Here is a 112,554-nt window from a genome sequence, read left to right on the forward strand (position 1 = left end):
GGCACTTCAGATTTTCGACATTTTAATGTGTTTGTGGGTATTTTGAGAGAAATTTCTCAATTTATGACAACCACTAACTAATTGACAAGTGACAAGAACTAGAAATTTAAATTTGATTTTCGGGTTTGATTAAAATAACTTTTCAGATTTCGATTGGGTTGTCAACAGGAGTTGACAACCCAATCTAGAAATCGGTTGTTGACAACTCAATCTCAACTCCAGTCAACAATTAGGACCGATCATCATATGGCTTGGACACATGAGTAATGAAGGCATCGAGTAATGAAGACAATTAAGGCATCTAATTAAAAGACTAATATTTTTTTTTCAATAATAATTGAGAAGGGATTAAAAATAAAGTTGTTGCTTCCTGGGGTTTGACACCAGAGGGATTACTCCCACTACTTCTGATTAGAACGATGTCCAAATGTTGCGACAGTCACCGCAGTCGCAACAAAATTACCACGTGCAAGGGTTCGAATAAGAAAATCTTTAGTCGACAAGCTATACTTCAAATCGATACAAAAAATGTCGCGAAGTAAATTTAAAATTTTGCCATTACTAGCTTTGCTATCCCAGGAAAGCACTATGCGAAAAGTGTATGCAGATAATGCCGCAGGTTCCCTCTCATCGCTTCCTGCATTATTTGAAAATCTAAATAACCGTGGTTCAATTGAACACATTGCAAATGCTCAGAAATACCAGCTGATTACAAAAACACATCTGCTAATTACAAAAACACATCTGAAAGAATGAATTGTTTCAGGACACTGAGTTTGAAACCACATATGACACACCTGTTTTTTACCTGGTTCTGGTCTCAGATGAAGTATGCTCAAATTATATCAACCAATACGACACAAAATATCAGCAAATTACACAAAAGGGGAGAATTTTTGCAAAAACATCCCCAAAGAATGCATAATTCTGCTTCACCAAAGAAGTTCAAAACAAACTATCGATTATATATCGAACCACACCAAAACCTCGCCTCTTTTTGATAAAGTAGCCGAGAGAAATCATTTCATTACCACTACTCTCGGGAGGTTCGAATGTTCAGCTGCCCAGCAATTTTTCCCGCGGTCATCAACTTTCAATTCAATTTTCAGACTGCCTGAATATTGAAAATCTGAGGACAACTAAAGCAAGGCAGCAAGAAACCAGAAATAGGATACAAAATCAGAAAAAAATCAGTTTTCTAAAAACCCAAATTTTCTAGAAAAATCATCTCAATCTCAGAAACATCTTCTCACTCTAGATTCAGAAAATTTATCGAAGTTGCTAAAAGCTCTTCAGCTTTCAAACTATCATTTCGATGCAAGCAAACAAGAATTCAGGGATGGTCTATGTTTGAGATCTGGATGGAACATAAGAATAGGTCCGATCACATGCATCAGCGTTAAAAGTTTTTCAGTGACACAGTCCGTGCATTGCATTAAGTTGGTTACACATTTGTATTACAATCATATCAGAGACAATTCTCAGTCTCCTAGACGAAATAGGCCACGATGTTCAAATCAAGCCCCATCATCAGCCGCTCGAAGGCGAGACCATCTCCAGTAACGCAACAACTGTCGATGGTGATGAAAGACTTGAAATCAAAGCCACGGGTCAATGGAGAACTCATTCCTCCAAACAGTCCTTGATGTTAACATCTTCCACCCCCTTGAAAACTCTCCGAAAAGCTTGCCAGATGCGTAAAAGTATCATTAGTCTATCGGAAACGAAATAAGAACAACGCGTGATTGTTGTAGAGCCTAGCATTTTTAACCCGCTAGTTTTATGTATGTACATTGAAAAACAATATCTTAGCAAGGGTATCTTTTTTCCAAACTCAAGCGTAAGTAGAAGCCCCCCTAAACAATGGCGGAGGATGAGTTGAGTACGTCTGTTTCTTCCCAGACAGCTATATCCTCGCAAGCAGGGAAAACTTCGGTTCACAGGAAAGTTGTATAAAACTTGTTTCCCTCCGAGAATAAGAAAACTTCTTATTCGGAAAGCTTATGGTGGTCCGAATAAGGGGTGGCCTTAGGCTATATAGCATTTAGTATTTTTGTTCGTCGAGCATTGTCATCAGTTCTAGCAGATTAGTTGTAAAATTTTTCTCCTTCTAGCAACTGAAGTGATGGCTCAAGTTCGACGTCATAGCATACGCCATACCAAAATGGGGGCTATATATTTGTGGGGGGGGTCTATAATGGGGAAGACCCAAAGCAAAAGCTCAAACTTTATATTTACCTGACTATCTCTCGTCCATCAGCCATACCCTTATAGTACTGCTGCGGCTCGGCATTTCTGTCTTGATTGCAGGCAAAAAATCCGTCTACTTGCCATCGTAACAAAGTAACTCCCGATCTCTTTGCTAGTCCCAAAAACGGCATGAGCAATAAATGTCACCTAAGTTCACAAATTATTATTATTACTATTATTATTATTATTGTTATTATTATTATTAATATTATTATTATTATTATTATTATTATTATTATTATTATTATTATTATTATTATTATTATTATTATTATTATTATTATTATTATTATTATTATTATTATTATTATTATTATTATTATTATTATTATTATTATTATTATTATTATTATTATTATTATTATTATTATTATTATTATTATTATTATTATTATTATTATTATTATTATTATTATTATTATTATTATTATTATTATTATTATTATTATTATTATTATTATTATTATTATTATTATTATTATTATTATTATTATTATTATTATTATTATTATTATTATTATTATTATTATTATTATTATTATTATTATTATTATTATTATTATTATTATTATTATTATTATTATTATTATTATTATTATTATTATATTATTATTATTATTATTATTATTATTATTATTATTATTATTATTATTATTATTATTATTATTATTATTATTATTATTATTATTATTATTATTATTGTTATTATTATTATTATTATTATTATTATTATTTTTATTATTATTATTATTATTATTATTATTATTATTATTATTATTATTATTACTATTATTATTATTATTATTATTATTATTAATATTATTATTTTTATTAATTTTTTATTATTATTATTAGTATTATTATTATTATTATTATTATTATTATTATTATTATGATTATTATTATTATTATTATTATTATTATTATTAATTATTATTATTATTATTATTATTATTATTATTATTATTATTATTATTATTATTAATTATTATTATTATTATTATTATTATTATTATTATTACTATTATTATTTTTATTATTATTATTATTATTATTATTATTATTATTACTATTATTATTATTATTATTATTATTATTATTATTATTATTATTATTATTATTAATATTATTATTATTATTATTATTATTATTATTAATATTATTATTATTATTATTATTATTATTATTATTATTATTATTATTATTATTATTATTAGTATTATTATTAGTATTATTATTATTATTATTATTATTATTATTATTATTATTATTATTATTATTATTATTATTATTATTATTAGTATTATTATTATTATTATTATTATTATTATTATTATTATTGTTATTACTATTATTATTATTATTATTATTATTTTTATTGATATTATTATTATTATTATTATTATTATTATTATATTATTGATTATTATTATTATTATTATTATTATTATTATTATTATTATTATTATTATTATTATTTTTATTATTATTATTATTATTAGTATTATTATTATTATTATTATTATTATTATTATTATTATTATTATTATTATTATTATTATTATTATTATTATTATTATTATTATTAATTTATTATGGCTTCCACAAACGTGAGAGACTGCTCCACAAAATTTATATAAATAGATGAGTCATACTCGTTAAAGTTTGTTAAGTTTATTCCGTTTGAGGACCGATATTTTGGCAGAGACAGATAAATGTTATGGAACACGAATTTTCGATGCTGAAATAAATATTGAAGTACTTCCACATCAAGTTTAAGATTCGATTTTTGAGTCCGACTGGTTGAAAGAATTTAACATTTGAATCAGTGATATTTGCTCTATATGTGGTTCGATAGAAAAAAAATTGACCGCTGGAATTCTTTTTTGATTTCAGGTAACACAAACCGAAAACTTGACCCTCTTTGCACAATATTAATATGCTCACTGATGTTGAACGCATAATAATTGTTCACCAATTTTGATAGCAGAGAAGATCTGTTAGCACGATGTAATAGTTGAGAGGTAATAAGTTCAGGGATCTCAGTCGTTCGCAATAATAAAGGTTCGGTAGGATCCATTTCGAAACTTTTTCTTGAGATTTTTCAAAGAAGCGCATGTCAGATTTTAAAGGCATATAACTGTTAGATCCATAGATTTAGATTGGAATAAGCGTACTCTTATAAAGATTTAGTTTTGCAGTAACCGTCAGGAGATATGATGTGTTTCTTTTAATTTGTATGGAAGAAGTTGCTGGCTTTACGAGTCCGCAATTCTACATGTTCCTTCCAAGTGAGGCTGTCGTTCATAGTGATACCAAGGTCCTCCACAGTTCTGGTTTGTTCCAGCGACCATTGACCCAAAACTGGAGTTAATCTTGACTTGATATTGAGATTATCATAACCGTCAGGAGATATGATTAAGTCCCAAAACCGGACTTAATCTCAACAAAGAAAGACTTTGGAGTTGAAAACAGTTTCAGGAAAGTCATTAATGAAAATGAGAAAAAGTAGGGGCCCAAGTATTGAGCACTGAGGTACACCCGAGGTGACCGGCGAATTCTTTGATTTTAGATTTCCAATTTTCACGTATTGCAGTCTGTCGCTCAGGTAACTCTTTAAAATCTCGAACAGCTTGCCACCTATTCCAATGCAATTGATCTTACGTAAGAGTATTCCATGATCATTTTGGTCGAAAGTAATGGAAAAGTCAAAGAGAAGTGAGCTATTTTCTCGATTGTTCTCAGAACAGAATTTGTATATCTTATCTAAGTAGGTTATCACTTGAAGAATAACTGATCTTCTTTCACGAAAACCGTACTGTGAGTCAGCTATGAGTCCTTTGAAAAAATTGACAATTGAGTCATACAACAATCTTTCTAGAACTTTCGAGACAATGCATAATAATGTTACAGGACGATAATTTACCACATCTGCTTTCAATCTATTTTCTTGAAAATTGGGCTAACTGCTCCTATTTTCCATTCACTAGGATAGGTTCCAAGGCGCCTAAAATTTCTGAACAACTCAAAATTGGATTTCGTAAGTTCTTTTGCGCAGTTCATGAGGACAACTGCAGGCAAGTTATCAGGCCCACATGACTTCGATACGTCTAATGACCCAAGAATTTCAACTATTGCTTCTTCCGTCACAGTAAAATTGTTCAATATTCTATTTTCATTCAAACTGTTTTTGAAGACCAATGACACGGTGAAAACTGAACAGAAGTATTTATTAAAGAGAGAGGTTTTTTCAACATCACCGTTTGCTACATCTTTATTCCATTTAACCTGTGGCGGAACGGACTGTCCTTTTTGTAAGCTTTTAAAATACTTGTACATGGCTTGAGAATTTCGTGAGTTGAAAACCTTTGATTCGTAATTTTTCTGGTCTAGGTCTACGACTTCTGCTAGTTAGGTCTACGGCAAATTACAGCTGTATTCAACCATGATTCATCCAAATTCAACCAGCTGAATAATCTGAAATGATGATTTCACTTGTTTTGAGCTCGATAATGCACTCAAGTGAATCTGCAAATGACGCAAGTCAACGAAATTCAACTTCTGGCATTTTGACTTCTGACACTGCAGATTTTCAGCATTTTAAATTTACACATGAGTGCTTTTAGGGAGGAACTTCTGGTATTTTAAATTCTGGCACTTCAGATTTTTGACATTTTAATGTTCTTGTGGGTATTTTGAGAGAAATTGATCTTCATTTCTCAATTTAATACTACCACGAACTAATTGACAAATGACAAAAATTGCAAATTTAAATTTGATTTTCGGGTTTGATAAGATAACTTTTTTTCAGATTTTGATAGGGTTGTCAACAGGAGTTGACAACCCAATCTAGAAATAGGTTGTTGACAACCCAATCTCAACTCCAGTCAGCAATTAGGGCCAATCATCATATGGCTTGGGCACATGAGTAATGAAGGCATCGAGTAATGAAGACGATTATGGCATCTAATTAAAAGAATAATAATTTTTTTCAATAATAATTGAGAAGGCATAAACAAAGGTTGTTGTTGCTTCCTGAGGTTTGACACCAGAGGGATCACTCCCACTACTTTTGATTAGAACGGTGTCCAAATGTTGCGACAGCCACCGCAGTTGCACCATAATTGCCATATGCAAGAGTTCGAATAATAAAGTCTGTAGTCGAAAAACTTCCACATTAGGTTGACTATTCGCGATTTTAGACCGACAGGGTGACACACTGGACTTTTTCGTTTGTTCTGGTAATGACGCTGCAAGTCCGATAGACAAGGTCTCCACGAGTCTTTTCCTTCTTTCACTTGTTTAACTTTGAAAACTTCGTAGAGCTATCAGCTTCAGGGTTGCAAGTTGGAATGTTGATGCTATGTTCTCCTTCAACAAATAATTTGAAAATGAGTAAAATGTTCCTGCACTGCATGAATAATCGAAGGGACGTAGCTGTTGGATGTCGCTTCCTTTGAAGTCAAAGCAAGCCCAGTTCAGGCACGTTTTTGAAAGCTCTCTAAGTCCCTGGATGAACCACGGCTCAACCGTACGCAGTTCATTCCGTAGAGCAGTGTTCTCATATGAGTGTTCTCAATTAGTCATTAAAGGACGTATACTCAGTTTTCGGCTTTCCGGAGGCCATCTAGAGTCAACAAACTCTCGATAACCGACCTTGGTGTAGTTGTCAATACTTCGCTAACAGGGTCTGAGCTTTTCGAAAACCGATTAAAAGAACCAGCAAAGATGATTTCTAGAAAAAATCTCTCGAACAAATTGAACGAGAATGTGAAGATGTGTCTCTTAATATGGTTGCTTCTACCAATTTAGACGAATTGAGTCCGGTCCATTCACGCGTCTGGATTTGACTTCAACAATTTAGGGGAGTTTCAAAAAAAGTAATGCAGCAGAGAAGAATTTGTCAATTAAAATTTAAACTAATTTTTTTTTGAAAAAAACGAACGTTTTCGAACATTGCGTTCATCGTCAAGTTTCAAAATTAAATGAAATCATTTACCAAATATATAAACTTGAACTTTGAATCTACTTCTAAGGAATGAGTAAAATAAAAACAAGTTTTTCAAATTTTTTACAGTTGAAATCACATTTACAACAATTTATTTACACTTATAATAATAAAATTACTTCAATTTTTACTCCGGAGTACTTGTAAAAACCGAGTGTATTGTTTTTCATCCTGAAAAAGGATTTTTTACTTTCATTCCTATCTGTTGTTTTTTTTACTTGTTGGGGATGGGAAATGTCGAATTAACAGGTACCAGAATAATTTTTGAATTTCCAAAGTCAGATTTTTGTATATGAACTAATACCTCATTGTCATATCCCACCTCGGTACTCGTCGCGCTTATTTAATTGCTGTGCGTGATTTATTATATGGATTGCTCCTATTGTCATTAGTTTTTTAACCCGGCGACATGCATCTAGGATCTCCCATTCAATTTTATGCGCTGTTTTACAGCATTCAACGAGGTGTTCTCCAACAGGGGAAACCTTCTTTTGATGCTCCAAAATTCTACTGGTAAGATGTTGGTTTGTTCGGCCAACATAGAGAGAACTGCATCTATTACATGTAATTTTATATACAGCATGTAATTTCAGATTTTTATCAAAAGATGATTTCAGGGTGGGCAAGCAAATTCTTAGTTTTCGTGTTGTGAAAATGATTTGAATATCACATATTTTTCAGTCTACTTGCAAAATTTTTTTGTGATTTTTTCTCAGTATTAAACAAAAAACCTCGGTTTAAGCTCATTTTTGCTAAACCTTTTAATTGTTTTGAGATGTTGTTCTTTTTTGATGTTTTATGTTCCTAATGATCTTCTACCTCTTCGGAACATTTCAATGTAATTCATGTTAAAAATTGATGTCTTGTTAAATTGTTGTTGTGGGGGTTGACAGCATGCACGTTTTGACACCTTTTTTGGTATTGTGGGGGCTAACACATGTTCGTGCTGAAAAATTTTGAAATAATATATACCAAATTTATGAATTTCAAAACAAACTATTTTGCATTCAAACATTTATTATTTTAACACTCAACGAGGTCTTGTCCCACCGGAGAATCTTTCATTTGATGCTTGTGATTTCTCTCGCTGCTATGTAAATCAACTCTCAAAGTACGACTTGTTACCCTTTTGCTATCATATCGACGTTAACAAACTCAGCCTTTTGTTAGACATACTGGATGGTAAGTATGCTTATAACGCTGACCGCTTTATTCTGCGAAGAATGGATGCGGGTATGTATAGACGCATTACATTCAACGCCATCCAAGGCCGCTACAATTTTAACGAGATTTCCCGCTACAGCCAAACAATCAACGATACAAGCTCACATTTTTGATTTGCTGTTATTGCAGTTTTTGTAATATGACCGAGCACAAATGTATAATGACAAGTTTGGCTGTCTGAAAAGATATCATCCATATCTGGACCAATTTTAACTGCTGTGAGTCCACGTTGTACCTTTTTGCACAATGAGAACAGACCCGTAAAAGTTCGTGCATGCCTTTTTCATCCACATGAGTAATACTTTAACCGTGTGCTTGAAAGCAGTATTAACAAGACTACACGACCTCGCAAAGTAACTTGTCGGTCACAATCAGTGCAGCTTCCCTTCATATCAAGGCTCTTGTTCTTCCCATCGATCCTCGTCAAGCTTTTGTAAGGATTTTTAAAAACACATCCACAAAAATTTGAATAAATTGCGGCCAAAAAAGTACTCCAGGCTAAGCCGCCGAATCGCCTCGTTTTCTACATATAATGTGAACCTTGTATACAGCTAGTCTCCCAAACTTCTTCATAGCTGACCACCAGAATCTCCGGAGCCTCGTTTTTGGAGTACAGTTTCCAAGAAGAGTTTCAATTGCCTGCTTGTTCGGTATATTGGTGTACAGGCTATTAGGACACCGGGATATTATTTGCTTGTCGTCTTCCAAAAAAGTAGACTCTAATGCTGCTCTTGCATCTTTTGGGTTGATCCCATCTTCTGAACCTGGTAAATTTATGAAAATACGAGACAAAAATTTATTTTGGTTCTCGTTAATGCTACTGGGTATCGACAAAACAGACTGGTTTGGATGTGATCAAGTTGCTCTACGGCTCTGATAAATTTTTTCTTCTATCTTTTCCGTTTCATTAGTTGCTACCAATTGATATTGATCTGTTTTCAAAGTTCATTGTCAGATCGTCACATTCTAATTTAGGGGACAAACGCAATGTTCGAAAACGTTATCTTTAGTTAATCAATTTAAATTTTAATTGAAAATTACTTCTCTGCATCTTTGGGGACAAACGCTTATAACGCTGACCGCTTCATTCTGGGAAGAATGGATGCGTGTAGGTGCAGACACATAACATTCAACGCCATCCAGGGCCAATACAATTTTAACGAGAATTCCCGCTACAGCCAAACAATCAACGGTAGAAGCTCATATTTCATTTGCTGTTAATGCAGTTTTTGTAATGTGACCGCGCACCAATGTATAATCACATGTTTGGTTAATTGAAAAGAGAATTATATCTTCTCTCTCTCTCTCCAGTGATTTTTTTACTGGTTTTGCACAACATAGAAGGAACTGCATTCATTTTATGTAATGTAATTTACCATAACAACTTCAGGCTTCTACCAAAATATGATCTCGGGGTTGGTAAGCGCAATCCTTATTTTCTCGATGTGAAATTATTTTAGATATTACACAGTTTTTTTGATTTTTTCTCCAAATTTTGAGTGATTTTTCCCCTTGATTGAACAAAGCCATCGGCTTATTCACATTTTTGCTTAGATTTTTTTGTTGAGATGTTATTCTCTCTTGGAGTTTTTGTTGTCCCCTGCTTTGTTGTTTTTATGCAAGAGTACTCTTAATGGTGCAAAAAAATCATCCATATACCTCTGGGTCAATTTTAATTGCTCTGAGTCCACGTTTTACCTTTTTGCACAATGAGAACAGACCCGTAAAAGTTCGTGCATGCCTTTTTCATCCACATGAGTATTAATTTGACCGTTTGCTTGAAATTAGTATTAACAAGACTACACGACCTCGCAAAGTAATTCGTCGGTTACAATCAGTGCAGTTTCCCTTCATATCAAGGCTCTTTTTCTTCCCATCGATCCTCGTCAAGCTTTTGTAAGAATTTTTCAAATTACTACATCCACAAAGTTTGAATAAATTGCGGCCAGAAAAGTACTCATGGCTAAGCCGCAGAATTGCCACGTTTTCTACTTATAATGTGAACTTTGTATACAGCTAGTCTCCCAAACTTCTTCACAGCTGACCACCAGAATCTCCGGAGCCTCGTTTTTGGAGTAAAGTCTCCAAGAAGAGTTTCATTTGCCTGCTTGAACGGTACATTGGTGTACGAGCTATTAGGATCGTGGGATACTATTTGCTTCTCCCATTGATGGTATACAAACTGAAGTAAATTTTCGTTTACTGGTAAAGGTTTGCTTGGCAAGAGAACTTCTCTATGTTCCTAGCATTGAGATACCGTGCCAGCCTTCTCATTTTGACATTTTTAACACATACGCATTTGAGATGGTCCCAGCCAATAGCTCTCAGTGCCAAACGACAAAGGGATTGCTTCCGTTTGTAATCCGTGTACATTATGCATCTTTTAGAGACCATTTGTCACTACATAAAGAAACAGCATGTAAAAAATACACATGTGGCGGGGGGTTTTTGCGCCTAATAGCACTAACAGAAAAGACCCGCACAATGTTTTTCAAACGCGTTCACGAGTGAGTTTCTCCTAAACTCGCTTTGAACAATCTGTTTGGATTTTGCCGTCAAATGGCTCTTCAAATGTTGTCTCCTCAATAATGGGAAGACAGAGACTATAGGATTTAAAGGCAAAAAACACGGAGCTAGGGTGCCCATTGCTCAAGAGAACGTGTAAAATCTAATGGAAATCCGCACAAACACTGTTGATACTCTCATTGAGGCCGAAAACTAAGCCAGACTACTCATTGGCACGGAGGTGCTGGTGGGCAAGCAGAAAAATGCGAGCTGGTAAAAGACGCTGGCTAGTGAGAAACTGAGATTGACAAGTTCAGCGGTTGCTGAACTCGTGACAGTAAGCAGCGAAGAGAGGTCAGTGGATACTGATCTAGGGTCTAAGGCGAATAACAGATCATCTGCGGTCGCATATGAGGAGAGTTGTGTATGTTCAGCGTGTAAAGGTTGCTTCAACACTGCAAGAGGCTTCAAAGTGCTTGAAGCCAGATTACACAAGTCTAAGAAGTCGAATAGTGTCGCATACAACCTTTGTTGGGCTAGAGAAAAACATCACTTGTCAGAAAAGCTCTAAAACAATTGCGACTGCCAAATGCCGATGAGTTCACGAGTCACGATACTGCAGAAGAGAAAAAACTGGAAGATCTTGCATTTTTTCGTGCAATGTCGACTATCAAGACCGTGTGGAGCTCGAAAATGTAGAAGCTTTCAAGTATCTCGATTTTTTTGTGAGCTTGCAACATGGTAATCTAAAGGAGATCAGTGTCCAGTTGGCGGAAGGGAGACAGCGATTTGCGAGCTTTCAAAAGCTTTGGAAGAACAAACAATTCGGTATTCCCCTAAAATGCAGGTTATGCAGAGCTCTCGTGTTGTCAGTGGTCTTCTATAGCTCTCAAACAAGAACCTTGAATAAATCAACAGAGCGAAGATTTGAAGGTTTTTACTTCAGTTGTTTACGAAGGATCCCATTTATATCATACCTGGAGAGGGTGACAAATGAAGAAGCACTAGCTAGATCACGTATGTCGACACTTTCCGCAAAGATCATGATTAAACGGTTGAAATGGTTTGGCCATGTCCTGAGGATGAATGGCGATCGTCTAGAGCTCCGAGCCCTCACCTGGGAGCCGACAGAAGAATGCAATTATGCTAAACTAGCTCCAGGGTTTCAACGCATGACGTGGCTGTTTCAACTTGAGGAGGACTGCTCAAGGAACAACATGAGCTACGTCACCTTACGTCAGAAAGCCAAAACAGAGTCTAAAATCCACTTCAACAGTTTTGTCAACAGCGTTTCCTGGATTAATTGAACTGAAATAAACTAAAACATATATGCATTTTTATCCTTGTTTGTACTTATTGTCATTGTTCCTTTATTTCTTTATGGAATTTAAGTATTTATACACTAGTAGTAGAATTTTTCAGTCACCATTTTCATAGCACTGCGCTTTCCATTCCCTCATTGCTGATTAATTTGAGCCTTTTGTTGAACTGCAGCTGTTTCTGTTGCACAACAAAGGCAGGTACTTTTGTTGCTTGAGAAAATCACCTAAAAAAATTTTTTTTACAAAAATTCCGTTTTAATTTGTTTCCCATTATTTCTAATGTAATGTTTCAGTTTCTCTATAGACCGTTTAGCAATTGGCTAGAACCTCTCTGCAAATTTGCATTTTTTGCCTGTATATTTCTTAGCTGACATTGTCTGTTAATTGGTTGATCGGCATATTTTGGGTTGTTATTGACTGGAATGACTATAATATAATTTCTTTTGAGAGAAATGGCCAGAAGCAGTATACTTTGGAGTTCTATATCTAGTGAGAGAGGTACCAGCTTAGCTTTATTTCGATTTACTGAGAATGAAAGAACGCTCTCTCTCTCTCTCTCTATCTATATATATATATATATATATATATATATATATATATATAAATATATATATATATATATATATATATATATATATATATATCTGCCTTGCATATGTTTTTGTCCGGATCATATTATCTGGTTAGGCTGTAAGTAGAGTTATCAGCTTTGTTCAAACAAATATGATCTTTTCCAAGATATAGGACGTTTTTACTGCTTTACTGCACATTTTTTCGACATTCTGTTTCAGGTTTCTTTTGGATGATCTTAAATCTCCAACTTCATTTGATCTAAAAAGGGGGTAAACATTGATAATATACGTTGTTCCTTGATGATTCTGTTTACCTGTATTATTTGTATTAAATTTTAATTTATCAGGTATTTGTTTAAATTGCTAAGTGTAGTCAAAACGAAGCCAAATTATATTCATAACCGAAATGAAACAATTGGCAATTTTTTCCGAAGTTGCGTTTAAAACGGATGAGTTTTTTTACGCTCTAGAACATTGTGAGATAGTAAAAATCATTAATTTTGATACTGGGTATCGGGACCAATAAAAAAGCAACAGAATGATGCAACTTCCTAAGTTTCAATAAATAATGCACATTCCTATGCAAAGTTACATAGCTAATATAACGGTAAGCATCTGATCGGATCTTCACGTGATCAAGGCAATAAGAATAATGGATCAAAACAACAAACCTAGCAATCCTCTTTGACAAGTCTTAGTCTACCCAGAAGACCTAGGCCTCGACTTATGAAAAGACTTTAAAAGTCTAGTGGGGGGGGGGCATTATTGACTATAATTAAACGGTCGAGCTTCCTAGTTAAAGTCGAGCTAATGTCTTTTCTTCTTTTCTTGGGCCAAGCTAGTTTTTCCATAACGAAGAAAGTCCAGCTAAGGTCTTTTCATGGGTCCACCATTAGTCTTTTCATAATTCTTTTTTTCAGAATTCAAAACGTTTATTTTTTTCTGCTTCTGTACATACAGAAGCAGAACCAGAGCAAGACTAAATAGCTTTGCACCAGAGCAGTCCAACTTAACAAACAGTTGGGAATACTGCCACAAAAGCCTTAAGGACTCTGTCAAACCTTAAGATAAGGAGTTATGGCAGCTTGAGTATATTACCACATTACTTGATTCAGTGAAACCAGCTAGTTTAATTGTATTGGTCCTAGTCCCCTTAGCCATGACAAAGTTTCTGTGTTATGGAACTTGTTTTCCCTTCCAAAATTAAGAGTAATCTTTTTTTAAAAACAATGAGTTTTCTAAGGGATTTCTGGTTCTTCTGAATCGTAAAAGATGAAGGAGCATGCATGCTGACTGCGTTGTATGCAATGTTGCACGTAATATTTAAATGGCAAAAAAAATACTTATTAAAATACCAATGATGGACTCATGAAAAGACTTCAACTCGACTTTGTTTGCAAACATTGTGTCGAGCTTAAGTCCAGCCTGAATTTTGGGTCGAGCCACAGTCTTTTTTAACATTTTAGGTCCAGCTAAAGTTTTTTGCGATAAAACTGAGTCGAGCTATAGTCCAGGATGTCTTAAAATCCAGCTAAAATCTTAGCATAGCTCAAATGAGTTGAGTATGGTCTTTTCATAGTACATTTTGGGCGAGCATTGTCTTTTCAGAAGTCTGCACCTAGACCTGGGTATTATCCTTCAACGGTTCAATTCTTTCAGGAAACCAGAACTCTATGATGCTAAGTAAACGATTTAGAGCCAATTTAAAAGTTAGGGAAATTGGTTTTGGCATTTCCCAAAAATTAAATGTAATGCATTTACAACAGCAAATCCACACGAAAGTTTTTAAGTAATACGCAAAAAAATCATGAACTAATGTTGTAAGTTGTCTGGTTTCGTTTACTTGTATTCGGTGACATTATGTAAAATTTGGGACTCCTAAAAAAATTAGAAACCAGTAAGACTTTAAAATCTATCAATTTTTGATTATCTTTATCCATTTACTGAAACCTATTATGCGAAGCAAGGCAAACGATTTTGAGCCATTTTAGAAGTTATTCATAGCGGGAAATCAAAAACTTTTTTGATATTTTTCAGAAAAATTATGTCTAATGCCTTTCGAACCCAAAAACCCAAGCAAAAGATTTTATATAATACACACAAAAGTTCGTTAATAAATGCTGTAAAATTTTTTTCGTATTATTTTGAGGATAAATTTTAGAACATGTGATTTTCTTTTTAACCGAAGTAGGGAGACGTGACTTATTTTACTTTTCTTAAAACAAATGATGGGAAAAATTGTTTTCAAGCGTTTTGTACTATTGCCCTAAAAGTTCATCAAAGTTACTTTAGCAGCATGGGCCGAAATATTTTCCACTATGGTTGCGTTGTGTGCTCTAAATTACTATAGTGAAAGCATTTAGAGACTTGCAGTTATTTTGAACTCCATATGCTCTGAGTTATCAAGGGTTAATCTTTTGTGTTGATTGGTTGATATTTATCATACGAATGATGATCACCAAAACATCCAGCTAGTCTTGACTTTTTTTCAAGATTTCCCGATTTGATGTTGTCCTATCGTTTCAGCAACCTAAATTTTGTACTGGTCTTTAGAGTTTGCAGGTTTCCTATTTTTATTATGAAAGTTATTGTTTCTTGTATTAATTGAGCAGTTTTTGTTTCTGCGTGTTAGGTCAGCTCATTTGCTAAATTAGACAATTGATGGATCATATTTCGCCGGTGACAACTATTATTATATAGGGTCTAATAAGCATCAAATCAGAGTGGACACATCTTTTGGCTTCACAATACCAACACTAATTTCCATTTCTGATGTTAGAGTAATCTACTTACGACAAATTAATTGTACGGCCATAAAAATTCCACTTTTTTAACGAAACTCATTCTTTCAGTCTTCTCTATGAATCATATAGCATTAAGAAAGAAAGTATTGTTTGGAATATAACTAGATCGATATATTTCTGCCAAATAATTGATGTCAATTTTTTCTCAATTCTCACAAGGTTTGAAAAGTCATTTAATCTATGAAGATAAGTTAACTTTTGGACATTTCAAAATAAAAGCTTCAGTTCCAATGTTGACCACCATTTAATTTTCTTTAAAGTATTTTTATTTATGTGATCATCTGTCAATCACAAGTTTGGGGAATTCTTAGACTTTTGGTTTTGGTCCCTTTTAAATGCTCTCCGTCCTTTCCCAGGGGACAGCTTTTTGGATGGCCTCTTGGTTTGAATTTAGCTCTTTTCTTAAAACCAATTGTTTCTGTTCAGTGGTCTTTCAATTTTGTACAAAAGATCAGAAAAAACCGTTAATAAAATCACTGTTGATATTTGTGACTAAGGTAAAAAATTTACTGCCTGTACTTGTCAAATCTTTCCCGGTCGGTAACATTAAAAATACTTTAAGATAAACTTAAGTTGCTTTTACTTGCTTTTTAAAATCTGTTCCACTTGGTCGGTCCTCCATTATTTTAGGCAAGTTGAAAGATGTTACTCTAGCAGTATGCGCGAAGTGATTTTGGACTATGTTCTGCCTTAGTGTGCTATCTAAGTGATGCACAATTTTCTTTTCTACAAAAAAATTTCTAGAGTATTTTCCAGCCTTATACTCTGGGCTTATCGACTTGTTAAATTCTATTGTGTTTTGATTGGTTGGAAACCTACTTTAGTGAAGCAAATTTTTCTCTTCTACAACTAAGTATGTTTTCAAGCGTTAGATTCGGAGTTATTTTGAACGCTTTTTGCTCTGCGCTCATCCACTCATTAAAGTTGATTGTGTTTGGATTGGTCAATAACCTGCCTTAGTGAAACATTTTTTTCTCCTTTACAACTAAGGAAGCGCTAGTTTCAGAGTTTTTTGCGCTAGTTCCAGAGCTTCTTTGAACGCTTTATGCTCTGAGCTTATTGACTAGTCAATTGTGATTGCTTTTGGGTTGGTTGATAACTATCATACAAATTAGTCTAATTAACAATTAGCTAGTTTCTCAAGATAGCCTTGTTTTGATTTTGACCTATTATTTCAAGTGCAGTTCTTTTGTTTTGGTCTTTAGAGTTTGTAGCTTTCCAATTTTTGGTTATCAATTATTTTGTCGACTGTGATAACTGAGGAGTCACAGTTTTTGTTTTTTGGCGTGTTGTTTCAGATCATTTATCATACAAAATACCTGGTGGAACAACTCTAAAGACTATGTTTTAGGGTCTAATAAGCAGTTTATCAGATTGGACACATCTTTTGGTTTCATATCAACAAAAACGCTCTTGCTTTTTGATTCTAGGCTAATATTCTCATCAGGACTTGTTTGTACGGCGATTACAATTTCCTTTTTTTGGCGTATAAGAAATTTTTTTTCAGTCTTTTCTATAAATCATTTTGACATTGGGAAAAATAGCTTCGTATGTGATATCATTATTTAGTCAAATTTCTGTTAAAAAATTGATGTCAAGATTGGCTTCAGTTTTCACAAAGTTTGCAAAAACTTTTATCCATTTAAGATCGATTAAAATTTGGGCAATCTCAGTTGAGATTTTCAGTTCCAATTTTGATTTTCATCGTCTTTTGTAGAACTTTCGTTTATTTGGTCTTCTTTCTATTTTTATCTTCTTTTTGAAGCACAAATTTTGCAAATTTTTGTCTTTTGGATTTGCTCCTGTTTAGACGTTTTTTTACTTTCCAAAAGTACACCTTTTTCGGATTATTTATTAGAGTGGACTTTAGATTCTTTAGCAGGTTCTTTAGATTAGTTGGTTTCTTTTCTTTTGCTAATTGGTTTTCAGTTGCTTTTCATTTTTGTACAAAAGAGTAAAAAAAGCTCTGGCATAGTCACTGAAAATTTTTGTGATGAAGCTACGACTTTTACCACCTGCTATTCAACTAATTGTGTCAGATCTGTAATTTTAAAAATGATTTTAAGATATTTTTTAAAAGTTCCTATTACATGTTGAGACTCGTTCAGGAGTTCCTTTCAAATGAAAAATTGCTTTTGTCGAGAGTTTTAATTTTCATAGTGCGCTCACGGGTTTTATTTTACACTACCGGATTGTGCTTTTTTGCTTTCACTAGAAATACTGATTTCATTGTGTTGAGTACCAATAAATTTTGCTTCGTCTTTGATTTTGTCGACATTTCGTTTCAACTATTCAAAAACCGTAGTACTAAGTTGAACTTTATTCATTTCTGACAGGCCATGAATTCGTACCAGCCTTGGCAGCAGTTCTGCTTAATTTATTTGATCACTAAAATAACTTTGTTGCATTAGATGTGAGTGGTTTTTATTAGTTTCAATTTTGTTTTTCCAGTTTAGTTGTTTTAACCCGAAATCAAACAAATTGACTTGAAATCAAGATATCATTCATATTCTCTGTATACATAAACAAAAACAAACTGTACTTAAACCAATAATTTGCATTTTTATGTTATAATTTATACAATTTGAAAAAAAAAATTTGGTCAACGTAATTTTTACTTTTTTGATTGATATTTATTCAATTTGACGAATGATCATCACATATTTTTTGACGGAAAACATTAATTCAATATAGAAGTTGGTCGACTATACTGCAATAATTTAAATTCCACCTAAAACATGCTCACAATGGTCGGCCCTCCAAAATTTTAGGCAAAATCAACGACGTTGCTATAGCAGTATGGTCCGAAGTGATTTTCAACAGTGTTCTGATTTATTGTTCCCTAACTTACTATAGTGATAGCATTTCCTAATTTTTAGAGTTATATTGAACGCTTTATGCGTTGCACTTATCGAAGTAAATTTTATTGTGTTTTGATTGGTTGATAAATATAATACAAAGTCTGATTACCAAAACATCTAGCTAGTTTTGACCTTTTTCAAGATTTTTTTAAAATTTCATGTCCTACAATTCCAACGTTAGAATCTTTTTACTCGCTTTTAGAGTTTGCATTTTCACTATTTCTTTTATAAAAGTTATTGTCTTCTATATTATTTTAGCCGTCACTGTTTTTGGTTACTGCGTGTTGGGTCAGCTCATTTGCATAATAAAATAGTTGATGGACCAAATTTCACTCTAAAGTGGACATATCAGAGTGGACACATTTTTCGGCTTCACATTAACAACAAAATTTAAGCATTTTGGATTTTAGAATTACAATCACATGCGGATTTATCTGAACAAAGAATTTGTTTTTTTTTTGTTTTATGGGGTTTTTCAGTTTCTCTATATAGCATATTGACATTGAGAAAGAAAGCTCTCTGTTTGATATCAATACATAGCCAAATTTCTTCTTAACAAATTATGCCAAGATTGGTTTCAGTTACAACAAGGTTCGGATAAGTGTTTCTTCGTTGAAGACCGATTAGACTTTGGGCACTCTGAGCTAAGATTGTCAGTTCTGATTTGGATTTTCAATCTCAGTTGTAGAATTTCTGTTTATTTGATCAATTATCTACTTTCTCTCCCTTCTGAAGCACAATTTTTTGATTTTTTGTTATATTTTTGGATTTGCTCCTGTTATGATGCTTTCTCTTCTTTCCGGGTGGAGAGCTTTTTCCGATGGTTTGTTAGTTTGGACTAAGTTTCTCTTTGGAAATATTGTTATCAGTGTTCTTTTTTTGTACGTAAGATTAAGATTAATCCTTAACATAATCACACTTCATTTTGCGAGCGAGATACGAATTGCACAACCTGTATTTGTCTAGTCACTCTGGATCTGTATTGTTACAGTCACCTTCAGTAAATTTTAAACTGCTTTTACAAGATTTCGTTGATTTGATATTGTTATATCTTTTCTACTACAAAATTTGTGTACTTGTCTTTAAAATTTGCGGTTTTCCTATTTTTATCATCGAAGATATAGTCATCTGTAATAATTAAGCGGTCAAGGTTTTTGGTTAAAATTCAAATGCAGATTTATCAGAACAAAAACTTCCGTTTTTTGTTTAATGGGAGTTTTTTTTCAGTTTTCTCTATATAGCATATTGACATTGAGAAAGAGAGCTCTGTGTGTGATGTCAAAACTTAGACAAAATTTCTGCTTAACAAATTATGTCAAGATTGGTTTCAGTTACAACAAGGTTCGGATAAGTATTTTTCAGTTGAAGATCGATTAGGATTTGGGCACTACTCTGAGCTAAGATTGTCAGTTTTGCTTTGAATTTTTAATCTCTTTTGCAGAGTTTCTGTTTTTTGGATCAATTGTACAAATTTTTTTCCCCTCTGAAGCACAAGTTTTGGATTTTTGTTATAATTTTGCATTGGCTTTTGCTAAGATGCTTTCTGTCCTTTCCGAGAGGAGAGCTTTTTCCGGTAATTTATTAGTCTGGACCAAGCTTCTCTTTTGAAATTTTGTTATCGGCGGTCTTTTTTTGTACATAAGATTAAGATTAATCTTTAACACAATCACACCTAATTTTGTGAGCAAGAAACAAATTTCTCAACCTGTATTTGTCTATTCATTCCAGATCTGTATCACTAAAATCACCTTCAGAAAATTTTAAACAGCTTTTACTAGTTTTCGTTGATTTGATATTAATATGCCTTTTCCACTACAAAATTTGTGTACTTGTCTTTAAAATTTGCGGTTTTCCTATTATTATTGAGAATATTGTCTTCTCTAATAATTAAGCCGTCAATGTTTTTGGTAAACGCGTTTTGGGTCAGCTCAATTGAAAAACAAAAAAGTTGATGAACCAAGTTTCACTTTAATATGGACATATCAGACTGGACACGTCTTTCGGCTTCACATTAACAACAACATTTAAGCTTTTTGGATTTTACGAACTTTTTTGGAGTTACAATCACATGCGGATTTATCTGCACAAAGAATTTGTTTTTTTTTTGTTTTATGGGTTTTTTTCCAGTTTTTCTATATAGCATATTGACATTGAGAAAGAGAGCTCTGTGTGTGATATCAATACTTAGCCAAATTTCAGCTAATTAAAAGATGTAAAGATTGGTTTCAGTTACAACAAGGTTCGGATAAGGGTTTCTTCGTTGAAGATGGATTAGACTTTGGGCGCTCTGAGCTAAATTGTCAGTTCTGCTTTGAATTTCAATCTCATTTGCAGAGTTTCTGTTTTTTTGATCAATTGACCAAAAATTTTTCCCCTCTGAAGCACAAGTTTGGAATTTTTGTTATAATTTTGCATTTGTTCTTGTTAAAATGCTTTCTCTCCTTTCTGGGAGGAGAGCTTTTTCCGGTAATTTATTAGTCTGGACCAAGCTTCTCTTTTGAAATTTTGTTATCGGTGGTCTTTTTTTGTACATAAGATTAAGATTAATCTTTAACACAATCACACTAAATTGTGTGAGCAAGATACGAATTTCTCAACCTGTATTTGTCTACTCATTCAAGATCTGTATCACCAAAGTCACATTCAGAAAATTTTAAACAGCTTTTACTAGTTTTCGTTGATTTGATATTGTTATATCTTTTCCACTACAAAATTTGTGTACTTTTTTTTAAAATTTGCGGTTTTCCTATTATTATCGAGGATAGTGTCGTCTGTAATAATTAAGCCGTCAATGTTTTTGGTAAACGGGTGTTGGGTCAGCTCATTTGCAAAACAAAAAAGTTGATGAACCAAATTTAACTTTAAAATGGACATATCAGAGTAGACACGTCTTTCGGCTTCACATAAACAACAACTTTTAAGCAATTTGGATTTTAGAGTTACAATCACATGCGGATTTATCTGAACAAAGAATTTGTTTTTTTTTGTTTTACGGGTTTTTTTTCAGTTTCTCTATATAGCATATTGACATTGAGAAAGAAAGCTCTGTGTGTGATATCAATACTTAGCCAAATTTCTGCTAACTAAAAGATGTCAAGATTGGTTTCAGTTACAACAAGGTTCGGATAAGGGTTTCTTCGTTGAAGATGGATTAGACTTTGGGCGCTCTGAGCTAAATTGTCAGTTCTGCTTTGAATTTCAATCTCATTTGCAGAGTTTCTGTTTTTTTGATCAATTGACCAAAAATTTTTCCCCTCTGAAGCACAAGTTTGGAATTTTTGTTATAATTTTGCATTTGTTCTTGTTAAAATGCTTTCTCTCCTTTCTGGGAGGAGAGCTTTTTCCGGTAATTTATTAGTCTGGATCAAGCTTCTCTTTTGAAATTTTGTTATCGGTGGTCTTTTTTTGTACATAAGATTAAGATTAATCTTTAACACAATCACATTTAATTTTGTGAGCAAGATACGAATTTCTCAACCTGTATTTGTCTACTCATTTAAGATCTGTATCACCAAAGTCACATTCAGAAAATTTTAAACAGCTTTTACTAGTTTTTGTTGATTTGATATTGTTATATCTTTTCCACTACAAAATTTGTGTACTTTTCTTTAAAATTTGCGGTTTTCCTATTATTATTGAGGATAGTGTCGTCTGTAATAATTAAGCCGTCAATGTTTTTGGTAAACGGGTGTTGGGTCAGCTCATTTGCAAAACAAAAAAGTTGATGAACCAAATTTAACTTTAAAATGGACATATCAGAGTAGACACGTCTTTCGGCTTCACATTAACAACAACTTTTAAGCAATTTGGATTTTAGAGTTACAATCACATGCGGATTTATCTGAACAATGAATTTGTTTTTTTTTGTTTTACGGGTTTTTTTTTAGTTTCTCTATATAGCATATTGACATTGAGAAAGAAAGCTCTGTGTGTGATATCAATACTTAGCCAAATTTCTGCTAACTAAAAGATGTCAAGATTGGTTTCAGTTACAACAAGGTTCGGATAAGGGTTTCTTCGTTGAAGATGGATTAGACTTTGGGCGCTCTGAGCTAAATTGTCAGTTCTGCTTTGAATTTCAATCTCATTTGCAGAGTTTCTGTTTTTTTGATCAATTGACCAAAAATTTTTCCCCTCTGAAGCACAAGTTTGGGATTTTTGTTATAATTTTGCATTTGCTCTTGTTAAAATGCTTTCTCTCCTTTCTGGGAGGAGAGCTTTTTCCGGTAATTTATTAGTCTGGACCAAGCTTCTCTGTTGAAATTTTGTTATCGGTGGTCTTTTTTTGTACATAAGATTAAGATTAATCTTTAACACAATCACATTTAATTTTGTGAGCAAGATACGAATTTCTCAACCTGTATTTGACTACTCATTTAAGATCTGTATCACCAAAGTCACATTCAGAAAATTTTAAACAGCTTTTACTAGTTTTCGTTGATTTGATATTGTTATATCTTTTCCACTACAAAATTTGTGTACTTTTCTTTAAAATTTGCGGTTTTCCTATTATTATCGAGGACAGTGTCGTCTGTAATAATTAAGCCGTCAATGTTTTTGGTAAACGGGTGTTGGGTCAGCTCATTTGCAAAACAAAAATTGATGAACCAAATTTAACTTTAAAATGGACATATCAGAGTAGACACGTCTTTCGGCTTCACATTAACAACAACTTTTAAGCAATTTGGATTTTAGAGTTACAATCACATGCGGATTTATCTGAACAAAGAATTTGTTTTTTTTCTGTTTTACGGGTTTTTTTTTAGTTTCTCTATATAGCATATTGACATTGAGAAAGAAAGCTCTGTGTGTGATATCAATACTTAGCCAAATTTCTGCTAAACAAATGATGTCAAGATTGGTTTCAGTTACAACAAGGTTCGGATAAGTGTTTCTTCGTTGAATATCGATTAGACTTTGGGCACTCTGAGCTAAGATTGTCAGTTCTGATTTGGATTTTCAATCTCATTTGTAGAATTTTTGTTTATTTGATCAATTATCCAATTTTTCTCTCCCTTGTGAAGCACAAGTTTTGAATTTTTTGTTATATTTTCGGATTTGCTCCTGTTATGATGCTTTCTCTCTTTTCCGGATGGAGTGTTTTTTCTGATGGTTTGTTGGTTGGACTAAATTTCTCTTTTGAAATTTTGTTATCAGTGGTCTTTTTTTGTACATAAGATCAAGATTAATCTTTAACACAATTACACTTAATTTTGTGAGCAAAATACGAATTTTACAACCTGTGTTTGTCTTGTCATTCTGGATCTGTATCATTAAAGTGAACTTCAGAAATTTTTAAACTGCATTTACTTCGTTGAAATCATGTTCAAATCTCTCTCTACTATAGTTGGAGACAAATTCCAGAGCTCCAATTAAATGAACACCATCGTGAAGTGCTGTTGTAACTTTTTCTGTCTTTTAGGGGGGGGGGGGGGTTTAAAGCGTTTTCTCAATACTCTAGCGTGTTGAGCTTTTTTCTTTTCAGGAGCAAGTTGATTTTTTTGTACCAGTTGATGTTGCTTCAAATCTGACTTTTTCATTTTCTCTTTCGAGTCCTGTGTCTTTGAATGTCTTGTTTGATATTTACTTTATTCGACGAATAATCATCAGGAGTTTTGTTTACAGAGAAAACCAAATCCCTATTGAAGGTGGCCATTTATCCTGCAGCAAATTAAGTTCACGTAAAATATGTACAACTTGGTCGGGCCTCCAATATTTTAGACAAATTCAGCAATGGTACTGTAGCAGTATGGGCCAAAGCCGTTTTCCACTTTCCGGTTCAGTGTGTTCTAACGTACTTTAGTGAAAGCATAGTTTTCTCTTCTACAACTAAGTATGTTTTTATGAGTCAGTTTCAGAGTTTTTTTAACGCTTTATGTTCTGCGCTTATCGACTTGTGAAATTTGATTGTGTTTTAAATAACTATCATACGAATGATGATCAACATCCTGCTAATTTTGACCTTTTTTAAAGATTTCCTTGATTTGAAGTTGGCCTATCATTCTACTGAAAAATCTTAGTACCCGTCTTACAAATTTGCAGCTTGCCTATATTTATTATCAAAGTTATAGTATTCTGGAAAAATTTAGCAGTCGCCGTTTTTTTCTCGTATGTTGGGTCAAATTATTTGAAAAACAAAATTATTGATGAAGCATGTGTCACCTGCAAGTGGACACTACCAAAGTGGACACAGCTATTTTGGCGCAACTTTCTCATGAGCATTTGCACGGCAATTAAAACTTCCTCACAAGATTGGTCTCCGTTCTCATAAGGTTTGCAAATAAATTTTTCCATTTAATATCGATTAACAAACTTTCAGCATTCTGACTTAGAAACTTTGATTATTTTGTTTTGGGTACAATTCAATTTTGCTTCGCCTCTGATATGGTCATTTTGTTTCATGACCTAAAAACTTTTTGTACAAACTCGAAATTTACTCAATTCTACCAGGTCATAAATTCGTACCGGCTCTGGCAGTTGTTCTGAATGGTTTTCTTAATCAATAACTTTAAATTGTTGAATTAATTGTATGTGGTTTTTTATCGGTTTCGGCTTTGTGCTTAGAACAATTCTTAAAGAAAAACTTTAAATTGCTCTGAACTCAAGTTATCAACCCAATTTTTTTGATACATTTAAACTGATAAACTGTACCTGAAAATGCAAATTACTCTTTATGTGCTAAATTTTTCATTTTGAAGTAAATTTTGGTCACCATAGCTCTGGCCATTCTGTTTGATTTTTATATTATTCGACAAAAAATCATCTGAAGTTTTTACTTACAAAGAAAATGAAATCCATATAGTACCGCAGTAAATTGAGTTCCAAGTAAAATCTCTTCAAATTGGTCAGGCCTGCAATATTTTGAGCAAGACTATGCATTGTATATTTGACAACTTAATGAGTAATTCTATCAAGTCATAATTTTGTACCGGTTGTGGCAGTTGTTGACCAGCTGTCACAGCCGGTACAAAATTATGACCTGGTGGAATTGAGTGAAGTTCAATATTGTACAAAAACTTTTGAAAACATGAAACAAAAAAGTTTATCTAATCAGAGGCGAAGCAAAATTGGTTCGTATTCAACACAAGAAAAATCAGAGTTTTTAAATCAGAACGTTAGCCAGGACGAAGAAAAAATCAAAGTTCTTTAGCCTAATTAGTGATAAACTTATTAAAAAGATATGCTATGATTTTCACGATGTTGGTTCCAAACGCCTGACGCAAACAACTGGACCTACATTGCACGACCCAGTTCATCTTTGAAATGTTGTATTGTTGATGATTTTCTTGGAAAACAAAATTGGTTTTTTCGAATGGTTTTTTCAATGAACGCTGAAATTGATAATTTAGGTTGAAAATTTCAATTTCTCGTTTCGTTTTGTCCGTTTTCTCTGCTTAGGAGAATATGAATTAGTTCAAACCCCGATATATGTCAATTTGGTCTGAGAGGCTTGTTCTGGGGACGTCAAAAACTAAGTACAAGTTTTTCAGAACCGTGAAAACTAGTTTTCACTCCTACAGAGGTGCCACCCTGAAAAAGCTGTTCAAACTCATCTCGCAATACCCTCACAAAAACTAACATAAGTTGTAATTTTTGCCAGTTTCAATGATAATCGAGGTACTCCTCAACAGTTCGCTACTGATTGGCAGTGTCTCCTAGATGTAATATATATGAATTTCAATCCCTCAACTGTAATTGTGCCAAAAACAGTTCTTTCAGTTAATCAACCTCATATCAAGAAGAATTATTTGCTCTAAATAATGTTCTGCAAATTGTGCTTTTTATTTTTTATTCCTGTGAAGTTACCCTCCCCCCAGTTTGGAAAAAATATTACTTTAATTTCTTCTCTAGAGATGGTGTACATTTCTCATACTATGGCAATCAGTCATTTGCTCCTACTCTTCTTTTTCTGATTTATGTTTTGCTTCTTACTAAGTTCAGTTTCCGCAATGTCTCATGAACATTGATGTGACACTTTCAGGATGTGCTCATGAAAGCGGATGCTCAGTCGCTTTCATAATCAAAGTGAATGCAGTCATTTTAAAACTCTTCTGAGGAATGCGAGCGTTTGCTGCAAAGATTGCGGCCGGCTTCACGCTAGGTGCAGTGGTCTGAATACGCATGCGTCGCGAAAATGGTAAGCAGATGAGGGCAGCGAAGTAGGAAGTTTGTAGGACAACTGGCTGAACATGGGAGCTATTTTCGCTACAGCGAGAATGCACCATAATATTAATTAGTAAAAGAGGCTTCAAAGATAACAATTCTCAGACTCATTGAGGGGACGGCAGTTGAAATTGTTGAAGGCTTCCAATTCTAGGGTTTACCCAATGTTGAAGCTGAGTTTTTTGGAGTACTTCAGCCTCATTGCTTTTGTGGAAAAATGACTTCTTAGGGTCACTGAGAAGTCTGGCAGGCCAGAGCATGGTTATGGGCTGTTTGAGTTCATTAATGTTGGTGTACTGACGGTGTATTGTTAGAGATCAGTATTGATGGAAGCTAATTAGAGGTGTTGCACTAGCGCTAATGAGCCTTCGTTGGCATTCCGTTGGAGATTAATTATTCCAGTGTTGGAGCTCAGCTAATTCCAGGATCCGTAATAGGCAATGAGAAAGCCCTGGGGACCATTAAAGTAACCACCGCTGGAAAATATGCCATTTTCTTGGAAAATTTAGGCAAGTTTTAAAAACATCTCGTTTAAAAGAGGAGTGCAATGAAAATGAAATTGGTGTCCAAGACAACGTCAAACTCACGGAACATCTTTACAGACTTGAAAGCCAACATCGAAACCCATTTCCTACCGTCGTTCTTTGACTCTCCGGTGTCAACCCGCACTGCGATTGTATTCGCTACCCACCCGGGAGCTTGAACTTAACATCAAGCTGCCAATGGGTTACGAAACGGAGTGTGCCGCTTCGCTCACCGCATGCGCTTCTCTTGAAGTTAAGGATCTAGCTAACAAATCATACACTGACGCAACAACGTATATGCGCAAGGGAATAAGTTTTGTTCTTCTGCGCAGCGGTATCATTTGCCTAAGAGGATGCCGTGGTTCAAAACGGCTGACCGACTTTGATAGTTCGTGTAGTGCCAGAGTGCGGGAGGAGATACTAGATACATAACAAATTAGCTTATATAGAAATTCATTTGTTTTGACGCAACTCTAAAAGACTGATAGTGCCTTGTCTTTAAAATTATATACAAAGCAGTGATGTTTTTGTTTATATTTCGCAAGACCCAGCTCTGAAAGAGCTATAGTGCCTTGTCTTTAAAAATATATACGATGCATTGATGTCTCACAGTGGAATATCACTACTCATCTATTGGATTGTCCTCTGCGGCTTAAGAGCAATCCCCTTTTTAATTCTATTTTTAAAAATTTAATGAGTATTTTAGAATATTTCTGGCTAAACTCAGAATTGTTCCATGGAAAATGCCGTACTTTGTTTTGGATTTTCAAACAAAGCGACCTAAAAAACATACATTTTACATTTTTACAAGGTAAATAGCAATATTTAAGCGTACAACGCATGAAAACTAACCAATTTTAGCAGAAACCATTCAGGTGTTTGACCTTTTGGTGTAGGAGAAGCTCTTCATCGCATCATAGGTAAATGCATCATCAAGCATATCAAAAACAACCTACGCCTCTTGGGCTGCAACGCACAACCACACAGTTTGCCTGGTCCAAAAGTGTGGGATTGAACACGCAATTCACTCTCTGCGCTCGCAATATAAAAAACCTGAAATTGAAGCTGGTCTTCTAATAGACGCAAAAAACTACTTCAATCGCCTCAACCATAACTTGTAGTTAAAAATATTGCCCCGTCGGATTTATATGTCGCAGGTAAAACACTGCAGTCTCTAGAGGTCAGGTGACTGCAGCGCAGTAGGACGTGTGGATGGCTTACTCTTGTTCTTCTCACTGACAATGGTAGCTGTTTTGGCTGCAGCGTGAACGTCCCGAAGTGTCAGAAGTACGCTTATTTATTAAAAAAATTAGGAAAAGTAGCAAAAGCATACCCTCAAAGCGTTTTCGAATGACTCACGAGAGGAGTGCAACAAAAAATAAATTTCGTGTCCATGAAAATGTCAAAGTCACGGAATACCTTCACAGACGCAGAAGCCAACATCCAAACCCACATCCTAACGTCGTTCTTTGACTCTCCGGTGTCAACCCACACGGAGATTGTATTCGCTACCCATCCGGGACGTATCATCAAGGATTCAATAGATTATGAAACGCAGTATGCCGCTTCGCTCACCACATGTGCTTTTCTTGAAGATGAAGATCGATTAAATGCTCATCTCAGCAGAGAACGCAAATATTGCACGACCATCGAACCGCACGCTTGAGTAAACTTCAATCGCGTAAGAAGGATCTTGGGTAAATGGAGCCTTTAACTGGCTCACAGCTCTACCGCTTAAACATTAAGGTTTTACACTAACGAAGTCCGAATTTAGGGACGGGCTTTGCATTAGATATAACATTGAGATAAAAATACTCCCATTAATTGTCCATGTGGTGAAAAATTTACCCTATCACCTGCTATGATTGAAAAGTACCATATTTTAATCTGGATTGTCCAACTTGGCTTAAAAACAGGCAATTTACAAAGTGGAAAGCTCGAAAAGCTCCAAAAGACCAAGTGATTTCGATAATATTGTTTGAAATTAAGAACATTTGGTTTCAGAACGTGTTTAATTATCATTGTTTTCCTCATCGTGCTCGGATTCTATTGAAGGTCATTGTATCAAAGGTCATGGCAAATCGTAACAAATCGGCCTCCTTGAACTGGTTCAATTTTATTAGTGTATCAATGAAACATGCTTTTTGTTTAAGTGGTCAATTGCGTTAAATAGTATTTCTCATCAACTCATCAAAGATTTATTGATACTTTCCTAAAATCAATCAGTTATTGTTTGCCATTTTTGTACGGTACTAATTTACATTTTCTCTTTTTTTATCTTTTGTAATTTGCAGTTTTCCAATACTTACAAATTTGCAGTTTTCCTATATTTATTATCAAAATTATAGAAATCTGTAATATTTTAGCAGTCGCCGTTTTTTTCTCGTATGTTGGATCATATTATTTGCAAACCAAAATTTTTGATGGAGCATGTGTCACCTGCAAATGGACACTTCCAATATGGACACAGCTCTTTTGGCGTAATCTTATCATGAGCATTTGTACGGCAATTAAAATTTCCCCACAAGATTGGGTTCAGTTCTCATAAGGTTTGCAAATATGTTCTTCCATTTAATATCGACCAAAATTTCAGCGTTCTGACGTAGAAACTTTGATTATTTTGTCTTGAGTACAATTCAATTTTGCTTCGCCTCTGATATGGTCATTTTTTTTGTTTCATGACCTCAAAACTTTTTGTACAAACGTGAAATTTACTCAATTCTACAAAGTCATAAATTCGTACCGGCTCTGGCAGTTGCTCTGAATAGTTTTCTTAATCAATAAATTTAAATTGTTGAATTAATTGTATGTGGTTTTTTATCAGTTTCGGCTTTGTGCTTAGCTCAATTCTTAAAGAAAAACTTTAAATTGCTCTGAACTCAAGTTATCAACCCAATTTTTTTGATACATTTAAACTCACAAACTGTACCTGAAAATGCACATTACTCTTTTCGTGCTAAATTTTTCATTTTGAAGTAAATTTTGGTCACCATAGCTCTGGCCATTCTGTTTGATTTTTATATTATTCGACAAAAAATCATCTGAAGTTTTTACTTACAAAGAAAATGAAATCCGTATAGTACCGCAGTAAATTGAGTTCCAAGTAAAATCTCTTCAACTTGGTCAAGCCTGCAATATTTTGAGCAAGACTATGCATTGTATATTTGACAACTTAATGAGTAATTCTATCAAGTCATAATTTTGTACTGGTTGTGGCAGTTGTTGACCAGCTGTCACAGCCGGTACAAAATTATGACCTGGTGGAATTGAGTGAAGTTCAATTTTGTACAAAAACTTTTGAAAACATGAAACAAAAAAGTTTATATAATCAAAGGCGAAGAAAAAATCAAAGTTCTTTAGCCTAATTGTTGTGATAAACTTATGATATGCTATGATTTTCACGATGTTGGTTCCAAACGCCTGACGCAAACAACTGGACCTACATTGAACGACCCAGTTTATCTTTCAAATATTGTATTGTTGATGATTTTCTTGGAAAACAAAATTGGTTTTTTCGAATGGTTTTTTCAATGAACGCTGAAATTGATAATTTAGGTTGCTAATTTCAATTTCTTGTTTCGTTCTGTCCGTTTTCTCTGCTTAGGAGAATATGAATTAGTTCAAACCCCGATATATGTCAGGTTGGTCTGAAAGTCTTGTTCTGGGGACGTCAAAAACTAAGTTCATGTTTTTCAGAACCGTGAAAACTAGTTTTCACTCCTACAGAGGTGCCACCATGAAGTAGCTGTTCAAACTCACCTCGCAATACCCCTCACAAAAACTATCACAAGTTGTAATTTTTGCCAGTTTCAATGATAATCGAGGTACTCCCCAACAGTTCGCTACTGATTGGAAGTGTCTCTTAGATGTAATATATATGAATTTCAATCCCTCAGCTGTAATTGTGCCAAAAACAGTTCTTTCAGTTAATCAACCTCATATCAATAAGAATTATTTGCTCTAAACAATGCTTTACAAATTGTGCTTTTTTTAAATTTTTATTCTAGTGAAGTTTTATCTAGTCTGTTTGGCCAGAAAACGTTGGCATTCAATTGGAGATTAGCCTTTCCGGTGTTGGAGGCCAGCTATTTCTAGGATCTGTAATACGCAATGAGAAAGCCCTGGGGACCATTAAGGTAATCACCGATGTAAATTTCTTGGAAAAATTAGGGCAATTAGCAAAAACATCTTGTTTACAAGAGGAGTGCAATAAAAATGAAATTTGTTTCCAAGACAACGTTAAACTCACGGAATATCTTCAAAGACGCAGAAGCCAACATCCAAACCCAATATTTCCCTGGTTCTTTGACTCTCCGGTGTCTCAACCCGCACGGCGATTGTAATCGCTACCCACCCGAGAGCGTGGACTTAACATCAAGGAGCCAATGGATTACGAAACGGAGTGTGCCGCTTCGCTCACCGCATGCGCTTCTCTTGAAGTTAAAGTTCGAAAATATGCTCATCTCACCAAAGAACGCATAACGCTCGACCATCGAACCGCACGCCTGAATAAAGTTCAATCGCGTAAGAAGGGTCTCATGGCAAGCCATCAACCTTAGCAACGCCACGTAATAGAACTTGTTTCGAAAAAAGAGTCTAGAACTGGCTCACAGCTTGACCGCTAAAGAATTTAACACAAACGGAGTTTGAAGTTGGAGACGGGTTTTGTACTAGATATAAATTTGAGGCCAAAAATGTGCGCCTTAATTGTCCATGTGGTGGAAAGTTTGCCATATCACATGCTCTCCGCTGTGCGAATGGGGGTATACACAAATGAGAGACAAGGTTATTCGAGACACCTTTGCTAAAATCATGCATGAAGTTTGCAATGATGTTGAATTTGAGCCGACTCTTCTGTTGCTTCAAGGTAAAACCTTTATACTCAAAAGTACCAGCACTGATGAAAAAGCTTGACTAGACATTAAATCAAATGGCCTATGGGGATACGGGTTCAACCGTTATGTCCTCGACGTGAAGACCCACTTGCCAAGTCTTGTCCGAAAACTCCTTAGAAGCGAACAAATATAAAGAGTTGTTGATGTGCCTGGAGTATGAGGAACGAATATTGGACTTCAAAAAGGGGGAACCTCGTTTCGCTCGTGATTTCATGCTGGGGAGCAGGACTCTCAGCGACGCGCACTATAAAATAACTACCTAGTGAAAATTGCTGAAAAGAAAGACAAATCATACACTGACGCAACAACGTATATGCGCACGGGAATAAGTTTTGTTCTTCTGCGCAGCGGTATCATTTGCCTAAGAGGGTGCCGTGGTTCAAAACGGCTGATCGACTTTGATAGTTCGTGTAGTGCCAGAGTGCGGGAGGAGATACTAGATACATAACAAATTAGCTTATACAGAAATTCAATTGTTTTGACGCAACTCTAAAAGACTGATAGTGCCTTGTCTTTAAAATTATATACAAAGCAGTGATGTTTTTGTTTATATTTTGCAAGACCCAGCTCTGAAGGAGCTATAGTGCCTTGTCTTTAAAAATATATACGATGCAGTGATGTCTCACAGTGGAATATCACTACTCATCTATTGGATTGTCCTCTGCGGCTTAAGAGCAATCCCCTTTTTAATTCTAGTTTTAAAAAATTAATGAGTATTTGAGAAAATTTCTGGCTAATCCCAGAATTGTTCCATGGAAAATGCCGTACTTTGTTTTGGATTTTCAAACAAAGCGACTTAAAAAACAGACAATTTACATATTTACAAGGTAAATGGCAATATTTAAGCGTACAACGCATGAAAACTAATCAATTTTAACAGAAACCATTCAGGTGTTTGAACTTTTGGTGTAGGAGAAGCTCTTCATCGCATCATAGGTAAATGCATCATCAAGCATATCGAAAACAACCTACGCCTCTTGGGCGGCAAGGCACAACCACACAGTTTGCTTGGTCCAAAAGTGCAAGATTGAACACGCAATTCACTCTCTGCGCTCGCAATATAAAGAACCTGAAATTGAAGCTGGTCTTCTAATAGACGCAAAAAACTACTTCAATCGCCTCAACCATAACTTGTAGTTAAAAATATCGGCCCGTCGGATTTATATGTCGCAGGTAAAACACTGCAATCTCCAGAGGGCAGATGACTGCAGCGCAGTAGGACGTGTGGAAGGCTTCCTTTAGTTCTTCGGACAACTCACTGAACATGGTAGAACACTGAACACTCACAGAACTAATTAAATTTTGTGTCCAGGACAGTGTGAGACTCACGGAATATCTTCACAGACTTAGAAGCCAACATCCAAACCCACGTCCTACCGTCGTTCTTTGACTCTCCGGTGTCAACCCGCACTGCGATTGTATTCGCTACCCACCAGGGAGCACGGACTTAACATCAGGGAGCCAATAGATTGCGAAACGGAGTATGCCGCTTCGCTCACTACATGTTTTCCTCTTGAAGATGAGGATCGAGTAAATGCTCATCTCACCAAAGAACGCATATCGCTCGACAATCGAACCGCACGCCTGAATGAAGTTCAATCGCGTAAGAAGGATCTTATGGAAAACCTTTACGCCGAAAAACGCCACGTAATAGAACTGGTTTGGGAAAAAGCCTTCAACTGGCTCACAGCTCTACCGCTTAAACATTAACGTTTTACACTAACGAAGCCCGAATTTAGAGACGGGCTTTGCATTAGATATAACCCTGAGGTCAAAAATACGCCCATAAATTGTCCATGTGGTGAAAAGTTTACTCTATCACCTGTTCTTTTTGAAAAGTACCATACTTTAATCTGTTTTGTCCAAATTAGCAAAAAACAAGGCGACTTTAAAAAAAGACAATTTACATATTTACAAGGTAAATGGCAATATTTAAGCGTACAACGCATGAAAACTAATCAATTTTAACAGAAACCATTCAGGTGTTTGAACTTTTGGTGTAGGAGAAGCTCTTCATCGCATCATGGGTAAATGCATCATCAAGCATATCGAAAACAACCTACGCCTCTTGGGCGGCAAGGCACAACCACACAGTTTGCCTGGTCCAAAAGTGCGGGATTGAACACGCATTTCACTCTCTGCGCTCGCAATATAAAAAACCTGAAATTGAAGCTGGTCTTCTAATAGACGCAAAAAACTACTTCAATCGCCTCAACCATAACTTGTAGTTAAAAATATCGGCCCGTCGGATTTATATGTCGCAGGTAAAACACTGCAATCTCTAGAGGGCAGATGACTGCAGCGCAGTAGGACGTGTGGAAGGCTTCCTTTAGTTCTTCGGACAACTCACTGAACATGGTAGAACACTGAACACTCACAGAACTAATTAAATTTTGTGTCCAGGACAGTGTGAGACTCACGGAATATCTTCACAGACTTAGAAGCCAACATCCAAACCCACGTCCTACCGTCGTTCTTTGACTCTCCGGTGTCAACCCGCACTGCGATTGTATTTGCTACCCACCAGGGAGCACGGACTTAACATCAGAGAGCCAATAGAATACGAAACGGAGTATGCCGCTTCGCTCACTACATGTTTTCCTCTTGAAGATGAGGATCGAGTAAATGCTCATCTCACCAAAGAACGCATATCGCACGACAATCGAACCGCACGCCTGAATGAAGTTCAATCGCGTAAGAAGGATCTTATGGAAAACCTTTACGCCGAAAAACGCCACGTAATAGAACTGGTTTGGGAAAAAGCCTTCAACTGGCTCACAGCTCTACCGCTTAAACATTAACGTTTTACACTAACGAAGCCCGAATTTAGAGACGGGCTTTGCATTAGATATAACCTTGAGGTCAAAAATACGCCCATAAATTGTCCATGTGGAGAAAAGTTTACTCTATCACCTGTTCTCTTTGAAAAGTACCATACTTTAATCTGTTTTGTCCAAATTAGCAAAAAACAAGCAATTTACAAAGTTACAATCCATTGATAATTTAGGTTGAAAATTTCAATTTCTCGTTTCGTTTTGTCCGTTTTCTCTGCTTAGGAGAATATGAATTAGTTCAAACCCCGATATATGTCAATTTGGTCTGAGAGGCTTGTTCTGGGGACGTCAAAAACTAAGTACATGTTTTTCAGAACCGTGAAAACTACTTTTCACTCCAACAGAGGTGCCACCCTGAAAAAGCTGTTCAAACTCATCTCGCAATACCCTCACAAAAACTAACATAAGTTGTAATTTTTGCCAGTTTCAATGATAATCGAGGTACTCCCCAACAGTTCGCTACTGATTGGAAGTGTCTCTTAGATGTAATATATATGAATTTCAATCCCTCAGCTGTAATTGTGCCAAAAACAGTTCTTTCAGTTAATCAACCTCATATCAATAAGAACTATTTGCTCTAAACAATGCTCTACAAATTGTGCTTTTTAATTTTTATTCTAGTGAAGTTATATCTAGTCTGGTTGGCCAGAAAACGTTGGCATTCTATTGGAGATTAGCTTTTCCGGTGTTGGAGGCCAGCTATTTCTAGGATCTGTAATACGCAATGAGAAAGCCCTGGGGACCATTAAAGTAATCACCGATGTAAATTTCTGGAAAAATTAGGGCAAGTAGCAAAAACATCTTGTTTACAAGGGGAGTGCAATAAAAATGAAATTTGTTTCCAAGACAACGTTAAACTCACGGAGTATCTTCACAGACGCAGAAGCCAACATCCAAACCCAATATTTTCCTGGTTCTTTGACTCTCCGGTGTCTCAACCCGCACTGCGATTGTATTCGCTACCCACCAGGGAGCACGGACTTAACATCAGGGAGCCAATAGATTACGAAACGGAGTATGCCGCTTCGCTCACTACATGTTTTCCTCTTGAAGATGAGGATCGAGTAAATGCTCATCTCACCAAAGAACGCATATCGCACGACAATCGAACCGCACGCCTGAATGAAGTTCAATCGCGTAAGAAGGATCTTATGGAAAACCTTTACGCCGAAAAACGCCACGTAATAGAACTGGTTTGGGAAAAAGCCTTCAACTGGCTCACAGCTCTACCGCTTAAACATTAACGTTTTACACTAACGAAGCCCGAATTTAGAGACGGGCTTTGCATTAGATATAACCTTGAGGTCAAAAATACGCCCATAAATTGTCCATGTGGTGAAAAGTTTACTCTATCACCTGTTCTCTTTGAAAAGTACCATACTTTAATCTGTTTTGTCCAAATTAGCAAAAAACAAGCAATTTACAAAGTAAAATGGCAGTTTTTGTGTTAACTTCTGCAATTGAGTTTAACTTGACAATGTTTCCTGTTGATGCTTTCACTGCAGGAAACCAGAGAACGAAGCGCGAGTGTTGCGGTGCAACATTAATTGAATCACTTGCTTAGAAATGTTTTGTAACGCTTTATGCTTAAGGACCTCAAGCTCAAAACGACCAAGTGAGTTTGATAATATCGTTTGATATTATGAACATTTAGTTTCAGCAAGTGGTTAATTATCATTGTTTTCCTCATCTTGCTCGGATTCCATAGAAGGCAATTGTATCAAAGGTCATGGCAAATCGTAATATAACGGCCCCCTTGAACGGGTGCAAGTTTATTAATGCATCAATGAAACCGGCCTTTTGGTTAAGTGGTCAATTGCGTTAATTAGTATTTCATCAAAAATTTGTTAATACTTTCTTAACGTCAATCAATTCTTGTTTGCCAGTTTTGTACAGTTCCAATTTACATTTTCTCGCTGTCAATCCTGGCCTGTATCCACTGTTGTTCATTCTTCATCTGTGTCATCTGCCTTGTCAGATCCCAATGACGGCATGTCAATATCGTCTTTCATTAACAAGACAAGTTTGTTGACTGGTCGAATAAATAGTCCGGATGATGTCTTCCATTCAACAACTCGAACAATTCTATCATTTCCAACAAAGACCTTTGTTATTCGCGGCATTGGCCATAAAGTGGGTGGTGTGTTCTCTTCCTTGATTATTACCAGATCATTGATGTCAATATTTGTTTCTCATGTTTGCCACTTTTTCCGTTTTTGTAAATTTGGCAAAGACTCTGTTGACCACTTCTTCCAAAAGTCTCTGATAAGGTTGTCCATCCTCTTTTTCTGTCGTGTCAATGAAATTGTTTCTTTTCCTTTTTTTGGTTCAGGCAGTGCTGTAATTGGTCGTTCTATCAAAAAGTGTCCTGATGTGAGTGCTAATGCATCATTGGCATCATTTGAAACGGACGAAATAAGCCTTGAATTTACGATTGCTTCATTTTAATTCAAAAATGTTGTGAAGTCTTCGAAAAGCAGTTTTGTTCTTCCAATGCTGCGGTACATGTGACGTTTCAAAGATTTGACAGCGGCCTCCCATAGTCCTCCGAAATTTTGTGTTTCCGGCGGAATAGTTAGCCAAGTAATTTTGTTCTCCCTGCCGAACGTTGATATCAAATCTTCAGACTTGTGAGTAGCTGAGGCTTGTCAAAACTCCAGCTCTTGGCCCCAATGAAAGTTGTTGAGTTGTCGCTGTATATTTCATCAGGAACACCTCGACGAGATAAAAACCTTTAGTGGCTGCAAGACAGTTGTCCTTGGTCAGAGACATAACTGGCTTTATGTGAACTGCCTTCGTATTGAAGCAAATGAAAATTGCAACGTATGTTTTCAAAGGCGTTCGAGTTCCATTTTTGCTGTAGAATGGTCTACAATAGTCGAGTCCGCAATGATTGTAAGCAATGACGGCACTACTTGTTCTCGAAGTAGATCTCCCATCTGAGGCTGTAACAACTTATCATCAAAACGGATACACGATTTGCATCTGCATAAAACACCTTTCATTGCAGAAAAACCTACAGGTATCCAAATAGTTCGTCGAAGCGTGTATAACGTCAGTTGAGGTCCTCCGTGAAGACTTTTGTCGTGTGCTTTTCGAATAATATTTCAGTGATTGGCGATTTTCTTGGAATAAGAACTGGGAATTTTCAGTCAATTGTGTAAGATGAATTGGCTAGGCGTCCTCCAACTCAAAACACTTTAATTTCTTCATCAAAAAATGATGAAAGGCTGTTAAGATTGCTGCTTCCAGGATATTTTTGTCTTCTGTGTCTCCCTATGGTGGCTGCTCCATAAACGTTAACAAAACATTTTCTTTTTCTGGTTTCATCTGTGTTGAATTGATGTACTGTTTCGCTAGAATTGTCTGTATTCCCGGTAGAAACGATGTACAGGGCCCCCGACCCAACCTATACCATTGTTGACATCGACCTTTGAGACCCCAACACCATCTACGCCTCCGACGCTGACTAGACAACCTGGGCCACGGCCCTACCAATACCTAAGGAATTGGTAGTAGAAATTGAGCTCACATTTTCACTTTTCCCCCCCCGCGCTGACAAGACTACCTGGGCCCCCTGCCCTATCTATATCTAGGGCTCTAGCAGAAAAAGATCTCGTATCTTCATCTGCGACCCCAACGCTGACAAGACCACCTGGGCCTCTGGCCCGACCTATACCCTGGGAAGTACCGGCTGAATTTGAGCTCCAAGTTTCGTCCGCTCCCTTTGCACCGACAGGATAACCCATTCGTCCGGCCCTACCTAAACATTGAGGAGCATTGGTAACTAAAGAAGTTCCCGTGCCCTTGCCAATCCTGGGGTTGATGTAACCACCTAGGCCCCCAGCCCCACCTATGCCACCAACCCCCTGTGGTCCATTTGATTCATGTTCGCTACGTTGCTGAATGTCTTGTTGAGTCGCATCTCTGCTGCTGTTGCTTGCATCTTCTGTGGGCTGATTAGTGATGATCAGGTATTCATGAAGTCTGATTCGCTGTATGAAGCTGTACAGTTGAAGTCGTCCTTCGTATAAATCTATCCCTTCTGAGGAAAATGAATGATAAGACTCATTACGATCAGTACCTTTCGAATGGCACTGAGGAGCAAGCTATTGTGCTTTTAGACATTTTTTTTGTCCGCTGTTTCACTTTTGAAGATTGAATTCTTCTCTTGATACTACTGATGAACCTTTGGACCATAGATAAATATACTTGTACTTTATGTATTGACGAATGCCGATTTATCATCGATAAAATTGCGCTCCCTTCTTTTAATGAAATCATTGTCACGTTTTCAGATTGCACATTTACTTTTTTTTCAGTCTCTTCTGTAGGTGACAAAATGTCAAGTGAAGGCCAAGAGTTTTCAGGCTGTAGCAACCAATCTGGTCCATTCCAGGAAATCTTATGGTTCAAGAAGTCAGATGCTGCTAATCTTTTTGAAGCGCAATCCGCTGGAGTATCTTTCGTTGGAACTTATTTCAACTACTGGCTTGAACAATTTCTTGTTTTTTTGCTGCTCGGTTGGCAACAAATGTTTTCCATTTCCTCGGATGATCTTGTAGCCAGGCAACTGTAACCGTGGAATCTGACCACGCAAAAACCTTCAGAGTTATAAATCGTTTATTGCTAATAGCATTCGCCACTGCCGCAACAAGCTTAGCTCCTAGCAGGGCAGCACAGAAGTCCAACCTTGATACACAAACTGAGTTGATTGGTAGAAAACTTGTTTTTGCTGTAAGCGTTTTTGTTTTAATGAAATCGTCTGTCTCCTGTCTCATAAAAACGACAGCAGCATATGCTGTAGTTGAAACGTCGCAAAAGACGTGCATCTGCAAATCTGATTTCTTGGCTGGCTTCAGAACCTACCGTTGAAGCCTAATTTTTTTTAGATCCTTCAGTTTTGCTCGAAGTCGCAGGTACTGCTGTAGAATTGGTTCCAATAAAAGTTGATCCCAGCTAAGTTTGTCCATCCACAACATTTGAACAAAGGATTTGTGTTGAATAGTTGTTGGTTATAGCCATCCGAGTGGGTCGATTAAAAGCGATATTTCTGAAAGTATTTGCCATTTAGTAAATGGAGTTCCTTTGTCAAGTTTTACTGTGAAACAAAATTGATCTGGATTTGGATTCCACCTTATTCCAAGCGTCCTTATGGTTTAGTATTCGCTTTCAGTTACCTTATCGTCTTCGGTTTCTCTGAAAGTGGCAGCTATTTTTTATACATGTCTCGAGTCGGTAGATACCCATTTCCGCATATCGAAGCCTGCTGAAGTAAGAAGCGTAATAATGGCGTCCTGAAGCTTCTCTGCGGCTTCTGAATTTTTGCATCCTGCAAGTACATCATCCACATACATATCAGTTGTTAGTGACAAACAAACTTTAGTGTTAGTTGTTTCTTCGGCAAGAGCTCGTACGGGTCAAATTGAATGAAAAGACGAAGAAGCAGTGCCGTATGTTACCCGAGGCATACGATAAGTTTCAATTGCGTCAAAATTTGGATCTTTCCACAATAAATGGTGGTAATCTTTGTCTTCCTTGTCCAATTCCACTTCTCTGTACATTTTTGCAATGTCAGCAGAAAGTGCTACTTGATGTAGTCGAAATCGAACAAGAGTGCTGAAAAGGTCTTTCTGAACTCTTGGTCCCAGCATAGGTCTGTCTTTAAGAGATACTTCCGTTGTCGTTTTTGCCGATCCGCCGAAAACGACGCTCAGTTTGGTGGTAGTGCTTGACTCTTTGAACACACAATGATGACAAAGATAGTAGCAGTTTTCTGCAGGCTTGATAAGTTCTGATGTTGGTACTTTCTCCATGTGTCCGAGGTGAAAGAACTCTCCAATGAACTCTGCGTATCTTTTATAACGGTTGGGTTGTCTTTCCAATCTGAGTAGAAGACTCCGGAGTTGTTTTTTAGCTTGTTGTGAATCTCCCAATGCTTTTTTCTCGTTCTTAAAGGGAAATTTCACTATGAAGCGACTTTCAGGGCTTCCTCTGGCTGTTATCTCGAAGTGTTTATTGCACCGTTTTTCTTCGGTTGTTCAAAGCTGCGCTGCTGGAACGTCTTCTATTTCCCACAAGTGTTGCAAATTTTTTGGCTCTGAAGAAGCAAAGAAAGTCTGTGGATCTTTTGTATAGGTTTTTCTGTCTGTTCCCTTCCCATAACGACTCAACTGAACATTGATGAACTATATGTTATTCCGCAGTTAGGCTCCTTTTATCAATTGTTGCCAATCATTATGTCTTCATAATGAGATGCTCCGATCAAGAGGTCAGTTGATGACGGTTTGTTGAACTCTGGGTCAGCAAGTTCCAAATCCTTTACTGTTTCCCATTGGCTGGTGTCTATGAACCGTGATGGCCGATTATCTGTCATTTTTTGTCCAAAGTGACGCACTAATACTGACGGTTGACGATTTGTTTCTTGATGAAATAAGAAGGTCCACTCGACCTTTGATGTCTTGAAATGTCCTTTCTAGTCCAAAAACTTTTGTGTTGCTGCTCTTCTTCTTCAATTGTAAGCGTTGTACTGCTGCTTTGGTTAAAAGGTTGTTTCGTGAAGCTGAGTCTAGAAGTGCCCTAAGTGGAATTGTCTGGTCCTGAACATAAACCGAAACAATTGCGGTTTGAAGAAAGACTTCTTCTGAAGTTCGTTAAGTCATAGCTCCTGTGAACTTGTTTTCATCCTTCGATTTCGCAATCGCTGTATTTGCTGTAAGTGATTCTTCTATTTTTCATTCGCTTGAGTGCTGGTTGTTCCGCTGATTGTTTGCTGATTGTGGTTTTTGTTGTGAATGTTTTCACGATGAAGAAGATTATGATGCTTTCTACCACACTGCTTGCACTTCGATCCATCACAATCTTCCGATCTGTGCCCCGCTCGCAAACAATTGTAACAAAATTTCCTAACCTCTATCAGCTCTGCACGTTCTTTTACTGAAGGCTTCTTTAACTTTCCGCATTTGAAAATTTTGTGCGTTTCTTCAGAACATTAGCATTGTTGCTCGGAAGTGACCAAATGTGTGAGCAAATGTCTTGGGTATCCATTCACTTGAATTTTTGTCGCTGAGAACCCAATTGGCGCTGTTGCCTTGAGTGCTTGTGCACGTTCCTCTAAGAAAATCTGAGCTCTACATACTCATTGCCTTTTAAAGATAGTTCCCATTGTTTTCTTGTCTCTGTAGGTAGCTTCTCACTGATAAAGTAGACAAACAAGATGCCTTGACTGTTGACTGGTTCACCCAAATTCTGCAAGGCAATTCGATGTTCATCTATTGCTTCAAATAAATTTCATAAGTCTCTGGCGTTATCGGTTGTCAGTGATCGATACGAAACAATTGAAGGCAACTTCGGACTTCCTAAGAGAACTAATGTCGATGAATACTCACTTTGAACAAATCAAAGAATGAAGTCCATTCCATATAATTACCCGAAAAGACTGGCAGATTGAGTTTTGGTAATTTGATGTTGGCTGAGTTCCTCATAGTATTTGAGAGCGTTGAAGTCGATGGTTTTTACGTATCCAATGCTGTTGGAGGTCCCACAAAACGTTTCGAGAAGCGTTTGTATGCATCAATGTACTGTGTCAAATTGTCATCAATTTCTTCGGACTCCAGAATATCAATGTCCAGTGCCTCAGCCTCCGTGAAGTTCTGTTCTTCTCCGTGAAGTTCTTGATTCAAAGTCTCCTGAAAATTCTGCTTTCTGATTTAACCTTTTGATATCTGCTTCTGAAATGGTGTCTTGATCTTTTGACATGATGTTTTCAGCCTCATTGTTAAACCTTGTAGCAACGCTGCGGTGTGATCCCGGAGACTGTTTCTGCATTTCAAGAGTGGACATTTTGACTTGCTGTTGACCTTAAGGGCGTCTTTTTCTTTTCTTTGTTGTTGGTCTTTGTTCGTGTTTTTTTCGTTTGTCTTTTTTCGTGGTCTTTGCTGTACCGAAAGCTAAAAACACATTAAAAGAACGCAACAGATTGGAGATTGTGTTCACTTAATCCCCCATTCAAAAAATGCAGACAATTTTTGCTTGCATACTTAGTGTTATTACTTTGAGGGAGCGAAACTAAACTAAAAGTTTTGAGTCCTCCGCTTGAACTGAGAGATTGTTTTCGCCGAAGTTTCAAAAAAAATTACCGGGTCTCAGAATTAGGTTAATCAACCTTGTTATGCAAGTTAATCAGCTTGTTTAACATGAGGGGGGATGTGTTATCTAGTGGGGGGTCCGCTTCTATTTTCACCTCTAAATTTCCCTTTTTAGCTTTTTTGCTAACATTTTTGAGAGAGTTAATTCTTTCGGTGCCTTATGCTTTGACTATTTTTATCCTTAACCTATTTGTCGGCGGACCAAATGTTGCGGTGCAACATTAATTGAATCACTTGCTTAGATATGCTTTATAACGCTTTATGCTTAAGAATCTCAAGCTCGAAAAGACCAAGTGAATTTGATATTATCGTTTGAAATTATGAACATTTGGTTTCAGCACGTGGTTAATTATCATTGTTTTCCTCATCTTGCTCGGATTGCATTGAAGGTCATTGTATAAAATGTCATGGTAAATCATAACAGCGAGCCAGGGAGGCAAAGTACGGAGCTTGCCGACCCGATTGGACCGACTAACCTTTTGGAGGAAAGGGGCCTTTTGAAATTGACCTGTTAATGTGTCTTGTCTAATGTGAAATGAACTAACGAACAACAGGAAAAAAATTCATGAAGTTTTTCAAGAGGAAGTACTCAGAATTAAACAAATGCACTTGGAGATTACTCTGCAGATGTGGAAATTTCATCTTAATGAGCAGAATAGACTAAAACTTATTCTAAATTTTCAATGGACGCAAAGTGGGTACAAAAGAACCCTAGAGATGAACTCCAAATTCTTATCTGCTACTGCTACTGTTGCTTCAGTTCGGTCAAGTATTGTTTACAGATTGAAATGTGGAACACGAATCAACAGTATTCTAGTTATGGAGGATCAGGGGGATATCACCAGTCTTCAAATTACTCCAATGTATGCTGGATTTCTCTCAATTTACTCTATATTTGAAATTGCCTTTTATACGCGACTCCTTCATTTCAGAGCTACGCAGGAGGCCGCTCTGTGCAGCAGTACAGTCGATCAACCGTTGGCGGAAGCAGCAGTAATTATAATTCAAGCACTGCGCCCCGTGTTTTCACTGGACATGTTACGAAGCTGCAGGACTCGTTTGGAATCATTGACAAAGATGTATTCTTCCAATTCTCGTGAGTTTTCCTTATTACGTAGTTCCCTGCGATTTCATCCATAATATTGTTTCTGTTTTAGTGTCGTTAAGGGAAAGGTGCCAATGTTGAATGATAAAGTGTTGGTGGAAGCTGTTTTCAATGACGTTCTTCCATTTAAATGGCATGCCACGAGTGTCCAAGGCTTGGGACCAGGTAATAAGTTTTCTTTTAAAAATTTAAAAGACAATTTTGTACAGTTAATTGAATTTGCACGAAATTGAAGAGTCGTACTGCCTAGCCTGAGAAAATTTTTTGGCGAGATTCTGTTGCCTCTAATAATATATTTAGAATGATAATCTGTTAAACAGGGAGTTTCAATCCTTTTTTATCGAGTCAACTAGTTCAATTTGTACGTTTCCAAAGATTGCAGATCGTCTTAAAAGAATTAAAGTGATGATTCTGGTCATGCAGAAACAAGAAATGGAGCGAAAAAGCGAGTGATTTTACGGCGTGAAATTGTTTGGCTCTAATTTTAAAGTGGAGTGAGACAAATTTGGTTTGACAAAAGTTGCCTTTCTCGCTATGGTTTTCCTGTTCAGATGCAGCAATTTGATTCTGCATTTTACTGTTTATCGGTTTTCATTGGAATTTTTTTGCTAGATGGTTGTCTTTCTTTCATATTCCATCTTAGGTCTTGTGTTTGTTAGGTCAATGAAAATTCTTACAATTGTAGATCACGGCGTGTCCTACTGTGCTGTTTTTTTTCGTCCAATAAAAATGTTTCGCTTCAACCTAGTGCACAGCTTGTTCATCATTTTGAGTGAAATCGTTTTGGCATAACTCGGCTATTTGCACAGTTCTCCAATCTGCACAAAGTGCTTTTTGACAGTAAATTTGAGTGAGTTATAGGTTAACTGGATTGCTCCAAATCTTTCGATACTAACCTAATACTTTACACAATGTTTTGTTTACTGGCGAAAAAATTGTTCGGATCTTATCAGTAACAGAACGAGTCCAGATCGATAGATGTCTGTCTGACTGCGAGGCTATCTCAAGTGGCGTCCCCCATGGAGCGTTCTTTTTCCTCTACTCTAACTATAAAGATGAGATGCTGGCACTGCCTACTTGACGCCAACGTGTTACGAAGTAAATTTGTTTGTCACAAAACGTCTTTTATTTCCGGAAAAATTTTGGCTGGCTCTCGCAGTAGTCAGGAGACATTAATGAGTCTTTTTACATCTCTCAAGAAAAAACCCACTGGCAGCCTTTTAAGCACTTTTTGGCGACTACAAGCTTATGGAGTTTGATTCAGTATTTGATCGCGGGTTACAGATATCGAAATTACACTAAATGGGAAGCTCTTATACGTAGCAGACTGCTAAAGGAGCGACAGATATGCAACTGTTTTAGATAATTGGTGCCCTTTTGCCTTCCTATTAAATTGAAGTTCAACCTGTTCGAACTGGCATCACCCATTGCCACTCTTCGAGCAGTTTTGTCGAGAGAACTCTAATGGTGTTTTGATTATGGTAATTACAGAAACCCTTTTGTACCCATCCGAGAGTCTTCCTTTTTCTCCACCAACTTATAGATCCTGACTTCAATACTTTCATCAGCATTTTTCAAGGCAATGAGATCGTTCTCTTTAGTCAGTATATTAGCTTTGATCCATCTAGCAGAATTGAACTGCTCATCTAGTAGTTGTAAATGACTTTTAATGACATCATTGATGTCAATATGCTCTGCCCTTCCTTAGCCTACGAAAAATCGAATGCAAGTATTTTCTATTTATCTTTGAAATTCCAAAATTTGAGCCAATCGAATTTTTACGTGGTCAATAAAACATCGATTTTCTTGTCTGGTGAAACGAGGTCATCTTGGCACTGTGAAGTTGTCGGAAACGAAGAGCGTACTCGTTACACTAAACGGAATTTCTTGACTTTTTTGTTTCGTTTGATTGCACCGGTAGTTTTGCAAGCGACCATGTATCAATCTTGGGTTTTGTGGTGATTTGTTCAGTGGTCTGTGACGTAACGTTCTTCGATTGTACTATGAAATCTACTTGCAAAGGTTACTTCGTGCCAAACTTGGTTTGATTTTTGTTCAATGCATGCACCTAACCCATTTTGCTAGCATCACACTTTACGTGTTTCTTTTGGCATGTCAAAGTTTTTGTTTTCGATGTATTTTTTGTTTTGTTATTTCTCCGAAGGATTTTGTGTGTATCTTCTCATTTTAGTTTGTGTACTTGTTGTATTTGATTTTTTGAGAAGTGGTTTAAGAGGCTCTGATATTTCCGCCTAATTGGTTCAATTTAATAAGATATATGCTCCTCATGAATGAGTTTAGTTGTTCAAGTGTTCTGGGTTGTTCTTGTTTGATGAGGGCTTCTATTTTTGAGATAAGTGTTACCCCTATTGGGGTAATGTGGATTCCGAGGCACTTAATATTTTGTTTAACCCATTCGCTTTCTGGAATTTTTATTGCTAGTCCTTATTTGTCCAATTTTTGTAAGATGGTTTGGAGTTCTGATGCATGGTCGGAAAGCGTTTCTTTACCTGGTACTAAGATATCGTCTAAAAATGCAAACCGTGATTTATTCCTCCAAATGTTTCGTCTAATGTTTCATGTCCGTAAGACCGTAAAATCCCTCCGAATTGGTATGTTCCGGTTGCTAGTATATCGAAGTTGCAGTGTAAGAAGATAATTCCACCCAAAGGGATTGAACTTGAGGCGTATTTAAAACGGATTTCATTGAACCATAATGCCAGTAAGTCCGATCAGAGATGTTTAGTGCTTGGCATTCATTAAGTGATCAATGCTTTCCATTTGGTTTTTGTTTTTGTATTGCTTTAGTGCCTTAAGTCTTTTGCGATTTTAAGGCTATATTGTTTTATCGTAATAACGACCTGACTTATGAAAAGTTCATCTTCAGTTTTTTCTAGGCATTTTCTTTGTTTGTCTTCTATTACTCTGGATATTTCGTTTTCTACTTTTTTAAAGAGATGTAACGGTACGCGCTTTCCTTTGTGCTGGGAAAGGCTGTCTGTTTTCAAAGATGATTGGGCTAATTAGTTTTTGAGCGGTGGAGGCCCGTACAAAGGTTTGGAATTTTTGAAGACGCACTTTGTAACATTCTTCTTTACGTCAATTTAGAAATATTTTGTTCTTTCCTACCTGTTTGTGGTGCTGCTTTTGCGAGTTTGCATAGTAACTCCCGACCCACTGGATTGGGCGAGTTTTGTTTCACAATGAGGATAGGGCAGTTGTTTGCTCTCCGTGATCCTGACTTCAGCTCCATGTCGTTGACTCCTTGGTCTGAAATATCTGTTGTTGACGTTCTTAAATCTTATTTTCTTCGAATTTTTCCATTTTGATGTCTCTTATTGTGGTTGTTTTTAGCTGAGCTGTTGGTCAAATAACGAGACTTCTGGGAGAGCCTGTGTCGGCAAACCACGTTAGAGAGAGTCGTTGTTTCGGTTTATTTCTCCATATGGATGAGTTTTTCTCCATATGGATATAGTATTTCTCCATATGGAGATTTCTTTGGAGATCATGTTTTTGACTTCTGAAGTTTGCTTCCGATGGGTGATTAATATTTGCTCAATCTTTAATTAATTCTTGAATGTAGGGGGCCGCTGCTTTGTCGACGCTTTGGTACTCGGTGTCTTCTTCTTCTTCCTCTAGATTTTCTGCTCTATTGTTTCTTGTACGTTTTTAATCTTTGTGCCGATGTTTGTGGGAAAATTTTTGCTTTTTGTTTGATCATTGACTCTTGGAGGTGGTCTTGTCATTTTTAACCAACACATTTTCTCGAAGTGGTCTTGTTTTTTGCAAATATTGCATAGTGATGACTTAGCGATGCACGATGTGTTTTGGTTAGGGTTAAATGGGTTGCCGCATCTTAAGCATTGTTGGTATTTTGGGCATATGGGTGTTGCAAGTTTTGGCTGTTTGTGTGTACGGTTGGTAACCAATTTGACTTCCAGTGGGAATTGTTACATCTGAGTATGTTTTTGCTTTTCGATACCGCGCGCGCGGTAAGGCGAGTTCTAAAGCTTGCGCAGGAGTTCTATCCTCGGAGAACAGCTCCATTTGAAATGCTACGTGGATCATTGTTCCGCTGAAAAATTCTTTGCGAGATCGTCTATGTTTCCTAATGCTGCTTTTAATCCTAGTTCTCAAAGTTGTCTAAAAAGCTCTGAGAGATTAATTTGAGTGTTGTGTGGCGTTAGGTGAGATCTCTTGGTTTGTGAAAGTGTGCTAATTCGTATGCTACACAAATCAATTTTTGTGTGTGTAGTGTTCTGACGTAAATTCCTTCTTACTTTTGCTAGAGAGAGGTATAGAAAGCTTTGATCTTATCGGCTTCATCCTAGGGGTATCCGTGGACGAATGGTCCACGAAATTGGATGCCTTTTCCAAGTCGATCATCCTCGGTTCGTTTTGTATCTCTGTTTTCTATTTCTTTATCAGTCTCGTTTTCTTCGTAAGATAGTGAGATAGTGGGGTAAAACTCTTCGTGAGATAGTGGGGTAAAATAAGTTTGCTAGTGTGGGGCCATATGCGAAGTAGTTTTACTTACTATGCCATCACGGCAAATTCCGGATGTTGTTTTTACTTACTATGCCATCACGGCAAATTCCGAAATTCGAGAACCGTTGTTTTTGCCACTCTTTGGTGAGGTTGGCTGCGCTGAATGGAAGGGAAAAAGTTTAATTCAGTCGCTATATCTTAAGACTAAAGTTTTTCAAAATCAAAGTGCGCTTGTTCAATGTTCACATTCAACACTATCACAATATACAAGACGGTACCAGTGAGAACGTTCCTAAAGTCCTTATGGACCGACTAGCAACTAACATTAAAACTATGATATATAAATAATAGCAATATGAGTCAATGGAATTTATAATAATACATGTAGGTTTTTGGTTACAGGGAGGATCCATATGGAACCGCATCACACTAATATTTGTTGTGTCGAATAGTTTTTTTCTCGGTATTCTGTACAGTTCTTAATGAGTGAATGTTTAAATTCCTTCAGCTTAGCAATTGAACTCTTTTACTTTTAGTACTATCAGCAACTGGTAACTCATACCTGTTCATATTCTCACAGATGTAAAGATAACTGACGAGTGTTGGTAGGGCCTAAATTTAACCACTCTATTGTTTAGGCTGTGACTCCAATAAAGATCGTGCAAAGTTTTGTTTCGTTGTTTGTAAGTTCCCACAAAGTCTTACCTAACAAGTCATTTCAAAAGTTTTCACAATGAAGGCCACTGATTGCTTTCAGGGAAAACTTAATCAATTCATACACGTGCAGATCATAAATAGTCAATATAGAGTGCTTCCGGAATATGTCCTCACATGTATCGGTTCTTTTTTTGAAATAAATGAAATTTTCTGTGAAAGATAAATAGGCGGAAGCAAAGATTAACTACAGCAGCCATAGACTAATACTCCATATTGAACAATAGGCCTAACGTTTGATTCGTAATACCGTATCAGCAGCTTGCCAACCCTGAGGTTTCAGCAATCGGAGTCATTTTGATCAAAGGAATGTCTACTATAGAAGTTTCTACTTGACAACAGTGATATCTAGGTTTTGCGCTACGAAAAAATCTCGACTGCGGTTGACTGATCCTAAAAATTTTAAAGATCTTCTGGAAATGTACAGTATCTGTTGTCACTTCTGGTGATTCTTTGGATCTTCTTTAATTGACACCTATATTTGTGGAATCATGGATTTATATAAAAGAAGGTAATCCGGAAAATATAAGAACCTATCGAGCTTTCTTTAACCCATCTAGGCTGATGATGACATTTTGGCGGAAAAAATATATAATTTTGTCGAAACAGATAAGCTGCTGTTTCTTGTCAAAAAGGGATATGTGTTTTGCATATGTTTGTCTTGGTGCCATGTGTTATTTGCTCTGCAATTTATGGCCATCTCAAGTTTCTGTTTGGTAGATGTTCGTCAAAATAAGGGATGAAGGTCAATTTTGTGCTTTTAAAGTGGAGTATGAAATTGGTGTTTGAACAGTTTGACATCTTTCACTGTTTTTTAGTTCTATTAAAATAGAACTAATGTGTTCAAATTGTTCCTGGTTGAAACTGTCTGAATTCCGCAACGGGCTGTTAATGGTTTTTATGACTTTGACACCATTGCCGGTTTTTTATGACTTTGACACCAGTGCCGGTTTTTGTTGTCATTGCTCGGGGTCGATTTTACCTGTCACTTGCTTATTGGTCTGGTTATTATGTTTGTTAAGTGTCTGTGGAATTAGAGAATGGTAGCCTTTAACATTTAAATTGATTCATGTTTTCTGTTTTTATGATGCCAATTGACATTATCCTAATACTTCTCTCGAATAGAAATTGTATACCAAAGCAGCTCACTAATTTAAGTATAATTGGTTATTTTCCCAATTTTCAAAGTATTATCGATAATTTTCTATTTAAATTAAAAATCTTACCGTTTTGAAAGCAAGTTTTCATGTTAAATGTCAAATTGTAGCAAGGGATATCGAAGCACTGATCTGGGAGCGATCAATAGAGGCTGGTGTTTGCAAATTTGTCAGGGAATTGTTTGAAACTGTCATCGTCATTTTCGCTTGGTAATAATCTAATAGAAGCTCGTACTTTTAAGTTACGAATACCTTTGTTAGAAACCATGCCGTGCTTTGCAAAGCACTAACCATTCCTACTCGTTCATTTAAGGTGGTGGAAGTAGCGGTGGAGGGAGCTATTCTGCTGGGAGAGCAGTAGCCTCTACTATTCAGAAGTCCAGCAATGGTAGCTCGTACCATCAGCAGCCTTCGGAGCACTTGGGACGCAGCAGCTCAGGCTCAACTTCTGGATATGGTAGAGGTTCTCAACAAGGTGCAGTTCTTTATGAAATTTTGTGGAGAGATCTTTCTAAGCATATTAATAGATCTAAAGGCGATGGGTAGATGTAGATAATAACATATTTCAGGGAATGTTTACTGCTTCTAAGATTCCATGGCTGCTGTAACGATTTTTTTGGCTTAATCAGTTATTTTTTGTGTTACCTAACATATATAAAGAACTCCTGATCATATTTGTGGGCTTGCTTACTATAAAATGAAACCACCATTTGAAGTTCAAATAAAAATCAAAGAGGTTCGGTTAAATCGAATTTGCAGGGTTTTTCGGGTCGTATAACTTAACCCCACACCACCACCATTACCGTTATGGGGGGGGGGTAGTCATGAGAAAGACTTGATTTTTCAACCGATCAATTGGAGAGCAATTCATTAAAAAATGAAATCCGGTTGTAATATCCTGCTATATGTATTTAGCCATAGTTTTCAAAGCACAACTAGTCAGTGTTGACCCTTAACACTTTGTTACTTTCAATGACGATCTGCCATCATGAATTGATTGTTTTTAAACGTCAAATGCCTTGAAGGACATGTTATTGATTTTGTTTTTGCTTTTTGAACATGTTCCTTTCCTTCCTAAGCCGGATCCCCAACCTTTTCTCATTCATATCTTGTTTCAAAAATTAAGGGAAGACTGCAGATTTTGTCTCCCTAATGCATCTGAAGTTTTGATAATAGAAAAATTTGGTCGTAGATGAAAAATCTGCCTTTTATACAGTAATACATTTTATAGTTATCTCTCGTAAAGTATGATTCGTGAATCTAAGACAACTTTTACCGATCTGTTCAGTTTTTCGAGAATTTTCCAATGATACCATTTGTTACCCCGAAAAAGATGTCGGTGGGCCAGGCTCGCATGAAATTCCTAACTACTCAATTCGATTAAGGGTTGAACAATAATTTTTCTTTCATTTCCTTGCTAAGTGGCTGTTGGCATGCATTCAGAGAAGATTTCCTACGATCCGAATGATGTTTAATAAACGTGTGTGTTTCATTTGTTATGCACATTTTTCGCTTAACTGGTTTCTTCTTAATTTTTTTTTCAAGTTCACTTCTCGAGTGACATATTCGCGCTTGACTCCTATTTTTTGAGCAATTTTATTAGCGCGCATTCAGAAATTAAGTCTGATGCAAAAATAGAACCAACCGATTGTGATCGAATACAGTACATAGTCCGTATGGCGTAGTGGGTAATGTCCGGAACTCAACTGAGAGATTGCGGTTTCCAACCACTCCCTAGGCTGAAGTTTTTGCACCATAAAAGTTTCTCTAGCCTCGCCACTCGTGAGAGAGCAATTCTTCCGACGTTAGTCGGTTTTGTTTAAATTAAGTTTTCGTGCAGGAAAGTCAACTGTTTGGTGCACCCAATTTTGTGTTAACTGGGCTGTATAAAATTGTTTTCAAAGAAATGGTTTGAGATTTCCGGGAAGAGAATAAACTTGCGTCTTACCTCTTGGTTTTCTTTTTTAGATTATTCAAAAACTTCGCGCTATGGGACTTCATCTCGGTATGATGTTTCTCCTGAAAAATGTGAGTAAAACACAAAAATGTAGCTACAAAATTAGCGTCTATAAAAGGGATTTTTAGAAAAATGCGTTTTGTAAATAAAAACCTTTTTACAGCGTATTCCAGCACTTCGTATCGAAACTCAAGCAGTGGATACGAAAGTAGAACGTCGGGAGCTGGTCGACGTGACACGACGTACGATTTTAACAGCGGAAGACAGGACGCGAGAAACAACATCCGCGGAGGTGGTGGGGCGAGCATTGGGGGCGACTCCCGCAGTTATCGCTACGAAGACAAACGAGGGCGCGATTACTCGAATGAAAAATTATCATCTCGAGATGAATATGACCGTTCCTCAAGGCAAGCTAGACCTGTAGCGAGGTCTCGAACGCCGCAAAGAGAAACCTCAACCGAGAATAATCGCAGCAGCTATCAGTCAAGAAAACGAAGCAGAAGCCGTTCCAATGACCGCACGGCTTCGAATCGGTATCAGGCGGCAAAATCGCGGGACGGTAGTAATTCGTCAAGTCAAACTCGCGATCGAAGTTCGCGTGAGCGAACTACTGGCGAAAGTTTCAAACGTGTCAGTTTGAGATATAACGTGAAGCCACCACGTTATGCTTTAAATGTGTAAGTAAATTTTATTAATAGCCGCACAGCGATAGCAGGGGCCATTATTGGCCTTCTCTTGGGTTTTTACAATTCAAAGAATTTGAATTGTATTGGGGCGCTGTCTTTTTACGACTCGAATAGGAGTATTGGAGAACTCCTTTTTACAATTCAAAGAATTTGAATTGTATTGGGGCGCTGTCTTTTTCACATATTTTTCAAAGATCTGTTCACACATTTTCATGATTTTTGAAGTCAAATTGGAGTAGTGATTTTGGTCACGCCGAAACAGGAAGTGGAGCGATAAAGCGAGTTGTTTTGCGGCGTGAAATTGTTTTGCTCTAAATTTAAATTGGAGTGAGAAAACGGTGTTTGAACTAAAATTCGCTTTCTCGCTAGTGGTTTTGTTCACATGCGGCATTTTCACTTTGATTTTCTATTTTTTCGGATTCTTTCTAAATGGTTTTCCCAATCGATTCATGATCCGTTCTAGGTCTAGTTCTTTGTTTAGTCAATGAAAGTTCTTTGAATTTTACGTCAGGACTTGTCCTGCTATGTTTTTTTTAAGATCCGTTCTCACTTTTTTATGATTTTTGAAGTCAAATTGGAGTAGTGATTTTGGTCACGCCGAAACAGGAAGTGGAGCAAAAAAGCGAGTGGTTTTGCGGCGTGAAATTTTTTCTCTCTAAATTTAAAGTAGAGTGAGAAAACGGTGTTTGAACAAAAAATTCGCTTTCTCGCTATTGGTTTTTTGTTCACATGCGGCAATTTCTTTGATTTTTACAGTTTTTTTTAATTTTTTGGATCGGATTTTTTTCTAAATGGTTTTCACAATCCATTCATAGTCCGTTCCTGGTCTAGTTTTCTGTTAAGTCAATGAAAATTCTTTGAATTGTACGTCAGGACTTGTCCTGCTACGTTTCGTTAATTAATTTTATTGGAGTGAATATTGAAGCGGGAAATGAAACACGTGAAAGAATTTGGAGTGATTTTGTTGCTGAACAAAATGAAGAGTGGAGCGAAAAGAGAGTGGTTTTTTTTAATTCATATCGCTGTTTTCTATAGAGCGAGAAATTGAGTTGTGAAAAAAATTCTGTTAAGCGAACGAAATTTTTTGTTCACGTGCGGCATTTTAAGCAGTTTTTATCTTAATTTTTTTGGTTAAGAGGTTTGGTTAAGATTTGTTTTTATTTTTAGGCTGGTGTTGGTAGTGGTTTGAAGGTTTCTGAAACTTAATATGAATTTAATGCTAAATCGGATGTTTTTCATATATTTTGCTGATTTTTGGGCTAAATTTTACGATTTTTTTTTACTATTGTTTTGTTTTTCTTCCTCAAATGGGTATTGAAGATACCCCTATTACGTTATGTTTTTTTTATTTCGTCGTCGCGATTTTTGTTACGACCATATGACGTCACAACTACTTCAAATCTGCTTTTGGTTCATTTGTTCATGCAATTAAACTGAAGTACGTGTGTGACATCAGTTTTCGCTTTTAGTGTAGCGAGATTTTGTTCATTTGCGTGATTAAATTTTTGGTCACACGTGACTTACCTCACTCACAAAAATGACTTCCTCACTTTGAAATTGACTTTACTTTAGTTCAAAAAGATACGGTCAAATGGGTGTGTTTCATGAATATTTACTTGTCACTCTAAATGAAGGTTATTTGAGAGCAGCTAAGAGGCAGCAAAAACTTATACAGATTTTTAATCAAAATTTAACATATCAGCCTTCAATGAAAAGACGTTTTTTGTTGGTCTGTCTTTATTGTTTTTTGAGACTGCAGATCTACGAAGCTATTGCGGCTATTTTCTGGCAATATTCCAGCTATGTTTACTAAGTTTAAGTTTTCTCACGAAGTTAAGTTTTTTTATGTCTCAGAACTTCAGGTCATAAATTTTCAGCGTTGACTGAACAGGAGATTTAAACAGAAACTTCTGCTGTTTAAATAATGTTATTATAGTTGATATTTACATCAAAAGTTAAACCGAGGAATCATGAGGGACAAGAGAAATAATTTAAAACTGGGTGGAGTATTTTAATGTTTAATAGTCGCGTCCTCAAATCCAGGCGGCTATTATAGCGCTCCTAATGTTTTCTTACTTCGTCTAACAGATTTTTGTTTCGTCTTACCCTGACTTCTTGGAATTGACTTTTTCAATGACTTACATAACTAAAAAAAATGACTTCTGAACTCACTTATGGAACTTTAAGTTTCATGAATATTTACTTGTTAAAGGTCAATAGTGTGCTTCTAAGTAGTGCCTAACATATATGCCCTAATTCTTGTTTATTAGAGTCTTGAGTTTTTGATTTCAAATATTAATTTAGGGATCTTCTCCGTTTGTGCCCCCAGTACGTTATGCGCCCACCAGTTACAGAGCACGTGTCATTACATAGTAAGTCATTATGTAAAAATTATTGCATGTGCATCTGAGGGGTGCAAATGATATGCGCCCACTAAGCTGAGGGGCACAGACGGAAGATATCCTAATTTTTAAAAGCCCTATTAGGGCTTTCCTTATAGAGCTTATGTGTCTCATAAAAATGACAGTCCAAAGCTAACCCAAACAGTCTAGTGGTCTTTTAAAGGACTGGTGGTCGATTTGTCTATCTAATCTCTTTAGTTGTTTCAATTCATGGAAGGCCCCAAGCGTCTATCGCCGCTATTTTCCGGCAATTTGCCGGCTATGTTTTTGACTGTTAATTAAGACAGCTCCATGTTTTCGTTTTTTTCCGCTATTAAAAAAAATTAAGCGGATTCGTTTTTGATTTTGTAAAATTTCAAAAAAGTTGACTTGGCAGCTATTTGTCTACGAATGTTCTAGCTTGGGCGTTGATTCAACCGAAATGAGAAGACGTTTTGAAGGAATTTCTGTTCCTTCTGAGTTCGCGCATCTCAAGTTCTCTTACCAGGAAACATTTCCTATGGGTAAGAAGGCGATGGGTTTGGGTCACTTGGTTCGATATCACGTCATGGACCCAATAGCTGAAGATCCAGCAGGAAAAATTGAAGATAATTCAAGTCCAGAAGATTGCGATGCTGAGTTCTTTGTGTGTGTTATGTTGATGAGTTCACAATCTCTGGACTATCTCTATGCTAATTGCTGCAAAATGTCGGGAAGCAACTCGGAGAATCTGCAACACATGTCCAAAGTTGTCTCCTTTCTGATGGGTCAAAAAGGTGAGATATTTAACCCCATTAGTTCGATAACAAAAAGAGTTGATACCAATCATACCATCAGTTTTCGAAATTTGTCAATTGATTGCTTGTATCTGTTTGCAAACCTTTTCTGATTTTTCATGTTAATATTGGAGCATTTCCTTATTAAGAATTCGGGTAAATATTAAGGGTGCAAGCCTGTACATTAATTCAGAAGATTGTTTCTTGCTTAAAAATCAAGCGCATAATTTTGTTTTAAACGATTGGGAGAAATGATTTTTTTTCAGCAAATAAAGACATTGACATGATTGGGGGCCAATGGTCGCCCTCTATTGATGGGGAGAGCCCCAGGCAGAACCCAGCAGTGCTGATCAATACCGCTATCAGGGTCACACGAGCTCAGACTGGTATCGATTTGTCACGATGCGGCAATTGGTAAGTGCATTTCATATATCTGACAGAAATCAAGCCTTTTTGCATTATAAACTTTTCGCCGTGAAACAACGGTTTTCTGAAACATAACTAAATAAGAATAGTTGGTAAATATAAAAAAATCGCGGATCATTTGATTCTCCTGCATGCATGATGATATCATTACTTCGGATCCCGAATCGAGATTTTGTAAATGTTACTGTCTTGGCTTTTACTTTGGCTGTGTTGTTTATTTGTTTGGATGATGTTTACACCAGATATTGCTACAGGTATACAATTGCGGAACTATTCTTTGTGAAGCCGGGCGATAAGTTAAAAGAGGAGCCCGACAAACTCCAGTGTCGCGTTATCCTCGTCCCAGACATCTGGACGCTTATGCCAAACGAAAGTGAATGGGAGCAAATTAAAGAGACGTACAAACAATTTGGAGAAAGCAAAGCTATGGAGCTAGAACCTCCACCGCCTCCGTCGCCAGAACCTACTCCAGATACCACCACTACAACATCCAATGACCAGGAACAAGAAATGCTGGCTTCCGCTAGTGTGAACGAACAGATCTTTGATAAAGTTATGGACTCAGCGGAAGATCAAAGCAATGAAATGGCTGAACAAGCCGATTCCAGCTCTTCTGCAAATGAAGACAAAGATACTCCGCAAAAGGCATTCAAACATTACACTTAGCTTGCTCATGAGTTCAAACAAACGTCTACCTATTTAATTATAAACACACACCATGTTTGTTCGTGAGAGTTTTAGGGCCTCGAGGACTTCTGTTTCTAGGAACTGAACCGCTCCAAAGCGGCAATCTAATAGTCTTTCGATAAATAACGTCCTTGTTGTCTCATAATTAAGAACAGCTCGATCTATTCCCGATGTTTTTATAGTTCCCGATTTATTACAGGTTGTTGTTAGTGAAATAATTGAGTTGTATTTTTTAGGAAACCAGTGGCTCGGCAGGAAAACAAGCCTTGACACCTTCGAGTATGAAAGTAAGTGTTTGCACCTATTTTTTTTTACTTTCTTAGAATCTGTATGCTGAAGAATTAAGAAATTCGATGACATTTCTAGATCTGTTGGAGCTCTTTGATATTCTCTGGTCTCATTGATCTATGAAGCATGGTTTGACGGTAAATTAGAGCCTTGTTTATGCCCAAACAAAAACGAGCAATTGTTGGAAGTTGAGTTGAACCTGTTTTTCTAAGTCAGCATGAATAGTTTTGCTGCTAATGTAAATTTCCCGGAATTTTTGAAGTGCGTATTATGGATCATCTCGTTCTCTAAAGTGCCGTCGGTGTTGTTTTTCCAGATAACTCGCTAGTTTAGAACTTGACTGATAATATCGTCTGGTATAAGGAAAAAACTACCTCAAAAATATATATCAATTGCCCTCGAACGAAGTTTGAAGCAATTATTGTAAACGACTTTTTTATGCAAAATTTTTTTGTAGCCGTTTTGACTGTTCGAGTGAATTTTGCGCCGGTGACTTTTTGCGTTTTGCGGGATCTAAAATTCTCTCTCATTCACTATTTCAAACAGCTCAACTCACTTGGTGGTAATTTAATGCTAAAATTCAGCTGAAAATTGAGCCGACATTGTTGTCATCTTTTTCTTTAAATCTTGATAGTGGTATATAGTAGCCTCTAATGACGTCATTTGAAGCCCCCCAAAGAACTTCTCCTCAGGCTATGCCCCCCACCCCCCGACTGGAGCAGTTTGCAATTGATTAGAGCTCGCACTGGTCGTTCGAGAGCAAGGCTTCCACGTTAGTCAGTTATTTTGGTGACATTTTGAATTGAGCTAGCTTTATCTGCTCTGTGCCAATATTCTGTACATTGTTATGAACAGGTTCTCTAAGTTAAGAGGTGATCAATGGAGTTATTCTTCAAGTGAATAACTCGGCTGTGTAGTTCAGCGATTCAAACGAGTGTAGTTCGACAAGATTGCTACCTCCTAGATTTTTAATTATATCGAACGGACTTTAAATCAATTCGTGTAAATGTGTGCATTTTGTTATTCAGCAATTTTTGGCGAGAACGTTTTGACTATTTAAGCCTGAGAAATCAATTGTCTGAGCGAGTCAGGTAGAGCGTTACTAAGCTCTGCTTGAAAGTTTCAGCAAACCAGTTGAACTTTTTAGGCAGATTTTCATGCTTTAAAGGGTGTTTCTAGACCGACCCCTCTTTTGTTTGATAGCGATTCCGACGGCAGTGGTTTATGTTAGTAGCCGCCGTCAGCATCTCAGCGTCTATCTTTTCGTCGCTCTCCTTTTCTGATTCGTTTATAACTGCTCTTAAACGAAGCTTGTGGCAGTTAAATTAGTCCTGTTGTCTTTTTGCGATTTTTCGCTTGACTGATTTTTCGTCTGACCTATTTAACTTACCTTTCGTCCTAAAAAACGGCATTAAAAAGTAACGCGCGGGGACGTTAAGTTCTATTAGAGCCTTACATGTTACCAGTCTCTAAGAATTTCTTTCGCCAAAGTTGTTTCAAGGAGACCAATTTAAAGCAAAGGGTGGCTCTTAAAAATTTGGCGTCCCCAGTCTCCCCCAGCCACCTCCAACACGTCCCTAATCCACCCCCTCCACCTAGTGGTTTGAACCCCTTCCCCATCCTGCCCCCACCCCGGGCAGTACTAGTACGAGCGGGAGCTTTCTGGTTAAAAGCTGTTACCACACTGAAAACCGGCGATTCTAATCTTTTCATAAAAACCGTACAAAAGTTAATGCTGAATTTTTAGCACTGTACTAATTAAGAGCACGGGCAAACGGCATTGAAGGTCTAAAGTTACTTTTTATTATAGCTGTAAGCTGACCGGAGCTATATTGCGTTGCTCTTGGTTTTTTACAATTCAAAGAATTTGAATTGTATTGGGGCGTTGTCTTTTTTTTAATCTGTTCACACATTTTCATTATTTTTGAAGTCAAATTGGAGTAGTGATTTTGGTCACGCCGAAACAGGAAGTGGAGCGAAAAAGCGAGTGGTTTTGTGGCGTGAAATTTTTTCGCTCTGAATTTAAAGTAGAGTGAGGGAACGGTGATTGAACAAAAATTCGCTTTCTCGCTAGTGGTTTTTTGTTCACATGCGGCAATTTCACTTTGATTTTTACTGTTTTTTTTTTCAATTTTTTGGGTCGGATTTTTTTCTAAATTGTTTTCCCAATCCGTTCATTGTTCATTTTAGGCCTAGTTTTTTTGTTTGAACCAAATTTCAATTTATCGCTGTTGTTTTTTTCACATCGCTATTGGTTTTTTTTCACACATTTTTACATTGATTTTCTGATCCGTTATTTTTAAAAATGGTTTTCTCAATTCACTCATAGTCCGTTCTGGCTCTGAGTTGTTGTGTAGTTAATGAAAATTCTTTGAACTGTACGTCAGGAGTTGTCCTGTTATGTTTTTTTTTAATTCGTCGTCTCCATCGATGATTCTTACGACCTGGCTGCTTGGAATTGACTTTTTCAATGACTTGAGTGACTGCTACTGCTTTGCAGTTAAAATTTGTCTGCGTTATGTCATTTCTGCTTTTGGGTCGATTGCATGACTTACTCACTCAAAAAAATGACTTCTGAACTCACTTATGGATCTTTGTTTTATGAACGTTTACTAGTTAAAGATCAATAGTGTGCAGCTAAGTAGTGCCAAACTTATACGCCCTAACACGCCAGAGTTCGTATTGAGTTTTTAATTTCGAAAATCAATTTTGAAAAGCCTTTAGAGCTTTTTCCTTATGGACAGTTTGTGTATCATAAAAATGACAGTACGTATCTAACCCAAAAAATCTAATCGTTTACTAAAGGACTTTTGGTCAATCTGCCTGTCTTGTTTTTTTAGTTGTTTCAATTCATGGAAGGCCACAAGCGTCTATCGCGGCTTTTTTGGCAATCTGCCGGCTATTTTTGTTCACATGCGGCATTTTGACATTGTTTTTCTGTTTTTTTTTTAATTTTTTAATCGTGTTTTTTAGAAATGGTTTTTTCCAATCCACTCATAGTCCGTTCTAGGTCTAGTTGTTTGTTCAGTCAATGTAAGTTCTTTGAATTGTACGTCAGGACTTGTCCTGATATGTTTTTTGCTTCGTCGTCTGATGCTCTTTTTTGTTTTACATTTGTTCTGGATCATTCTGTCTCGTCACTGTTATTTTGGCCATGTGGTCTTTTTAATGCAATTTTTTAATTGAACGATTTTTCGTCTGACCTATTTGACTTTTCATCCTCAAAAACGGGATACACAAGTAGCACCCGGAGGGTATCGAGTTGCCGAGCAGCTCTCTTAGAGCCTTACGCCTTACTAGACAATTTCAAGGAGGGATGGGCGAGTCTTTATCTGTAAAATTTTCACCCCCCCTCAATCACCCCCCCCCCCCCGTTACCCCCAACACGTCGCATCCACCCTTCTCTACCTGGAGATTTGAAAACCCTCTCTTCCAGTCCCAAACGTTTGACCCCCAATCACTCCCAGCCACTTCCCCAGGAATTTGCCCGAGGTAGTCGGTTATTTTTTGGCTGTTCGAACTACGTTCAAAAGAGACGTTCATATTTACGCTGGTATTTTTGTTGCAGGTGCTAAGACATTGAGCGCACTCTTTTGACATGAAAAAGCATCTTATAGTCAAATTTAAATTGGTTGCACTAAATCAATTAAAAGTCCTCCCAACCTAATCATGGCTGCCCCAATCGAAGCCCAAAACCTCTTTCATTCCATTTCCGTGCCCAAGGCCGACACCAAGCCGCTGAACTAAAAATTGAGCTATCAGTTTTTTAAAAACATTCCTGTAGTTTTAGCAGGGAGTTTTTTGTTATTCGTTATGCATGTGAGATAATTTTAGAAATAATAATGAACGACTCTTCGAGCCATTTCTGGTATTCTACAGGCTGTTTTTAGCTGAAGCAAGTTTGTTCATGACTTCGAACATTACTTTTGTTTTCGAACATGACTTCTGTTTCAGAATGTTGACTTCTTAAAAGCCCCTCCTCACTATCCAAACAACAGACACCTCACCCCCCCTACATCTCCTCCCCCGCCACCTCACTAGACGCCCAAATCACCCCTCCCCGACTGCTCCCTAGCCCCCACCCGTATGTTGTCCTATGTTTTTTGTTTCGTAGCCTGAGGCTCTTTTTCCGGTTTACATTTGTTCACACAGCAAAGCTGAAAAGGTCAATTTTTCTGAATTACTTCTTCCTCTCACGTTTGCGCGCGTGACGTCATTGCTCACTCTCTTAGCAAACGTTTTTTGCGTGAGGAGATTTTGATCACAAGTAGCTTACTTCACTCAATAAAATGACTTTTGCACTTTAAATTTAAGTTTAATTTGAATTTATTTGAGGTCAAAGGATTTGATATGTGCAGTAAAGGTCCCTAATAAGAGGCTTCTGCGGGATGAATTTTAACACGCTTTATTAATTTATCGCTGAATGTTTTTTACCTAGCTGTTTGATTTGCGTTGATTTTCAATTTAGATCTGTCTCTGTTTCTATCTCTATTATACGGCACGCAGGTCTATTCTTTCGCAGCTATTCCGGCAATCTGCCGGCTATGTTATATGACCGCAATTTATTTTATTAGGGTTTAGTAATATTTGGTCTGTTAAATCAATTTTCACATTTTTTAAATGAGCTGTGATTGCTAGTATCGGGTCTTGGTTTCGCTTTTTGTAAATTTATCCACTAACCAACAAAGAGTTTCCCTGTTGTTTTCTTTGTCTCGCAATAAGCCTGGTTTTTCACTACCGGTTTGCTCCTTTTTGTTACTTAATGTGTGACTTTATTGAGGTCTAATTGATGACCTGTTCCAACAATCTGTGTCGATATGTTATGAGCGGAGAGCGACTTCTATGAGCGTCCAGAATTTAATTTAAATGAATTCTCGCTGTTCTTCGCCGTAGAAATCGATTAAGTGCAAAAATGCTGAAGATCTCGTATAATCACCGCTTTTGTTAAACAAAAACAGTTCACAGGCAACGAATTGTCAGGTTGATGTTGGTTTTTAGCTAAGACAGACTGCGGTAATGTAGAAAATTTAATTGAGTTTTTGCTAGTCTTTTTTGAAGATTGTGAAAATACGATATACATGTTATGCTCTTAAACTATACGAGTTTGACTCAAACGTTATTGTACAAAGGAATGAGGAAATCAACAATTTGACTTTGTTTTAACCGTTAGAAATCGAAGTTAAGTTCACTGTTTTGTGAATGAATTATTAGCTGAATTGAATAATGTTTTCCAGGTAACAGAATTGAAGGCTGAACTGGCAGCACGAGGACTGGAAACAAAAGGATTAAAACCAGCTCTGGTCCAGAGATTAGAGGAGGCTCTAGCCAGTGATACTGACAAGTCAGGAGATGATATTCTCGCAGAGGCTCAAGAATCGCTTAAGTCGACTGAAGAAACGCCCATGGAAGAAGACACGAACGTTGAACCCAGTAAAGATGAAGAAGCTGCTGCAGCTGCCATTACAACTGATAAGGAAGAAGAAACAGGCGCCTCCGAAGAGACGCCCGACCAGGCTTTGGGGGATGAATCTGCATACGAAGTGCTACTCCGTAAGTCATCGCAAAATTTGTGCATTATGGATAGATAACTGATGTTAGTCTTAAAATCTATCTTAATTTGAAAAGCGTGTATCTTCAAAATCTTAATCTTGTGAACTTTCTCATTAAACTGTGATGGATTAATAGATATTGTTTGACCTGAAAGAGAAGTTTATTGCGTTAGAGAACGACCAAATGTAAATTGCCTAAGCAAGGCTTTAGGTAACTTGACAAGAAGCTGTAATTTTCCTACTTAAATTTGGCTAAAGAGATGGAGCCTTGACGAGCGGGAAAGAACAAGAGACAGGGTTATCGAAAGATACCCAAGTTTGAAAGCTAAAAACAGTTATTGTAATGGTTAGCTCACTTTTCTTGCAAGTAAGAGCAGATGTTGATTCAATACTGTTCAATGTTCGCAGTAGTTGTGCGAGCTTAGACAACCTAACAGATTATATTGACGAGGGTCGAGAAATGACTTCTGTCGGCTTTCACGAGATCTACGGGGTCGATTTGAGATACTAACTAAACTCAATTTGTTCCCCGGAAAAGAATATAATCATAATGATTTAACCGAATCTGAACCTAAACATTGATTAATTGTTCTAAGTTTTAAAGGAACGAATCAGTCTGTATTCGATAATGCTGTGCTGAGATTTTACTGCTCTGATATTAAACTGTCGAAAATGGTTATCTAAGTAATTTTAATCATCTCTCGTTGCGACAGTCTTCAATTGCAGTTTGGCGTTAGTTATGCAGCTGTTTAATAGCAACGAGAGTTGATTAAAAACATTACCACATGGTTGTCATCGCCCTCTTGTAGTTATTGAACAGCGAGTTTGATAACTTTTCGATGGCCATAATAAACGTGTGTTAATATTCATTCTTTTTAAGCTGACGAAACTGAAGCATTAGACGATGCTGAGAAAATAGACGATATCACAAGTGAAGACAAGAAAGACGTTGATGATGACAAGGAGAAAACGCCTGCTGACGATTCAGAAGTGAAAGATAAGGACACGGATGCTAAGGGCGTGTCTGAGTTCCTGAAGGAAAAGGAGGATAAACAGAAGGAGGAGGCGGACAGGTTGGCCAAAGAGATCAGAGAGGAGAAAGAGAGAAAAGAGAGGGAGGAAGCAGAAGCCGCAAAAGCCAAAGCGGAGGCTGAGAGAATCGAACAAGTGCGTGTTTTCTCTTCACCATCAACCGCTGCTCTGGTTGAGCTACATTAAACCATAGATTTTTTATTTAGCTGCTTAACACGTTTGCAAGAGACAAGATTTTGATTCTTTTGATTTTGAGGAGCATTTGAAGGCAAACAACTAAAAAGAGAATGGGATATTTTTCCAGCATTGGGTTGAAAATAGTCTGCACTAAGCTATCAGGACAACAGCCGAAAAGATTCTAAAGTTTTTACAAACCGGAGAAAAAGAATTATCAGCAGGTTGCGATTTAGGCTATTTGCTTAACGGGAGCATAAAGAACCAACCATTAGAGTGCCTTTCTTTTGTTCGGAATTTTCCGGGAAAGTCTATCAAACCAAATTTTTGTTTATAGTATCCTTCTATATAAATAGATTTCTCATCAAAGGGTTATTTATAATTAAGTTTCATCAAAGCTAGGTTGTTAACAGGAACGTAAGGATAAAGAGGAGGCTGAAAGGAAGGAGAAATTGAGGAAAGAGAAACAGCAGCAGATCAGAGACATGTATCAGCTACCAGAGAAACCACACATCATTGTACACCCTCCTCTGATCTCCAACAACAGTAATAGTCAGACAACAACCAACTCCAAATTGAAGACTGTCTCTTACAGTTCACTATTGGACAAAGTGCACGCTGAGTCAAAAGAGGACGCCTTTACGGTAAGCCAAAATTAATCTAGTATATTAAATGTAGATCGCACTTGAGAGCAAAGGTTAACAGCGGACCTATCTTCACATGTTTTAACGATCCTTAAACATGCAGCCTGCACAACCATGCTTAAGCTCCTGGTCTGCAAATGTTTTTGTGCTCATTAAGCATGCAGCCTAGCAAAAACAATCGAAACAGAAAAAGCCATTGACCAAATTTTTGCGTATGTAGTCAGTTCAATAGACAAAAGCAACAGGCGTCGGTAGCGCAAGATATTAAACTATCACAGTGACACATGGGTTCATGGTGATAGGTTTAATCCCTTGCGCTACCGACGCCTGTTGCTTTTGTCAATTGAACTGACTACATACGCAAAAATTTGGTATGTAGTCATGGATTCATACCCGAGTAGGGGCGGAAAAGGATGCATAATTTACTGGGGAAGATTTTGGAAATTGGTTGTCTTTTTCTTCTGTTCTTCATTTCTTTCCTTTTATTCGTAATATATATCTTTCTTTCGTTCTTCATTCCCTCAATATTTCTTCAAAGAGCAATTGACATTATGTGTCACTATGATTAAACTCCTAATTTTCGCATGTTTTAAAGCTCCTCAAACTTGCAGCGTAACGTAGTACCTGCGTTTTGAGACGCTTTATGCCACCATTTAGGATTTCGTTATCTGAGCAAAATTTGCCGCTCCTTAAACTCGCGACACTGCAAAGGCAAAAGTAGTTTTACCAAAACGTTGCTGCTACATAGTGGAATAGACGTAAACATTAGGGAGGGGTGGCGTAAGCGGTAAGACCTATGGCATTCAAACGAGGGTCAGGGGTTTGAGCCGTGGTTGGTGTTTTAAAAACCATACTTTGATTTAAACCTATTCTATTAAATGATTTTCTCGCAATGCTTTTGCGGGCCTGCAAGTATTTTATAAAAAATGTTAGTCGCCCTTGAGCGCAATGGTTAACAGCGCTTTTTTCTTTATATGTTTTAGCGATCCTTAAACATGCAGTCTACACGACCATGCTTAAGCTCCTGGTCTGCAAATTTTTGTGCTCATTTAGCATGCAGCTTAACAAAAAACAAGCGAAATAAAAAAGCCATTGACCAAATTTTTTTGTATGTAGTGAGTTCAAATGGCAAAAGCAACAGGGTTGGTAGCGCAAGGGATAAGACCTGTGACTGTCAAGCGGGGGACATTAGTTCGCACCCGAGTTGATGCAAAAAATGACTTGACCCAAAAAACGGGTAATTGTTTTTCATTTACTCCTGTCTTTCTTTCTGTTTTCTCCTCTTTAACTCTTTTTATATTTCTTTGCTATGAATTTTTTTCATTCTCTCTATTATATTAATTGTAAGTCGCAATTGAGTGCAATAGTTATCCGATTAGTTATCTGCACAGGTTTTAACTGTACTTAGAGCTACAGCCGAGTGTAACGCATGTGCTTTTAGACCGCGCTATGCCGCCATATTTAAGCTCCCAATTTGCGTATATTTTTGCACTCTTTGAGCAAGCCGCATACCGAAAATACGCTAGACAATTGGCAACCTACTTAAAATTTGCGGATTAGAAGGTGAATCTCTGTGAACAATGGCATCTGTAGTGTAAGGATTAAGGGCAATGACTGTTAAACGAGGGGTAGGAGTTCGAGTCCGAATTGGGCGGAAAAACAAGAATAGTTCCTTGGACGACAACTTGGGATGTTATTTTTCTCTTTTTTGTTTCTTTTATTTCGCTTCTTGTTTTCTTTTCTTATCTTTAGTCAAATTTAGGCTTCCACTCTGCACATGTTTTGCGGTCGATAAGCATGCGGCATTGCTAAAATAGGCGAAGCAATATATACATTGATCAAAAAACTGATGTAGAAAGAGCAATTGACATTTTCATTACGCATCGGTAGCGTCCAATTTAGTGCCAAAATAGATGTTCAGTTCTTGACCCAAAATAGGTAATTGTTGTCTTTGATCCACTCCTGCTTTCTTTTTCATCTTTAAATCTTTTTTATCATTCTCTGTTAAATTATTTCCTGTCTACTGGTTCTATTAAATGTAAGTCGCACTTGAGCGAAATGGTTAACACCGCTCCTAATGCCACATGCTTTAACTGCCCTTAGAGCGGCAGCCGAGCTAAACACCAGCGCTTTAAGACGCGCTTTACTTTTGTTTTTGAGCTCATAATCTGCACATGTGTTTCCGCTCATCAATCATGTCGCATAAATTGGCGGGCCAATAGAGGCATTACCAAAATATTGTTGATATAGAAAGAGCAATAGTCAAATGCAATTGGCATCGATAGCGTAGGCGATGAGACCTCTGACTCTTAAGCGAGTTGAATTGGTTCGTGCCCGAGTGATTGTCGAATATTGTTACTTTTTTTTGACAAAAAATAATAGTTGTTATCCACTCCTGTTTCTTTCTTCCTTTCCTCTTCATTTTGTATTTTTTTTTAATTTTCATGATTTTCTTGCAATGCTTTTGCGGGCCTGCTGTTTTTTTAAAAAATTATTTTAGGCAACGATAAGTTTAATGAATGTATTCATGCTTATATCATAAGGGGGATGCTCATCTCTATACACGAGTAAAATTATTGTAATCCCTAAGGAGTGATGTATTTTTTAGTATCTTAGAGATTTTGGAAATCAAAGATTTGCCGAAGAAAAATTCTTTTTTAATAGCCGCGAAGCGCTAGTCAGCCTAGTCTATTATTTGCCTTCTTTTGCCTTTTTTGTTACGACCATATGACGTCACGATGATTTCAAATCTGCTTTTTGTGCTCAATCATTCGTTCAATTTGAAATAAGATCGGTTGCATCATAGCAACAGGAAGGGTCTGATAGCCGAGTGGGCAGTGCTTCTGGTTTGGGATCGGGAGGTCCATGATTCGAATCCCGGCGTGATCACTTGCTTTTCCACCCGCCTGTAGATCGAGAGCAATTCTTCAGACATTAGTCGGTTTGTTTGTAATTGTGTCTTTTTTATGCAAATTTTGACCGTTTTGCTTTTTCTTCTAGAATAGTCTTTGATTACTTGGGTGACTTTTTCATCATGCTTTTGAGTGGTTTAAATTTCTCTCACTCCGAAATAAATTTTGTTGTTCAAACAAAACCGATCGTTAGAGAGTAAATGACAAGGTCCTGATAGCCGAGTGTTAATACCTCCGTCGAGGTGACGGAGTCGGACTCAGGAGTTTGGGGTTCGAGGCCTACCTTCTGATGTTCCTGCACCCATAAGGAAAAAGTTACGCCCCGCCTGTCATTCAAGAGCAATTTTTCCGACAATAGTTGGTTTGTTCTCAACTTTAATTCAGGAAGATAATGTCAACTTAGTGTGTCACTACTTCAAGGTAATTTTAGCGCCGCTAATAGAAGTAGCAATCATTTTAAATCAGATTCTGAATTAAAAAGTAACATACCAGGAATTAATAAAAAGCAGTATTTTCAGTCTGTTTTTACTCTAACCAAATTTGTTGTAATTAATTTAGTCATGTGGTCTTTTTAATGCAATTTTTTGATTGCCCAGTTTTTCGTCTGACCCATTTGACTTTTCATCCTCAAAAACGGGATACACAAGTAGTACCCGGAGGGTATCGAGTGGTCGAGCAGCTTTCTTAGAGCCTAACGCCCTACTAGTCGACGATTCACCAAACTGTCTTCAGGAGACATTTTCAGGGAGGGAAGGGCGCGTCTTTTAAAATTTTGACCCTCTCAATCACTCCCACGTTACCCCCAAGACGCAGCATCCACCCTTCTCCACCTTGAGATTTGAAACCCCTCTCATTCAGCCCCGAACGCTTGACCCCAAACCACCCCCCATCCACCTCCCCAGCAATTCGCCCGAGTTTGTCGGTTGTGTTTTTGGCTGTTCGAATTACGTTCAAAAGAGACATTCATAATTACGCTGGTGTTTTTATTGCACGTGCTAACGAAGACTTTGAGCGCACTCTTTTGACATGAAAAAGCATCTTATAATCAAAATTAAATTGGTTGCACTTCATCATTTATAAGTCCTCTCCACCTAATCATAGCCACCCCAACCGAAGCACAAAACCTCTGTCACTTCCCTGCCCAAGCCTGACACCAGGCCCCTGACCTAAAAATTGAGCTATCCGTTTTTTAGAAACATTCCTGTAGTTTTATTAAGGAGTTTATTGTTATTTCTCATGTATGTAAGGTAGTTTTATAGAGATAATATTTAACGACTGTTCGAGACGTTTCTGGTATTCTACAGGCTATGTTTTTAGCTCAAGCAAGTTTGTTCGTGACTTGAGCATTTGACTTTTGTTTTTGAACATGACTTCTGTTTTAGAATGTTGACTTCTTTTTAACATCGGACTTGAACTGTAGCTATCTTACTAATAAATAGCAATTAGGAACTGCTCATAATAATCAATGTCAATAGGGCGTTTTGATGCGTTTTCCCTTAAAAGCCCCTCCTCCCTATCCAAACAACAGACACTTCACACCCCCGCCCCTACATCACCTCCCCCGCCACCTCACTAGCCGCCCACATCACCCCTCCCCGACTGCTCCCTAGTCCCTGCCTACCACCCGTGGTCATCTGCAATAGTTATAATTTTTTCATCCAATTCTTTGGATCGTTTTTCAAGACTTGTCTTGCTATGTTTTTTGTTTCGTCGCCTGATGTTATTTTTCCGTTTTACATTTGTTCACACAGCAAAGCTGGAAAAAGTCAGATTTTTGGAGTGGATTATTTCTCTCAATCACGGCATTTGCGAGCGTGGCGTCATTTCGGATTCTTTTTAGCTAAAGGCCGGCCGTTTACGTGATTAGCTTTTTGTCTTACGTGACTTACTCACTCAATAAAACATAAGTTTACTTTGAAATAGTATAAGGTCTAAGGAACTGATATTTGTAATAAAGGTCACTAATGAAAAAGTTTGTGGAATGAATTTTAACAAGCTTTATTATTTTATCGCTGAATGTTTTCTACATAGCCTTTTTGAGCGGCGTCGATAACTTTTTCAACATATCTGTATCTGTTTTTTTTTCCTAATATACAGCACTCAAGTCTTATTTCTTTGGCAGCTTTTCCGGCAATGTGCCGGCTAGGTTCTTAGTGATGTCTTTTTGCCCAATATCTCCTGTGTTGTCTTTTTTCTGAACAACGTCATTTCTTTAAAATGTCCATTTAATTGAAAAAAAAATATAATCTTTTGTATGTGCTTACAAGATTTTAGATATTTTTCTGAGTCGAGTTCTGTGTCTGGTGTAAAATGCATCTTTAAGTGAAATTGAGGGGCTACGTTTTGAAGCACTTTTTTCACATTGGTATTAGGTGCATATTAGTTTATCAAATCACAAAGAACAGCGCTATTAAAGCTCGAGTGAACTCGTTGTTACAATTTCGTATTTAACTCTGACTGTCCGCCAGTTTTACATGCTCTCTCTATCCCTCAGCGTTCCCTTGCACCTGTGAACAAGTTATCACAAGCTCTTGTGAACGAATTTGAGCTTGCTTTGGTCTGATGGTGACTCGCACAACTTAGCTGTTATGTGAGGTACAACTAACGAACCATGATAAACCTCTAAGCTTATCTATATATGGTTCTATTCTGAGTTGAGCACTTAAATTTTGCCGATGGGTAGGTTTGTAGTCTGCTTCATGCTCAGTGCAATGGTTGCGATCGTTTGTTTCAGCTGGAAGTATTTGCGGAGTGTTTCTACGAGATGTTACAGAGAGACTTTTGTTACGAGGTCTACAGGGCACTGGAAGATGCGAAAGATCCAGAGGTGGAGCGAAAGAAGGCTGAGATGGCCAGAAAGGAAAAGGAGGCCGCAGAAGCCGCTGAGAAGGCGAGACTTGAGGAAGTTAGCATGTTCACTTTTATGCTTTCATATTGATAATTTCAGGATTAAAACGTCGGTTTTAAAAGTAAACAAACCTTGCATTCATTGACGTAACTCTAAATCTTTTGAAGAACTCTTACAATCCAATCAAAAAGTCGAAAGATACGTATATTTTTTTCTACCTTGCTCCGAATATAAGGGGTCATAGCCACAAAAACTGGGGTGTTAGAGATAAAAACAAGTGACTCTATGTAGATAATCGAGGCCGTTGAACAGAATTTTAGATCTTCGACAACCATTTTTGCGTTTCAGGAGGCCAGACTAAAGAAAGAAGAGGAAGAAAGAATTGAAGCAGAAAGAAAAGCAAAAGAAGAACAAGAGCAGAAAGAAAAAGAAGAAAAGGCCGAGTCTGAAGCACAGGAGGAAAGCATGGTTAGTCTAGAAGAATCCTTTAATTGCTACAATTTTGAGTTGAAATGTATCTGGACTAAGAGCAGATTAGCATATGTATTTTCTGGTTAGTTTTATTTTTTTGAACAAAAACATCTTCCTAAATGCAGCTGCCTCATCAACCACTCACTAACTCACTCACTGGGTAAATATAACTCAAAATCATATTCCTACACAGACCGGGTTATACGATCAACTTTTTTTAAGGAGTCAATTCTGTAAATAGTACCGTACATTAGAGATTGTAAATAGCCTACAAAAATTATTAGCTGAAGAATGAACAAAATTCGAAAAAAAAATCCATAAATCTCTCTCATTTATTATAGATGCGAAGCTGTAAGCTGAGCGGAGCTATATTGCGGTGCTCTTGGTTTTTTGGAGTTCAAAGAATTTGAATTGTATTGGGGCGCTATCTTTTTTTTTAAGATCTGTTCACACATTACACATTTTCATGATTTTTGAAGTCAAATTGGAGTAGTGATTTTGGTCACGCCGAAACAGGAAGTGGAGCGAAAAAGCGAGTCGTTTTGCGGCGTGAATTTTTTTCACTCTTAATTTTAAAGTAGAGTTAGAAAACGGTGTTTGAACAAAAATTCGCTAGTGGTTTTTCGTTCACAATACGGCAATTTCACTCTGATTTTTACAGTTTTTTCGATTTTTCATATCGGATTTTTTTGTAAATGGTTCTTCCAATGAGTTCATAGTTCATTCTAGGCCTAGTTTTTTTTTGTTCGAACCAAATTGTCATTTCTCGCTTGTGGTTTTTTTTGTTCACATGCTTCATTTCGACATCGTTTTTCTGTTTTTTTTTTATTTTTTTGATCTGATTTTTTTTAGAAATGGTTTTTCCAATCCAGCCATAGTTCGTTCTAGGTCTAGTTTTATGCTTAGTCAAAGAAAATTCTTTGAATTGTACGTCAGGACTTGTCCTGATATGTTTTTTTTCGTTTGCGTGATTAATTTTTATCACACGTGACTTACCTCACTCAAAATTGACTTCCTCACGCTGAATTTGACTTATTTTCACCTTAATTCAAAGAAATAAGGTCAAGTGAATGTGTATCACTCTAATTGAAGGTTATTTGAGTGCAGTTAATAGAAGAAGCAAAATATAACGTCTCAGCATTTCATAAAAAGATTTTAAATCTGCTTCTTTTACTACCGTTTTGAGACTGCAGATATACGAGGCTCTTGTCGCTTTTTTCTGGCAATGTGCCAGCTATATTATGAATACTTTTGAGTTTTCGATCGAAGTTTGCATTATTGTGGAAGTTCCGGTACCTTTCATTGCTAATTTCCTTTTTAATGTCATGTCTGTTCAACTTGATTATTCATTGGAGTGTTTTTTAAACTATTATTGTATATTTGTTGACGCTCAAAAACTATCATATTGACCCAAAGGTTGTAAGGTTCTTGATTTTTCTCGAGTTAACGAAATGTTTTCCTTTGCTATGCAAAACAAATTTTGACAAGCAATAAATTTTCCAAGACGGTCAACTTAGAGTTTGGGATAAGATGAAGAAGTGATCTGATTTGTGTTCATTATTTTCATTAGTATGAACGATATCTTATACAAATGAACCCCTTTGAGTTTTCTGGAGTCCTTGGAAACTTTTTTTCTTTCAACCGTTAGGTTTTCATCAAATGAAATCAAATTGTTTGACAGCGATATTTTCTGACTGGTATGTAGAGTATCTTTTGGAGAAACTTTAAATGCTCTGAAACAATGTTTGTAGCAACTATATCAGTCCATTTTGGTCCTTTTTGTACGGTATTTGACTCGATCAATTTTTTGTCTTTCCACTTCTGGAGTTATTCACGCCTGACATCTGGATTTTTGCCAGATCTAGTAAACTGCACTTAATTGGCGACGGCTGACTTTGAAAATTCAATTAAATAAAAAAGGCTTCCAAATGGGCTCTTTTACTTAGCTGAATTAACTACAATTTTCGACTGAACGTCGAATTAGAACGCTTTTTGACACTTCTTTCTGTTATTTTCACTTTTTCCGTTTCCATTCCGATATGCCTATAGCAGATCAATTTTCCGTTAATTTGCCGGCTATGTTTTGTGCGTGAATTTTGATGACAAGATTTGACTCCTTTTCGAAATGATTTTTCCTCTTAAATAGCCGCGTCGCAGCTGTTATTGCGCTCCCATTTTCTGTTTTTTAACTTTGTCAAACAAAAATTTGTTTCCCTTCACCTAGTTTTGACGCCTCTTCAACATCTCTTGACTTCTCTACCTTTTTCTGCCTTGACTCATTCCGCTCAATCTGCTTTTAAAGAGCAGTTACCCAGTTGAGCAATATAAAATGAACAGAGTTTACATCGAAGAACTAAATGAAAAATGGAAACGGAAAAGACGAGTTTTAGAATCCCGGTATTTGTTCATTTTTCTAATTTGTTGTTGTTACCAGGTCCAATGCTTATGGTTATTGATACGAATCCCGCTATTGGATAATTAAGAAGCCTCATATGCATTCTAATTGAAGGTTATTTGAGGGCAAAATTTGTGTAGCAATTATATTAGTCCTGTGGTCTTTTTAACGAGATTTTTTGTCGGACTCATTTGTCTTTTTATCCTCAAAAACGGGATAACGGGTAGCGCTTGGTGTGCATTAAATGCTCTTAGAGCCCTTAACCTTACTATGCTCTAAGAATTCAATTCACCAAAAAACTGTTTTGAGGAGGCAGTTTTACGGTGTGAAGAGTGGTTGTTACGCACTGATTTTTAATAGTGATCCTCGTGGTGTTATTGAGGTTTATATTTGAAGTAATTAACTTGAATAATTAGCATTTTACAAGGACTTATTTTGGTGTTTCACAGTGCGATTTTTAGCAGATATATTTTGAATAAAATTAGCTAGTAATAGCCTTTTATTGAGCGGTTCAGATGCGTGATATATCCACTAGTTTGCCTTGCTTTTTAGTGTTAATTTAGTCGCTATTTCTTCTGTAACTAAGTTTACCAAACTTGGAGTTTTTTCAAGAGAATTTCCAGTTCAATCTTTATTTATTTTTAGCAAGAATTGTTTAATAATTTTAACAAGAAGTTTCTCAAGTTTATCAAGTTTTATGAGATGATAGGCAACTGATTGTCAGGCTGGTTCTCCGGTGTTCTGCTGATAGTGGGTTCCGCAGGACTGTGCCTTCAGTTGCATTGGTCCTTCGCAAATATTTACTGATTTACAAGTAGGGCGATTTTCGGCTTTTGTACGTCTCTTGATGTTTGTTAAGTACATATACAAGTTCCGTATTAGCACCTACTTTATCAGAATAATTACTTCACCAAGTACATAATCTCTCATGAAGTTATTTACTGATTATGTGAATTCATCATCAAGAAACTCAAAAAAGTAAATATTGAGGCTTTTAGGCACTTGAAGTGTTTGCTAGTAAAACTGTCACTCTGCGGTTGTTTTTTGTAAACATAAACAAATTAGAGGTTACAGGCCTAGATGGAAATGTTAGCTATAAATGGCCTTGAAACTAACTGAATATTAATTAATATAAAGCACTTAATTATGGATATTTTAAGGAATATCATCACGTAACTATGAGGGACGAAATAGGGGCGTGACACTACCCGACTTTATGAAAATTTTCCATGAAAATTTTGAGAAGGAACTGGGTTTTTACAATTTTTCTATAAAACGTATAATCTGCACGAGTATAAGGATATAAACATATTTTTGTTGGAGCCACCCAATTTATGTTTTCTTAGAAAAGTGTTTAGGAACGAAAGCATTTAAGTTAAAGACAATTGAAGAAGTTAAGAGAAATAAAGTTTAAGTTAAGACAAATGCGATAAAGGTTAAAGTGAGGAAAATTAAGACAAGATTAAGAGCTTTGAAGGAACATTAAGAATGTGAAAGTGCGCTAATGTTGAATAAAGAGTGAGAACATAAGATAAAGTTAGGATTAAGAGGAGACATTGAATTTGCACTGAAAAGAATCGTGGTTATTTCTTTGAATAATGGCACTAAACTTGATGTTGGGAAAACACATATGGTCGAACTGAATGGATGATTTAAAGCACTGGTTTATGGTGTGGATTGGAGAACTAGTTTGAACTTATAAAGCACTGATTTATAGAACTTAATGAATGAAGGGATATTTTAACTGTTAAAAGAATAATACTTGTCGAACTATATAAGACTTTCAAGAGCTTAAAGCATACTCTCCTCTCGGGATTGAGCTTGATGGTCCAGTTCGTGGTCTGTGTTAAATCGGTCCATGGTGTTGAGTGATATGGTAGAAGTTGCAGGCATGGAATTTCGTCGTTGTCGTTTGAGGGTTCCAAGTTCTTCTGGAGAGATGACTGTTGGCGGTTGCTTGAGTTGTTTGGCAAGAGTTGTGACTACATCTGCTTTTAGATGTTTGGGCACGGAAACTACTGGGTTTAGCGGTACATTGGTTCCGTTAAGCTTCATGAAATTTGGTACCATTCTTCGTACAAAGGCTACTTTATGGTATAAGAACATGAAGAGAATATGTAACGCTAGATTTCCGATAAAAACAATAATGGTTAATGAAAGGGAAAGTTTGATCGGTACGTAAGATTCAAGTTTATCAATTAGTGCTGGCTTGAATGTCTTCATTTCAGTGGTAATTGGCTTTGCTATGGCATCTAGTGACTCTGTTGATAATTTTCTGTTCGAGTAAATAAATTCCGTTTTAACTTTCTTCAATAAATCGAGATTTGCTTCGGTGGGAGAGTCATATTTCGGAAGTTCATGTATGTTAGGCACTGAATCAATTAAATGGGCAAGTGGATCTGGTAATTTAACATTAATTCTGGTTGCTGGAAGGTACTGACAACTTTGTAAATCAGCTCGAATCTTAATGTTGTCACTGAACATTGTATGTCCACATTTTAATGTGATTAAACAGATGTTACAACCTTTGTGAGGAACATTGATGTGTCGGCCATTTTCGTCCATACCAATCTCACTAAGGGTATAATCACTTGAAGCTGATGTTAGGAGCCAAATTCCGTATCCAAGGTTCTGTGCTCGTTCTGGGTTGGGTAACACAACCTTCTCTGTATCACATACTTTCAATGCTGAGATTGTGTGGTGAAACTTGAGGGTTGCTAGACACGAGGAGAATCCTAGGTGGGTTTCTATTGTCTCATGACAGATTCTGTATCGTGGCGATCCAAGGCAGTTGTCATACTGAGCTTTCGTCAATACTGTGGTTTCCATCTGTCCTTCGGAGATTGCTAAGTATTCTCCCTCTATCACATATCTTAAGGCGTCTACGGAGTCCTTTTGAGGCATAGGGATTACTATTGCACGATAAACTTCAAGCACTGTCTAGCTAGAGGCTAGGGGAATGGCTAGTGTCAGTAAAAGTCCGTCTTCAACTGTCGAAATCTCTTGTACTAATTTCGCATCGTAGTACGAAAGTATGTCAGTCATGGGTATTGCCAAAGTTAGACGATCTGGGGCGTTCTTTTGGCTGTCATGGACTGCATCAAGAATCTTTATCAAAGATTTAAGAGGTACTAAAGAGATTGGAAGACGTTTGTCAAGCAAAGTAGGAATGGCATTTATAACATTAATTCGAAAAGAATATAAGGCTGCTCTGTAACTTTTAATATCTGCATAAAGAGTAAGAAGTAATGAGGCTGCTGTATCAAAGTTAAAGTTCAATTGTTGCTGTGATAATTGAATTTCCATACAGGTGGCTAGTGCATTCAGATTATGGTCTACAATTGCAAATTGTTCCTCTACTAGTTTCCAGTTTCTGTTCTGGTTTTCTTGCATTTCGTTTTGAACTTTGTAAACCTTTGCAAGTTCGTCAGCAACTAGGAAGAATTTCTCATCGGTTTGTGCGCCGATTTCCATTACATAGTCATTGAGGCTGTTGAAACTGTTGGCTAATCTGTCGATGTTCTCAGCATTTTGGGACGTTCGCTGACAAGATCCGAAGATTCCTGTAATTCCACCGCATCCTCCGCTACTCATTGCGATTCCTGGACCGAAGAGTCCAATTCCAGCAACTGCGGCTGCTATTGCAAGCGGGGCGGCTCGTTTTTGTCGAGTGTGAGGGTCTTCTTCGACTCTAGTAAGGAGTTTTTCAGTCTCGTTGCACAATTTTAGGACTTCAATTTCGGCTTCTTTGGTTTTATTGAGTATTTTCGTGTAAAGCCAATCAACATTGAAGGCAGCTGTTTGGTTCCGGTAAGTAGTGCTATGGGTAAGGTTGCAAAATTCCGATTGCGTGATCCATTTTTTCGAGAGTTCATTAAGTAGAGTCTCTACTTGTTGTCTGATAGTGAAATTATAGCGAGGAAACGGTACTAAAAATTCCACATTTATGAACTTTTCGGTAATCAGAATCTTTCCTTCTTTATGGAAGATGATGCCTTTATCCGGAGCTGCTTCTGTATTAATCGGGGTTTCAAAAGTGGGGCCGAAAAGTAAGAGATTCAACACAATTGTGAGTAACATTTTCATATTTCAATAATATCGACTATGTTTCAGGACAATCTTCTACTGATGTGGCTCTTCTGAGTGTTTCAACTGGCTCTATTTGGTCTTCCGGTGTTTATTTGCTCATTTAGTTACTTTTACTCGGGCTTCTAGATCTAGTTTTCTCAATATGGCACTTGTTTATGTGATGTTTGTTTATTTCAGGTGTACTTTACTTTTAGGTGATGTGTGTATTTATTGATATTACTACTGAATATGGTGTTTAAACATGTTGAAGTGTGGTTATTTGGTTGAATGATGGGTGTGTGATGGTGGGGGTATTGGTTGGGGGGGGGTCGAATTATGCAGTCTTTACATGTTTTTTCGAGTTTTTCAGATTATTTTGCCCACAATATTGCACCATGTGCTTTAATATCACTGTTTCTGCCATAATTATTGGGTGCTGTGTGAATGGGACCAGGTTTGTTGGAAGGAACGCTGTTCACTGGTCAAGATTGAAACATCCAAAGTGCAATATGACAGCAGTAGATGATATAGTTATTGATAATGGGAGTGGTGGTGGGACTGAGTGGTGGATTATTATTATATTAGTATTCTTTTTATTATTATCATTAGTATCTGGATTGTTGGGAGTGTGGGCAAATCGAAGGAAGAGGAGGAGGGAAGTGGGAAGATCAGGGGAGGCTGTCGAGGAAGATTCAGTGTGACTTATTAATTATTTTTATTTTATTTAACTATATTAATAGTTGTAATATTGTGTAATATTAATATTAATATAACTGTGTAAGGACTATTGGGACTGACTTTAATATTGTAGTTTTACATGTAATATTGACTGGTGCTACTAATATACTTCGTACATGGTGCTAGTAATATGGTAGTAATTAATATATCAAGACTTGTTTTGTGGGGGGGGGGGGGTTGAGGATATAAGTAGGGGACAAAAGGAAGAATTAGAGAGGCGTAGTAAATAAGTGACTGCTAGTGAAGGGTGTAATTGTGTGTTCAAAGCGTTGTTGTGTGTTTTGCGGCATGTGTTATTAACTATTAGTGGTCATTATAGCATGGTATTTAAACGTCCTTGGCATTTATTGCGTAATTTGTTCTGTTTGTGTGTTTTTTTTCCTGTGATTGTTCATTTTTGACTTAACACGTTAACTTTCTGCTTGCTTAATAACTAGTTTGACTCAATTTTTTAAACTTTCAGATAGTTATTGTGAATCATGGATGTTGCTCAGTATAAGGATTTTCTGACTTTCTTGCGAAGCAAGTCGTTGTCTCAGTCTGAATGGATGTATCCATCATTTGTTCGGTCATCTGAGGAGCGACGAGCTTATCGGGACAAAGCAGAACATATGGTACTGGGGACAAAGAACGTGGGAACATCAGAATTGGCCGTACATCGGGAGGTGTTGATGTACAAAGTGGAAGTGAAGGTGGGCAGCGAGATGCAAGTTCAGGAAAAGGAAATTCCAACTCAGCAGATGGTGTCTCAGGAGTTGGCTTCGCTTCATGTTGGGTTTAGTGCTTCTGCAAAGCACATTACTCGTGTGAGGTCACAATTCGATCGCCTGAAAGCTGCTGGGTTCTTCTTTCCACGGTCAATGGGAGGACTGCAGGCCGCTGTTGAAAGGTAATTGCATATATTTATAATAACTATTTATATTTTTATTTGTTTTTCTTTAGTTTGTGTAGTATTTGTAGTATTTTACTAGTTGTGAAGTGGTGTATGCTTATTGTTTAGAGCTAATCGTGAGTGTGTGCCATGTTTCGTGAAGAAGATGTTCGGCAAAGAGGTGCACTGCACTTTCTTCCGTGCAAATCTTCGTGCAAATGTGTGTGCCGAATTGGGGTACGAGTTTTACAATGACATTTATGCTGAGCATGTGGACATAGTGTCATTCAGAACTCCAAAGTTGCTTGGTGCGGCTGGTGTGAGGGCCGAAGTTGGTGGTCTGTGTGCTCTCAGTGCTCTGTACTACACATTAACTGGTCGGAAGTCAGGTATTTGTTGTGTTTTGTCGCAATTTTCACTAAGTTTATTACTTTAATTCACATTTGTTTGGTTTGTTGCAGACAAGAAGGTTCCCAAGCATAATGTTCGCGCTCTACGCTTGGCTATTGTGGCCAAGATGCGTTCGCATGGATTCTCTGAGCTTGTAAAGGACCAGTTAGGGTACTTTGTGTCGGAGTATGAGATTGCTGAGAGTGAAGATAATGGGTCGTTGGCCGAGTTCTGGGTAAAGTTTTATCGTAATTACTGTGAATTTTGATATGTGCATGTGTAGGTAGGTACTTTTTGAGGTTTTGTTGTTTAGTTTGTCGGTATGGCTTCTTTCCTGGGATGCAACGTCAATATTTATTGGCAGTATACTGAGGAAATGGGGGGCGGCTGGGTGTGTTACAGGCATTCTATCAATGCTAAAGCCACCGCTCCTGCTGTACTGATCCAGTGCATCGGGAAATTCATCGACAATGAGTATCGGTACCATTGTGAGCCAATTGTGGACTTTCCAAAGTGAGTATTTAACTGTTTTTGTGAAGATTTATCGTATTTTTCATATAATTTTGAGGCTTTTTGTGTATTATATTGACATTTAAACAGGTTGGACGATGCTGAGCGGTACGTGACTCGTTCTACTAGGACAAGGGGTCAGTCCGGTCAGTGTACTAGTGGTCGTGGTACCGTAGCTGAGGATAGCGCCGATGAGAATTGACTAGTGTCGGTGCAATTATATTCATCATGTAGTTTAGTTTCATCTATAGGTGAGTTTTTACTTATTATTTGTCAATTGTAGCTTTGTTAATTGGATTTGACTGTTGAGACTAGCAGATGTGAAGTGTGTGAACGTGTGGTAACATTTTAATTGCAGTGTGTGACTTTATAATGACATATTTGTGAAAGTGAAATTTTGGTGACATAACGACTTTTTTGATTTTTGGGCATTAACTTTAATTTACTTGTCAATTATTGATCATAGACTGGTTCTAATGGTTCTAGATACTTAATCGAATTGTTAGCAGCACTTGTGTATAATTTGAACTAATTTGGAAGAATATTTGGTACTAATTTTCACATGTAATTTTTTCGTAATTTTGGTGATTTTTCCGCATCAGGGCTGGTGTGGTAAATATGTGAATTTTTCAATTTTTATTAAACTTTGGGCAAATTTTTTGGCTTGGCCCACTCAGTAGACATCGGTGGGGAATAACTATGCAATAAATTCAGGTTTTTGGACACTTTTGGGTCAACTTTTTTACTGATGTCTGAAAAAACGAAAAATGCGAAAAATTGAGCCTCCAGCGTCACTCAATTTTTAAATTGCTCCAATCGGGCTCAAAATTGACAGATCGCTTCAGTGGCTTGAAAAACCCTGCAGCGCAAAAATTTGGTGCAATTTAAGAGTTTTTCGCAAAGTTATGATTGTTTTTGTGATCTGAACCTGGCTATTTTTGAATCATCAAATTTCGGTCTGAATAAGTTGTCACTGTTCATACATTATCGGTATTGAATGGTTAAAATGGTACTGCCTGTGCTTGGTACTAATGTATGTTACTGAATTATAGGGTTTGAAGCTATTTATCGGGTCAGAACATTGATTTTTGCGTCCAAAATGCTAATTTTCAGGCATGATTTTTCCACTAATTGAGCTTCTTCGAGACATGTGTCAGTCTGGTGATTCTCTAGTGGCCTAAATCAGGTGCTAACTGTTGTTACTGATATCTGTGGCTATCAGGGGTAGCATTTTGGTAGGTTTGGAGTTCATTAACTTAGGTTTTATACCAGTTTTTCTGTGAAATGTACTGAATTTTTACTTGTGAAGCGTCATGTTTGGTGCATAAGTTGACATAGATTGAAAATAATTGATTTTTGACAGAAATTGTGGGTCATACTAGTGAGTACTATGTTGGTAGCAACTATTGGTGCAGTTTGGTGCATGATTTGACTATAATATGTTGACTTTTTCACTTTAGAATTTCGGACCAAATTTTGTGAAATATGTGCAATTTTCGATTTTTTCACTTTTTCAACATTTATGAATTTCTGTGCGGTTGTATGGGTTTATTGGGCTTGGGTAACTACTAGGGAGACTGAATATTGGATATGGGCTCATAATTCGGCTATTTGATACTATTTTTATATTCTAAATTTGGCTCTGTTTTGACGAATTTGAGAAGAGTTTGGTAGGCTTCAGTTTTTTGCTATTATTTCAACATTTTACTTAACAATTTTCAATATTTTTGATATGGGCGTGTAGAGCTTGAGCATGCGGATGTTTTAAGCTAATAATATCAGGTTTTCGATCAGAATTATAATAATATCAGTATTTTGGATTTTATGAACATGTTCGTGAATTTTCAAAAAGTCTCCAAAATTGAGGGGCCCAGCGTCACTCAATTTTTAAAATTCTTCGATTGAGCTCAAAATTGGTGAATCGCTTTGTCGGCTCAAAAAACCCTGCAGCGCAAAAATTTGGGTGGTTTTGACTATTTTTTCACGAGTTATAACGTTTTTGCTGCAGTGAACCTGGGTTTTTTGGAAAGGCCCAGATAGGGGATAGGTTATTGGCTATGAGGCTATGAAAAACTTGTTCAGAATGATTGATATTGTTATGGTTGGACTGCTCATGAGTAGGGCTAACTGAATTAACAATAAAATTGGGCATATTCGGGTATTAAGATGCATTTTTGATCACTTTTTCTTGAAATTACACTCGATTTTCTGTGATTTTCGTTACTTTGGGAGTCTTTTCTCAGCTTGTATTGGCACTAGGAGGTTGGGAGTGCATATTCTGAGAGATATAGATGTGGGAGTGCTGATGGTATGGTTAATTGCTGTCAGAAGTGAATAATATTGACTCTAGCTGGAAATAACTGAATTTTTCCTGACAAAATTGTGGCAATTTCAGAGCTTATTTGGGTTTAAGTCTTCATGGTTGATACTGGGATGAGCTGGGACTGGTTTTTATGGTACTACAAGGCTAGTGGGGGGTTACACTAGAGTTGTAAGGGGTATAGGTGGCTTTAATCGGGTCAGGTGAAGAATAAAATGACAAAATTTTTGAAGCGGAGGATTGAAGCAGAAGCGCGATTTTCGTTTTTTCGTCATTTTCACATATACTTGGAAATATTGAGTTTTAACGGTTGTTTGAGGTTGTACCATGTAGGTGGCAGTTGGGAGTAGCTGCTGGGGGCATTTGGGACAGTTTTTGGCATATTTTTGGGGTATAATTTACACTACATTTTAATCAATTTTAGCACACTTTGGTAGGGTTCGGTATTTTTGTCATAACTCAACTTTTATTGATTTTTGACGGGATTTTTGGGTACTGGGATGTCAAGCGTGAGCAGTAGGATGATCTAGGGCTGTAAAATGGGTCAATTGAAGGTTTTTTGTGGGAGTTATCATTGAATTCGAGCGGATTCGAAAAGTGTCAAAAATTGAGGGCTCCAGCGTCACTCGATTTTTAAAGTTCTTCAAATCGCTTCAAAATTTGCATGTCGGTTCCTCGGCTTGAAAAATGCTGCAGCGCAAAAATTTGGAATGATCGGGGCATTTTTCACAATTTTATGACTGTTTTTCTGAGTTGAACCTAGGATTTTCGGAAGGGTCAATTTTAGACTAAGTTTTTGGTACTTAGAAGGGTCGAATGGGGTCAATAAAGGCTGGAATCGCTTCTACTGGATGAGGGCTTTTCAGAACAATAGGTTAATCCAGGTTCGGACAAGTAGTTTTGGAGATATATCAAAATAACTGGATTTTGAGGTCAAAAATTTTCGGTTTTTTGGCGATTTTTGGGCTTTAGGGCTAAGTTGCTCAGGCTTGTTGGGCTTTTGGGGCGGATAAAGGGTGCTGCTAGACTGTACTGGGTCTGTACATGCTAGTGGATATAGATGGTTATGGGTAGAGGGTCGAAGACTTGACATATAAGCTCAAAAATGATGTTAAAATCTAATTTATCATAGCCACTGGCGAGTTTTGGAAGACTTAAGTGTGTAATTCCTGCATCTATTACTATTTCTCTCAGTTCATAGAGGCTTGCTAATACTGATTCGTATGTGGGTTTGTGATAGTATCTAAATTTGGTAACTAAACTGAAGATATAACGTTCAGAAATGGGGTCGAAGTAAATTAAAACTGAGCCGATATCAGGTGGATATCTAAGTCTAATTGCACTTGGGGCTGCTGGGTACCACCTTTTGACTTGTCTGGCTAATCCCTTTGCCATTGCAAGGTCTGCTGATATACAGTGTGCAAAAGAGTGTGGAGAGTATAAGATATCCGTTGGTGAACTTAGATAAGTTGCATTTATTTCTTGACTAAAGTGATTTAAGTTTTGATTTGAAGAGCCTGGTGAAGAGTTTTTTGTTTGAGATCTGGTTACTGGTTTGTTTGCTGAACTGCTGGGCTTTTTCCCTGAATATTTTGCTATGCTAGCTCTTACTTGATCTAATTTTGTCTCTCTACTTGGGGTAGTTGACTGTTGTGCTGCTTGTGCTGATGCTTTTATTGCTTCACGTTTTTCTTCTTGTTCCAGTCTGGCACGTGCATTTTTTGGTCTAGGACTGCCTGATCTTCTAACTTGGTTGGTTAGGTAAGGGTTTGTTCTATCTTCTTTAGGCAACATTATTTCTCTATCACGTTTAAATCCGCGTACATTTTTCCGCTGTTGGTAGTCTGTTGATTTGAATGAACTTTTCTCTGGTTTTCGTTTTGGGTTATAAGGTCTGGCTCTTATTTTTCTATCAGTTAAAGCAAATTGTTCTTCGTGTGTTTCTGGAGGCGATTCAATATCGAATGGTACTATTGACGGTTGTGGCTGTTGAGATGGTAGAAACATTTCATCATCTGATGAGGATGATACTAGAGGAACACGAACTTCTGGTTCTTGTTGTCTGATTTCATCAGCAATTAACGGATTAACTGGTATTCGGGCAATTTGCTCTGCGTCCAGATTTAGGTCAGCTAAATTTTCGTCTGAACTACTATTTTTATCCAAAAGATTTGGGATTGCTTCATCTGAACTTGAGGAGTCAAATACTGGAAGATGAACTGGGGCAGTTCGTGGTCTTAACTGCTGGTGCTACTACCCTTGGTGGGGCTGGTGGTACTGCTGGAGGTGCTGCTACTGCTGGTCCTGCTAATGGTCCACCTAGGGGAACATTTATGGTCACTCTGACTGTATCTTGTTTCTCTTTTGTAGCTTGTTTTATTTCCTTTTCTTGTTCATTTATCAGTTCTGGAATGTGTTTATCAAAAAGCTCTGGCTCCATATGTTGTCTTCTAGATGGATCTGGTTGAAAGTTTACCGGGTTGATGACTTCGAGGTCTTCAGGAGTTTCACTTGGTTTAATTGGCTTGAGTCTGATGCGATGAACACATTGTGTGTAATTCGTATTTACTTTTCGAATGATGTAATTTGAATCAGTAAGGGCTTTTTCCACTTTATATAGCGGGAGCCATTTCTGTACTTGGGAAGCTATTACTGTTGATTGTTCTAGTAGCTTAGGATTCAAAAGTAAACAGAATGATTTCTCCAGAATCGGTTTTGCTGATGCTTTTTGATCATAATACTTTTTGTACTTCAAGTATGCGGTTGTCAGTTTTTCTTTGTTTTCCCCGAACTTTTGCATCATGGCATCTTGCAGTTCATTTTTCAAAATCGGAATTTACTGCTACTGCATCCATTACTTTTCTGGAGAACCGTATGTCAAGGGGTTTTATGGGTTCTCTGCCATGGAATGAAGTTGAAGGACAACAATTTGTTGTTGAATGATATGAAGTATTATGAATAAAGGTTGCAAGAGGAACATATTTATGCCAGTCTTTCCATTGTTCTTCTGTATTAAGTTTCAGAATTCGCTTCAGTGGTGCGTGAGATCGTTCTACTGCTCCAATAGTCTGAGGGTGCTTTAGTGAGGCATGTTTTAACTTTACTTCTAGTAAACTTGCTAATTCTGACATTAATTCAGAAGTAAAGTTGGTTCCTAAGTCACTAAGTATTGTTTGAGGAATGTAGCTGTGTTGGAAGAACACCTTTACTAGTTCTCGGGCTACTGTGTCGGCATATCCATTTGTTAATGGAACTGCGAATAGGTACTTTGTGAAGACATCTATTGCACTCAAAACATACTTATACTGCGATGACTTTAGGGGGCCTACTAAATCAATTTGGAGCATATCTCCTAGATATGATTGTAGTGAACTGACTGGTTGCAGTTTCGGTGTGATGTGGCTTTTTGGTACTCTGTTCAATTGTAGACAAGTAAGGCAGTTTTTGATGAAGCTAATGAATTGATCGGTGAAACCTGGATAATAAAATCGCTTTCTAAATTCCTGAATTGTTGCTTTGGTGCCTAAGTGACCTGCTGTTTGTGAATTATGGAGCCTATATATAGTCTCTCTCCACAAATGCTTAGGTACACAGAATTGTTTATGAAGTACTTTTCCAGTATCATCATAAAAATTCCGGTATAAGACATTCCCTTCAAGAATTAATCTATTTAAGTGCTTGTGATACTTTTTTAAACTTGTTGTTGCATACTTTAAGTCTGGTTGTTGATTATTTTGTTGAATCCAATATATTACTGTTCTTTTGTCTGTGTCTTTTTGCTGCTCTTCTGCTAAATTAAGGCTAATTAAGTTGTCTGTAAGGTCTGGGAACTCATCTAATGGATTTGGGTACTCAATTGAATTTATTTCTTGTTTTCTTTTAAGTTTTAATAGCCCTTGTATTTCTGTGATTGGTGAGTTACTTTGACGTTTTTTGTAATCTTCATAATATCCAAGCTTTTTAAGTACATCAAGTTCATCGTTATTAATTTCATTACTAAAGTTTTCAGTATCAAATAATACGTTCAGTTCAATATCAGGATTTGGTGCTTCAGTATCTATTTCTATTTCTCTGACTGGAATTCTATCTGTTAACTTTAAAGACATTGTTGCTGTTTTGTCATTCTCCATTCGGGAGGGGAAATCTGCGGCGTAGTTAGCGCGTCCAGGAATGTGAGCAATTACTATATTAAAGGCGAGTATTCTGTCTAAACAATTCCAAAGAGATGGCGGTATTACTTTTGACTGAAAGAATTGTGTAAGGCTTTTGTTGTCGGTGAGTATAATTACTTGTTTGCTTGATCCCCAAATGTAGTTTGAAAAGTAGTCCAGTGCATAGTACAAAGCTAGGAACTCTTTGTAATAAATTGAGAACTTTAATTGTGTGGCATTAAACAAATGCGATCCAAACGAAACGGGAGCGTATGTTTTCTTTTCTTTCTTTCCTGTTTCATTTACATAGTCTTCCACCATTAGTACAAAACCTGCACCGTGGTAACTAGCGTCACAAAGAATTACATACTGTAGCCCTGGTTTTGGCAATCGCAATGTTATATTCGTTGCTTCCATTAGATCCTTCTTTATTACTTCTAATGCTTTTACATGTTCTTCTGTGGTTTCTATTACTGCATCCTTCTTCAGGAGCATGTAAAAGGACATTAGTTTTTCACCTAGATTAGGGATGTAATTTCGGAAGAATTGCGTGAAGCCGATTAATCGTTTTACTTGTTTTGTTGTTTTCGGCATTTTAAATTTATCAAGAAATTTCGTTATTTTTGATTTTTCTGGTGATATTCCTTCTGCACTGATGTTATTTCCAAGGAATTTCATTGTATCGGTTGCTATTTCACACTTTTCAGGAGACAATTTCAGTCCCGATTGACGTATACATGTAAAGATTTCTCGTAAAGACGGTACCAATTGTTCAAAGTTTGTTACTGCATTTCCAATATCATCCATAAACTAGGTACAATTTCCTGAAGCTAAGCATGGGTCCAAGTAATGTCTAATAAAGGAACTGAATCCTGTTACTGACTTATTCAATCCTTGTGCAAGACATTTATAAGCATAAGTTCTCGAAGCAAAGTTAAATGCTAGCAGTTGCACTGATACATCGTCTGCCATTTGCACACAGTGGTATGCTTGAGAACAGTCAAGTTTCGTAAACAATTTTTTCCCGGCAAAGTAATTTATTGCGTCACTCATGTTGGAAATCGGGAAGTTGGTATTCACGTAGTCATTTTTCAGCAAGTGGTTTACTTTTCTCAAGTCAATTAATAGTCTAAGTCTTCCTGAATTCTTTCGTTGTGCGAAAAGTGGACTACTATATCTTGATTGAGACAAAGTTGTTATCAGTCCGTAATAATGCATTAGTGCGAGCTCTACTTGTAACTCATTTCTCAAATGGACGGGCGTTGGAGGGCCTTGTTCGTAAATTGGTATGCTTCTTTCTGGAGTTAACTTTATTTTCAAATCTGTATTATATCCAACGTCAAATCTGTGTTTCGCAAAAATATCACTGAATTCGACTAGTAGTTCACCTACTACTGCTTTTTGCTCATCATTGAGGGCTGATTTTTCCCACGGAAACTTGCTCAAAAATGTTATTTTATCCTGATTATTACCCTTTGGATCTAATTTCTCCATTTCTTGCAATTTTAGCAGTTGCTCATAAATATCTCTCTGCAAAGGCGACAAGTTTGTCGGATCTGGGCACGTTTCAGGCGTTGGGAACCATAGTTTTTCATATTCTGGTGCTGGTTGCGCTGGTTGAGCCTTTCTTTTTGGGGTGTCTGTAACTTGAATTAGTTGATTTCTTTCTGTTAAATAATTTTCGCTCATTTTTGCCACATTAATTAATTGAGGACCTACTTCTAACAACTTTTCAGCTTGGTCTGATGTTAAGAATGAAAATTTGGCTATTTCTTCGCCTTTGTTTATGGTAATTGGGTGATCGGTAATGTTCAGGACATAGATGTACAGAATGTTATTTTCAGCAACTTTACTTAAAGAGGATGTTAATATTACTTCACTGTCTTTTTCAAATATTTCGTTTGGAATTATTACCCCACAGAGGTCAGTGAATGATTCTAGTTTATCATAAAGCTTACATTCTAATACTGCTTGTTGATTCGGCTGTAAAACTTGCTTTTTCTGTGTATAAACTCCAAATTTTTTACGTTTTACAACTCTTCTGGGTTGCTTTTCTGGCTTTATTTCATTTATTTGCAGAGTTTGATCAGGGAATTTAATGTAACTTTGTCCTGGGCAGATGCTAACTTTATGTTCAACAAAGAATGGATTGCCTAATATTACAGGAGTTGTGACAATTAAAACAAGGAAATCTTCTGTAAATGTTTGTGTGCCCAATTTAAATGTAACTTTAATTGCTTTGTCAATTTTAACTATATTTCCGTTTGCCATTTTAACTTTATCTAGATCAGGCTTTTCTATTTCTGTTATTGAATTGATATTTGTATTAATTAGTTCCTTGTAAAACTCACGACTTATCACATTTGCAAATGCTCCTGTATCGATTAGTGCGCGTCTTTCTAATTCTCCATTAAATTTAACTTTAACATAGGACAATGTTCTGCCTAAAAGTGGGACAATGCTGAATAATTGCTGAACATGTGGTGTTGGCTTTGGTGAGGATTGAGGTACTTGTGTTGGGAGTTGCACAGAATTATTAACTTTACTTTTGTTATTATTACTTTTGCGTTTTCTACGCTTTTTGTTACTTTTAATATAAACTGACTCTATTACTTTATCTAAACTAGGACTAGACGTGCTTTCGTTATAATAGTTAACTGAGTTTTTATAATTTTTATTTTTGTTTTTTAAAGTTGGGTGGCTTTATTAGTTTTTTTGTTGATTAAATGGGAAATTCATACCTCTCATATTTCTATTTTGAGGGTTACTTGCACGATTAAACTGATTTGATTGTTGAGTGCTATATCGGTTGTGTACTGGACTATCGTGAACTATACCCTGTCTAAGAAGGTTTTGTGGGGTATTTTTTGTTGGGAACCGGTAAACTGGTCTATTAACATAAGCTGGATGAACAAATGGGGGACTGTCTGAAGGTTCGGTCCAATAATTACGAGTTTGTGGCTGTTCGTTATAATGAAACGGTCTAGGGGCATTAAATTGTGGTCTAAACTCTCGGTAATTATCAGCACGAGGGGCATACTGTTGCTGGGGCCGATAGTTTTGCTGAACTGGACGGTAATTAGACTGATATTGAGGGTAATTTTGTCGATAATTTTGGTATTGAGGGCGGAAATTTTGTCTATAACTTTGTTTGTAGACTTGTTGAGGGTAATGTGGTGTGAATGTGTTTACTGGGCCTTGTTCTGATGGCTCATTTTTAGGTGCTGTTCTCTGCTCAAGTTTCTGCTCAAGTTCTTTCTGATTATTTGAAATAGTAGCTATTGCTTTTAACATTTTATCAGTATTTGATTCAGTTATTTCATTAAATCCGTCGTCAAAGTACTCTTCTCTGTTACACATCTCCCTTATTGCAATCTGTTGGCTAGCTAAGGTGCATAATTGATCAATGGTATCTGTATCTGGCCTTTCTAAAAGCTTAGGCTTAAGCCAGTTTGGCATGGACTTAATAAAGAATCGCTTTATTTGCTCGTTTTTTCGATTTTCTGACATTTCAATGGCAGATTCTCTTGCTGCTGTCTCTCTTTCGAATCTACGAGCCTCTGGGTCACCTGCTCCTGCTGGCTCTACCACTATTTCAGGTGCTGGATCTGCTTTATTGGCTTCAGTTCTTAACTTTACTAAGAAGTTTTTAACAGTGTCTGTTTTTGGATTAAACTTTTGATTCTCTAACTTTATAATTCTGATCTCTCTCAAGTCATCCTGCGTGAATCTATTTCTTAGAGCTGTTATACTGTCTTCGAAGACTAGTCTGGTAGCCTCTGGTAGGGTTAAGAAGTATCGTAAAGCGTCTCCTTTTAAATGTAATTGCAAAAAGTTCGCTTGTTGTGCGTTTGCGATTGCTGCTACTCCGATTGCACCTGTTATTAGTTGTTCAAACTCGTTAAAATTGTCCGTTTCTGATCCGGAAAAGGGCGTTATGTTGATCTGCGCGTGTGCCATTTCGCTTTTTACCCGTTAGATTATATACTTTTCGTTCAATCAGTCTTATTTTCGTTCTAAAGTATTAAATAGCACGCTTAACTTAACTTAATGGAGAGATTAAGGGGATTTAAGTGAAAACAGTTAAATGAATAGCACAAGAATATCAGAAAAGAAACTACTGAAACCATTCGTTCTAAAAATAATAAAGAAGGGCTGCTTATAGACCTATTCCTAAAGCTCCGGTCGAATCGTCAGACTTATATCGTTGAAGCCGTATGGGCCGCCGAAGTCTCACCTCTAAAGAGTGCCCCTTAGTTTAGGAAAATTCGTGGGGACCACGACCGCACAGGCCTTGTGGAAGCTGCACTCAGATAGGCAACAGCATAATTGACCGAAGTCACTGTTTGATTCATTAACCTCCGGAGCTGGGTGGGGAAATAGAATGTAATTGTTTTTTTTTTGTTTAAACTTTTGTTTTGCCCTCTTTTAATTAATGTTTAAGTGATGGTTTCAGTAATTTAGCTTATTCTGATGTTATCTGATAATCAGTAATGATGTTGTCAAGGTTAATATCTCTATCAGATTGAAGTTTGTTACGAATAAGGCCAAATTTGCGAGATTTCTGATTTAAACTTTTTGCTGTCCAATGAATTGCTACACGTTTATCATCTTTATCTAGCACATAAATAACGATGGTCTTATAAGCTGAAGGGGAAAAAGCGCTTACTATCTGAGCTTGTGTTTTATTGCTGTTATGGGTATAAATGATGTTATTTCCTTCAATATGTTCAACAAAATTGGGGGAAGCTCGGCAATTATTAATAGCGGGGAGAATTTGTTCTTCATAAATTGACATAAATAAAGCACCAAAATTAATTTTACAAATTCATTTACTCACAATATCCTCGCTTGCAAATACCCTGTGTTGTTTTTGTCCGTTGTGGTGGCTGTGGTTGAGTTTGTTCCAGTTATTGTCCACTCAAACACTTTTGTATTACTGTTACACTTAGTTCACAGAGACACAAACAGTTTCCACCCATTCTTTCCTTTGTTACTGCTTTTTGTGTTATCATCTTGCTTGGAAAGGAAGTGCTGGATGTGGTTCTGGATAATTGGAGGCTCTTAAGGTAATGGAGAAGAAGAGAAGAAAGAAAACAACAGAATAAAGAAAAGAAATATCGAAAATATCAAGGAATTAATCGAATTATCGGTCCGTTAAACTGGAAAACAGTTAATAACTCCTGTCACCATGTTACGCACTGATCTTTAATAGTGATCCTCGTGGTGTTATTGAGGTTTATATTTGAAGTAATTAACTTGAATAATTAGCATTTTACAAGGACTTATTTTGGTGTTTCACAGTGCGATTTTTAGCAGATATATTTTGAATAAAATTAGCTAGTAATAGCCTTTTATTGAGCGGTTCAGATGCGTGATATATCCACTAGTTTGCCTTGCTTTTTAATTGCCTTGCTGTTAATTTAGTCGCTATTTCTTCTGTAACTAAGTTTACCAAGCTTGGAGTTTTTTCAAGAGAATTTCCAGTTCAATCTTTATTTATTTTTAGCAAGAATTGTTTAATAATTTTAACAAGAAGTTTCTCAAGTTTATCAAGTTTTATGAGATGATAGGCAACTGATTGTCAGGCTGGTTCTCCGGTGTTCTGCTGATAGTGGGTTCCGCAGGACTGTGCCTTCAGTTGTATTGGTCCTTCGCAAATATTTACTGATTTACAAGTAGGGCGATTTTCGGCTTTTGTACGTCTCTTGATGTTCGTTAAGTACATATACAAGTTCCGTATTAGCACCTACTTTATCAGAATAATTACTTCACCAAGTACATAATCTCTCATGAAGTTATTTACTGATTATGTGAATTTATCATCAAGAAACTCAAAAAAGTAAATATTGAGGCTTTTAGGCACTTGAAGTGTTTGCTAGTAAAACTGTCACTCGGCGGTTGTTTTTTGTAAACATAAACAAATTAGAGGTTACAGGCCTAGATGGAAATGTTAGCTATAAATGGCCTTGAAACTAACTGAATATTAATTAATATAAAGCACTTAATTATGGATATTTTAAGGAATATCATCACGTAACTATGAGGGACGAAATAGGGGCGTGACAGTGGTTCTTAATCGTAAAAATTTTAACCCCCTCAGTCACCCCCCCCCCGCCATCATCCCCCGCCCTCAACACTCCCATTGCCCACCCTCATCCAACTCTCGATTTGAACCCCCTATCATCTTGCCTTTGCAACCCTACCCCTCATCACTTGCCCCCCTCCCCCCCCCCCCCACACCACACTCCGGTCTGGCAAACTGTCAGCTATATTTCTCATGGTTGCTGTCCTTAGGACAGTTATAGAACTGTCAAAAAATATCAATAAGAAATTTTTTGTCAAATTTTGCCGTGTTTTTTATAGGCGATGTTTGCGGATTGAGGGTTGCAACATCATGTGAGAAAGCACATTACCGGGGCTCTTTTTTGAAGCTATGCTGGGTTGGTATTGTTTGAAAGTTGAGTTAACTTGAACTTTCTTGTTCAAGGATACAGCTGAAGGATCACTCGAGAAGGAAAACGCACAACCTAATGGTGACACAAAGGAAGACATTTCAGAGGAGAAGAGCGACATGAAAGCTGAAGATGAAGTCAAGACGGACGATGTTGATGATGAAACTGCTCCTCCGAGCAGCAAGCGAATCAAAAACGATGATAGTGTAGAGCTTAAAACTGAGAATGGAGATCATTCCGAACAAAACGTCAAAAATAAAGAATTGAATGCGAAAACAGACTCGGACAAAAAAGATGATGATGAAATACAAGTAGTTGCAGTTAAAAAGAAAATGGTCTCAAAAACTGTTTACCCGCAATTGCTTCTGGCCTTTTCTTTCTTCGACAGATCGTTTTCTGGTTATATTAAGCAGCGGGACCTGGAAGATTGTGTTGATGCTCTGGGCCTGGGTCTGTCTAAGAACCAGTTGAAATATTTGGTTGGGAAAGTATCCAAACTCGATCTGGTCAACTACCAGGACATGACTGACGAGAAAGTGGAAGAGGGTGCTAGTTACGCCTTCAAGTACCACTCCGATTCACCCCTCGGTTAGTGAAACGCTTTTGGGACTTTAACTGGCAAAGAATTGTTTCTTCGTTGAATTACTTGATGAACGATTCTATTTTGAGAATGATGATGTTCTATGTGGTGCCTGTTGCTCTTTGAGCGCATTAAGTGAGCTGCAGGAATTCAATATTTTGCTATCTTTCAAAAAGCAAGAAGTTGACTCATAAGGATGTGAATGAGGTTAACACAAATTTTCGGAGTTTTTTCCACTCCTTAAATAAAATGTGGTATATGATATAATAATTTGTAAGTGGGGATTTTACTTAGGGGAGGGGAAGTAAAGGTAAATGAAGATGCAGTAACGCAAATGTTCCCTCTTAGGCAACTCTTCAGCATACAGATCCTCTTCTGCTCTGCCATCAAGTGAGGAGAGCAGTGGGGGAGGAGGAGCATTGTGTGGGGACTACGTCCAGTTTGAAGGATCCACAATCAACCTGAGAAACGTCATGACCCAGGCAGACCAGTTGAAGTCGGAGAACAGTGTCCTCAAGTCACGGGTCATTGACCTGGAGAAGGACAACAGTACGTAATTGTAGGGAATCGTTTGAAAAATGTCCTCTATGAATGATCTCATTCCGGTATCTTTTGTTAATATTAAAATTGGAATGAATAGGAACTCGTGATGGGATGCTCGAGCATGTAGAAATCCAAAAATTTTACAGCAGACTGCCTTAGGGATTTAACCAAAAGCCCTAATATTAGCTCATAATAGTCATTGTTTCATTTAAATTTGATCATGGCATGTTGATGATGCAGTTTGAATGGATATTTTATTTTGCATCTGTCGTGTTTTTCAGGCGCAATGAAGAGTAAATACGATAACGAGGCACAAGAGAGTGCGACTCTAAGGAAGAAACTGGGAGAGACCAGGGCCACATTGTCACAAACAGCTAATTCCAACGCCCATCTCACCCGCACACAAGGTAACACTCACTGATTTAGACTGGTCTAAAGAGATGAGCTACGGTAACCGGTAAATAAAATCAAAACGACTTGGGATTTTTCTCTTCAAGTGACTTCGGATTTTTTCTTGTGTGACTACACTTAAGTTAATTCGAAGCTACTTAAGTCAAGCGGTAGAAATTCAGAAATGGGTTCTGAAAGTTTTGTTTTCGACGGTCATTTCGAGCGTAAATGATTTTTACGCATTCGTTCTGTTTTTAATAGCCGCCCTCATCTTCTCAGCCGGCTATTATAGCGCTCCTATTTTTTTTTACAATTCAAAGAATTTGAATTGTATTGGGGTGCTGTCTTTTTGTTATGATCTGTTCACACATTTTCATGATTTCTGAAGTCAAATTAGAGTAGTGATTTTGGTCACGCCGAAACAGGAAGTGGAGCGAAAAAGCGAGTGGTTTTGCGGCGTGAAATTTTTTCGCTCTAAATTTAAAGTATAGTGAGAAAACGTGGTTTGAACAAAAATTCGCTTTCTCGCTAGTGGTTTTTTGTTCACATGCGGCAATTTCACTTTGATTTTTACTGTTTTTTCGATTTTTTGGATCGGATTTTTTTCTAAATGGTTTTACCAATCCATTCGTAGTCCGTTCTAGGTCTAGTTTTTTGTTTAGTCAATGAAAATTCTTTGAATTGTACGTCAGGACTTGTCCTGCTATGTTTTTATTTACTTCGTCGAACTTTTTTTCGCTTTACCCGTTTTGCCGCTTTTTCGACATTTTGCGTGAAATCTTTTTGACTTCTCTAGGTTAGTTTCTCTCTTCTGTCATTCTGCTCAATGTCCTTTTAAACAGCAGCTGCTCAGCAAAGCAATTCAAAATGAAGAGAGTCTGTATAAAAAAAAATCAAAGTCAGAAATAGAAACGGGATAAACCCATAAAGCCCATTTTTAGATGCCCGGTACTTGAACTTTGTTCTCATAAGTTTTGGTTACTATCTATAATGCTTATTAGTATTGATACTAGGCCCTGTAGCCTCTCACTGTGAGACAGGAGTATGTTCAATTGCGAAATGACATCAAAATAAATCGCACTTAAAATTTTTTTATACAAAAATCAATTTTTGTTGATATTTTCTTTTCTTTCAATCTCAATAGAGTTATGGGAATCAACGGCGGCTATTTTCCGGCAATCTGCCGGGTATGTTTTATATAGCAAATCCCTGAAGAATGGTCATTTCGAGGGTTAAGAATGCTTTAGAAAGTTCTTAGTTTTGAGTCCAGAACTTAGTGATATACACATATTTGTCAGTTGATTTTAGAGGTTTTTTTTTGCGTTTAGTGCTCTTTAAAGTAAAGAATCATTGTTTTCTTTTCTGTAGATTAAACAATTTTTGTCACCATAAAGATGTAATCCTGTTTTTAGATTCCCTGAAGCGATTGCTGAAAGACAATGTTTCAACTCTCGAGGACACAATGAAGGTTATCAATAAGAAATTGGACGAGTTGGAGCCCAAAACTGAACAAGAAGCAAACAACTAGAACCTCAAAACTTTAGTGAAGCGCTTTGATCGTAATGAACTTATGAACTGAATCGAGGCTGCTTGATATATACTGTTTTAAAAATTATCTAATTGAGGAACCAAACTCATTGTTCATGTTGTAAAAAGCATTATGTCCAACGTTTCCAGGTATATACATGTAAGTTGAATTATGTATTCCATCTTTTTACCTGTTACCTAATTTGGTTCTATTTTCATGTTCCTGATTGGCTGCTTGTACAATTTTGTGATCATTTGTTTCAAGTGAATGTGTGCAAATTATCCTTTTAATTCAATCTGTTGTAGGTTGCATTTTTATCAACACGATTTTTCCAGTTCTCTGATCGGCAGCGGATGTGATTTGCGCAGTTATTGTTCCAACTTACCAAATTATTTTTATAGCTGCGAAGCTGTATGCTTGTTTTTTTTAGATCTGTTCACACATTTTCATGATTTTTGAAGTCAAATTGGAGTAGTGATTTTGGTCACGGCGAAACAGGAAATGGAGCGAAAAAGCGAGTGGTTTTGCGGCGTGAAATTTTTTCGCTCTAATTTTAAAGTAGAGTGAGAAAACGGTGTTTGAACAAAAATTCGGTTTCCCGGTTGTGGTTTTTTGTTCACATGCGGCAATTTCACTCTGGTTGTTACTGTTTTTTCGATTTTTCGAATCGGACTTTTTTAAATGGTTTTCCCAATCCATTCACAGCCATTCTCGGCCTAGTTTTTTGTTTGAATTAAATTTTCATTTCTCGTTCGTGGTTTTTTGTGTTCACATGCTGCATTTTGACATTGATTTTCTGTTTTTTTTTTCAAAAAACTAGGCAAAAATCCAAGCCCAAAAATTATTTATAGGACACTAAAAACTTGTAAAAGAAAGGACAATACCATCGATTTACCAAATCTTGATGACTTGAACGATTACTTTGTTTCAATTGGACCAAAATTATCTGCAAAATTTAATAACGAAAAAAGCAGATGCAATATACGCAATAATGAAAAAACGATGGTACTTCATCAAACAAATGAATCAGAGGTTACAAAAATCTTGAGGAAAATGAACAACAAGAAAAGTACTGCTCATGATGGAATCTCAAACGAAATTTTGAAGTGTTGTTCTCCCATTATTGAATGTCATCTTGCAAGAGCCATTAATTATTTGCTAGAGCGTATTTTCCCAGATTCATTAAAAATAGCCAAAGTAATACCCTTATATAAAAAGGAAACAAGACTGACCCTGGTAATTCCAGACCTATCAGTTTACTGAGTACAATAAGCAAAATTCTGGAGAAGATCTTACTTAAGAGGATGATGAAATTTTGTGTAAAAAATAATTTGCTAGCGAACAATCAGTTTGGCTTTAGATCTAAAATGTCATGTGTGCATGCAGTTGCCACCATAACGGAGTACATTCGAAATGTTATTGCCAACAAAAAAACTGGGCAAGCTAGTTTTATTGACTTAAGCAAAGCTTTTGATACAATAGATCATGAAATTTTGTTACTAAAAATAGAAAGATATGGATTCAGAGGTCCAATTTTAGAGCTATTAAAGAATTGCTTAACTGGGCGCACCCAGTTTGTAAGTGCAGGATGCAAAAAAACGACAGAAAAGCAAATAGTTTGTGGCGTACCTCAGGGCTCTGTTCTGGGCCCTTTTTGTTCATTTTGTATATCAATGATCTCCCCGCAGTTTGTAATGAAAGCACTTTAGTAATGTTCGCCGATGATACACACTGTTGTTAATGCCAGTAATGACAATAATTCGCCTCTACAAATGGATGTTGAAAGAGTTTCCAACTGGCTAAATACTAACAAATTAACAATTAATTATGTCGAAAGTGAAGCTATAAATTTCGGTAAACCCACAAAAGAAAAAGTAAAACTCAAGGATAATGCTCTAGATTACAACACATCTTGAAAGTATTTAGGAATCTACATTGATAAGAACTTAACATTCCGTGATCATGTTGATTTTGTTGTTAAAAAACTTAACAAGTTTTGCGGACTAATGTATCGGGTACGACATTTTTATTCAAGAAGGTGTCTTCTAATGTTTTATGACTCTTTTGCCAAATCGGTCATAACTTATGGTCTATTAGTCTATGGGAACACAAGCAAACAGAATTTAGAAAAAATTGATAGGGTAAAGCGAAAAATCATTCGAGCAATTTTTTTCAGGACAAAATATGAATCCTTAGGTCTTACACTAATTGACAACAAGATATATACTGTATACGAACTTTACGTGATTGAACTTGTCAAAGAACTTTTTAAACAAATAAGGTCCGAATCTCCGCTACAATACATAATTCCGCAAAGTCTAGCAGTCATTAAAAAAGAAACGAGATGGAGTTTAAGAGGCCTATTTCCCCCACCAATTTCGAAAACTACAAAAAACAAAAAGTCATTAGCTAACTTGTTGAAGAAAACATATAATTGGCTAAAACAACTGAATTTATTACCCGAAAACTTTCAAAACTTTAGTTTTCAGCAAGTGAAAGCACATATATCAAAAATAAGTGAGCTTTACATTTCAGATAATAGGGATGTTTTTACCCTCTATTACTAACTTTTAATACGCTTCAGCAAGATGCCATCAATTTATTTGGGTTATTAATTTTTTGCGTATATGGGCACAGACTTGAAGAGCAATTATGCTCATTTTGTGTCCTAATTGGATTGTAATTGGATGTGATGATTTGAAATGTTGTCCAATACTATCCAATTGAATTAACTACTCTATTCTATTTTTTTCTTATTTTTTATCTGATTTTTTTAAAATTATTTTCTCAATTAATTCGTAGTCCATTCTAGGTGTAGTTTTTTTCTGTTGAGTCAACGAAAATTCTTTGAATTGTGCGTCAGGACTTGTCCTGCTATGTTTTTTTTAACTTTTGTAAGATGGTTTCACACCTGTTTTCATGACTTTGAGCTTTCAAAACGGGATAAACAGGTAAAGCTCAGCGGGCATCAAGTTTCATTAGAGGCCCGCGTTTAGTAGTCCCTCAAGTACTCAGAGTGGTGAAGCTACAGGGAAGGCCGTAATTCAAGTTTAAAAGGTCATTTTTAGGAGTTTTTGAGCCTAAAATAGTGAAATTTTTAGCAGTTTTTCGTCATTTTTTAGATTTTTTGTTAGGCCAGTCTGAAATTAAGGTTTATTAAATTTGATAAAGGTCCTTTGCAATACGTAATTGCTGTTTACGGCCACTTTAAGAGCTATATCTATTGCTACTCCAAACATAAACACGGTAATTTATATTAATTTTTTCAAATTGTTTGAAAATTTTTGTCATTTTTTGAGTTGTTTCAGACTTTGACCTCAAAAAAGCTCCTCTCGGGATTAATAATTAGTTATTGCATAGTTTCTAGTGGTAACGAAATGGTTTGAAACATTTTAACTTCATGAATTTTACCAAAACTTGGGTTTTTTTCAATTTTTCTGACATTTATTGTCATTATTGAAGTTTTCCAGCCCCAGGGGCAAGAAGCCTCATCTGGGGTTTGGTAACAGTTTACTAAAAAAATTTTTGGCAATGGAATGATATTCAACATTTCAATATCTTTTACCATTTTTTTTTAATAAAATTGCATTTTTTCTTCAAATTTTTAAAATTTTTATTCAGTGGCCAGGGAACCTCCTATAAGGTTGGCTAGTATGTTATTACATAGTTTCTAGGTGCAATAAAATAGTTTCCAATTCTTTGTTTTGCTATTGTAGGGAATTTTTTAAATAAAGCTTGCAATTTAAAATCTTCGATTGTTTTCAAGTTTTTCGATTTTTTTGTCATTCTCTGAGTTTAACTATCATTACTGGCCAACGAAACTTTTTAAATGTTGTAGACGGTTTACAAAACAGAACTCCAAAGTCAAAAGAATGTTTCAATCTTTTTTATAGCCCTATTTTTGGAAATTTTCTTTAAATTTTCTCTTCTCAGTTTCTTGATGCATTTGTCATATTTGTCAAGTTTATCTACTTTTAGTGGCAGATTCTTCTTTGCGTGAGTTAATGAGTATTTTGAAATGAGTCATATATGGCCTTCAAGTTAAAATCTTCAAGGGTTTTAGCAATGATCGTTTTTTGGTTAGTTTGTTCGATTCTTTTAGTTTCTCAACTTTTGAGATTTTGTCTCGTTGGCTGGGTTGTTCAATTGATCTGCTGGTCAGGTTCATCAGGTCTGTCTTTCATTGAATTAATTGGACTGTATTTCATGACTTGTCCTGCTATGTTTTTTTTAGATCTGTTCACACTTTTTCGTGATTTTTGAAGTCAAATTGGAGTAGTGATTTTGGTCACGCCGAAACAGGAAATGGAGCGAAAAAGCGAGTGGTTTTGCGGCGTGAAATTTTTTCGCTCTAATTTTAAAGTAGAAGGAGAAAACGGTGTTTGAACAAAAATTCGGTTTCTCGGTTGTGGTTTTTTGTTCACATGCGGCAATTTCACTCTGATTTTTACTGTTTTTTCGATTTTTCGAATCGGATTTTTTTTAATGGTTTTCCCAATCCATTCACAGCCATTCTCGGCCTAGTTTTTTGTTTGAATTAAATTTTCATTTCTCGTTAGTGGTTTTTTGTGTTCACATGCTGCATTTTGTCATTGATTTTCTGTTTTTTTCTTTTTTTTTATCTGATTTTTTAAAAATTATTTTCTCAATTAATTCGTAGTCCAATTCTAGGTGTAGTTTTTTTCTGTTGAGTCAATGAAAATTCTTTGAATTGTACGTCAGGACTTGTCCTGCTATGTTTTTTTTTGTTTTTGTGAGATGGTTTCACACCTGTTTTCATGACTTTGAGCTTTCAAAACGGGATAAACAGGTAAAGCTCAGCGGGCATCAAGTTTCATTAGAGGCCCGCGTTTAGTAGTCCCTCAAGTACTCAGAGTGGTGAAGCTACTGGGAAGGCCGTAATTCAAGTTTAAAAGGTCATTTTTAGGAGTTTTTGAGCCTAAAATATTGAAATATTTAGCACTTTTTCGTCATTTTTTAGATTTTTTGTTAGACCAGTCTGAAATTTTTTTATCTGATTTTTTAATGGTTTTCCCAGTTCACTCAAAGTCCTTCTAGGTCTAGTTTTCTGTTTAGTCAATGAAAATTTTTTGAATTGTACGTCAGGACCTGTCCTGCTATGTTTTTTGTTTCGTCGTCTGACGCTCTTTTTTCGTTTTACATTTGTTCAAACAGCAAAGCTGAAAAAGTCAAATTTTCTGACTTCATCTTCTCACTAACGGCATTTGCGCGCGTGACGTCATTTCTCACTCGCTTTAGCAAAAGTTTTTAGGTTATTTGCGTGATTAGATTGTGACCATACGTGACTTATCTCACTCAATAAAATGACTTTTGCACTTTAAAACTTAAGTTTAATTTGAGTTTGTTTAAGGTCAAAGGAACTCATATGTGCAGTAAATGTCCCTAATAAGAGGCTTCTGTGGAATGAATTTTAACAAGCTTTATTAATTTATCGCCGAATGTTTTTTGCTAGGTTTTTTGAGCGGCGTCGATTTTTTTTTTCAATTTAGATCTGTGTCTGTTTCTATCTCTATTATGTGGCACGCAGGTCTATTCTTTCGCAGCTATTCCGGCAATCTGCCGGCTATGTTTGTCACGAGTGTGTGTGAGGGGAAACATTTGAGAAAACGAGTTCCATTTGAGCTTGATAGCAGTCTATCAAATGAATGTTAAAACATCGACATTCAATCCAAAAATTTTGATTTTTAATAGCTTTTTAATAGCCGCACAGCAATATCCTTCTCTTGGTTTTTTACAATTCAAAGAATTTGAATTGTATTGGGGCGCTGTTTTTTTTAAGATCTGTTCATACATTTTCATGATATTTGAAGTCAAATTGGAGTAGTGATTTTGGTCGCGCCGAAACAGGAAATGGAGCGAAATATCGAGTGGTTTTGCGCCGTGAAATTGTTCGCTCCAAATTTAAAGTAGAGTGAGAAAACGGTGTTTGAACAAAAATTCGCTTTCTCGCTAGTGGTTTTTTGTTCACATGCGGCAATTTCGCTTTGATTTTTACTGTTTTTTCAATTTTTTGGATCGGATTTTTTTCTAAATGGTTTTTCAAATCCATTAATAGCCCGTTCTAGGTCTCGTTTTCTGTTTAGTCAATGAAAATTCTTTAAATTGTACGTCAAGATTTGTCCTGCTGTTTTTTTATTTCGTCGTCATGATTTTTGTTACGACCATATGACGTCAGAGCCACTTTTTGTTCATTCTTTCATGCAATTTTAACTGAATTGCATGTGTGATGTCATTCTTCGCTCTTAGGGGAGCGAGTTTTTTTGTTCATGCGCGTGATTAAATTTTTGGTCACACTTGACTTACCTCACTCTCAAAAATGAATTCCTCAGTTTGAAATTGACTTTTATTTACTTTATTCAAAGAGATAAGGTCAATTGGGTGTGTGTCACTCTAAATGAAGTTTATTTGAGATCAGCTAATAGAGGCAGCAATAACTTATACAGATTTTAATCCAAAATATAACAGAGCCTTCAATGAAAAGACGAATTTTTTTGGTCTGTCTTTTCTACTAATTTTTTTTAGACTACCGATCTACGAATCTATTGCGGCTATTTTCTGGCAATCTGCCAGCTATGTTAAATGAAGTTTTCAGAAATTTTATTAGTAGGCATGTGATTAATTGCTCTTGAACGAAGTTCAGCAATTTTTGTAAACATGTTGGTCTTTTTATGCAATTTTTTTGCTTGACCGTTTTTGCGCTTTTCTTCGGGAACATTCTTTGATTTCTCAATTGACTTTTTCACGCTGTCGTTCTTCATTTTTCAGTGACATCCATTGCGCCCACTCAGAAGTAAAGCTTTTTAATATAAAATTGGTTGCTGCATAGCAACAATTAGGGACTGATTGTCGAGTAGGCAGTGCTTATGGTTATGGATCGGGAGGTTTATGGTCCGAATACCGGCGGGGTCAAAGGTTGTTCCACCCGCTTGTCGTTCGAGAGCAATTTTTCAGACATTAGTAGGTTCATGTTCTCTTTTATGTAGGCTTTACCTTATCTTTGGCTGATCTGATTCTGTTTTGCGATTATTCGTCTAACCCTTTTCCCTTTTTCTCCTCTTTTACCTAAATGGAATAAACAGGTAACACACGAAGGGCATTGAGTGGCTGAACAGTTCTTTTAGAGCGTTAGGCAGTCATAGTCTTTAGATTTGCAATTGACCAAAATTTTTGACCAAGACAATTCGTGGTGTAAATCCAACCCTCACCTGCCCAGTCACTCAAAAACTTGATCCACCTCCAATCACGCCCCTAAAGCGATCATCCCTAAGCCCCAGCTGGCTGATACAGAAGCCAACAGCTCGACGGTTGTTTGATAGCAATTCACCCAACGTTAGTCAGCTATGTTAATTATTATTGCGTTACGCTCAGAAAGCTTGTTGCGGTTTCTTAATTTTTACAATATAAAGAATTCAGATTGCGTTGGTCTTGTTTTTTTTTAAGAAACAAAGACGAGAACTGAAGCTTGTTGCGGTTTGCACGATTTATTACACTCGAAAGAATTCGGATTATGTTGGTCTAGTCTTTTTATAAAATAAAGATGCGAACAGTTTTTTAAATCAATTCCTACAATTTGATGAAATCTATGGTGCCTGTCCTTTTTGACTCAAGAGGTCTTTGCCGATCAGTCATGAATTTCGTAAACAGGATGGAAAATAGGGGATAATGACGAATTTGGATTTTTAATTTCTCTCAAACGCAGTTCTTCGCAGTTTTATTTGTCCTGCTTTGATGCGTATTTATTGTTCTGCAAATTTTGTTTTCGTTTGACCACCGACTTTGCATGAAATTTCGTCTTCAAAAACTGGATGAAGTGGTAGACTGAGGACATCTATGTATGTCATTATATAAATTTTTAGAAAGTCACACAAGTTCATTGTGTTGAGTGTGGTTCTTCAAAACTAATCACACTTCAGCATTCCTTTACTCCTCAACCACCGCACGAGTAATAATTTTATGATATATACATATTGATAGGGCTCATTGAAACAAAGAAAATGAATTAGGGGATTTCTATTGAAAATATTAATTTTGATTGAAAAATTTTCTTCCTTAAATTGCTTATGTAAACTTTGCAAATTTTTCAAGTATATTTTACTAAAATAAAAATATTTCGAACGCATTTTATCATTTTTTTTTGTTACGTATGCAGCTGAGTACAGCCCAACCTTTAGTCTACTCCTAGTATTAACTGTCTTTCTGGCGGCTGAGCTTACTAATTCAACAACCAAATTGAAAAGCGCTTCAAGGCCACTTCAAGCAGCAAGGCTAGAGTAGCATGACAAGCGAAAATTAATGCTACATTCTATCGGAGCCATACGGATTTGTTCACTTTGTTCAACATTTGTTTTTCGTAACTTTTATTAGCACAAATTGTCATACATGAATTTAACCTGAAACTCAAAATCGAACTACGTTATTATTGCCACGTATTCAAGTGTTCACAATCGCAAAAATTTAGCTGAAACGGAGTAAGAGATACCCAACTTCGTATCCAGATTCGATTATTTTGCAATTTCTTACCAATTCAGAGAGCGCGGGGCGCCGCATAAGGTATCCCGAACCCCAAACGCAGTGTATTCAGAGAATCGTATGACATAGTAATAAAAAACCAATCAGTGATGCAATTTTGATATGTACGGCAGTAAAAATAGAGCTTGAAAAACTACTAAAAATCAGTTGAAATTCGTTATTTGGTAATATTAAATTGACATACAGTGCGTATTGAAGCACAATTTCTTGAGCGGTAAATTACTTGTTATCGTGTCTTGTTTCTGTAGATCATATCAGTGATTGTACGGTTTCAAATTAACTTTGACTTGTTGAAAACAGAATGAACTTTAATATTCTCAAAAGTTCCTAAGTGAGAGACACTTCGTGCAAAGCACATAGTTAGTTGCTGTTACTGGTTTTAACAGAGCCTACTCTATTTTGAAATTTTTGTTACTGAAACCAGAAGAGAGACTTGCTAGCTTTGGAGTTAGAAAACTTTTTTCAATTTTTTTTGTTATATTTGCAATTGGTAATAAAATACTGTTTAACAACTGCTAACTGTAGCAGACTGTATTTTTGCATAATTATAGCCAAATCGTGGTTCTAAAATTTGTAGGAACGGGAAATCCTATATTCGGTCTATAAATTGAGTTATTAACAAAAACTCAACAAATTTTGATTGTTTCGTTTTGAAATTTTTTGTTATTCTGAGAGAAACGAGTTTTTTCACAGCAAAACAGAACAATTAGGTATCGGGGCTAGTTGAGCAACAGGTAAATAAACGGTAAGCTAAAGCATAGTGGATAATACAGTTCAAAAAAGTTGACTGCGAAAATTCAATATACGGGCAGACTTGAAACCGTTGAAACAAACTGGGTGGTGTAAAGTTTTCCTTAACTTTGGTAGGAGAGCAGCCGTTACATTTGGTCCGTTGACTCGGCAAGTGGAAGGCAAACTGCTGTCCAATCTGATGAAGAGAGTGCCAAAAGCACCCCCAAAAATTTTCAAATAAATCAGAGCGAAAGAAGCGAGTGGAATTCAAAAAAGACGTCGAAGAATTACCCTCGCTTAAAAGGAATAAGCAAAGCAAAAGCAAACAGCAAACAGGCAATTCAAGCACAATCAGCAGAGAGGAGCTTTAACCAACAGCTCACAAATACGACAAGAAGTTCCAAGACTTAGTGGAAGAAGTTAACACTAAACAGAAGGCTTGGCTACAAAACAATTGAAGATTCAGATCGACCCAACAAACTAAAGGTCCTCTATCAACAGACTGTTCACCTTCTAGACGAAGAAATACCCAAGCAATCGCACCTTCGAAACAAGCCTGCACCCCACCCAACAAGTTTTGTTGAAGAACATCTGAAAGAGGCAAGGAAGTGCAAGGCAGGTTTGGGCTAAAATGGACTTGCATATATACGCAAAGACGCGCAACCAGCATTGAATGCAGAGCTAAGCAACACAACTTAAACAATAAACGACAGCGAGAGGAAAAACAACTACCCAACGGACAGCCCAGTTGCTCAAATCGTGCAAAATGGAGCAACAGCAAGCGGCCAAGATACGGAGAAAATTTCGGATACATCTTCAGCAAGGCAAAGTCGCGAGGAAAGGATGAAGGGATTTGATGTCGATTTCAAAACAAAGATGCGACCGGAAAAGGCACGGTTTGAGTGGAGGAGGCTAGAGCTGGATAAATATAAAATGAAAATATAAATATGAAATATAAATGAAGGAACCGAAAACCAAGCATCAAGTACTGGAGGAAGAGCGTGAACTAGAGAGCAAAGCGAAAAGAACAGCAATAGAGAACGATGATGTTTGTTCCCAATCAACTCGCGCTCGAGACAAGTCATCCTTCAACTGGACCCCAAAGAAAAGAGATGTATCAGTCTGGGCTATTAGGATCGACAACCTTCTAAAACCAGTACTGTCAACAGCTCGCATCGAAGCAACCCGTGACGTGAACAGGCAGAGTGACTTCTTTTGATATCGCAGTTCACGAGACCGTTCCTCAAGTATTGAAGACCGCGGTGTTCCCCCCCGCTGGTCTACGCTACAACAGTGGCTATTCAGGTAGCAGTAACCTATCAAAGCTGAAGTTGAACAACTTCGATAGAAACCCCCTCGAATGGCCGGAGTGGTCTAGTATGTTCATTGCTACAGTGGATTAACGCCAAATATCAGACTCAGAGAACATGAGATATCTGAAGACTCTACTGACAAGCAGGGCAAGATCAGCAATCTATTGAATGGGCGTTTCTGGACAGTTCTATGGTGCTGCATGGAGCATTCTTGAGAGGAAGTTTGGAAGGCCTCATGTGATCAATGATGCAGAACTGGAGAGTCTTCGCAAAGCAAGTCAAGTGGAACCTAACGACTCAACAGGTCTGATCAGTTTCTCAGTTATTGTTTCAAACTTTGTGAATTTGCTGAAAGATCACAATTATATTGGTGATCTGCAATGAAGCTCGACCTTGTTCATGGTAGTAGATAAACTACTTCAAGTTCTCAAAGAGAAGTGGGGGTTCTAAGTTGATGATAAAGATGAAGAGTAGCCTGATCTGATTATGTTTAAAAAATGAAAATCTAGAATAGCATTTTTTCTTTCTTTTCAGCTTTCAAGGGAGTGCGAAAGGACGAAGACCAAAGAAGCACAAATAGAGACCAACTGTTCTCGAAAACATCGAACGTCAGTGCAAGTTCGAACGTGCAAGAAACGAAGCAAATGCAATGTGATCACTGCCCGCTAGTTGATGGCACTCATAAAATTTGGAACTGTCCTTTATTCAGGAACATGAGTGTGAATGATCGGTACGCAGCGTTGAGGAAGCAACGCTTATCTTATGGATGTCTATGCAAAGGACATGCAATCAAAGGTTGCAAAGTCATTGCGTGCAGTATCAATGGATGTATCAAGAAGCACAACCGGTTGCTACACTCAGAAAAGCAAATGGACGACAGCAATCACGCAGTCAGCGGAAGCGCAGCAACAATCAGCCAGAGTAACGCAGTTACAAGCTTTCTTCAGTTAGTTCTTGTTTCAAAACAGAGCGGTAGCAACAGTCTGAACACATATGTTTTCCTCGATAGTGGATCAACGGTTTCATTCGTTGATATAGTGTGCAAGAAAAGTTACGAGTCCAAGGCACCGTTGTGACGCTCAACATAGCTGGAATACACGGAACAAAGGATCCGAAGACAGAAAAGGTTCCTCTCAAAATAAAGGGACTAAATTCAAAGGTGCATTCAACCGAGGCGTTTGCACACCCGTCAATCTCTTTTGGAAACACAAATTATAATTACAACAAGCTGAAGCAACGCTTCAATCCTTTGAGTGTTTTACGTAACAAAAGCTTTAACTTGAGGGAAGTTGGCATCATCCTTGGTCAAGATGCTTATGAGCTACGACGCCCATTGGACTACAAGATAGGAACACGAAGTGAACCTTTTGCCGTTCTAACAAAGCTAGGATGGGTAGTCAGTGGACCCATGACGAGCAAAAGAAGACCAAATGTTTGTTATTTCGCCTCCTCAGAAGATGTGAAAGTGGCTGAGAATATCCAAACCTGGTGGGACATAGAAACCTATGCTTCCAAAATCAACGTCGTCAGTCAGTCAAAGAAGGAACTGCAGGCACAAAAGACGCTAGAGAGTACAACGAAGTTTACAGGCTTGCGCTACGAAGTGGGAATGCTGTGGTGTGAACCTGAGCCAAACCTGCCAAACAACTACAGCTCAGCTTGGGTCAGCTTTACTCACTGGAGCTAAGATTCCAAAGGGAGCCAAACCTGAAGAGTTTGTATCAACAGTCAATAGATGCAGATGTAGAAAAGGGATTCTTAAAGATGTTGGACGAGTCCAAAGTGAAAGCCACCTTCGGGAAAAAATGTATTTACCACACCATTCAGTGCTAAACCCAAACAAGCCTGGCAATGTAAGACGTGTTTGCAATGCTGCTTCAAAGTGCAAAGAAGTATGCCTAAAAATAATCTACTAGCCGGACCTAATCTGCTACACGGGTTGATTTGAAGAACCACCAGATTTCGGGAAGAACCAATAGCCCTACCAATTGACATCGAATCGATTTTTCTAAAAGTGCAAGTTCCCGAACAGGATAGAAGTTGCTTGAGGTTCTTTATGGCGTCCGAGAACTGATGAACCTGCTCATATTTACCAATATCAGCGTCATGTATTTGGAGCTGAAACTTCTTCAACTTGCGCAAACTACACTCTCAAGCGAGTGGGACTGGACAATGAGAAAAAAGATCCTATTGAAGCAAAGGCAATGCAAAACAGCTTCTAACTAGACAATTTCATCAAATCAGTAGAAACCCCTGAAGAAGCAATTGAGGTCTTCAGTCAACTAAAACCTCTTCTCTCACAATATGGAATTGAATTGAAGAATGGGATGAGCAACAGCGATGCCGTTACCAAAGACATCCCGGAAGACTTGAAGTCAATCAGCAACATCAAACAAGTCGCAGTGGAAGACAATGCGCGGGATACTCAATGCTAAGACTACAATGGACTTTTACTGATAATAGTATTCAAGTGTAGAGAGGTTCGAACAAAAAAGTTGAAACACCTATAACCCAGAGGAAGGTTCCGTCACTGATCACTTCAGTATTCGACCCGATCGAACTGTTTGCTTCGTTCAGAGTTCACATGAGCCGGCTTCTGAAAGGCATACTTACTAAAATGGACAGCACTGGGACAGCGAAGTGGAGCCTGGTGAAGAAAAAAAGTGACTGATATGTAAACAACAACTTCCAATTGTAGCTGAAAGAAGCATTGATAGAAGATACTTCAACAGAGAGAGGGATAAAACCGGTTTTCATGTGTTTGCAGACGCATCTGAACACACGATGTGTGCAGTGGCCTATCGAAGTTCGCAATCAGAAGAACATTCAGCTGATTTAGCTTTCGCCATTGGAAAATGGAGAGTGGCACCGATGAGGCATCTTTCAATACAACGATTGGAATTGCAAAAGGCAATCAAGACAGTGAGGTTGAAATAACAGATAGTCAAGGAACACGAAATGAAAATAAATAGTTGCAGTTTTTGGTCAGACTCAACTACAGTATTGCAGTGGATACACAGTTCCCATCGTAAGCAACAAGTGTTTGTGGCCAATTGAGTAGCTGAGATACTGGATACAACTGATGTTTCACAGTGGAAACGTGTGAGCGGTATCAACAACCCTGCGGACATTGGCACTAGACAATCAATATTGAGGAACTTAAGAGAGGTGAGTGGTTCACTGGGTCGGCCTGGTTGAAGCGACCAGAAAGTGAATGGCCAGAGCAAATGAACCTAGTCCTTGCATCAGATGAAGAGAATAGACCCTCATTAGTCATCATGATACAGACTGAAGAAAAGGAAGCTGTTATTCAGTGGAAACGATTCAGTAATTTAAACAGAATAGTGAAAACAGAGGCATACAAAAAGCGAGCATTGAGCAAAAACAAACCAGATGCTCTTGTAATTAGCATTGAAGAGAGAGAAAAAGCAAATGCAATCATCTTCAAGTTACTACAACAAGAAGAGTTTGGTGACGAGTTGAAATCTCTGAAAGTTGAAAAAGAAATTCCAAAAGGCAGCAAAATCCTACAATTCTCACCCTTTCTGAATGAAAAACGACTTATTCGCGCAAAAACCAATTGGACTCCAATGCAAAGCATCCAATATTACTACATTGTAAACATCACGCGGTTGTGAGGCAAACCAATTACGATCATCAGAGACAACGGGACAAACTTTGTTGGAGCTGAAAGAGAGTTTGCAGAGTACGTTGCGGCATCGAACAAAGAAGGGATCGAAGAACATCTAATTCAGGTGGAAGTTCAACCCATGCGCAGCACAACAATTAGAAGGAGTACGGGAGCAGTTGGTGAGAGGTTGCAAGAAAGCAATTTATGCAGTGTTGGGGAAGAGATCAGTCACAGAGGACGTTCTTTCAAAAACGATGTGTATTGTAGAGCAGACGTTGAACGCAAGACCGTTGACTCCAGTCAGTTCAGATGTTAATGATTTGAAGCATTGACCCCCAATCACTTCTTTCTTGACAACAAGAACGTTTGCTTACCCCACCTGCCATATGCAGAGGACTTTGTCGATAATCAAAAACTCTTTCGACAAACTCAAGTCTAAAAATCTAATATGGGACAGATTTCGTAAAGAATATCTGCCAACTAGTAAAGAATACCAGCTAACCGACAAAAATGGCGATCTACGGCAAACGAAACTCTTAAAAATCGGCAATTTTATTTGGTTGATGGAAGACAGCAACAAATGTGGGTAATAAAATCTAGTTGAATTACGGCAATCATCGATGGGTTTGACGGTGTGAATCGATCTGCGATAGCTCGAACGAACGACGGAGTTTACAAGAGACTAGTATTGAAGCTCGCCCCAGTACTACCTGGAAAATATGTTTTCACGATAGAAAACAGGGAAAGCGCTGTAACGGCTGAGCTTACTAATTCAACAACCAAATTGAATCGCGCTTCAAGGCCATTTCAAGCAGCAAGGCTAGAATAGCATGACAAGCGAAATTTAATGCTACATTTTATCGAAGCCATACGAATTTATTCACTTTGTTCAACATTTACATTTAATATTTTTTATTAGTAAGCAATCGTCATACATGAAGTTAAACTGATACTCAAACTCTAACTACCCTATTATTGCGACCTATTCAATTGTACGCAATCGCACAAATTTAGCTGAAACCAATTAAGAGATACCCAAGTTGGTATGCCAGATTCGAGGAATTTTGCAATTTCTTACCAATTCAGAGAGCGCGGGGCGCCGTATAAGGTATCTCGAATCCCAAACGCAGTGTGTTCAGAGAATCGTATGACATAGTAATAAAAAACCAATCAGTGATGCAATTTTGACATGTACGGCAGTATAAATAGAGCTTGAAAAACTACTAAAAATCAGTTGAAATTCGTTATTTGGTAATATTAAATTGACATACAGTGCGTATTGAAGCACATTTTCTTGAGCGGTAAATTACTTGTTATCGTGTCTTGTTTCTGTAGATCATATCAGTGATTGTACGGTTTCAAATTAACTTTGACTTGTTGAAAAGAGAATGAACTTTAATATTCTCAAAAATTCCTAAGTGAGAGACACTTCGTGCAAAGCACATAGATAGTTGCTGTTACTGGTTTTAACGGAGCCTACTCTAGTTTGAAATTTTTATTATTGAAACCAGAAGAGAGACTTGCTAGCTTTGTAGTTAGAAAATTTTTTTAAATTTTTTTTGTTAGATTTGCAACTGGTAAAAAAATACTGTTTAACAACTGCTTACTGTAGCAGACTGAATTTTTGCAACTGCACATAATTCTTACGACATTGTGATCTACAACCAATCACAAATGTAATCTTTACATGTACGTCAGTATAAATAGAGCTTGAAAAACTACTAAAAATCAGTTGAAATTCGTTATTTGGTAATATTAAATTGACATACAGTGCGTATTGAAGCACACTTTCTTGACTGGTAAATTACATGTTGTCCTGTCTGGTTTCTGTAGATCATATCAGTGATTGTTCGGTTTCAAATTAACTTTGACTTGTTGAAAAGAGAATTAACTTTAATATTCTCAAAACTTTCTTTCCGAGGAGCAAAGTTCCTAAGTGAGAGAAACTTTGTGCAAAGCACATAGTTTGTTGCTGTTACTGGCTC

At 36.9% G+C, this 112,554-nt stretch overlaps 1 protein-coding gene across 1 annotated transcript; it reads left to right on the plus strand.

The window, feature by feature from the left end:
* The first annotated feature begins 43,777 nt into the window (after positions 1-43,777).
* On the plus strand, positions 43,778-96,654 carry LOC142356608 (uncharacterized). Its single transcript, XM_075408477.1, has 19 exons — positions 43,778-43,972; positions 44,042-44,205; positions 44,267-44,379; positions 50,887-51,048; positions 52,542-52,601; positions 52,694-53,207; positions 56,018-56,373; positions 56,640-56,787; positions 57,054-57,444; positions 57,723-57,773; positions 63,009-63,324; positions 64,204-64,490; positions 64,943-65,173; positions 70,820-70,990; positions 71,282-71,401; positions 93,338-93,890; positions 94,231-94,431; positions 94,707-94,832; positions 96,228-96,654. The coding sequence occupies exons 1-19, from the start codon at positions 43,793-43,795 to the stop codon at positions 96,341-96,343; spliced, it is 4,260 nt and encodes a 1,419-aa protein (XP_075264592.1). The 5' UTR covers positions 43,778-43,792; the 3' UTR covers positions 96,344-96,654.
* The last annotated feature ends 15,900 nt before the right edge of the window (positions 96,655-112,554 follow it).

This window comes from Convolutriloba macropyga, chromosome 2 (assembly GCF_964194025.1).
Source record: "Convolutriloba macropyga chromosome 2, txConMacr16.3, whole genome shotgun sequence".
NCBI lineage: Eukaryota > Metazoa > Xenacoelomorpha > Acoela > Convolutidae > Convolutriloba > Convolutriloba macropyga.

Excerpts from the sequence above, each read along its gene's own strand:
- LOC142356608 (XM_075408477.1), top strand. The coding sequence starts at position 43,793 with ATGGACGCAAAGTGGGTACAAAAGAACCCTAGAGATGAACTCCAAATT. Across the intron at positions 44,380-50,886 it reads TGTCCAAGGCTTGGGACCAG|GTGGTGGAAGTAGCGGTGGA; the intron begins GTAATAAGTTTT and ends CGTTCATTTAAG. Across the intron at positions 65,174-70,819 it reads CAAAAGAGGACGCCTTTACG|CTGGAAGTATTTGCGGAGTG; the intron begins GTAAGCCAAAAT and ends CGTTTGTTTCAG.